Source organism: Coptis chinensis, chromosome 3 (assembly GCF_015680905.1).
Source record: "Coptis chinensis isolate HL-2020 chromosome 3, ASM1568090v1, whole genome shotgun sequence".
NCBI classification, from domain to species: domain Eukaryota; kingdom Viridiplantae; phylum Streptophyta; class Magnoliopsida; order Ranunculales; family Ranunculaceae; genus Coptis; species Coptis chinensis.
The window spans coordinates 119,900,238-120,027,422 of NC_141458.1; the positions used below are offsets into that span (position 1 = coordinate 119,900,238).

General features: G+C 35.9%; 5 protein-coding genes, 1 long non-coding RNA gene and 2 pseudogenes across 23 annotated transcripts; 3 read left to right on the forward strand and 5 right to left on the reverse strand.

The window, feature by feature from the left end:
* Window positions 1-3,280: 3,280 nt before the first annotated feature.
* On the forward strand, window positions 3,281-12,482 carry LOC147513731 (two-component response regulator ARR14-like). 17 transcript variants are annotated; one of them, XM_086596955.1, is made up of 11 exons: window positions 3,297-3,542; window positions 3,625-3,720; window positions 3,881-4,088; window positions 4,328-4,501; window positions 5,194-5,595; window positions 5,735-5,811; window positions 6,969-8,347; window positions 9,081-9,133; window positions 9,235-9,342; window positions 11,914-12,066; window positions 12,218-12,482. In XM_086596955.1, exons 5-7 carry the CDS (start codon window positions 5,223-5,225, stop codon window positions 7,116-7,118), a joined length of 600 nt encoding a protein of 199 aa, XP_086453081.1. In that variant the 5' UTR covers window positions 3,297-3,542; window positions 3,625-3,720; window positions 3,881-4,088; window positions 4,328-4,501; window positions 5,194-5,222; the 3' UTR covers window positions 7,119-8,347; window positions 9,081-9,133; window positions 9,235-9,342; window positions 11,914-12,066; window positions 12,218-12,482. The 17 variants fall into 17 exon arrangements, with proteins under 17 accessions (XP_086453090.1, XP_086453083.1, XP_086453076.1 ...); XM_086596953.1 differs by having other exon boundaries at window positions 4,030-4,088; XM_086596957.1 differs by lacking the exon at window positions 4,328-4,501 and having other exon boundaries at window positions 3,296-3,720; window positions 4,030-4,088; window positions 6,969-7,714; window positions 7,830-8,347.
* A 2,138-nt stretch (window positions 12,483-14,620) lies between these two features.
* Window positions 14,621-15,502, reverse strand: LOC147513732 (uncharacterized). Its single transcript, XM_086598948.1, has 2 exons — window positions 15,336-15,502; window positions 14,621-14,867 (listed from the first exon to the last, which is right to left on the reverse strand). Exons 1-2 carry the CDS (start codon window positions 15,500-15,502, stop codon window positions 14,621-14,623), a joined length of 414 nt encoding a protein of 137 aa, XP_086455074.1.
* Window positions 15,503-47,850: 32,348 nt separating this feature from the next.
* Window positions 47,851-49,934, reverse strand: LOC147513733 (shewanella-like protein phosphatase 2 pseudogene; annotated as a pseudogene).
* Window positions 49,935-51,104: 1,170 nt separating this feature from the next.
* LOC147513734 (callose synthase 5-like) lies at window positions 51,105-70,844 on the forward strand (annotated as a pseudogene). The gene is made up of 41 exons (XR_015215614.1): window positions 51,105-51,303; window positions 51,388-51,488; window positions 51,899-52,117; window positions 52,203-52,313; window positions 52,389-52,517; window positions 52,649-52,741; window positions 52,977-53,068; window positions 53,227-53,353; window positions 53,473-53,610; window positions 53,700-53,776; window positions 53,869-53,947; window positions 54,037-54,162; window positions 54,252-54,366; window positions 54,706-55,040; window positions 55,444-55,496; window positions 55,595-55,655; window positions 55,789-55,870; window positions 56,099-56,148; window positions 56,271-56,357; window positions 56,628-56,750; window positions 56,844-56,936; window positions 57,076-57,162; window positions 57,240-57,400; window positions 57,981-58,104; window positions 59,077-59,171; window positions 59,276-59,399; window positions 59,488-59,639; window positions 60,066-60,175; window positions 60,306-60,431; window positions 60,506-60,574; window positions 61,764-61,953; window positions 62,058-62,169; window positions 62,276-62,395; window positions 62,556-62,671; window positions 62,783-62,866; window positions 65,308-65,420; window positions 66,070-66,299; window positions 67,917-68,714; window positions 69,240-69,290; window positions 69,398-69,583; window positions 70,216-70,844. The product of XR_015215614.1 is annotated as a callose synthase 5-like (transcript).
* A 3,408-nt stretch (window positions 70,845-74,252) lies between these two features.
* LOC147513735 (uncharacterized) lies at window positions 74,253-75,702 on the reverse strand. Its single transcript, XM_086598950.1, has 3 exons — window positions 75,556-75,702; window positions 74,812-75,453; window positions 74,253-74,637 (listed from the first exon to the last, which is right to left on the reverse strand). The coding sequence occupies exons 1-3, from the start codon at window positions 75,700-75,702 to the stop codon at window positions 74,557-74,559; spliced, it is 870 nt and encodes a 289-aa protein (XP_086455076.1). The 3' UTR covers window positions 74,253-74,556.
* A 5,034-nt stretch (window positions 75,703-80,736) lies between these two features.
* On the reverse strand, window positions 80,737-83,734 carry LOC147513736 (RING-H2 finger protein ATL39-like). The gene is made up of 3 exons (XM_086596965.1): window positions 83,325-83,734; window positions 81,890-81,987; window positions 80,737-81,444 (listed from the first exon to the last, which is right to left on the reverse strand). Exons 1-3 carry the CDS (start codon window positions 83,481-83,483, stop codon window positions 81,093-81,095), a joined length of 609 nt encoding a protein of 202 aa, XP_086453091.1. The 5' UTR covers window positions 83,484-83,734; the 3' UTR covers window positions 80,737-81,092.
* An 11,388-nt stretch (window positions 83,735-95,122) lies between these two features.
* On the reverse strand, window positions 95,123-104,539 carry SMU1 (transducin family protein / WD-40 repeat family protein). Its single transcript, XM_086596966.1, is given in 17 exon segments — window positions 95,123-95,368; window positions 95,691-95,742; window positions 95,999-96,099; window positions 96,617-96,724; window positions 96,811-96,870; window positions 96,963-97,070; window positions 97,072-97,090; window positions 97,671-97,798; window positions 100,991-101,086; window positions 101,844-101,897; window positions 101,981-102,067; window positions 102,659-102,762; window positions 102,849-102,932; window positions 103,580-103,628; window positions 103,842-103,994; window positions 104,080-104,290; window positions 104,409-104,539. Coding segments are annotated over 17 exon segments (1,542 nt in total). The 5' UTR covers window positions 104,438-104,539; the 3' UTR covers window positions 95,123-95,269.
* Window positions 104,540-124,537: 19,998 nt separating this feature from the next.
* LOC147513738 (uncharacterized) lies at window positions 124,538-125,151 on the forward strand. The gene is made up of 2 exons (XR_015217409.1): window positions 124,538-124,889; window positions 124,923-125,151. It is a non-coding gene; the product is annotated as an uncharacterized LOC147513738 (long non-coding RNA).
* The last annotated feature ends 2,034 nt before the right edge of the window (window positions 125,152-127,185 follow it).

Genomic DNA, 127,185 nt, shown 5'->3' on the forward strand with positions numbered 1-127,185 from the left:
TTATCATTTGAAGTGTACACCGATGCTTCTAAGGTTGGCATTGGCGCAGTTATTTGTCAATCTATGTGGCCTATAGCTTATTTTAGTAAGAAGCTAACTAGTGCTCATCAAAATTATAGTGCTTATTGATCTGGAGTTCTATGCATTCGCTTAAGCATTGGTGCCATTATTTGATCCACAACGAGTTAACGTTTGTCTTGCATATTGATCATGAGGCTTTGAAACATATTGGTAACCAGCTAAGATAAGTTTAGTGCTCGTCAATTGTGTTAGGCCAGTTATTTGCAGGATTTTACTTTTGTGCTTAAACACACTTCTGGTGCTCAGAACCGTGTCGCAGATGCACTTAGTAGACATGTTTCTTTGTTGACTATTATGAGGACACAAGTGGGATTTGACAGTTTTCATGAGCTCTTAGTCGATTATCCTTTTTTTTCTCCCATCCTAACTAATATGCAAGTTGGTGTGCGTTCGGATTATCTGTTGCACGATGGTTTTCTTTTTAAAGGGCGGCGGATTGTAGTCTTCGTTTGCATATTATTAAAGAGTTACATGGATAAGGACATTTTGGGCATGATAAGACTTACAAACTTGCTTCTAATTCTTATTATCCTGGCCAAGCATGACTAAAAATGTGTATCGGTATGTCGATCATTGTCATATCTATCATGTCTCTAAAGGTAATGCAAGCAATGTTGGCTTGTATATGCCTTTGCATGTACCTGCTCAGCCTTGGGCTGATATCGGTATGGATTTTGTTGTGGGATTATCTCACACACAATGGGGTATGGATTCTGTTTTTGTGGTGGTGGATAGATTCTCTAAAATGGCTCACTTCATTGCCTGTAAGAAGACCACTGATGTTGTGAATGTGGCTCAACTTTTCTTTCGTGATGTCTATCATCTTCATGGTCTCCCTAAATCTATTGTGTCCGATAGAGATATCAAGTTCTTAAGCCATTTTTGGCAAAGTTTGTGGAAGCTTGTCCATACTGAACTTAACTCCAGCAGTGCATATCACCCTTAAACCGAAGGGCAAACTAAAGTTGTGAATCGCTCCTTGGGGAATCTTGTCTGTAGTTTAGCTAGTAGTAATATTAAGAAGTGGGAACAAAAATTATTTCAGACAGAGTTCGCTTTTAATAGATCGGTAAATAGAAGTACTGGTTACAATCCTTTTCAAATTGTTTATCGGTTTAATCCTCGTTCTCCTATTGAACTCGCTCTTGTTCCGGATTTAACACATATCCATGGCAAAGCCAATGAGTTTATTAAGAGGATCCACGATATCCAGAGCATGATGTATAAGCATTTGCTTGACTCTACTTGATCTAAGTATAAGTTATTGTTGCTAACTGCCACCGTAGAGATGTTCATTTTGACTTTGCTTGGCAACTTTGTGTGGGTTGTTCTTACTAAGGATCATGTTCTTGCTTGTGAGTATAACAAGTTACGTCCTCGTAAGATTGGCCCTTTGGAGGTGATTGGCAAAATAAATCCCAATGCTTATAGGTTGCAATTGCCCAGTCATATTCGCACATTTGATGTTTTCAATGTGAAATACCTTCTCTCTTATTATGATGATTCAACAGATGATGAAGTTTCAAATTTTGGATCGAATTTTTCTAAAGAAAGGGGAATGATCTAGCTTGGAGGGTCGGTTGTTTTAGTTGCAAGTTACAAGCGTGTGTCTATAGAGGTCTTTGCTACGTGTTATTTTTCTTTCGAATGCTTGTCTTTTGCATTAGGTAGTTTCTATATTTGACCCTATCTATTTTAGTATTGAGTCTTTTAGTTTTTAGTAAATTGTAGTCTATAAAAGGCATCAACAACTTTGATCAAGATTAGATTTTCATCTTTTCAAAAACCACTTTTTATTATCTCAATTTCTCAATCCAATCATTGATCAAATTTTCAACTATTTCGATTATTTTCAATCATTTCAGCTTCAATCAATGGATCTGTTTTTCAAATTAATAAATCAATTCATTTGCAAAGTGAATCAGAGAAGACAATTTTTTTTTTTTCAATAAAGTTTATTATTTAGAGTAGAGGTTCTCTATTCTTTTGTTGTACTCAGAGTAATACGGCCTGTACTGAAAGTCTCCGTGTCTTACTTGTTGACGGCGATCTTTTGTGCATGTCTAAAAATTGCTGAAATAATGTTTAGAATATACAGATATGAAGGTTGCAGTAGGGGTGGCAGTTTTGTATACGACCTACTAACCCGACACGAATGACACGAAATTAGCGGGTTTGGGTTGGGAAAAAAGGCTTTTTGGTCATTTAAGGGTTGACCCGCCGAACCTGTCAAATAAATGGGTTGGGTTAGGGTCACATATGTTAACCCGAGTAACCCGTTAGTAGACCCGATTAGTTCTCGGATCAAATGGGTCGGGTTATCAACCCGTGACCTATATAATCTACTTTAAAATAGGTTTCATTATTTTTTAAAATCTCATTATCCTAACAGCCTAAAATAAACGACTAAAAGGAAAAGGATTAGCCATCATATTGATTCATTGGATAAATATATGTTTCGTTATTCAATTTTCATTGATATGTAATTAGATTATGGAGTGTTTTTGAGAATTAATACATATATATTTTTTTATATATATTTTTTGATAAATAAAATCGTGACATACTAAATATTTTGCATACAGGTTGTTTGTGAATCCGATCCGAAAATGATCTAAAATTGACCCGTTGGCTTAGCAGGTCACCCGTTGGGTAACCCGTTATATAGGCGGGTTGGATTTGGGTTTGACAAACTCGACACGATTAGTAATTGGGTCGGGTTTGGATTTGCTCTCCTAACACGTGACCCGAATATGACATGACACAAATCCGACCCAACACGACCCATTGTCACCCCTAGGTTGTAGGTGCCGACTAGCAAAGTCGGTAAAACCTTTGGGTGATAATACCAGAGGTCTAGGTCTCGAACCCGCCAGCATCAAAGAGTCATTTAAAACAGGCTTGTCAATAAAAAAAAATATATACGAAGGCTTCAATTCGCACATTTTTTTTTAGTAGTCTGACGCCATTTTATTTAAATCTGGGAATTTGGGATAGTTCTTTCCATTTTTTTTGGTTGTTGTCATTATGGTCCGAAATAGTGTTAACAAAAAATGTTCATGTCTAGTTTTAAGAGTCATGATATGACCGCCTGCCCATTACTGTGTTGGAAAGAAAATTGAGTTTCTTTCCATTTTTAATTTCTTTCTTGATTTTTTTTATATTTAATGTTTAATTGTTTTTTCTTTCTTGATCTGGTCTTTAATCTTTATATATAAAACTTCCTAAGCTACTTATTATTATTATTGTGGCCGTACTGATTCAAAGAATTAAAATTTACTGAAAAAAGTTTAGGATAATTTTTAAGCATTGACCGCAAAAGTAATAATATGGCCGGATTCACTGCAAATAATTTATGGATAGATTGTAAAGAGCTACAGGAACAAATTTAGTCAGCATTCGTTTGAATTTTGAAATGAAGTATTATTTGTCCCTGCCTGTAGTAAATCTCTGTAAAACAAGTTAGTTTATTTTCTTTCTTGTTGAATCAAAGGCTGTATTTTCAAATTGTTGAATGTTGAATCAGCTTTTTCTTGCAACCAGCAAACTAGATTAACCAAAATTTGGCTGAATGGATTGGCTTACGCGAACCAGCGCACAAACTAGTGTTTCAACTAGTAACCAAGCATCTTCAAACAGGTAACCAAAACCAACAATCAGAACCAGCACCTGATGCAAACATACCCTAAATTTGTTGCACTTAGTTTCTTATACATATCGATGATCAAATTAAATCACATCCCCAGGTTAACCTTCATACATGGTAACTTCAATGTTCATGTTCTTATGTATGCTTTAGATTTGCAGTATTATCCTTTAGAACGGTAACTCCAGATTATGGATCCAAGAAATTATCTTCAGATTTCGGTTGGTCATGATATGTATATGATCAGTAACACGTAACCAAGAGGTCAGGTGTGTTCTAACTTCCTTCTCACCACTCACCAGGGGATAAAAAGCTTAGGTATGGGTCAGGAACTCAGGCTAGACGCATATCCAAATCAAAGGTGAGTTTGGACATACATATTGCCACAACGGACAAGCTAATTAGCTTCAGACCCTGTTTGAATCTGGAACCATGATTAACACGGGTCCTGGCCTGGTAATAAGGGTTGATCACTTGACCCTTTATCTTATGGTCGGAATATAAAGCAAACAAAATAGACTTAGTGTAATATAGCTTACTTTGAGATTATCAGTGACTTCCCTCTGAAGATCTTAATCGCATTCAGCTTTCTTCTTTTAGTCCTGGCTGTCAGCCAATGCAACAGATGCTTTAAACATACTCCAAGCGATGCATGGTGGATTTGATATAGTTTTGACAGACATCTATCTCCAGGAAGGTTTAGATGGGTTAAGTTGCAGGCTTGCAGCTCCTTGACATTGTTAATTAGAAGAGAGTTCAAGATTCCTGTTGTTAGTAAGATTTTATATATCCACATATAACCACTTTTCTTTTAAAATTCATTTATTTTATTTTCATTTTCTCCTTTCGTTTTAAAGAACTCATTGGGTTAATGTATACTCAAAAAATTACAATCTCTCTGTCTTTTTCTCTCGATCTTTTTTCTTTTCTTTCTCCTCTTTTTCTCTTTTTATACTCTCCCTTTCTCCAACTCCTCCTCTCATCAGGTTCGTTCATCTCATTGGGTGAAGGAGAGTTCCAGTTACGTTTCCGCGGACTTGATCTGCTGCAACAGGCTCTCCCTTTACAATACCTCGTGCGATCCCTGTTTGCCTCTGACTTCACATGTCATCAATAGGTCCTATACAGTTAAGGAGATCCAAACCTATATATAGAAATCATTGTCTTGCGTAAATATTCCCCTGAGCATCCTCATTTAGAATCGATCATGTCTAAAGTAGAATCTAATGGAGAAATAAAATATACTACATGGGTAGGCACATTCATCTTATAGCTAATTAAGTAGTCAGCAACACAGTTTGTCTCCCTAAAGCAATGACTGAATCTACAAAGCGCGCTCAAGTATAGAGTCAGAGTTAACTTGAACTCTCTTGAAGTTATTATTTTGTTGAAGACAGCCTTCGATTGATCTTTCTTCAACGTTATTATTACTTGTATTTCTAACTTGGAACTCTCTCAAAATGCAGTCCTGTCTGCTGATGAAAGACGGGAAGTAATGAGCAAAGCATTGCGATATGGTGCTTGTTTTTACCTCATAAAGCCAATCAAGCAGCTTGAAGAAACGGAAATGCTTTCACAAATTGTGCTTCACAAGAAAAATGTTTCTTTCTTAATTCTCTTGGAGCGAGCTGTACCTCTTGCGAAGGTAATGGGGAAGAATATTATTGAGTATTCCTTCTCGACAAATAAAAAGAACTTGAGACAAAAGGGTGGTGGGAAGAAAATGTCCAAAGAGATATATAAGTACAAAGAACGTAAAGGTGATGATTCTTCATCAGCTCTTGTAAAGACGCAAAAGCTGGTCTGGACAGACGAACTTCATCATCAATTCTTGAAAGCTATTGATCCTTCAGGCAGACCGGTTGAAAGTAAGAATCTCTTGCTAGCTAGCTAGATCGAAATTAGAATATCTTCTTGTTCTGCTTTGTTTTTCCCTAAGCTTGATCTTCTGAAATTCATTGTAGTCATGTACTTAATTGGTTTTTTTTTTCTTTTGTCTTGATGCAGATGTTGATCCAAATAAAATTCTTGAGTTGATGAGAGCGCCTGGATTGACTAGAGCTAATATTGCAAGCCATTTGCAGGTTTGCTTTTTATTTACCAAGTGTGATGATTCTATTTTTATTATTATCCCCCCCCCCCCGAATATATTGTTCCACATGGGGTACGGTGGTATGGAATACAAAATAGAGAATTTATATATGCTCACGGTAATAATCTCTGAGGTGTCTGATTCTAAATACCTCCCCACTCCCCACCCCCTTTTTTTTTTTTCCTTTTCCTGAACCAAGTAGAGGTTTAGGCAGAACCTGGACCTGTACGTATTGATCTCAAAATCTGGTATACGTTTTGCCTATTACATTTTCCTCCACTATTACATGAATTGAAGCATATATACTATCCAATGGAGCCATGGAGGAGTACTAAGTATGATGCTAACAACAAAATGATTACAAGATTATCAGCTAGTAAGCTGTTCGATCTATTTGTTTATTTGTTTCGCTGAGGATATGCTTCACTAGTATCACCTCAAATCTTGACATATAATAACTGATGGCTTGGAGACTTCTACAATACCAGCAAGCACCTCCTGTCCATTAATTATCTTCTCTTATCTCAAGGAATAAAATGCAATTGTTGCATGTCTTATCCCCATTAACAAAGCTCCATACAGCTAACCCTGTTTATACCTTTCATGTCCAGGCCAGCACTAGCACAGATCTGATCTTGTTACTGCCATTGTAAGCTAGCCATCATATATAACTTGGCCTTCATAGTCTCTAATAAATCCACCAAAGTTAACTTCACAGAGCGGTCGTAGTAGCATGCAACATGATACAAGTATAGCAGCTGCAACGTAGGGCAATAACGCCGCAGTAGTAGCACTACGTATTCATAATAATATTTCTTGTTACTAATTATTAGTAATAATGTATAGTAAATCTTAAGAAGACCATACCAAATTGGTTTTGTAGTTTTGCACATTTTCATTATTGGTGATGTCGTGATGAGATACACTTGATACTGATGAATTTTGATATTTATGCCATTTTTGTGTTTTATAAGTCGTGAATGAATAGCATTATATATTGCAGAGTTATCGCTAATTCTTAAGGAAATATAAAACAATGGCCTATCTAGGGATGTTAGTAATAACCCTAGGAGTTCATCGACCAATAAGACTAGTAAGTCAGGCTCACTACCATGTGATGATTCTGTAAAATTGCTTAGTAATCAACAGGAACTGCTTCCTCAATTTGCCCGGCAGCAGAAAGTTCAACCAAATTGTACTCTGCTTCAAGCAAGATGTGAAGTACATTTAGTTACGCTGAGCAGCCATGGACACAAGAAACAATCATGTTTTGGTACTGGCGATGCCATTCCTTCATGAGCAACACTGGCAATAATTCTTTTCATGGTAGCGACAACAACACAACAAATGATGATTCACAAACAACCTCGGGCGGAACCAGGTTTTCTTCCTAATGCAGCACTTGATGAAAACTTCAGCGACTTGAATCTTCAAAATTGTAACATTGTCATAGCAATGGAAACATGGGAATTGGGAGTATTGGATTTTGGCTCTTGGAAGTTGGAACAACAAAGCCCCAGATTCAAGAAACGCAAGCAACAATCACACTGCTGCAAACAACTATTTTGGACTGCAAACAATCACTCATGGAAGGATTATCGGAGTGCAGCAGAGTGGACCCGAAGGGGGTGTGCCGTCAAACAACATCAACTCTGGGGACGATCCATTAAATGAGGTTATTAAGTTGTTGAGCCCAGTGGAAGACAATGAGGGTTCTAAAAGAAGTTTCATGATCTCAAATCAGTCTCAGTACGTACATGCGCGCACCACCAGCACTACCAAGTGGTGATGAGCGATATGACCTGGCTAAGTTGGCTGAATTTTTACTGGACGACTGTTATAGTGATGACTCTGAATATCTTATTTACAGTGACAGAAACCAACCTAACCCTCAGGCATGTCTTATTTTATTAAGCACAACTTTCTCGATTGAACGGATTGGTGTCCTGCTACCAACTTTTTCTTTTCAAAATTCTTTATTTTGTACTCCTTGATAAAACTTTGTTTCAGTCTTGCAGTAACAGTTTAACAAGGTTGTGAAGGGGCTGTGGATTCCGAATTTGAAATCAATATGTTCCTGGCAGCAAATGTGGAGATTCAGCAGTGGTGGCGCTTTTTGCTGTTATAGTGTTGTTCTATGAGCACCTTAGTTCATTGCAATAAGTTGGTCCTTAGTGCACCTTAGACATGCTCACATGCCTATATATGGTATTTCGTCAGTCGAAGAGAATACTATCTTTTGGTGTAAAATTATGGTTGATTCTGTTTATTGTTTGGATTTCATCAGATCTTTCAATAATAGATCGAGCATGTGTCCAGCTCTAATAGATCGAGCCTGATTACGCCTAGTACCCAAGTACATTATAACTGCAGGCTGCTAGCTTGCACCTAAATATATGAGCAAATTCTTGAGAGCATCGCCTTTTGAGTCATGTCAATGCTTTGAAGCTGTCCAAGACCATAGGTGTGTTACTGTTATTCAATTCTCTTCCACTGAACACCATCTATCATCCATCTGCAAAGCATAGGTACGTGTTACTGCAAAGGGCTTTGACATTTAGATAAGTGCACTACAGTCTTCTACAGTTGATGAGTCGTTCCTCCATGAGGTTGCCAAACATACCATAGCCGAATACCTTTCTACAGTCTTCCATTTTTACAAGTTTACATCTACTGCGTACTAATAAATCATATTTGGCACACCAAATAAATCTTCGCAATAGATAATAGTTTTTCACTTCATCACACTGTATGTTTTCGTGAAGTCAAATTTAATAGTGCTCCTTTTGGAGATACATATATGTATTTCTTGTTGTACTTCCTCTGTTCCTCAGAAGGTTTATAGAGATGAGCAGGATATATTATCTATTACACTCCCTACAATATAAATTGGTTAGTCACATTTAAACTTGATTTTGAAATTGGTTGTTAGTCTAGTACACTCTTACCAGATAAGTTGCAATTGCAAAGCGCGCAAGATATATATAAAAAACACAATATGCCAATATGCATGGGTAGGAGTAACAAGCGTACCCGATGCTGATCAAGGATAACACACATATAACACTAAGGTAAATGGTAATTAGGCATACCAAGAAAAAAGTGATTTAAATTATCTTCTTTAATTACTTTGACTTTTCAATTTTCAATTATGCCTCTTACTTAATGGCCGGATGCAAAATTAGGGTGTTTGGAGGCTGGGACTTGAATGTGCCAGTTAATTTCTTTATGGTGTTTAAATTATTTCTTTTTTTTTCATAGGCTGAAAAGATTTTCCTAAAATGTGACCAGAAAAAGAACAATTGTCCCCGAAGGTAGACCTATATATCACCCTCTTTTTAGTTCTCTTAGTATTCTACACACATTATATTGCTTTGTTTTTTCTTCATTTGAGTGTTTTCTTTTATCATGGAAGGTGGCAAGTTTAAGTTTAGTCAGGAAGGCCTCCGTGTGTTGGTTGCAGATGATGACTTGCTAAACCTTAGGAACCTTGTGGATATGCTTAAGACCTGCAAATACCAAGGTACTATGCTAAAATTAATATTTGGCTCTCCTGTTGCTCTTTCATGTTAGACGAAATCTCACAGATGTTGCTAATGGTTTGATTGAAGGCATGCGTGCATATTGCATACCTATAACTATAAGACTTATTGTGTAGGGATCCTTCTAAATGCGAATTTATTAATTAATTTGAAAAAATGAAGCACACAGTCACTACAATACTACATTGCTCTGTGAATATTTTTTCAAACCTATAGTCAATCATTGTCCGTTCTATTTTTTGTATCTAATTGAAGCTATTTATCCTGGGATATGTTTTGTTGTGATCTTGTTGTATCTGATTGTGATCGATCAAATCTATGGAGAGATCCAACAAGGCCCAAATTCATTCAACCTTTTCAATTTTGATACATGTTATTGGAATTGCTTGATAATTTGTAACTTGAGCCTCCATCAATATCATGCATGGACTCATCACTCATGGAGTAGATGTTGTCACAGTTGTCATGTTGAACATCTCCAATTGTTAAGGGATTTTGTTAACGATCATGATATATCAAGAAATATCCACAATATCCGGTCTCAAAATTGAGTATCGATAAATACCCATATCCTGATATTTTGTACTATGGTCACAGTTGTCATGTTGAACATCTCCAATTGTTAAGTGTTAACGAATGTGGGCCGGTCTCCTTTCTCACATGATGGTCTCAGACACGGCCTTATTTATTTATTAAAGGACAACCGACGCCCATTTCCACAGTACTGTTTACATATCAGGTCCCATTTAAGTTGCTGTTCCAAAAGGCCCATACTCGGATTTTCACGGGTTGACACAATAAGGCCCAAAAGATGCACAAATCATAAACATTCTCCTGTATGTCTTTTCCAGTTTTCCCATCTCCCTATTGCTGGATATTAGAATTACCTCCCCAATTTTAATATATATTAAAATCACTTCCCTGCTAAATTTTCTTTTAATAATAGATATTAGAATAATCTCCTCGATTTTGCTAGATATTAAAACACCTCCTAACTAATTGTTTTTTTTAACAATTGTTTTGCATTAGAACCAGATATTCGAACCAGAACAGCACGACAATGAGTACCTATTGAAAATCTATAATTGTTTTTGCTGCAAAAGTCTTGCGAATAAGTAATGTGGGTTATATTTAAAAGTTTTAATAATTAATAAATTTAAAATTATATTCATAATTCATATATAGATAATTTCAACCAATTCTAGATTATATGTAAACTTAATATTCATTGTTTTCAATTAAATGAAATTTAATATTTTATAATAATAATATCTTTGGCTGTTCACATATTAATTGGTCCCTAACATTGTATTGGGGATTCTAAACGCAAATTAGAGGAGATGGTCCACCTTAATATAAAATAGTTTGAATAAATTAATACAATTACACGGACGTACACATATATTATTCTTTTGATTGTGATATTATCTCTATTACTTATAAGAGGCTTGGGTGAGTTAGCCAATTGAGTTGTCTCTCTGTTTTAACAAGTGTTAATTTCTTGACACATGTAGCCATCTAAGCCGGTCAAACAAATAAATCATTTCTAAAAGTTTTTTCTATTTGTTTTATGGAACAAAACAGTTTGTTTAGTTTGACTTCTGTCTGTTTGTTCACGGTTTGTTTTTTGTTGGGCCATACCACAAAATAGTCAATTAAAAAAAAAACAAATATAATTCACATGTAAAGCACTTGTTAATTGCTAGTATCTCTACTACTTATAAGAGACTTGGGTGAGTTACATGTTATAACAAGTGCTCATTTCTTGACACATGTTGTATGGGTCAAACAAAGAAATGAGTTCTAAAAGTTTTTTTTTTTTTTTTAGGACAAAATTGTTTATTCAGAAACATGTGACTTTTGTCTGTTTTTTAACTGTTTGCTTTTTGTCTGTTTTTTAACTATTTGCTTTTTGTTGGCCCTATTACAAAAAAGTCAATAAAAAAAAAATTAAGTAAATATATAATTCACATGCAAAATACGTGCTAATTGTTAGTATTTATACTATAAGTGCGTGGTAGAGATAGCCATATTAGCCGTGCATCGGTTCTAACTTTGCATAATTTCCTAACACGTGTTATACTGTTATGCCTACTTTTTGTGTTCTGTTTTTGTCAGTTTGTGTTTTGAGTTTTTTTTAGTTGATATTTTTATTGGCCCCACCAAAAAAAGAGAGAGAGACCCTACCTATCTATGTGGGAACATGTGCTAACTACTAAGACTAAGTATTTTAAAGCCAAATGCAATCTTGTGGGGCTTAGTCCAGATAATATGTGATTTTCATGGAATTCCGTTTAATATTTTGGTTTTTGAAAAATTTGGAACTCAAATCAAGAGTTTAGTTGAAAAAACATAAATTTCAAAATGTACTTGAAACATAACAGAATACAAATTAGAATTTCAGTTTTTGAATTTATCAAAATTTCAAAAATTCCGAAATCTTAAACTATGGTCGAGGCACAATTTATCTTATATTTTTTGTTTTGTACACTGGAATTGCACTTATCCTGGACAAACATACATACTAAGAATATTTATACCGATTATTTCAGTTACGGCAGTTACCCGAGCAGTTGATGCCATAGACTTACTCTATGAGAACGAAGGAGGTTTTGATATAATTATAGCTGATGACCACATGCCACATTTAGATGGATTCGAGCTCCTTGCTAACGTGAAAGATGATTTCAAGATTCCTGTTATCAGTGAGTTTAAAATTCATATCCTAGAGATCTTATTAATTTTCTCTCCGTATGTTTAATGAGTTGTTGTTGTTGTTTTTTTTTTCCCCTCCATATAATTAATGTATAACTGGGATAATTAATATATATAACTTGGATGGTTATTCAAATACAGTGCTTACTGCTGATGATGAACCGGGTGGTGTGGTGGAAGCACTAAGAAATGGAGCTAGTGGCCATTTGACTAAACCGATCGATTTTTGCTGTATACAACAACTTTGGCAATATGTTTTCATTTACCGTATGCGAGGTCTCTAAAGGCTCTTAAAGACTGGAGGAAGTGTTAGTTCTCCAAGAGGTTCAGAGCTGCCTTGAACAAAATATATTAATAATTAGTACTAAATAAATCTGGAGAACAAATAAAAGTATTGAATGTGCCATCTCATCGTTATTTCCAATTCTTTATGCACCAATGGTTGTTTTAATTAGTTTACCTTTTTTCACATTAATAATCTCTAAAGAGATCCATAACATAGGCAAATGCTTATGTTTATGTCATTTTGAGGTATATAGTGAATTTCACCTCAGTGTGACAAATTTGAATAGTCTAACACTAACTAAAAAGTCTTATCGCCTTGGTGTGCTCTTGGCCACTAAATAATGCCCCTGAAAATGACACAAAACAGTTCGAGTTGATTTGGGCCTTATTTATGGGTGTATTGTCTAACAGGTCGAGCATGTCGTAATTAATTTGGGGCGTAATAAGCTAAGAGCATCTTTAGCAGTGATATCAATCTAGCATCAAACACCAAATTCTTACCAAATTCTTAAGAATTTAGTGTTTTTTCAACTTCAGGAGAGCTACATGTTGATGAAAACACCAAAAAAACACCAAACCAAACACCAAATCGACCAATATTTGGTTCCAGGTTTGGTATTGTATTAAATCACTTACGCAGTTTTGGCAAAACCGCGTGGGCTTGGGCTGCTAAATGGGCTTCTATGGCGCGGTTTTCCTAAAACCGTGTGCTCTCAATTACAACAACGGGCAAAAAACGGCTATATCTTTCTAACCCTATAAATTGAAACACTCACCCCATATTTTTACACTCACTTCTTTTCTCTACTCTCTACTCTTTATTCTCTACTCTTTATTCTCTACTCTTTAAACAATAATGAGTCAAGAACCAAAATCAAAATCAAGAGGGGTTTCATGGATACAAGAAGAAGATATTGCTCTCACCAATAGTTGGCTACAAGTTAGTCAAGATGGTGTAGTAGGAAATGAGCAAAAGTCGAACGATTTTTGGGTTAGAATTCTAAATGCATTTCATGCAAATTTAGGAAAAATGACCGAAACATAACTTGACGGTATGAAACACCGTTGGTCTATTATTCAAGCTAATATCAACAAGTTTCATGCTATTCTTTCTAAAATTCAAGCATCTCCTCCAAGTGGCTATAATGACAATATGATGGTAAGTATTTATTTTTTATTTGTTATTTTGATTAACAAATATATTTTTCAATTCTAATTTAGTTTTTGCTTAATTGGTAGGTTGAGGAAGCAATAAGTGCATATGCGATGCATAATGGGGTTTGGAAGTGGATGCAATGCTATAATATGGTGAAAGACTCATCCAAATGGAAGAGGCTATAGTTGAGAAATGATTTGCATCCCACCAAAAAGTCGAAGTCAAACAGTGGGGAAGGAGGTTCATCAATTCCAATATCAACTGCAACAACTCAATCAATGGATAATGATCCACACCAAGTTCATGGGCTTGAGGATAGACCTCTTGGAAAGAAAGAAGACAAAAAAAGAAGGCAAAAAGAGAAAGAAGAAGGTGATTCTAAAGTGGAGGAATCCGCTAAGAAACTTGATGATTTTCTGATGGAACTTTCTAAAACCACCAAAGAAGGCTATAAATTGGAAGCTCAAAGACAGTTGAAGAAAGATGAGATGGAATTTGAAAAACTTCAATTGAAGAAAAGTTCGATGGATTGGAAGCTTCAAATCCAAAAAGAAAAACTTCAATTGAAGAAAGATGCGGTCCGACTTCGAGAAGATGAAAATGATGCGAAAATATTAGGAATGAAATTAGAAGGATTACCCGAAGACGAGCGCGAAATTTGGCAACTCAAAAGGCAGAAATTTTACAAAAAATGAAGAATCGACTTAGCAATATCACTAGTAGTAGTCAAAGTAGTGCATAGTCTAAATTTGAGTTTATATGTCTTTTAATTTGAGTTTGTATGTTTTTTAATTTGAGTATTTTAATTTGTCTTTTAATTTATGTCTTTTAATAATGACGTACTTTAATTTAAGTTTGTATTTTAATTTTAATTAGAATGTACTTTAATTGAATATTTTCTTTTAATTTAAAGTTGATACTTTTTATCATTCTAAAAAAAATTAGTATTTTCAAAATTCTCATATACAGAAATCCTTTCATAAAACCACAAATACATAGAAATAAACTTGGAACACAAATACATAGAAATTGAAACGATAAATAAACACAAAGTCTAAATGAAGTGCAAATAAAAATAGAAATCAAGTCCGCCCACGTCTACTCTACAAATGCTCGGCCAAGTCATTCTTCAATCTATCATGAACAACTTTTGAACGAACCCTCTCGACGCCAAATGCCCAACGAGATAGAACAAAGTGGCGTTCATCTTCAGGATCACCTTCTCTACTTGGTATTTCCAAATCAGGAATATACTGCGGGATATCCATTTCGCGTTCATCTTCCACAATCATATTGTGTAAAATAATGCAAGCCTTCATAATAGTAGCCATGTTCTCCAAATACCATAACCTGCACGGATTTGCTAAAATAGCCCAACGGGACTGTAATATACCAAACGCCCGCTCTATGTCTTTTCTAGCAGCTTCTTGCTTCTTTGCAAAATGTTTGTCTTGTGCAATAGTCGGTTTAGCAATCGTTTGAATCAAGGTGGCATAATTAGGATTACCGTCAGCCAAGTAATAGCCCATATCATAATGATGGTCATTCACAGTGTTGTTACAATGAATAGCTTCATCATTGACTATATCATCAAATATTGGTGAGCGGTCAAGCACATTAAGATCATTGTGAGAACCCGCCATTCAAAAAAAAACATGCTAAATCCATGCGTCACGATCGGCAACTGCCTCCAAAATCACTGTTGGTTTATGCTTATGGCCAGTGTGAGACCCTTGCCACGCGGATGGGCAATTCTTCCATTGCCAGTGCATGCAATCAATGCTTCCTAGCATTCCAGGCCATCCGCGTTCCTCAAACTCTTTAAGCAAACGTTGAATATCTGCAGCATTTAGTTTGCGCAAGTATTCACCTCCAAAAATTCTAATAATTCCATCACAGAAATAGCGCATGCATTCATGAACAGTTGGCTCAGCAACATGTAACATATCATCTACTAGATCAGCGGCAGTCCCATAAGCAAGCATTTGTATAGCAGCAATTACTTTTATTTTTGGGTTAATTCCAAATTTACCCGCACAATTAACTTTTTGTTGAAAATATGGTACATTATGATTAAGATGATTGAAAATACGAGTAAATAATGACTGACCCATACTCTAAATCGGCGGCCGAAAGTCGGTGGTCACGAAATATAGGATTTATACCGGCGAAGTAGTTAGCATTTACACGAGCCAGTGTTGCCTCGTACTGACGATTCTTATATTTTCTTCCTTTCTTCGAACCACCATGTGGTCTATAAGAAGACTCTGCTTCTTGCTGACGCAATAAACTCAGACGATGTCAAACTAAAGCTAGAGCAATAGCCACTAATTTGCGAGTTTTAACTGCAGTGTTATCATTTGAAGAGCTCGAGCTCGAACTCGAGCTCAATGAAGAATCAGAAGAAGATGAATGATCCATTGAAAAAATCTTCAAGAGTTTTGGTAGTTTTTTTTTTTTTTTTTGCTCAAGGAGATGAGTTTAGATGAGAGGGAACATGAAAAATGAAAAGAACATCGCAAAACCGAGAGTTAAATGGTTATAGCATGCGGTTTCTAGAAAACCGCGCGGTTTTGGCAAAACCGCTTGGGCTTGGACCTGTATGATGGGCTTCTATGGAGCGGTTTTGGCAAAACCGCGTGGCCTATATGGCGCGGTTTTGGCAAAACCGCATAGTTGTTTGGTGTTTTTTTGATGTTGTTCCTAAAGTTGCTTGGTGTTTTTTTGGTTGCTCTGCTAAAGATGCTCTAAGAGATCAGTTCTATGGTTTTAGTTTTCTTGTGTTAACGCTCGTTCAATCAACGAGAAAGTCTCTCACACTTACCAATGAGTACTAAGGATTGAAGAATAATAATTAAATTGTTTGTTCCGAGTGACAAATCTTAACACCTACAAACAAGAACTAGTGTGTTGTTGTTTGCTCGTTCAAACAAGCCATATTTTAGTAGGAGGCCGGATCTTCCACGTGGGAAAGACTGACTTTTACACCATACAAAATAATTTGGACATGTGTCCATATATGTAACCACCCCGCCCCCCCACCTTCCGGTGTTAACTAAAATAGAAAATCAAATCAAATGGCAAAAAATAGGAAATATTTTATGCGTGAAATCTGGAAAACAAAATGTCCACAATCTCCTACTCTCATATATTTCAACAAAAAAAAACCATTTTATTATTACTCCAAAAAATAAGTAACTTGGTGTTTGCTTTATCTTTCATTTAAGTAGAAAGACTTTATTTGCATTTAAATGAGAAAACCTACACGTACTTACTTAAATTCAGTGAACTTCTAAACATATATAGTGTTTTCACTCTAACTCTTGTGTTCTTGAATTATTAAGTAGCTATATTGTTCTATATTGTTCTGATGTAACTTATGTTCATGAATTTCCGATGGAATTTTGGATAAATATGACTTGCCACTTACATTATATTGCTTAAAAATGAATCTAAGACAAAAATGGCTAACTGGATCAATTGATATTGAAAAAGAAATGATCTCATCATAAATCGAAAGGTTATTTGATCAAATTTCATAAAACTTACAGTTACTTAACAATTGGGCATTGCAATTGTGGAGATAAGCACGCACAGAATCTTTCCTAATTTGTAGTGATTTCTTTTTTTGTTTTATCTCACTCTGTTAGTTTCATTTATTCTGGTGTTATATAAATGGACACATGTCCAAATTATTTTGTAAGGTGTAAAAGTCAACATTTTCCACCCGAGCGGAGAAGATCCGGCCTCTTTTAGTAGAGTCTTGACATGTATACTGTTGGAATATTTGTTATCTTAGTTAGGATTAGCAAGTATTTTGTAATCTTAGTAAGAGTATTATCTTCTCCTAGATATGTGGATCTAGGAGATCTTCTGTATTCTTGTATATATATATACTATTTTATATCAATAAGATTATCAGAAATATTCAGTAAAACATCTTTGACATGATATCAAGAGTCAACTCCGATTTCCTTTTCATTACCCCATTACTATAGGAATCAGAGTTTTTTTTTTGGTGTTTTAATTTTTTTTTTCTGGTCATATAATACAATTTGTTACACTATATCAGATTGCATTTATTACCCTATTCTTCCTTATCGTTATTATCTATTGATCTAGTTCATTGTTTATGTTCTATATCATAATGACACTTACCTACTGTTCCGGCCCCCACAAATGTGGCCCAATAAAAGCCCAATTCAATACAAAACCCATGCTCAAAGCCCATGCTCAAAACCTATCTACCAAAAAGCCCACGCTCAGAGCCCATGCTCAAAGCCTACATACCTACACAACTTCGTCCACATTCAAGAAACAACTTCCACCGACCAACTTCATCCCACGAGCTGACAGTTGTTCGCCAGTTCTCCAACTTCATCCCACGAGCTGACAGTTCTCCCGTCAGTTCTCCAACTTCATCCCACGAGCTGATAGTTCTCCCGCCAGTTCTCCAACTTCATCCCACGAAGCCGACAGTTTCGCCAGGTTAACTTCATCCCACGAGCCGACAGTTTGTCTTAATCCCCGGACGGTTTCGCCAATTTCATCATCCCACGAGTTGCCGGATGTCCCGCCGGTTCTCCAACTTCATCCCACGAGCCGACAGTTCTCTCCGCCCAGTTCTCCAACTTCATCCCACGAAGCCGACAGCGGTTCTCCCGCCAGTTCTCCAACTTCATCCCCGGTTCACCCGCCAGTTCACCAACTTCATCTCCACGCGGACAAATTGTCCGCCAGGTTCTCAACTTCATCCCACGAAATGAAAGATGTCCCGCCAGTTCTCAATTTCATCCCACGAGTGGACAGTTCTCCCGCCAGTTCTCAACTTCATCCCACGAGCCGTTCTTCTCCCGCGAGTTTTCAACTTTATCCCACGAGCCGACAGTTCACATTCCGCTAGTTCACCAACTTCATCCCACGAGGCGACAGGTTGTCCGCTAGTTCTCCAACTTCATCCCACGAGCTGACAGTTCGCCCGCCCAATTCTCATCTTCATCCCACGAGATGGCGGTTCTCCCCGATTCTCAACTTCATCCCACGAGCTGACAGTTCACCCGCCAGTTCACCAACTTCATCCCACGAGCTGACAGTTGTCCGCCAGTTCTCCAACTTCATCCCACGAGCTGACAGTTCTCTCGCCATTTCTCCAACTTCATCCCACGAGCTAACAGTTCTCCCGCCAGTTCTCCAACTTCATCTCTCGAGAGGCGGTTGCCAGGCGCCGATTCTCCAACTTCATCCCACGAGCCGACGGTTATCCCGCCAGCTCTCCAACTTTATCCCATGATTGGACAGTTCTCCCGCCAGTTCTCCAACTTCATCCCACGATTGGAATATTAGAGAACGAGGAAGTAACTATCACCAATCCTACCTATAAAATCGAACCTTCGTCATTTTTCCAGAACTACACAATCGAGACTTGATCCCAAGCAATATATTTTAGATGCGTAGGCAACTTCAAAACCAAGTCCAGTCTCATCTTTTCCCAACCACCATCTCCCACCATCTCCAAAAACATTACTTCCGACTCTCAACTGGTGTGTTTTAGCAAATCTTGCTGAAACATATTTGGCGCCGTCTGTGCTCCTACCTTTAACCACAAAAAAGTTGCGTCAATAGCTTCACAAAGAACAAACAACGGTGAAGGCTCTCCTCTTGCCGCTCAAGTTCAACACTTAACTTCTGCCGAATGAGAATTCCCTTTCCAAGTTCGATGGTTCTCAGCCATTTGCGACTGGGAGAGTGAGTATTCATATTGTAGATCCAACAACTCAAGTCGACCGTCGTCTCAAAAAATTGAAGAAACAGATACATGTATAGTTGTCAGGAGAAGTAACTACAGAATCAAAGCACTTCCTCACGCACCAAAAAGAATCGTGCGATTAAAGGAAGCAAACAAAACTATAATATGAAGACGGATAGTTTCAAGTGTGATCGTGAGTGAGTTCAAAAGCTCTTTTGCTAATTCAAATGTTTTAGAAAAAAACTTGCCAACCAAATGTTTTAGAGAATATTTTGCTGATTCAAATGATCGAAAAAAAAAAATCTATCAATTTTTTTCAATTTTGGCGCTCCAAGAATTTTATTTCGAAAAACTCTTTCAATTTGGTCATCAAGCAAAAAGACTCAATTTGATGACTAGTACACTAGTTCAACAATTCCGATCTGTTTGCCATCAATTCATATTGACTAGCTCGATCATCAAGATATAACTACAAGAAATTAGTATACAACAAGGACAGTAGTTAACCTCGTCATGGAACTCGCACAGTTGATAGTAACCCAAACCTTAGGGCTCATCGACGTGGTTGATCTGTTCCATATGATGATGTCGATGGCGTTCTAATTGTAGCCTCACTGAAGAATAGATCGGCATATAATAAGGAGTGGTTGACTTGTCATGGAACTCGCACAGTTGATAGTAGCCCAAATCTTAGGGCTCATCAACATGCTGATCTATCCATATGATGGTTGATAACCCTTCTATTTGTTGCCTCACTGAAGAATGAATCGGCATATAACAAGGAGTGGTTGACTTGTCATGGGACTCGCACAGTTGATAGTAGCTCAAATCTTAGGGCTCATCAACATGCTGATCTGTCCATATGATGGTCGATAGCCCTTATATTTGTTGCCTCACTGAAGAATGGATCGACATATAACAAGGAGTGGTTGACTTGTCATGGAACTCGCACAGTCGATAGTAGCCCAAACCTTAGGGCTCATCGACATGCTGATCCATCCATATATATGATGATATCGATATTCTTCTATTTATAGCCTAAATAAAGAATGGATCAGCCATACAACAGAAAGTGTTTTACCACTGCTCAAAAATGATGATACTTAAAATTCTTCTACCTCAAAGTCATATTGATTCACTGCAAAAAATATTGCAATTTATAAGGAATGATGACATTCAAAAGTGGGACATAGTCTCACATAGTCAAAATGAAAGACCATATATACATAGGGGCATCTTAAATATCATTTTACATTTATAATTTATCTATTATTCATACATGCATACATTTAAATTAGCATTCATATATAGCATTTCATTCAAAGTATTTTAATCATTGTACTATGGGGGCGGCGACACCCCAAAATTTTATTACGTTATCGTTACACTATGAGCCTATGAGGGCGGCAACACCTCAAATTTCTTACGTTATCAGTACACTGTAGGGGCAGCGTCACCCCAACTTTCAATATATAATCGTTATAATCTGGGAGGGTCACTTCAAATTTCATTATTATTACAATATGGGGGCGGCGACACTCCAAATTTCATTATGTTATTATTACACTATGGGGGGCGACACCCCAAATTTCATTTCGTTATCATTACACTTTGAGGGCGGCGACACCCCAAATTTCAATACATTATTATGGGGCGGCAACACCCCAAATTTCATAACATTATCATTACACTATGGGGGCGGTGACTCCCCAAATTCTTTATGTTATCAGTACACTATGGGGGCGGTGACTCCCCAAAATTCATTATGTTATCAGTACACTATGGGGGCGGCGACATCCCAAATTTCATTACGTTATCATTACACTATGGGGGCGGCGACACCCCAAATTGCATTACGTTATGGGGGCGGCGACACTCTAAATTTCATTACGTTATCATTACACTATGGGGGCGGCGATACCCCAAATTGCATTACGTTATGGGGGCAGCGACACCCCAAATTTCATTACGTTATCCTATTTGTTAGCTTACCTTTTCGAAATTCACCAATTACTAATCTCCTATTGAAGTACAAACCTTCCTTTTGATCTCCATCTTACCTTATCACCCTTTATTTATATATGTAACACTTTGAGCCGCTTCTATATCAAAATCTTTCTCCACATCCGATTAGTATCATTAAACTTTGACAAAATTTATTCAAAACTTGACCTACCATTTCAAGTTGCCGACCAACAACACATTCAACAACCGACGGATAATATTCAAACTGATCAGTTTGTTTGAATGGGCTGATCAGAGTTTGAATAATTGTTGAGTTATAGTTACTCAATAAATCACCAATCCAATTCCCACTCAATGACTCAAACCGATCTATTCGCTAATAGCCTGATAAGAGCCCAAAACTGTAGTTTTAACCCTGTAACAGTCATACTTTTAGACCAATTATGTGAGTAATAATTAAGAGTTAACATCGACACGTGTTTTATGCATTTCGGTTTCAAAGTCCATTATGTGCAGAAATGTGCCACTTTAGCGAGATAAAGGAGCTAAGGTCGGTTACTAAGGAGTTCCGTGATTAAAGGCCAAGATTCAAGAAGACAAAGCCTTTCTAAAGCCCGGTCAAAAGCTGAAAAGTCGACGCGGGCTGAAACATCACACAAGTCAGCAGAACTTCCGAAGGCCGTATCTTTGGACTCAGACCTCGGAATGGGGCCTACCTTATGTCAAAACGACCGGCTCGGAAAGAGCTTTCCAATGGTCCAAGCCTTGACCCAATCAGAGGAGCATAAGTGGAAGAAAAGTCTATTGAAGCCAACTGTAGCTGAAGAGGCCTTTTTGGACTGAAAATATTGGGTTTTGGGCCTGATTCTCTGGGCCAAAACATGGCTCCAAGCCCATGCACGATTTTTTGATCTGAACATATAAAAACAAAAGCTTAGCTCTTGGTTAATGGTAGCTAGTTAGACCTAAAATAATATAGATAATTCTAGATCTAGTTTAATTAATTAAATTAAGTTTTAGTTCCATTTTCAATTCTTGTTTTATATTAAGTTTTTGAATCATTGTTCTTGATTGATTAGATAAATAAAATAGTTATTTTATCAATTTCGAATTGTGTTATTTCAATCTATTAGATCTAGTTTTAATTATTATTGGTTACCATTTCTTAGTTGTTAATTAGAATTTAACCATTGTTTAATTAGATTAGTAAATTTCGAATCTTGATAATATGTGTAGTTTAGATTCATATGGGAATGATCATGGAATGATTCAAGGCTAAAACCTCCATTAGAGGGGTTGATGAAGCCTTGATGAAAACTTAGTGGTATAGTGTAGAAGCATTATAGAATCTATTCCAATCTAGAAGGTCGTGATTAAGCCATGAGAATGGGTGGACAACCTCACATGCTAGTTAGTACTTTCGGTAGAAATGCCATGAACACTAGGGATTAGAACTCGAATTTCTTGCCGTAAGAACGTAAGAATCGAGATACAAGAATCGATGCTAGGCTATTAAGTTGGATTCGAGGTGGATTCAATTTCCCTCTAATCCTTTATCTAGATTCAAAACAATCATATTGTCATAGCATTCGTAGTTAGATTCAACATAATCACTTTCATATAGGTATCGTAATATAACACGCCTTCGTAAAGCTCTCATTGACTTTAAGACTGATCAATTAGACTAGAAAACATTCCATGCTAGAGCACTAGGAGTGGAACGAACTTCTTACTCCACTATATCTCAAGGGATTGAGAGTAGAGAAATCTTTGATAAATTAGACATATAAGATTAGTTTTAGTTTACTTACGTTTTGAGATTCAACGTTCATTTCGTAGGTAAGCTATTCAATTTTATCTTTATCATAGCCTCAGTATGTACAATTCCCGATCATTTTCAACATAGCCTATCAACTCACAGTATAAATCTATCTGTCTTGTCAACACCCAATAACACCAAACAATACAATAATTCAATTTGCCTATTTATTATGTTTGCTTTAAAATTAATCAATCGGTCAATTTACCAAATGAGTTGGCCATTCTCGAAAACCAACCTCGGGTAATTTAATTATCTCAATCGATCAGATCTTTCGCTATTATTACTCAGCCCTTTGATCGATAGTCTAACAACCTATTGCAATTTGATTTCCTTTTTGCCTTTGTCATACCAAATTCGAAACCGATCCTTAATTACGTCCATATACCAACCAATTCAGAAAACCCGAGCTGATTCTACCCTATAAATTGGCTAAACCCGACCTACTTTATGGCCTTGTTTGCCGACCAAAGATACCGATCTAATGTGAATGCCCAATTCCTAACGGATTTTGTAAACCACTTCTGTCCCGACCCTCTACTTTGATCGGTTTGCACTTTGAACTGGTGTACTATGCAGCATTGCCAATCTAATTTTAGCCGACCGTTTATATTCCAAATCTCACTGTCCATGGATAAGTTTGCCCAAAATTGAATACCGCCCCAATCAAAATAGAGTATAACAATTCCTAATTGTTTTGGTGACCCAAACAACTTGATTGCCAACCAAACTATATAATCGGGTCCTCTTCGCGCTCCTAATACTTTTGCTTATTGGCCAACCGACCTATATTGACAACACAATTCAACTTTTGGTCAACAATTGCCGATCAATAGAGTAAATATCATAATAACCCGATCAGTTTGAATAGACATACCTCTTTCTTAACCGATCAATAGCCGACCTATTGTCTATCAAACTGAAACCTGATACCAAAAATCTACCGATCGATCAAATAGAAATCCTAAACAAATTATATCAATTCCGATCAATTTATAAACTTACCAATCAGTTTGTTTAATTACATATCATTTTTTAGAGACACCGATCATCTCCTTTTTGTAACCTGTTTGAATTTCGAAATTCAAGCCGACCTTATTATACACTATACAGGGTAGACTACTAGTTCTGCCAAACAAACCAAACCCAATCAATTTACCGATCAAATACAGTAGATACAATTGGGTCAGTCAAGTTTACGGATGCCGATCAAGCTAAACCTTTTTACCAAAAAAAAAAAAAATGCCGATCCTTGAACTGCCAATCCATGAGTTGCCGATCCCAGACCAGCCAATCCATTAAATTGCCGACCCCAAGCTATGCTAAATATCATTCATTTTGGAATTTGAAAAATGGCATGACAGTTGGGTTGGGTCCGAATCGCTATTAAAGAAAAATAAAATGGCATGGCAGTTTGGTTGGAATCAACTGCCGATCCTTTTGAATTGAAAGAATATTCTTGTTTTTAGAGATTGAGATAAATAGCATTATCTTTCTTTGCCGCCCATATGCTGTGATGTTCTCTCTTTGTTTTTGTTGATCCTAATATCTAATATCTAATCCTAATATCTAATTAGCCCCTAAGCAAAAAGCCCAATACCAATACTTAAACCTTTTTGTATGGGGGCAAAGGTGGTACTTCGTAAAGAATACTGGTGGGCTGCTGTGATTGGCAACACATTCTGAGATGGAACATTATCTGTGTGTGTGTGGGATTTTATATTCATATTTTCGATTGCTATCTACACTGTTTTATTGCCGCTGGAAGAAGTGCCGATCAAATTGATAGGAATTTGCCGCTGGCTATAGTAAACTTGATTTGCCGCTGGCTATATTAAACTCGATTTGCCGCTGCTTGATTTGCCGCTGGCTATAGTAAACTTGATTTGCCGCTGGCTATATTAAACTCGATTTGCCGCCGCTTGATTTGCCGCTGGCTATAGTAAACTCGAATTGCCGCTGATTTCATAACATTCTATTTTTTAAAATTGTCGCTGGGACAGAAGACTAGTTTAAAACTTGGGAGTCAAATTAATTTTGTAATGGAACGGCATTTGTTAAACATAGAGTGTGAACATCCCTATTCACAAAAATCTCTTGGAGTCGGGTTTATTAGGTCTTCTAAAAAGTTGTTTGGTGTGCGAGTGTTACTCCAGAAAGACCATGTTGGTTTCTTTGCATCTGTGCCGACTAGAGAGCTTTAGACATGCAGTTTACAACGAACCCAAGTCACTCAACTATGTTCTACAGTCTAATATACCAACACAAGAAGAGCAGAGTTTAGCACGTCGGCTTGGTCCTTCAAATACTTATAGAGATATTTGCAAGGATAGCAAAAATGTGTAATCGAAGAATGTAAACACGCTGCTGCAGTGTTTCTACTCATCGGGATCGATATTTTCTTGGCATTTGAACAACTAAAGAAAGTTTATTTCACAGAGTAACCATCGGAAGGACAACAAGGCCTCGGCCTTCATGCGATACAAAGGTCGAGGCCTACAAGAGTTCAAGGACCTTAAAGGAGCAGTTCATAATAAGGAGTGACCGTAAAACTCAGTAAAAGTGATATTACTCAAGTCCCAAACTCCCAATTCCAAAACATAAATTTTTTCACCCTTTCACTCCGGAAAAAAAAACTTCTTTGCCACACAGGCTTTGCCCATGTAACAAAAAGAGGACGATGTTCCTGCCCCCACAAATGTGGCCCAATAAAAGCCCAATTCAATACAAAACCCACGCTCAAAGCCCATGCTCAGAACCTATCTACTAAAAAGCCCACGCTCAGAGCCCATGCTCAAAGCCTACATACCTACACAACTTCGTCCACATTGAAGAAACAACTTCCACCGACCAACTTCATCCCATGAGCTGACAGTTGTCCGCCAGTTCTCCAACTTCATTCCACGAGCTGACAGTTCTCCCGTCAGTTCTCCAACTTCATCCCACGAGCTGACAGTTCTCCCGCCAGTTCTCCAACTTCATCCCACGAGCTGATAATTCTCCCGCCAGTTCTCCAACTTCATCCCACGAGCTGACAGTTCACCCCCGATTCACTAACTTCATCCCACGAGCCGACAGTTCTCCCGCCTCCAAGTTCATCCCAACTTCATCCCAGCTTCGAAAACTTCATCCCATGGGCGGTTCTTCTTAAGTTCTCAACTTCATCCCACGAGCCGACAGTTTCTTCGCCAGATTCTCAACTTCATCCCACGAAGCCGAGTTCAGCTTCCCCGGTTCTCCAACTTCATCCCACGAGCTGACAGTTCACCCGCCAGTTCACCAACTTCATCCCATGAGCTGACAGTTGTCCGCCAGTTCTCCAACTTCATCCCACGAGTTGACATATATCCCGCCAGTTCTCCAACTTCATCCCACAAGCTGACAGTTCTCCCGCCAGTTCTCCAACTTCATCCCACGAGCTAACAGATATCCCTCCAGTTCTCCAACTTCATCCCACGAGCTGACAGTTCTCCCGCCATTTCTCCAACTTTATCCCACGAGCTGACAGTTCTCCCGCCAGTTCTCCAACTTCATCCCACGAGATGACAGTTCACCCGCCAGTTCACCAATTTCATCCCACGAAGCCGTTCTCCGCCCCGGTTCTCTCCAACTTTATCTCACGAGCCGACAGCTTGTCCGCCGGTTCTCAACTTCATCCCACGAGTTCGACAGGTTTGTCCCGCCAGCCTCTCCAACTTCATCCCATGATTGACAGGTTCTCCGCCGGTTCTCCAACTTCATCCCACAATTGGAATATTGGAGAACGAGGAAGTAACTATCACCAATCCTACCTATAAAAATAGAACTTTTCGCCATTTTTCCGTAACTACATTTAATCGAGACTTGATCCCAAGCAATACATTTGGGTATGCGTGAGGGCAACTTCAAAACCGAAGTCCAGTCTCATCTTTTCCCAACCACCATCTCCTTCACCATATCCAAAAAAACATTACTTCCGACCCTCAACTGGTGTGTTTTAGCAAATCTTGCTGAAACACCTACCAATAATGATTCTATTGTTGTCCATTCCTATAACGATTCCGCTATCATGTCTTCTAACTCGAAAAGTCACTTAGTCACTACTGTCGGATTTATTGCCCAGTAAGGTAAATCTAACTCTGCTCTTATTGCTTTTACTGAAAATAGTGATTAGATAATTGACACGGGTGCTACTGATCATATGACTTGCGATCGCTATAAATTTAACCATTTTTTATCTAGTTGTTCCAAATCAGTCATTACTAATGCTAATGGTGTGTCATCTCCAGTTGTTGGTTGTTGGCATTGTACCTCTGTCCCCTTCTTTATCTATCCATGATATTTTATTTGTTCCACCAATAAACTGTAATATTCTCTCTGTTAGCCAATTAACCGAATCTCATAATTGTGTTGCCTTGTTCTTTCCTACTCATTGTATTTTTCAGAACACCCTTACCAAGAAGAGGATTGGCAGTGGTAAACAAAGTGGAGGATTGTACTATCTAGAGGATGGTTTTCAACAGTCCAATCAAGGAGTCCAAGCTCATGTTATGAGTGACGATAAGGTTAATAAAAATAAAGGCGAGATTTGGCTTTGACATGGATGACTAGGACATCCCTCATTTGGTTATCTTAGGAGATTATTTCCATCTTTATTTAATGGTTGTAGTTTTTCTGATTTTGCTTGTGAAACCTGTGTAATGGAGAAAAGCCATCGTACTATTTTCTCTTCGAGTGATAATAGAGCTGATGCTCCTTTTTCTTTAGTTCATTTAGATGTTTGGGGTCCTGCCCCACGTCCTACACATAACGGGATGAAATGGTTTATTACTTTTGTCGATGACTGCACTCGGATGACCTGGGTATATTTTTTGAAACATAAAAGTGATGTATGTACAATTTTTCCCCTTTTCTATCAGATGGTGCTCACACAGTTTGGAATCTCTGTAAAGGTTGTTCACTCTGATAATGGGGGTGAGTATTTCAAAAAGGAATTGACTGGCTTTATGCATTTGGCTGGTATTATACATCAAACCTCTTGCTTTTATTTCCCTCAGCAAAATGGGGTTGCAGAATGAAAAAACAAACACCTTTTAGAGGTCACTCAGTCTTTATTAATTGATAGTCATGTCCATTGATATATGCTCTTTACTACTACTTAGAGTTTTGATCTCTAAGAATTGATGCAAAAGCACTCAAAGTTCCTTACTCACGATCTTTGTTTCGTAGAGTTGGAATAAAGATTCGAACTAAACTAAAGCTTAGAACAACTACAAATTGGAATTTACAATTAAGGGAAACTAAGGAGTAAGGTCATAATATAAATGCTAGATTTTTCCTTCCTACATAAACATTAAGAAAACATTAACGTTGAAAACATTCACTTAATACTGAAATAGAGATTTGAAAGAGAAGGTGGAGAGTTAATCCTCCTCATGTGAAACTATCATTAGTGTTGATTTGAAAAGGTTTTGATTCTTCCTAGACTCATAGACAAGTCCCTAACGGAAAAATAGATTTGATCCCCAGCATGCATGGCTCACTAAAGAGCTCATACATGCTAGCAAGTGAAACCAAACAATGACTTATCTCTAAGCTCATTGCTTGATTCCTAACTAAACTCTACACCAACTACCATTTTGGGATAGGATGTAGAGTTAGTTGTTCTTCCTAAACCTACCAAACCAACAACAATTGGTTTACCCTCACATGAGTTGGATTAACTCCCCAAAAGGGAAGTTAGCTCATGATCCTTGGGACAAGGATTTATAAACTAAGACAAATACAAAAGAGAGAGAGAGAGAGAGAGAGAGAGAGATGAACAATCAAACTCACTTCTATTTATTTTTTAGAAGAAACAAGTGTTCCTCCATTAAAACTATTACAAGCTTTTTAATAAAAACTAAAACTAATTTTACATTTCTTTCACTAAGGAACTAAAATAATGCCATGTGAGGAAAATAAGTCAAGGGAGTAAATGGAGTGTCCCCCACTCTTGTCTAATTTCTTCTCTATTTGAGAGAAATCTCATTTCCTCCCACGTGAATTATCAAACCACATTTATGAATTTTTATCCACCACATTAAAACAAAGTGACACCTTGCATTTTTTTCACTATTAACACCTAATCTAATTTATTACATGCAAGGTGTCAACTTTGCACCAATAATTTGTTATCTTTGTCTTGACATGCTCCATGATTGATGACTCATCCAATCTTGTGGCCCCCAGATAGTGGGTCCATGTGCGATCCAAATGGCGGTCCGGTATTTTGGGCAGTGTTACAATTTCCCGCCTATACGTAGAGTTCATCGCCCTGATTGTCTAAGCATCTCTCGTGTCACATTCGGAGTCCTGGTTCGAGAGGTAGGAGCTTTGGAAGTTTGATGCTTCGTGTGGATTTGGGAGAATCAGTATATCGCTGTTCTCCTCGTGCTTTATTTGAGGTTTAACCAATATTTCTATGTTTACTGCAAATACCTGCAAAAGTATGAAAACATATTTATTTCATGATTATTAAACACATAATTAACCAAATTTATATGTCTCAATGGGGTTTCATAATACACTTTTGGGTGCTTATCATCCATCTTACTTATGGGGCGAAGCTTTGACCTCTGCTATTTACTTGATGAATCGTACACCTTCTAGTGTTGTCCAATTTCGGAGACCCTTAGATGTGCTTTCTGATCACTGTACGCTTCCACCCATTGTTCATTTAGCACCCTATATCTTTGGGTGCGTGGTGTATGTTCACTTACATATGCAACAACGCACCAAACTTGATCCACGTGCGTTAAAGTGTGTCTTTGTTGGGTATGGCTCACTTCGAAGGGTTTTAAGTGTTATCATCCATCTTCTAAAAAAAATTGTCTCAATGGATGTCATTTTCCATGAACACGACCTTTTTTATACGAAGATCACTGATTCTTCACTTCAGGGGGAGAATAGAAATGAAATATAGAATCATGATGATATAATGGTCTTTGATTTATCGAGACCACAATCACCTAGTGATAAAAACTCAATAGAAGAAGTCGATGGAACCTCCACCGAGTGCTCAAGTGAAGGATGTGAAGATCAAGTCCATGATAGTACATTACCTCCTACAACGGATCCACTAATCCAATCTTCTCCAGAACAATCTTCTCCAGAAAACCCATTAGAGGTATCACCTGACTCTATTATTGTTGATTTCAATACTCATAATGTTGGTGATTCTAATATTCATGATGCTAATCTACCTAGTCTTAATTCTGAACTAGTTCAATATCATCTTCCACCTCGATCTAACTGATAATCGAAAAAATGATATAATTTTACTAATGAATAAAGCGATGAAACTCTAAACGAAAGTAAAACTACAAATTGAACTTATACTAGATTTATCAAAGATTTCTACTCTCGATACTATTAAAGTATATTTGGAATAATAGATTCGTTCTACTCCTAGTTCTTTAGCACTCAAGTTTCCTACGACTATCAATCCTACCAAAGTCAATGAGAGAATTACGAATTATACTACGAAATGCTACGGAATACTAAGGTTTGAATCTAGAATAAGAATTAGGGGGGAATTGAATCTACCTTGAATCCAACTTACGAACTAGTATAGATTGTTGTAATCCAATTCTTACATTCTTACGGTAAGAATTGGTCATTCTAATCCCTAATTATACATGACATCTCTACCAATTCATAACTAGCATGTGAGGAAGTCCACCCATTCTCATGACAAATCAACAGACTCTTACAACGATTCTAAGCTAACAAAATCAAGTTTTCATCGAGGCATCATCAAACCCCTCTAATGGAGGTTTAGCCTTGATTCATCAAACTATCATTTCCAATTGAATTAAAACTAGACATTATATAAAGATTCTAACTTTACTAAATTCAACTAAATAATAATTTAAATTTAAATTAACAACTAAGAATTCATTGAATAACAAGAATTGAAATTAGATCTAAACAATTTTAAATAACAAAATCGAATTTAACAAGAACTAACTATTTTATTTATCTAATCAATGATAAACAATGATTCAAATAATTAATCTAAAACAAGGAATGAAACTAATTAATGGAATGGAAACTAATTAATTAACTAATTCCAAACTCAAAAACTAGATCTAGAAGCTATTCTTTAATAGCTACTCTAATGGCTACCTTCTAACCTAAGCTAATTTTCTTAAGAGCTAAGTCTTGTGTGTGGAATGGAAGAGACCAGATCCACATTTTCGTGCATGGGCTGAGGGTCTATATTTTAGGTCGGAAAATCGAGCCCAAAGCCTAATTTCTTCAGTCCATAGGCCCTTTTCAGTTGGCTTTGACTTCAATAGGCTTTTCGTCCACTTTTACTTCTCTGATTGGGTCAAGGTTTAGACCATTGGAAATCTCTTTCCGAGTTGGTCATTTTAACATAAGGTACGCCCAATTCCGAGGCCTAAGTCCAAAGATACAATCTTCGGAAGTTCTATTAACTTTTGTGTGCTGTTTCTGCCCGTCTTGGTCTTTAATCCCAAAACTTCTTAGCAACCAACCCTTTGCTTATTTATATCGCCAAAGTGGCACATTTCTGCACATAATTGACTTCAATGCCTAAAATACATAAAAGCACGTAATTAGCATTAACTCTTATTTATTACTCGCATAATTGGTCTAAAAGTATTATTGTTAAAGGGTTAAAACTACAGTTTTGGGCTTTTATCACTAACCGTGGCCAACCACCAAAATAATATGAACATGATCCTAAAGCTAAAGTGAAATATCCCATAAGCAACCATGTGTCATCTCACAAGTTGTCCAAGTCATATGCATCTTATATATTCCAGTTATCATCTGTCTTTATTCCTAGTAAAATGCAGGAAGCTTTAGCAGATTCTAGATGGACCAAAGTTATGGCAGAAGAAATGGCAGCATTGAAAAAGAATGCCACTTGGGAACTTGTAATCTTACCAAAGGGAAAGAAGACAGTGGGGTGCAGATGGGTATTTACAATCAAGCTAAAAGCAGATGGGGGTATTGAGAGATACAAAGCTTGGCTGGTTGCGAAAGGGTATACACAATCTTATGGTGTTGATTATCAATAAACTTTTGCACCGGTTGCTAAACTCAATACTGTGAGAGTACTTTTGTCATTAGCAGCTAATAAAGATTGGCCTCTTCTTCAGTTTGATGTTAAAAATGTTTTCTTGCATGGAGATCTTACTGAAGAAGTATATATGGATCCTCCCCGGTATACCGAATACTTTTCGATACAACAATGGTGCGTAAACTAAAGAAGACATTGTATGGGTTAAAAAATGATCCCAAGAGCTTGGTTTGGCGGGTTCACCAAGTCTATGAAGAAGTTCGGCTACAAACAAAGCAACTCGGATCACACTTTGTTTTTAAAATACAGAAGAGGTGAAATCACTGCTTTGATTATCTATGTTGATGATATGGTGGTGACAGGTGATGATCATGAGGAGATTTCTAGCTTACAACAGTATCTGGCTTCTGAATTTGAAATAAAACAACTCGGAGACCTTAAATATTTCCTTGGGATTGAGGTAGCCTGATCAAAGAATGGTATTTTCTTATCCCAGCGGAAATACATTCTTGATTTATTATCTGAGACGGGAATGCTCGGATGTAAGCCAGTTGATACTCCCATTAAGCAGAACGACAAGTTGTTTCTGTGTTTGAATGCAACTCCAACCGATAAGGGGAGATATCATAAGCTTGTAGGGAAACTGATTTATTTATCACATATCAGGCCAAATATTGCGTATGCAGTTAGTGTCGTGAGTCAATTCATGCATGACCCACGTAAACATCATATGGATGTTGTAGAGCGCATATTGAGATTTTTGAAATCTGCTCCGGGTAAAGGCTTATTGTTCTCGAAACATGATCACCTAAAAGTAGAAGGCTACACTAATGCAGATTGGGTAGGTTCAGCCGACAACAGAAGGTCTACCTCATGATACTTCACTTTTGTAGGTGAAAACCTTGTGATTTGGAGGAGTAAAAAACATTCAGTAGTATCAAGATCAAGTGTTGAAGCTGAATATAGAGGTATGACATATGGGGTATGTGAGTTGTTGTGGTTGAGAAACTTGTTGACGAACTTGGGTGTTAAACCAAAAGTGGAAATGAATCTATATTGTGACAATACGTCAGGTATAGAGATAGCTCATAATCCTGTTCAACATGATCGGACGAAGCATGTGGAGATTGATAGACATTTTATCAAAAAGAAACTTGAAGCTGGAATTATTACTTTTCCATTTGTAAAGTCTGAAAACCAACTAGCGGATGTCCTTATTGAAGTAGTGGCTAGCAAGGTGTTTATTGACTCTCTTGTCAAGTTGGGCATGTGTGATATCCACGCACCAACTTGAGAGAGGGTGTTGAAATATTTGTTACCTTAGTTAGGATTAGTAAGTATCTTGTAATCTTAGTAATAATATTATCTTCTCCTAGATATGTGGATCTAGGAGATCTTCTGTATTCTTTTATATACCTACTATTTTATATCAATAAGATTGTCAGAAATATTCAATAAAACATCTTTGATTAACAATTTTTCTTGTAAGACATTAAAAAGGGCTTGGATAGGTAAAATGACTTTAATTAACAATTTTTCTAGTTTGCTAAAAAGAGTAAAAGGGTTTGGATAGGTAAAATGACTTTAATTATCAATTTTCTTGTTTGATAAAAAAAAAATTGTTGTCTATAGATGGAGGCAAGGTCGACAAACCGTGCCAGATCTTGTTGTGTTGTAACTATTGGAGTATAAAATGCATTAACGCACATGGAATCACTAGATCTACATTGATGCACAAAAATGGATAACAACAACAACAACAAAATCCTATTCAAAAGGGGCTTAAAAAATGGGTGATCTTGGTGGCACCCAAAAAAACACTCCCAAACCCCATAACTAACTTAACTTTTTGACATACCTCAATAACTACCACCATCCAATAATATCCCCCATAATAATTGAGGGGTATTTTCAATAGGGGCACACACAAAAAAACACATATATTTTGATCATTTGATATAAGAAACACTACGAATGAATCAGTATGTATTGATAAATACACTAAGAATCTTGCTTCGATAAATTGAGGGTAACCCATGTCTATCATTTCATCAAGTAACTCATATTGCAAAAAACAACCCTTGAAAAAAAAACAATATGATGTTAAAGTGATAGAAATGCTCGATAGTATCTTCAAAAAAATGTCAAAAGATCACCGTACCACAACCACAAAGTTATCAATCAATCATCTCTTCCCAGGTCTTACCAATCAATTAATTGATATCGATCCGAATTAACAACGGCAAACACGCATCCATATTCTGGATTGGAATCTAGCTCATCGTTTGCTCATCCCTAGATTGAGAGATCTTATGTCAACTACACGATGAAGAATGAGAAGATGCAAAATTTATATATATATATATATATATATATATGTTCAAATCTTATGAAAGAGTAGATTACTTAAATGGCTCACAAGAAATAGATTTTGCATTTATGTATAAAAAGACCCTATCAAATACCAGTGAAACGCTGGAAGTTATACTTTGCAGTATGCAATCGGTTACTACTGTATGCCAAGGATGCCAATAAGGACTTTGGATTTCCTACATTTCTTAGTCTGTAGCAGTGCTTATTTTCTGAATTGTTGTGTTCTTTATCAGGGAAAAAAATGCTAGTACCTTAGTGTATCTATGTATGCAGTTAATTATTTAGTTATCTTGTTTTTGGTTCATAGCTAATCTTAAATCAAGGTTCACTAGGAGCGCATGATAAGCACCAAAAACTGTAGTTTTATCCCCTTAATAGTATTTTATTTAGGCAAATTATGATTATAATAATGTGAGTTTATCATTATTTACTTGTTTTTGTGTTTTTCAGGTCTTTGAACTAAATATGTGTATAAAAACATCACTTTTACATGGAAAAAGTGTTAAGTTGATTGCTTAAGAAGTTCTATGGTTAAAGCCCAAGTTTGAAGGAGAAAAAACTTTATAAATTTTAGTCAAAGTCAACTCAGGTAGAAAAAGAACAGAAAGTCAATAGAACTTCAACAAGCTGTATCTTTGGACTCAGAACTTGAAATTAGGCCTATTTTATATCAAAATGACCGGCTTAGAGAGGGCTTTCTATTGATCTAGGCCTCGACCCAACAAGAGTAGTAAAAGTGAACAAAATGGCAATACAGTAAATTCTAACAGTTATGGCTCTTTTGGACTTAAATATTTAGGTTTTGGGCTTGATTTGATAACTCAAAACATAGCTCCCAAGCCTATGCACGAAAATTGTAACATAAACCTCTAGTTTATAAAGAGGATGAATGCAAAACCCTAGGGAGCTTTCTTCTCCATTAGTTTAGTATAATTTAGGGTTTATATTGTAGCTTCCACTCCATTAAAATACTTTCAAGTTATCAATTCAATTTCTTCTTTACATTATGTATTGTTTTTATTATATTGCTTATGATAGTTCAATGAATCAAAACTAAACTCCCATTAGAGGGAGTTTGAATGAAGTTTTAAGAGGATTTGATTTGTTAGTATAGAATTGTTGGTTAAAACTTCAAATTTAGGGTTTTCCTGACTTAGAGATAAGAAGATCGAGTTTAATTTAAACTAGAAAATTGTGAGTTTTGCCATGAGAATGGAAAACAAGCTTTCTCTTATGCTAATTAGTTTATGACTAGAGATAGTATAAAAGAATTAGAGATCATTAAAAATCTAGGGTTTATATTCAAACAATTATGAGAATATAAAGACTATTTTTATTAACAAACTTTTGCTGACATATTTTAATTAATTGAAAATTGGATTTTAAGCTATCTCTAACTTTACTCTATTTGATTCACATAATTCTATCGTTTAGTTAAGTTAGTATAAGTTTAATCATAATAGTTAAATTCTCATATCATTATTACTCTCTCACCATTGTTCTCTTGAATAATTTAGTTTAATTCATACACATTTTGTTTATTAGATATATATTTCGACTAAATATGATCAAAACACTAAGTGGTGATGAAAAAGATGAATTATGTAGAAAAGTAGTTAAAAAAGTGATGATGATCGAGAGAATGATGAGATTGTACCTGCTTTTGATTGCCTACGTACCCAAATTATCGATGTAATCAAGTCACCAGAACGTAGTTCTTTATGAAAAATAGTTTGGTATTTATATGCGTAGAGTAGAGACTTCTTATAGCTCAAGTTATTGTAATTGAATATAACTCTTAATTGATAATTATTTTTTGATAAAAAAAAACGAATCTGGACATAAATTAATGTACGTAAATAGCCCTAGACACATGAGTTAATGGATATGTACATCAATCCATGGTATTACAAATTGGGCCTTAGCCATGTTGATTAAATGAATAAAATGGAGACCCCTACCAATAGACGTTTGCCACATAGGTGGGGAGTCGAAACAGTGTAGAACGAATCCGTACTCTTTATATTGCATGATATGTTTGAGAGTAGAAAATTAATTTAAATACATTAGTTGTTATTTTAACTTTTTTGTGTTTGATTAGCGCATATCAAATTATTTTCGCTCACATGGTTTAAGGAAACTTCTAGTTGATTTTCGATTTTTAATGATGTATTCTATTAAAATAAAGGGTAATATATATAGGAATTTAAATGTGACTAAAACAATTTAATTTATTTTTTTTAAAGTTAGGGTATGTTAGTGTTTTCTTGGGTGTGAACAAAATCACCCTAAGAAATACCGGTTTGTAACGAAAATGGGAAAAGGCAAAAATTGGAGGATGAATTTTAAAAAATCGTACTAATTTTCTGAGGTTTTGATGAAAATACTGTCAACATTTTTCAATATACTAGATTTCTTTACCATGCTTAACCCTACTATCATGTTGTGTTGAAGTTGGCCCGACACTACCATCATGTCTCGTTGAAGGCAAGACTGGTATATAGATATCTGATACCCAATGCTCCGACTCGTCGAAGTCTTCACGCTTGAGGGTTAAGGTTGTGGGCACAATATTTTTTTTTTCTTAAATTGCATATTATTATCATTTTATATATTATATTATCATCCATTTTTCAAAAAAACTAATGAGTTAAAATACTTTCAATGGTGGGTTTTTTCGATTTAAGGCCCCAACTAGGGCGTGTTGATGAAGGCTTAAAAATGCAACCGTTTGTCCGTTGAAAATTGTGAGGGTGCTCACTTTCATTTGCCATATAATTAGTCTATGATTGCATTAAAGTGGTGTTTAAAGTAAAATCTCGATAGTTTCTATTGTAACTTTCATACACTTACCAAAAAGGACATCAAATCCATGGGACATTAATGGACTTTGATGCCCTGATATTGTTTGACCAAATAATTTAATCATTGAGCGGATTCTTACCAAACCAACATTAAAGTTGGATACATTCCAATTGTTTTATTCAAATAATAATGGTTTATCCAAATAAAATGATGGTTCTTGAAGGTAATTAAGTTTTTATAGAAGAAACTTTCCTGTGTACATTCTGATTCGTATTATTTAACAAATGATCTTAAAATTTGATAAAAATAATAATAATAAAGGAAATATGATATTAAATTAAATGGTTTGCTTTTTTAAGTTTGTGGACCACATTTTTTTTTCCCCTTCAGTATGTATTAAACCGTGTTGTATCATAAAACTATGTGCTAATAACAATACACAGTAAAATATCTTCAATATTTGGCAGTTTACATAATAAGTAATTAGTTTAACAAATAGTTAATTCATAGATATGGAAGTTTAAAGAGAAAGAAAAAAAAATAGATTTTATTTAGGATTGTGCATTGACACACCAAATGCATTATTTCTTGGAGTTCTTATCTTTTTCACATAGATTTAGTACAAATCTCGATTTCTTTGGTTAATTTTAGTAAGAATTAATCGAGTACAAAAGAAGATTAAATTTGGAACCGCTGACTTGTAATTTTAAAAAGAACTTACCCATTTATAGGTGATTTTCTTAGCTAGAGCAAGATATGTCAAATCTAATTAATTTCGAGATCTTATTCTATTTCAAATTAAAAAGAATTTTAATTTCAACAATTGAATAAGAATTTTTTTTATTTGAAGTTAGAGGATAAACTAGTCATTTTATTTTATTTTGTAGTGTGTTCAAAAAAAACTTCCTGGTTAAATGGAAAATTCACTAAAACCACAAAAATAAGAACAACAATGGTACCAAAACATACATACATGAATAATAATATATTTCTTTCTTATATAAACCTTTTTTTTTTTTGCTCTCTTTCTTTCTTAAATTACCCCTGTTTGTTGCATCCAAATATTTAGGGTGCTATATACAAGATGCGCATGCCAAGTACCAACTTTTCCCATTGCCTGAAAAAGAAAGTTCAACGTACTAACTCTAAATTACTCTTTTCCCATTACCTGAAAAAGAAAAGTTTCTAAAGACCTGGTGAAGGTGTTTTTCTTGTCACTTTTTATATATAGTGACTATAGAGTCTCTTACTTGTCCTATATAGGTTCAATATTTTTTTTTTGCTAGTGTTGGTGTTTTATTCACAATTCTTTTTCTTTATTTCTTTAACCTCGGCTTTGAGTTTTGTGAACATGAGTTCTCCTATCATAGCTGATGATAAAGAAGTGATTGAAATTCTTTCAGGCGGTAGTACTACTACTGTTACAAGTAGAAGTAATACCACCTTTGATCCTTCTGAGAGCAATACCATCTATAATCCTTCCGGTCTTCGTGTTTTGCTTGTTGATGATGACATTCTAACTCTTAAAGTTATTGAAAGAATGCTTAATATCTGCAAATATGAAGGTGAGTATAAAAGGGTGCGTGGTTTGATTCTCGTTTATGTTTAGAGGAATTAGAGATTTTGTTTGTGATTTCATTGAAGGCATGCATGCACATGAGAGTATATTTTTATTAATTTTGAGATATATTTTATTTTTATTTTGTTTCATCTATATTGTCCAACTAAAGGAAAAATCATGGTTAATATTGGTTAAACTAAAGTAGCTTCACTTGGATAATCCATGCCTCTCATATTCATAATAGAAAGTAGCATTTTTTTTTTTTAATTGCTTCTTCTTGTGCTAGCTGTCAAATTGAAAATCTAAGCTTTGTAAACCAAAAAAAAAAAAAAAAAAAAATGGTTGAATTTATTCATTGTTTTATTTTTAGTGGTATATATATCTACAATATAAAATTTTGTTTGAGTTTCGTTTGTTTGCTTGTTTGTTTTCCCCAAAAAAAAAAGATCTTTTGGTAAAGTCAGTCTAGAGTTTCTTTGATATTTTTATTTGGCATCTAATCCGTCATTATATAAAAGAAAAACAAACTGGAGATTCTAAGCTATATTAGTGAAATTAGGGTTTTAAAGTCTTCTATTCTATGAGCATATGCTTTGAAAAACCAAAAAATGGAGACCAAACAAGATCTATGGACAATTCGCTTGGAAAACTTTGCAACAAGTGATTTTTTTTCTTCCATGTTGATCTTTTTGGATCTAAGAAAAATGGTTTGTTCTAATGGAATTATTTAACATGCCAGTACGTTTTTCAAGATAAAAGTATTCAATATAGCATTTGAAAACCACCTTTAAATAGCTTGACAATGTTACTCTTTATATAAGACCTCAAGATTTGTTGGATCTAAAATTTATTTTAATGTGATGAACTTGAGAAAACAAAAAATAGTTTAATTACTTCATTCTATGAATTTATTAGTAGGTTATTGCCTTACTTCTTTCCATCTTGGACTTAAACACGAAGATCGATAAGCACATCTTATGTTTCAGCTATTGCTGTTAGTCGACCAACGGATGCTTTAAACATACTTTATGAGAAGCAAGGTGGGTTTGATCTAGTTGTGACAGACGTCCATATGCCAATAATGAATGGATTCGAGCTTCTTGATATCGTGAGGAAAGAATACAAGATTCCGGTTATAAGTGAGTTGTTATGTTTTAGATATATATATTTTGACTATTCTATTTTTAAAACTAACCTTATGACGACTATATCTAACTTGAATAGTTTCAAATGCAGTGATCTCTGCAGATGACAAAAGTGATGTGATTTATAAAGGATTGCAACATGGAGCGTGCTCTTTCTTTGTGAAGCCTCTTGCTGTAGGTGTTCTTCAAAATATGTGGCAATATGTTCTTATAACTAACCAAACAATAGAACGTCCAAGGTCCTTAGAAGCTGAACAAAGTTTTCATCCTGAGACTTCAATCCATGTGAAGAAAGTGAGAGAGGGTGTTGAGTGTTCATCTTCAGTCAACCACGAGAAAGAAAGACAAAAAGATCTTAAGAGGAAGAAAATGGAAGACACGACAACAATAAATACAGAGAATAGTGATAAATCTCTAGAACCGCCAAAGAAGTCAAGGATGGTTTGGACACCCGTTCTACATGAAAAATTTGTAGAAGCCATCAACAGTTTAGGCCTTTATAGTAAGACATCTCTTGCGTGACCAAACTAATCAACTTTTCTTGCTTTATATGTGTTTCCGTAATTTTTTAAATAGTTTTAATTGATTTTCCAAAACTCATGCATTATATATTGTATTGAATCAGAGGCTGTTCCAAAGAAAATTCTCGACATGATGAACGTTCGAGGAGTATCTAGGACAAACATAGCAAGCCATTTGCAGGTTCGTATATCATCAACCAACGATATTTGTTTTCACAGTTTTCTTTTCCATTTTCGCTAATAAAATGTCATGCAAGAAATAGTTGAGAATCATAAAAGATATTAAAGATTTAATGTCTTCTAAATGCATTAATTTAAGACTTTCTATTTGAGTTTGATAATAAGCACGCAAATATAACCAGGGTAATATGTCTATAGATAAAAGATGGTATTCAAGGAACTAAATTGAAAATAGAAGAATAAACGTCTTAGTTTATCTACCATCCAATCTTTGACGTAACTTTGAACCGTAAGCTCAATTTGATTTGTTGTAGAATGTTGGAGTAATATACGCAATGTCGTAAAAATAAAGTAAATATTGCATGATATTATGTGTATCATGATATGACACATACCACTCCAACATTACATAATAACCAAAATACCAGTAGTCAAGTTAAGTATTTGTTTTTCTTACAGAAGATGTTAGCACGCGACAATGAGTTGTTGGTTATTGTAGTTTTTAGGGCATCTCCAATGGGGGTTGTAAAATTACACCTCCATATAGGCTCCACCTAGGTGTCATTAGGATTTTGCAACTCCAATTGCAAATTATTGTATAGCCTATAAATATCCACTCTCTATTGTTCCCAACGGAGAAGTGTAAAAAAAAGTTTGATTTTAAACTCGGACGTCACTTAAAGTGTTGTCTGAGCTTAAAATTTTCAAATTGTGACTTTAGAATTATATAGGGACGTTCGAATGCTTTTTTTGTTTAGACGTGTGTTCAAGTGGTCGTCCGAGTTCTTTATTAACTAATAGAGAAATGGGAAATTCCCCACCCCCTCTATCAACTAATTGGCAATTACCTACGGTATACCACCACCATTGGTAATACTTTTTGACACTTGAAGTGTAAACTTTACGCTCTATACCATACGATTTACATCCCCATTGGAGATGTTCTTAATGTAGCTTTAGGCTTTGTTCCCTACTTATTCCATTTCACAAAACCCCACTACAAGCTCCCATATATATTGTATTCGGTAGAAATTCCACGTAATTGATAGTAGCATACTAAAAGCAATGAAAGATTAAGTTTGAAGATACCCAATTCAAAATGAAGTCTTGTCGTATTTGTTTTAGCAAGATTTGGTAAAACACACAAAATGGGTCGAAAATGATCTTTTCGGAGGAAATTGCAAATGAGATGGTTGTTGGGGAGAGTTGAGACTGGACTTCAGTTTGAAGTTGTCGACGTACCCAAATGTTGTATTGTTTGAGATCAAGTCTCAATGCGTAGTTTTGGAGAATGATAAAGGTTAGATTTATAGGTAGGATCGGTGATCAGTTACTTCTTCGTTCTCTAATATTCCAATTGTGGGATAAAATTGGAGAACTGTCACACGATATGACATGGATGGAAGTTTTGTGAACGAATCTTAAATGTGGGCGAAGTTGTAGAAGTTGTTTGATTCGGTCAAACAACTTCCTCGCAGGTGTTCAAAACACGTGTTTAATTTAATAGACTTTTGCATTGTGTAGATAGGTTGGCTATAAATTGGGCTCTGAGCATAGGTTTTATTGTAGGTAGCTAGGTAAATAGGCCGGTTTTAGCGTGGACTCTGAGCATGGGTTTGTATTGAGTTGGGCTTTTATTAGGCCACATTTGTGGGGCCGAAACAGTATTAAAAATAAATAACGGAATTTGTAGACAATATTCAAATTATAAAGGGATCACAAGAAACACCAAATAAGTACATATAAGCAAAACATCAAAACATTTTTTTATGCATCTTTTCTAGAATAAAGAGAGCCTATAAATGGTTTGATGATTTTAGTTGGTAATACATATCTTCTCTTTAGAATAAATGATATAAATGGCTGAGAAGTTATTCAGTGCTCACCAATGCAAGATTTGTTGACTACCATGTCCTCTATTCGTTAGCCATGGTAATCTAAATGATTTTTTTCAACACATAATTGATCAATTCTTATGAGCCAATGTTTTGAACTAGGATTGCCATGGCCAATCCAGTTAAAAAAAACCTTGTTTTAAAACTATGATGGCTAGAGAAGCTTTATTGATGATAAAAGAGAAATAAGTTGCAGGTGCCAACTGGTAAAATTGGTAAAACCTTTGGGTGATGATACGACCCTACCATCATCAAAGAGTTACTGGTCTCATATGCGGACATACTTATCCAAACTACCAACTAATCATAGTTTTGATTTACATTGAGACACACACCCCATGTGTATTTAATTTTAATGCAAACTCACGTTAATTGAAGAGTTTGTTGGAAAATAGTTAACTTTAATAAAAACCTTAAAAGTGGAAGCAAAACACATCAAATTTGTGCTTTGAGTGTGTAATTATCAGTTAGCTACGTTTTAATTACTGTGTACTTTTTATCAACCTTTTTTTAATTGCCAAACACAAGTCTCGTATGATACCTTGAAACCACAAAAAACAGCTTTTAAGCAAAATGCTGAGCGGGCCTTGGTGAGATTTACAAGAAAAATTGATTTTTAAAATGTGGCGTCTTGCCGTCATTGCAATTGACGCCCTAAACCCGGCCCTCAACCTCATGAATGGGTTGATGCACGGTGAGGGTGACTGGTGACATGCTCCTAAACCCGGCCCTCAACCTCATGAATGGGTTGATGCACGGTGAGGGTGACTTGTGACATGCTCCTAGGGAGTTTCCCCAGCCAAGTCCATTATAAAGATGTCATTCGCATACACTATTAATTCGTTGTTAGTTTGTTACATAAATTCACAAATCCACTAGTAACACCACCAAATTACGGCCAGGCTAGGCTAGAGTGAGGAGACGCAACATCACTCCATTAACTGATTAACCTGATTAATAAATAAGCTAATTTTTCTTTTTCTTTTATTTTCCTTTTATTAAGTATTAACTGCTGTTAATGTAGAAACTTAGAAGTTGTCCTCTTTCCTACTCGATTGACAGTTTAGATCTTAATTTCTACAGAAATATCGTCAGTATCTCAAAACCGAAAAGAATCCAAGCCAATCTCGCGGCAATTTTAGGAACATATCAAGCTTCACCAACAGGGCTCCTAGCACAGGCTATGCACCATGTCGTGATTCTTCAGTATTTTACAACGCTAGAGAAGGACCAACTCAAGAAAGGCAACACAATCTATTGATCCCATCTCGACCAGGATACAGTGTCAACGTTCACGGCATTGGTCTTAATGCTCTTCTCGACAACCCTGAAATTGGTACTCCTCAATACCACCAAGCTGCAGCAAAAAAGAATCATATGGATCAAGCAAGATGTGGACAATCAATTTCAAGATGCAACAAGTTAATCTTACAGCAGCCATGGATGAGCAGTAGCTCAAATGTTGACAAACTAAATATTGGCGGCTACCACACTTTTGGAAGGGATGGGCCCTTACAAGTCAATAATGATTTGAACCAACCACATGCTGGCAGCTACAGGACATTTGTAGTGAATGCTCCCTTACAAGGCCCTAACAATTTATGCCAACTAAATGCTGGCAGCTACAGGACTTTTGGAATGAATGTGCCGTTACAAGGCGATAATGAGTCGAACCAACTAAATGCTGGCAGCTACAGAACTTTTGGAAGGAATGTGCCCTCACAAGGCGATAACGCTTATAGCTGTGGCAACTTTGGGACGCAGATGAATGCAGGTGTTTTTCCTAATGTACCAGTCGATCAGCAGGACTTCAGCAATGCAAACCTTGAAGCCCAAAACAATCCTGCATCCTTCGGATACTATGGCCTAGGGCATCAAGCTCCAGGTCCTTGTCAAGTTGCAAACATTAACTCCTCTTACAAAAGCAACTTTGTTGGACTTCAGTTGCTTAACAATGGCGAAATGATCAGATTGGGACAGACAGAAACCAATGCCAATGATATATCAAACACAGATATGAACATGAATCGAATGGAGGGCATTCACTACGGAAAGAGACCAATGGAAGCAGTTGATGAGAATTCTCCCATTCCCAACTATGACGCGATCAACTACAACAATGCTGCTCAAGTTGGGTCTTCTTCTGATGATTTTGTGAACCCAAACACTTTCCAGGTGATGCATGCAGCAGAAATACAACCGAATCACCGGCTTGAAGGAGGGGAAAGTGATGGTTGGGTTGACTTACTAAGGGACCCTCCTAGCAACGACCTTCGCGAATTTCTTTGCAGTGAGGACAACACGAGTCGCAAGGCATGTCATATACTTCAAACCTAACTCTCTTTCTATTTAAAGTAGATACTTAATTTAGTTCCTCTGTTAAGTCATGTTCATTACTGTGGTGGGTGCAGGAATATGGTGCCAGAGGACCAGTCATGGATCCAAGCTTCGGTCTCAGTGACTTTCAGCTAGAAGACAACTATCCAACAGAAATGTAGATCCAGCAATGGTGAAACTCATGCGCTAGTCAGTTAGAATTATGGCTTTTGTTCTAACCAGTCTAGATAAGTTGCTGTGGCATTGTGATTTATAATTTTAGTTTATTGCTGTTATTCAAATAATTTGGAACTAATATCACTTGAAGTTGGGAAAAATCATTGTGGTCAATGATTTTAGCGACCCAAGTATGTCTAGGATATCAATTGTGTTTGGGGACAATTTCTTTGAAATATCTAGTGTGTTGCGACTTGGTTTGATATGTGGCTTTTCAGTGATTGTGACTTAAGTTCTTCTATGTGAATGATTATTTGTTGATAGAAAAACAATTAGAATACTTGTAAGGGTTAACGAGTATTATCTCCTACTAGATGAGCCAATTAGGATTCCCCCACTAGAGGGGAAATTAGCCCCCCCCCCCATGAGGTTTTACATGGAGAACCAAACAGGGTTAGATTATTGAACGCAAAATACTGGGAAATGTGAGTATCACTCGCTTGATGCTTTGCTCCAGCATAGAGAAAGACAATGGACACACTAAAAAAATAAGAATAGGATGAATTTTATTGAATCAAGGTTGTTTGTTTCCATTAGACCCTCTTGAAGGGTATACATAGAGAATTACATAAGACTCAAATATAAATAAAATCTAATAAATCCTAATCTTTCCTAGTCTAGAATATTCTATAACATACTTTCTATACACCATATATTGCATATTTTTTGGCAATATATTAATTGATATTGTTAAATCTTTTATATTCTCCATCATTCCATTATTAACAACGATTCTATGCTCCACATCTCATTGTATACTTCATTATTCCCCCTCAAGTTCATGGTGATTGAAAATCAATGTGAGCTTGACAAAAAACTTAACTCCACCATTAATGAAAACCTTCCATAAAAGCATATTGTATGTCCATCATTAGACACAAAATGGGCTCAACCTAAGCTCTCTGTGGACTCAATCATATGGCAAAGCCTCATTGGGTCTTAGTTGGTCACAATGTGGCTCCATCTTGGACTTAGTCATTGGCATCGAGTATGGTTGGGATATTATCAATCTCACAGCCACAAATGATCTGTTTCTATGGAATATGAGAAACTAAAGGAGTTTAAATTTTAAAGTGTAAGAAGAGTCGTGAGGGATTAAAACAATAGAAAACAGTGATGGATGGTAGTAGACATGTGGTGGTGGAAATATTTATTATAATAGTAATTGTGGAAGTGGTGGAAAAGTAGTCCGGCGGATAGCGGTGGCCACCCCGCCGGCAAAAACCTTTTACCCCAAGATTGAACCTTGCTTGTTAGAGAATTTTGGCTCTTGATGATATCATAAAGAAAATAAGAATATGATGAATTTTATTGAATCAAGGCTGTTTCCATTAGACCCTCTTGAAGGGTATATATAGATAATTACATAAGACTCAAATAGAAATAAAATCTATATAGTAAATCCTAATATTTCCTAGTCTAGAATATTCTAGAACATATTTTCCATCTACCATATATTGCATATTATTTGGCAATATATCAATTGATATTGTTAAATCTTTTATATTCTCCATCATTCCATTATTAACAACGATTTCATGCTCCGCATCTCATCGTATACACACAACCCAATTCTAGGTGTCTTAGGAAGCATACCAAAATAGACTTCCGACTTTTAACTAAAAACACTAGCTTGTATGAATTCAAGATCTTTCCTGAACCACATAGGACTAATTAATTTATGGGGGTGTTATTTGTTAGGGTCTTAGGTAGGGGCGGCTTTGAGATTATGGGGGTTCTACGATAATTTTTAAAATTGAGCTTTGTAAAACCCAAAATATTTAATGAAATTGTGAAAAATCATATGCATATTATTTATAAACAATAAATAATCTTAAGACTCTAAACATCAAAATGTGATCTATTGGTTATAACTTATAACCTTACACTTTCTTTATTCCAGCCCAAGTTAGATAGGGTAGTTGCCTATGCTGTCGTGCTTCAATTCGTGCTATTTATGCTAACTAGCCATGCAGCCCGACCTGTGGTCGGGCCTGCTATTGTTAAACCCATCAGAAGGACCTGTTAATTTTTCAAAAAAAATTAATTGGGCTTTTATTCACCTATAAATTTAAGGCCAATAAATTTGGGTCTTTTTAATTTTTAAAAACTTTTGTTAATGAATTTAGATTACGTAAAACTGTAATTGCGCGTACCACTCAAGAGTTCGACACTTTTTTATGAGAAGAAAGCTTCAAACATTACCGAAGGCAAAACAACAATATCCGCTTTGAATAGAAACTGACATCTTACAACCATCTCCTGAATATATGACAATAATGGAAATCTTTTAGGTTGATTTCATTACATTTTTAATAGCATCACCATGCCACCACAATTTTATAAGATTCTTACACATAAAAATGAAATAAGTCTAATTAAAATACACCAATTAAATGGACAGATCCTTGCCTCTTTGGGCAGTTTGTAACAACATAGAGCTATCTCAAAGCCATTAATTATTCCCCTGCAAAACAATATGATAAACTCATTCACATCTGACATGCCTAGAACAGAGCTTCTCAATTCTATTTGTGAATTTCAAATAAGAAAATTTTACTAATTAAGTTTGTATTTATTAGCTTTCATTTTTTTCCAGACTGTAATGAGATCTATATATACAATTAAAAAAATAAAATAAAATCCACTGTTCATGTGTAGTTCTTCACAGCTAATATATATAGAAAAGTGAAGATTTATTAATATAACAGAGGATATCAAGTTTATCAGGCAGACCCCAACCTGTATTTATAAAACTCTTTAAGTACACATGACTTGCAGCATCCTCTCTTACAATTTGATCGATTCCATGTTCAAGGTAAAATATATCATAAACAACATTACATGTAACAGACTTGGCAATGAAGTCTGCCGCCCTATTTCCTTCTCTTCTCTGAATGTATGTTCAAATGTTACCTTATCAAACCAAGGGTTTAGTAACTTGATAGTAGCTATGAAGCTCTGACGATACCTAGGGGCACCCTCCTTTCCTGTTAGGATACACACTGCTCTGAGTGAGTCAGACGCAACCTTTACCCTTTTAAAGCCCATCATTTTACCGCCCCTCAAACCTTGCAGAATCGCTCTGAGTTCCTCTACAAGAATGGATTTTGATGAGTTACAACCTTTATAACATGAGTTGTACCTCTCCATATGTATTTCTGATCAAGCCTCCATAACTCGAACCATTGTTACTAACTGACCCATCAGGGTTCAGTGTAACTTCCTCTACCTCAGGCCTACCCCATACGCTAGTGACTGGCCCTGGATACAAAGTTACAAACTGGGATTCTATACCCAATCTTTGCAACGTAACATGTGCTCCTGGTGAGTCTTTGATTTTCATAAGCTGTCCTTGGAGTGAGATCTACTGGTTCTTGAGAGTTTCTGATCTCTGTAACTGTACATTGCTTACCTTGGAATCTTGTACTGTTCCTTTTTACCCATATAGCATTGGTTGAGGCACAAACAAATGCTTTATAGATTTCAGCTTAAATAGATTTCCTGCTGGTAGACCGCAGAATATCAAACCACTCGGCATTTGATTCCTTTACCCATTCAGTAATCCCCTGTTCTTTCTTAACTTCACGCCATAATGATTTGGAGAATGGGCATAAATTGGGCCTTCTGGAGTTCTGGATCTTAGTTATCCTCATTTTCTGCTGGCACTCTTCCAATATAAGCATATTTTTTTTGGTTGTCTTGTGCTGTGAAGTTGATAAAGTGTGTGTTTTGAAAGGCTATGGAGTGTGTGTGTTTTGAAAGGCTATGGAGAGTTCCAAGAAGAATCAAAAGAGAGAGGAACCCAGGTGTTGGTGAGATTTGGTTTCCATTTTTTTTTACTGATTTGGAGAGAGTTTGGGTGTTTGACGACAGTTTGATTGGGTTTCTTTTTCGCCGAATTGCTATCAATCTCCAACACCTGAGACAATCCATCACCACACCCTTTGGACATACCAACATCAATCCAAATCGCCCTGTTATCGCAAACACCATTAATTCTCGTCTCTTGAATGGTATGACCCATTATCATTCTCTTCGCACCCGGTATAGTTTCCAGTACATGTTGTAAAGCCGAACAATCACAGACCTGATCAGAAAATTTCCTCGACCAAACGACCGAATCACCCCCTTCAACAAATCCCGGAGCTACCGTCCTTTTGACCCATTAATCCAATCACTAACTTCTTCATTTATCCGTTCCAATCCATACGACACATGATTTAAAAGCAGCCCACCATAAACAAACATGGAATCTCCAATAACCAACACAGTCGAATTTTGTGAGAAAAATCTAGTAGAAATCGGGCCATTAGGACGCAATGCAGCAACCCTAGCTCTAAATCCCTCATGAATTGAAACTCTCTCTTAACACGCGGAAATGTTTCAGGAACCCCTTGAAAAATATCCTTATTTACAAAACAATCATCAAATAAACTTTTCATAGAGATTCCAATACGATACCAATCAGCCCAAGCTTTAAACTCATTAAAACCAGAAACAGTAACATACCTAAAATCCCCATCAATATTCATAACCTCATGATTACCATTCATAGTTAAAATAGACCCACCATGTCTCAACGCTTCCCTTTTTAAATTTTCAAGAAAGTAAAGTATCTTGAGCTCATCCCCACCACGATCGAGTACGTCACCAATCTGGACAACAGTAGTATCACCATCAATCCAGTTGTCAGCCTGAGAGAATGAAAGAGGTAGAGATGTTGCCGCCACAGTTTTTTTTTTGTGAGAGAGTTTGGGGCGTTTAACAAATGAGTTGGGTTTTGTTTTGTATTTTGGTTGTTAATTACTTAATTACCCATTGGCGAACAATTCAAATTAGGCGTGTATTTGGTTTTTTTAATTTCTAGCGTGTGAAAAGACCAAAATATTTTTTTTGCTAAATACAACAATAATAAGATTAAATAAATAATCAACCAATTAATTATTTTTTAAATAGAAGTTTTTTATAAAATGCTAAGAGTATTCTAGGAAAATGGATATTAATGTAGGTAGGATTCTGGAGGCACCATCCATCACTTCCATTTATTTAAAAGCTATGGTGCTATACGACTTCACCCAGCATTTGGACTTGATTACAACAGGCTCGTAACTTGCTAGCTAACTCCTTGACTAAAAACAAGTATATATGTAGTATATATTATACACTGAACATCCATGGAGTAGCACAAATTTAACTTTTCCATTTTTAATTAAATTCTAACTTATCTAGCAAAAAAAAAGGGGGATGAAATTAGTTTTCAAAATTATGATAAATAAAGAAATTTTAGAACAAAACACACAAAAAATCAACACGAACGGGCTGCAAAATCGAGTGATTTAGAGTTGAAAATTGATCAGTAAACAACGATCAATTAATATAATCATTTTCAGCAATGATGCAGACAATCGTTTTTTTTTTTTTTTTTTCTGTATGAGAAATGTTTTTGGGGTTATGAGGTAAAGGAAATGGAGATAAAGAGGTGAAAAAGAAGAATTGAATGAACATAGAAACTACTAATTTTTTTGTAGGGAAACTTTCTGTTTTTGTTTTTTCCATTTTAGCGCGCGCGTGAGTGAAAATGAGCGCGAAAACTTGCGATTTTCTGTCTCTCCTGATTTATAGTAATATCTATGACGTGGATGCCCCTCAGAGAGCTCGAATAGTAATTCCAACCTTTTCACTCCTGTCTTTCCTCTCTACTTCTAATTATGGTCTCCATCATTTCCCAACTTTCATCCGATCCATGCATTGTCTCGATCTTAATCTCTTATAATATAATAATTCTCACCTTACATACCTGCATGCATGTCTTTTAAACACTGTTACTATACATGCTTCCAATTTTCTAAGTATTTGATCATCAATCGGTCATTTCGTTTTGTTTGATTAATTTCTAATTTGTTTATGATTGGTTGGACATTTGAAAGTAGATTAGAGGAGGAATTGAAGGTCGAGGTTACTAAATGGCGAACATCGACAAAGGGCCAGCAGGGCTTACGAGGCGACCATCACGAAGCGCGGCCACAACCACATTTTCTTTAGAGGTGTTTGATAATGAAGTTGTACCTTCATCACTACAAAGCATTGTTCTAATCCTCCGTGTTGCCACTGAAATCGAAAATGAACGTCCGAGGGTCGCTTATCTTTGTACGTTCTTTTCAATTCAAAATTATTACTAACATTTTTCCGTGTCCATCCATAATTTATTTATGTGATTTATTTGCATTTAAGGTCGATTTTACGCATTTGAGAAGGCTCATAGGTTGGATCCAAGCTCGACTGGTAGAGGTGTTAGACAATTTAAGACCGCACTCCTCCAACGTTTAGAACGGGTCAGATTTTCTCATTCTCAATTTTTCACGTGTCCATAAAATATATTCTTGTTCTTGTAATTTAACTTCTTTAAAGAAAACGAGGGCTTCAACAGTAAATTCATCACGCCATTAAATTTTTTTTCAATTTTATCCCTTGCTAAACACGGATATTACAGCTCAGGCTATTTTTTGTTTTATTTTTTTTATTTTGTCTTTTTGTAAAAATAAAATGGTAGTTTCACGTCCATAAATTAATGAAAAATAAAATAAAATAGGAAATTGTTAACGTGGCAGAAACGTACAAAAATGCTAATAATAATAATAAATGACTTCCAATTTTGTACCCGGGCCCATAGTCCAACAAAATCCGAAATATCTTTCGGCACAACCATAATAATACCAATATCTCGATATATATATAACTACAGGACAATGCATCGAGTCTGGCATCAAGAGTTAAAAAGAGTGATGCAAGAGAAACCGAAAGTTTTTACCAACAGTATTACGAACACTATGTACGAGCACTTGACAGAGGAGAACAAGCAGATAGAGCTCAACTTGGTAAAGCATATCAAACAGCTGGTGTTCTTTTTGAAGTTCTCTGTGCTGTTAATAAGTCTGAAAAAGTCGAAGAAGTTGCCCCAGAGGTAAAACAAAAAACATTTACTTACCCCACATTATTATTTTACAAGTAGAAACTCTAGTGTAATCTGTGTGTTTTACTTTTTAAAGATTATTGCGGCGGCTAAAGATGTACAAGAAAAGAAGGAAATATATACACCGTATAATATACTTCCATTGGATCTTGCTGGTGCTTCACAATGTATCATGCAATTTGAGGAGGTACTTGTTTTTTATTTGTTACTATATGTCGAGATTATGTAGTGCCTTGGGATAATGTTTTGTGTGTATGACTAGATTAAAGCAGCAGTTTCGGCTTTAAGGAACACACATGGATTGAATTGGCCTAGTGCATTTGAGCAGCATAAGCAGAAGTCAGGAGACTTGGATTTACTTGATTGGTTAAGAGCTATGTTTGGGTTTCAGGTATATATAATTACAAGTTCACGACATATGTGACTTTAATTGATTTTTGTTGTTATAATAGACTGTGAAGTTGTTTGTTTTTTTTCATTTTTGTTTTCTAATTCTTTGTTGGTCCGTAATGATGTTTAAAGAGAGACAATGTGAGGAATCAACAGGAAAATCTGATTTTACTGCTTTCCGAGGAACATATAAAGCTGTTGCCCAAGCCCGAGCCTCTGAACAAGGTATGTATATTCTGTTATTCTAACTCTTAATTGCCTCGGAGTTGTTATAATGGTTATTTCTTAACAATCTTCACAAGACATGACATATTGACTGATAAAGTGATGTCGCCTTTCCAGTATCTTAGATGTTGACATATTGTCCATTATTGAACAGTGGTTCCATTAGTGTCAACTGATATTGTATGAGATATTCTGAACATTACCTCTGATCAACTAATAATATTTTCCGCTGCAGCTTGATGATCGAGCTGTTGACATCATTATGAGTAAATTATTCAAAAATTACAAAACATGGTGCAAATTCTTGGGACGAAAGCACAGTTTAAGGTGACGCATCCTTTTCCACATACCTTTTTGTCTATCCCTCTCCCCAAACCATAGAAAACGACGCCTTTTTATGTTTCAACTGCTACAGCTGTGTTTCTCATCCACATACTATAGCTCTAATTCTGAAATATAAATGTGATATACTGTACTGTCATCAGACTCCCGCAAGGGCAACAAGAAGTGCAGCAGAGGAAGATACTCTATATGGGTCTTTATCTTCTTATTTGGGGTGAAGCAGCTAACATTAGATTTATGCCAGAATGCCTATGCTACGTTTTTCATAATGTGAGTTCAATTCTATTATAGTACATTACATGTTTGATGCATTTCGTCTTATATATTTGCACCTCCCAATATAGATTCTGCATCAATTTTTTGAATAACAAGTTCTCAACTGTAATCAGATGGCATATGAACTTCATGGTCTATTAGCTGGAAATGTTAGCATTGTGACTGGAGAAAACATCAAACCTTCATATGGTGGGGATGATGAAGCATTTCTGAGGAAGGTTGTAACACCATTGTATCGAGTGTTAGAGAAGGTATATTTCAGTAAAGATGTTCTATTTGCCTGAAACATTATGCTTTGTGCTCTTTACATATACCTAAGCTGTGCTGCTGTTGCCTCCAGGAAGCAAATAAAGCAGGGCATGGGAAGGCCCCTCATTCATCTTGGTGTAACTACGATGATCTAAATGAATATTTCTGGTATATAAGGAATTTACATTTCATATAATTTGTGCTTGTATCCTCAGTGGTTGGTGTCATCATTGTTAAGTTTTTGTACACATACAATTCAGGTCTCCAGATTGCTTCTCTTTGGGATGGCCCATGCGTGATGATGGTGATTTCTTCAAATCAACGCGAGACTTGACACAGGTATTCTAAACTGTATTTTTGGACCATTACCATGATTACATTCTTAACTTCATATAACAACGGCCTATGTTTCAATAAAACTGTTCCAGGGAAAACAAGGAACTCGTAGAAAATCTGAAAGCACTGGAAAATCATATTTTGTTGAGACGAGAACATTTTGGCATATATTTCGAAGTTTTGATCGTTTTTGGACCTTCTATATACTGGCACTGCAGGTATTGCATTACTGTATTAACCACTTTTGCAGTTGACCTAGTTTCTTTTGTGAACTAACTATCAAATGCTTGGAATTGTTTTGCCGCAGGCAATGGTGATTATTGCATGGAAAGCTACTTCACCGTTGGATGTACTGCGGAAGGATCTTATAAAACCCGTGTCTAGTATATTCATCACAGCAGCTGCGCTTCACCTACTTCAAAGTATGATTGCCCTTATATTGTTCCAAGGATCTAATTCTAGATCAAATATTCTTCATTTCCATTATCTGTGCTTCCATCTAACTCGATAGTATACTAAGATATTCGTAGTGGCAGTTGTAGGTAAAAGCTGAACCAGTCAACTTAATTAATAAATAAAAATGGCAGTTGCATAGAATGTAGTAGTGCTACAACTCCTGTATGGAAACTTCAGGGATATGCTTTTATTCAAACAACCTTTCCTAAAAACAAACAGTCATGCTGCTTGTCTCACTTGATGAAGGTTGCTTTTGTGTTGTTGAAGAAAATTTTACATTCTTTCCCCATTTCTGGTTTTGGCAGGTATTCTGGAATTACTTTTAAACTTTCCGGGCTATCATAGATGGAGGTTTACTGATGTGCTGAGAACACTTCTTAAGATAGTAGTTAGTCTTGCATGGGCTGTTGTCCTTCCATTTTTTTACTGGCATTCATTACAAGTTGCTCCTGACCAAGTGAAAGATGTAATGAACTGGCTTCGCCAAGTAAAGACAATACCACCTTTGTATGCTATGGCGGTGATTCTGTACTTACTTCCGAATTTACTAGCAGCACTATTGTTCATCTTTCCAATGCTCAGACGCTGGATTGAAAACTCAGATTGGCACATAGTGAGGTTTTTATTGTGGTGGTCCCAGGTATCCATGACCAAGCCCATCCTTTTCCTCTCTTCCGCACACATGCCATTATTTTATTTTATTTTTTATTTTGGATTCTCTTGGCTGCATGAAGTATGATTTCCCACAAATTAATTGGAGCTAAAAGAAAATTTTCAACATAATACTGCAAAATAACATAAGCTATTGTGAGGTGCACCCAATCTCTTAAATGGAAAAGAATCAGAAACTGTTTCTCCTGTATTCAGATGTATTTTCTTTGGTATTTGAATCTCTCTTCTTATTTTCTTTTTCCCTTTCAAAGCATGTATCGGTATCTTGCATTCTTTTATATTCCCATTTTGATGCACCCCATTTATTAGCTAAAAGAGCTGTTTTCTTTGCTTATCTTTTTCCTTAAAGGATACTTCATCATAATTTGCAGCCCAGAATTTATGTTGGAAGGGGAATGCATGAAAGTCAGTTTTCTCTTATAAAGTAAGTTTGACAAGTGACGCATATGAATTCATAATTTGATTAAGGGACTATTTCAGCTCAGATTAGTTCATTTGTTCGGATCTTTTTCTCAATGACAGGTATACCTTGTTCTGGGTGCTTCTTTTGTGCTCCAAACTAGCGTTCAGTTATTTCATCATGGTAATTCTTATCTGTCTGCTGCTTCTCCATAGAGGGACTTTAATTCTACTAATATATGACTCTGCATAAGGAAATAATCACTGACTAATATCAATTGTCTTTTGTTTGTTTGTGAAATTAATATTTTCTCCAGATAAAACCTTTGATTCAGCCAACAAAAGATATAATGAGCATCAGTCGTGTAAAATATATTTGGCATGAATTTTTCCCCAATGGTATTCAACTTTTTGTACACATTTATCTTGTTTCAATTTACTTGTAGCTACCTACTCTAATTTTATATATAATCGGAAATTTTCTTCTTCCGTCGTTTCATTCATTAGGTAAAACATAATGTAGTAATTCTTTTCCCAAAGGTCTTCATTGTGCCCTACCAAATCCAACATTTGACTAACTGTTTTTTTGTGTTTCTTTTTTCTTTTCTCCTTGATTTATTCACACAGCTAAAAACAACATTGGTGCTGTTGCATCACTCTGGGCGCCAGTAGTCTTGGTATGTCTTGGTACAACATTTCCTTCTTTACTAAAGCGATATAGATTTTAGCTGAGTATGTTCATGATGAGTATATAAGCGTTGTTGATGTAGTAACTAATCAGTAGGCGAAATATATGCAGGTTTTTTTTATGGACACTCAGATTTGGTATTCTATTTTCTCAACCATTTATGGTGGCATTTCTGGTGCTTTTAGCCGTCTTGGGGAGGTAATGTGTTTTTGGTGTCGACATACAGTGCTACCAGCTCTCAGTGTATTACAGTTTCCTTGACATGTTTACACTTTACACACCAATTATGGAAAAAAGGGAGTTATCAAACATCCATCTCTCTAACTGAAACTATGACAAACGCACATAAGGATTGTTGGGAACTATTTATGTGAGATCCATCTAAGCGTCATTGTTTTTTCTCTTACTTCCATTTATTTTTTATTTTTCTTCTTCTTCTTCTTAACATCCTTTTTTACTCTTAAGTAGATACGGACTCTGGGCATGCTAAGATCAAGATTCCAATCCTTACCTGGAGCCTTCAACTCATATTTGGTACCTTCGGAAAAAAGTCGGAAAAAGGGATTTTCTTTCTCAAAGCGTTTTGCAGAGGTTACATTTTGTATATCTGCGTATTGTAAGTTTGCTATCCTGGAAACTATAGTTTCAAATGACGTGATTTTATTTTCATTTGCTGCTTCACAGGTGCCAGCAAATAGGAGAACTGAAGCTGCAAAATTTGCTCAGTTATGGAATGAGGTGATATGTAGTTTCCGAGAAGAAGACCTCATAAGCGATAGGAAAGGCCTCTCAACTCCATAGTTAGCAAATTTGTTCTCCTATTTTCTTACTTTCACTGTTCAGTTAGAATTATCTTGAAAATCTACTTACCCAGAAAACAGTTCAAGTAAAATCATCTTGGTTGCTCTTTTATTCCAGGGAGATGGATCTATTGCTAGTCCCCTATACATCAGATCCTAGTCTCAAATTGATACAATGGCCGCCTTTCTTGCTTGCCAGCAAGGTCTGTGAGATCACCTTTCTGTATCGTTTGATAATAGCTGCTACTTGTGATTGTTGATTTTTCATCTATGCGTGCAGATTCCTGTAGCACTAGACATGGCTGACCAATTTCGATCTAAAGATTTGGATCTGTGGAAACGTATTTGCGCTGATGAATATACGAAATGTGCTGTGATTGAATGCTACGAGTCGCTAAAACTTGTCCTCAATGTTTTAGTTGTTGGGGAAAATGAGAAAAGGTTCTTCTTTATCACGTTAATGACAAACCATTTGCATCAAGTCTTTTCATTTCACTCTTAGTTAGTTATCGTACTCTCTAGCCAGAAAGTTTTCCTTTCAAGCTTTCTGTATTTTTGTTTTATAGCATATATATTATGACACATCCTGACTGTTTGAAATTGGCAACAGTAGTCATTAATCACATCAATTCTCTTCAGAGCTATATTCCATTTTTAAACGTGTCTTCAGGCTTCAGCGATAAGTTTATACATTCTCTAATCCATACCCTTTTCATTCTTTCCTTTTCCACTCTTTCAAAGTTTTCAAGGATACGCATGGCACTCTTGGTTCTTAAAATTCTAGACATGCGACACCATGTACCCTGTGATTGCAGTTGATAAACATGTAAAGTTCAGTCCTGTGGATAACCTATTCTGGTAGAAGAAATCTAAGACTGAAAATAAAAAACATGAGGTCACATAGATGCTTTCTTACTAGTAAAAATGTGGCTGACTCTATTGCTAAAAATACCCATTCTCAATCCCAAAATCTACACCCTAACCAATTTTCATTTCCTTTTCTTTGCTCATGGTACAACAGGATAATCAGTATTATCTTCAAAGAAGTTGAAAGTAACATATCGAAGAATACTTTTCTGGCCAATTTCAGAATGGGTCCTTTGCCTGCCCTTTGCAAGACATTTGTGGAGCTCATCGGGATCTTGGTGAGTCCTGAAACAGAACTAGTTCTGAGATATTTGCTTTATTTCTGTGTTTATTTTCTGAGGGCTATGCTGTGCTTGGCTATTATATAATTTGTAATTAGAGGTTCCCTTTTGGGAGCAGGAAATGATCTTTAGGGTAGCTTCTTGCCAGCTCCTTAAGGCTCTGTTTGGCCATGTGAAATTCGGTAGTACTCGACCATGTTTAGGGTATGGAAAACAAGTGGTGGATACTCAAAAAGTAGTTACTCTAGAAACTGTTTGGTCCCTTTTTCTTTAGAGAGATTGTCTCGTCCTATTTTTCATTGTTTTTTTTTTCAACTCCCCCAATGGAATAAAAATCCCAAAAAAAAAACACAAATCGACCAAAGAAAACCCGTATCAATAACTTCAAAAAGTGATGTTTTTTGAAGAATCATTGAAGAATCAAAGTGATGGTCGGTCAATTGGAATGGAGACGGTGAAGAAGAAGAAACCATAGACCATTTATGTTTTTTTTGTTGTTTGCTCCTCCTGTTTATGATCTCTAGTTTTAATTTGGAATGGTGAAAGGAAAAATTTGTGAGAGAAGAAAATGAGTGGGTGAAGAAGAAGGCTCAATTTTTTGAGTGTATAACTTGAATGAATAATAAAATGATGTTTTCTCTCTCCTGTATTTCTCTCGTGTATTACGTTATCTCACCTAAACCCAAAGATCCACTATACACGTTTTTTCTGGTTTCAAAATATACCTGGTTTATACCCTACTCATTAGTTGTGGCCCCAATTCATAAAATGGACGGGACCAAACACTAAGACCTGGTATACAGGGTCTTATTCCTTCTACAGCTTGGGCAATTCATGCTGCCAAACAAGGCCTAAGTGTTGATGTAATTGTCACTATTATGTCATTGTATTTGGTTTTACAGATCAAAGAAGAAAATTCTATGTTTTCTTTTGTTTTGTGGAGTAATACCTTTTTTACCTCTATTGCAGAAAAGTGCTGATCCAACTAAACGGAATACTGTAGTATTGTTGCTGCAGGATATGTTGGAAGTAGTTACCCGTGATATGATGGTGAATGAGATTCGGTTGGTGAACTCTACAATTCCATACCAACTACGCTAAGATCATCAAGAAAATACACGCGTAAAATACCATGTGATTTATCCTTATTTCTAAAATTGTTTTGCAGTGAATTTGTTGAACTTGGACATGGTAACAAGGATTCAGTCCCTAGAAGACAACTCTTCGCTGGTACTGATCCAAAGCCAGCTATAGTGTTCCCTCCTGTAGCTACAGCACATTGGGAAGAACAGGTAACTTATATATTTTACCAATTATGTTGCTCAAACCAACAAAGTAGAAAAGTAAAACAGAGCATAAGTTTTCTATTGTACAATTCAGATAAAACGCCTCTATCTCCTGTTGACGGTGAAAGAGTCTGCGGTTGATGTGCCAACAAACCTTGAAGCACGTCGAAGAATTACATTCTTTGCAAACTCTTTATTTATGGACATGCCACGTGCCCCTCGAGTTCGTAAAATGCTCTCATTCAGGTTTGTTCCTATGTTATTGATTTTAAGAAGACCATGTACTCTCTTGTATGGCTTTTTTGGGTATATAGTATCATATATGGCAAAAAGGAACACTTCTCAGTGGGAGATTAGGCAGAACCTTCATTGATAGACTATCCACATTTGGCATTTGGGTTTTTTGCCTGTTTGATGGAAAGTCCTATTTGCCTAGGTATCTGAATCACTTTAAGCACACACATACGAGTTCATTCACTTTCTACTGATTCTGTAGAAGACCAGACTTTTGGAGCAATTTAATCCCAGTAACGTATGTTGTCTGTAATCATTTGATTATGCCTATACTCCTTTCCACTAGAATGTCATGTGCTTTTTTCTATTATTATTATTATCGGACAATACTATTTTTTGTTCTGTTTTGTATGACGTTCAATTATTTTGTGTTTGCAGCGTTATGACTCCATACTATAGTGAGGAAACTGTCTACTCCAAAAATGATCTTGAGCTGGAGAATGAAGATGGTGTATCAATCATATTCTACCTACAAAAAATCTTTCCAGGTTTTAATATATTTATATCCTTAGAAATATATCTTGGAGCATAGTTTAAGTAGTATACTCCATTTCAATGGCATTGATGTGATAGATTTCATCAATTGCTTCATTTACAATATTTTATTTTCTGGATTAGATGAATGGGATAACTTCATGGAGAGGCTTAATTGTAAAAGAGAAAGTGAGGTTTGGGAAAATGAAGAAAACATCTTGCAACTACGTCACTGGGTCTCCTTACGTGGACAAACACTATGTAGAACAGGTTGCTACGCATTTGAATCTTTAAATTAGTTTCTTCACTACTTATTGCATACTTACTGACTATTAGTCTTTCAGTTAGAGGAATGATGTATTACCGGAGGGCTTTGAAACTTCAGGCTTTTCTTGACATGGCTTCTGAAAGAGGTATGAACATGAAAATTCTGTGACCATTTCCAAGTATGTTGAATGCATCCTTCTGATAAGCAAGTCATCCATGCCAGACGAGTCAGCCCCAAAACCATATTTGTTTTGTTTGATAATCACCATGATCACTATGTTTTCTGTATTTGTTGTAGGAAGTAAGGGGGAGACTAGGAATCAGTATTGTTAAAATCCTTTATACTGTAGTGGCTTCTGTCCCCCATATTTCTTGGATGTTACATTGTACCTCGCCTCCCATTACGAGAGGCCATATAATATTTAACTTGTATTAGTTTGACCCATTTAGAGTTTCTAGTTGGCCCCATTCTCCACTCACTGACAATGCCAACTCTGGCAGCCGGTAACCGGAGTTCTGAGAAGATAAGTTTGCTTACTGGCTTCTTTCATCTTGTTTGCTGATTTTTCTGGCAACGGTTTTTCAGTTGCTGAGTATTTTACTCTTTTTGCTGTGGTTGCTGATTGTCTGTTGCTAAGAGTTGGTCTAGTATTCGGCTGCTGCTTTGAAGTCAAACTGTGATCTGGTTTTTTAGTGTTTATGGGATTCTTTCTTACATTCTTTGTGATAATGCTTGTTCATAGATACCCTGGCTTTTGGTTATAGTCCAATCAGGTTGTAGTTACGCACTTGCGCCTCCATCCTGCTATTTCTTGATGGGAGCTGTTGATACAAACTTGGGGATAGTGTTGGAAGTTGTTGCCTCTCCATGCCAACAATCTTCTTGACCTCTATCCAATCTTTAATGTTGCAATTTGTTTTTGCACCCCCCCAGCCCACCGTCCACACACGGATTTCCTGTCTTTGAAGTTGGAAATGTGAGGGAGAGAGTATAGAGGAGTAAAGTTTGAAGATCAGCGCCTGGTTATGTTAATGGTCTTTTGTTTCTGGTTCCCGTTTCTTGCATTGGATGTCCAGCCTCATTATTTACCTGTGTTCATTCGGTATCCTCATTATGACGATGTTAGTGGACGTCTACTAATATATTTGGAGAAATTAATATAATTAACATATCAAAAAACAATATTTAAAGAAATAAAACAAAATAAACCACCCACGCCTAGCCTGCTTAGGTGCCCTCTCACCGCCCACATTCCGCTTAGTCATTCTTCTTGAGTGATATTGTATTGCTAGTAAATCTGTTGTGAGTAATGTGGTGTTTATTATATATGACAGAAATTTTGGATGGCTACAAGGCAGTTACAGCTCCATCAGAGGAAGAGAAGAAGAGCCAAAGATCGCTGTATGCTCAACTAGAGGCTGTTGCTGACATGAAATTTACATACGTTGCTACCTGTCAGAACTATGGCAATCAAAAGAGATCTGGAGATCGTCGTGCCACTGACATTCTAAACTTGATGGTCAAGTATGTTTATCTTTCCCCTTCAAATCTGTATTTTCATTCAAGTTGACTCACTGGGAGGATATTCACTTGGTTTAAGAAACTAACAAGAAGTGCTTCTCATGCAGTAATCCATCTCTACGAGTAGCATATATTGATGAAGTGGAAGAGAGAGATGGTGGCGGGGTACAAAAGGTTTACTATTCTGTTCTAGTTAAAGCAGTTGAAAAAATGGACCAGGTATTTATCCTTACAAGCCTTTGTAGTTAGTTACATTAAGAGTTTAGAACCATTGACAGTCCCTTTTTCGAGTGGTATATGAATTTCCTGTCTTTATTATGAAAAGGAAATCTACCGCATAAAATTGCCTGGTAGTGCAAAGATAGGGGAAGGAAAGCCTGAAAATCAGAACCATGCTATAATTTTCACTCGTGGCCAAGCTCTTCAAACGATCGACATGAACCAGGTATTCCTAGTTTTTTTTGTAATTTACCATGATGTTTCTTTACTGTGAGACTATTGGTGCTAGTTTATCTAAAACTTTTCCTTTTTTTTTTTTTTTTTTTTCTTATAATAAAAACAATTATGTAATTAACTTTTTTTCCCCTTTTCAAATTTTGTTGCAGGACAATTACTTGGAAGAGGCTTTAAAAATGCGTAATCTCTTAGAAGAATTCCACGAGGATCATGGAGTACGCCCACCTACAATTCTTGGTGTCCGTGAGCATATTTTTACTGGAAGGTAAGTGTGGTGAAGATGATCATTAGGGTCTTTGAGAACAATTTATATCATTGTCAATCAGGGAAACTATATTATCAAGTCTGTTCTAATGTGTGACTCTCTCGTCTGTAGTGTCTCTTCTTTGGCTTGGTTTATGTCCATGCAAGAAACAAGTTTTGTCACTATTGGCCAAAGAGTTCTTGCAAACCCTTTGAAGTAAGTTTAAAGTTTTCTATTAAGTTAATTTTCTTTCCTAGTCTTTATATCTGGGTTTTGTCCTTGATAGAGAAAGTCAGAAACCAGAAAAAGAACAAAAATCATCCAAAAAAAAAATAAAAGACTGCAGTAACAATTTATTTCTTTTCTAAACTTAGTAAAACAATTGTTTGAACCTCTTCCCGAGGTTTTCTCTCCTGGAATAATGTTTTAGTATACTAGCTTTGAAGAACATTGTAACCCTACATACATTTTGAATATACGCTATTTTTGCTGAGTAATTAGGATGCAGCTGTGAATAGATGATGAGTTTGAACATATGGAGATTAACAGTTATTGATTCATGGCTCATCGCATCACGCAAGTTACATCCTTAACATCAAATTTGGACAAAGGTCAAAAACAAGAAGAAAAGAAAGCTAAGCTAAAGTTCTTTCAATGATGACAAAAGTAAAGATATTTTATAATGATCTCAAAAGTGTGGCTAACAATGTGTCAATGACATGACTCCAAGACTAAATGACTTCGTATGAGCTCCCTGTGGAGACCCTAAAACCAAGGATAAACCTCTCACCCTTGTTAGCAATTCGGCGAATACGTATTTTTGAAGGGTAAACGTTTAAAACTTTCGAATCTTTCACAGATTCGGTATAATTTGCGTTTTTTTAGTCGAGACATTTGAAACACGAATGCACAAATTAATGAAAAATTCGTTCAAAAAATACGGGTTAATTATGAGAAAGAAATTTAATGGGAACAGTAAAACCACTTGAAATTTCTTTGATTGGTTGAGAGAAAAAGAATGAGAAAGAGAAATAGCTCTTCTACTAGCTGGATCTCTGCTTTGTATGGCAAGTGGATCAAAGCTTGTTTACAAATTTTAGATCTTGAAGAGAAACCACAATGAGAACTTTTTTGTTGCTTGCAATAGATCTCCCCAAGTTATTCGTAATGAGTGTATGATTGCATTTGTTGTCTCTTTCAGCTTCAAGCAAGACTGACCTATTTTATTCACTTGGATCTAAACTTCTTCTTTCCAAAGTTTTAGATGAACCTGGTTCTTTCCAAAGTTTTAGATGAGAGTGGCGGCGGAATTGGGATGACTGTTATGTCATCTTCTATCTGACAAAATAGGGAAGTGTGGGGGCCAAAAGGCCCCATCCAATGGTTTGTTAAGTGCAATCAATACTATGGGATCTATCCAAAAATCAACCAAAAGTCAACAATTGCGGCTGGGCTTATAAACTGATGGGCCTCTAAATTTGACATGGTATTGCACAATTGGCTAGCCCAATTGATGCTATTGGGTTTATGGATAATGGGCAATTGGGCTGGCCGGCTGGCGAAGTTGTTTCACGAAGGTGAAGTTGTTTTGCGCAAAGAAGAAATCATCGATGTCTCGCTGGCCGTAGGCACTGGCATACCCTAGTAGCTTACAAAGTTAGGTTGGGACTTGGGTTTGTTCCGGTACACCCACTCACAAACAGCTTACAAAGTTACAAACAAATCTATTTGTTCCTGTACTCTTATTCTCTCAAAAAAATAAGTTTTAAAGGAAATCAGTTTAATTTAGTTTGTACTTTTACTTTTAATAATATTATATATTTGAAATATCTCGAATTTTTGGCTTCCGATTTTTGCAACCAAACGTTTAAAACACGTACAAATTAAATTCCGCATAATTACCGTATTGTGAATTTTTTACCGAATATTTGACCGTACCATTTTTTTGGATCACCGAATAATTCTTGAATTATTCCCGTATCGTATTTTTGCCGTATCCCGAATTGCTAACAAGGCCTCTCACTATGGGCACCCACTAAACTCCTAGCCTAAAATAAGATTTACATTACTGCCTCCAACCACAAGGTATATCCGTATTCCTAACAGAAGTGTTTGATGCAAAACAGCTGATGAAACTCTAAGAGGAATAAAGTATATTAGAAAGTAATGGATATTGCTATGGAGTTGTCTCATTCTTTTAGATCAATAAAAATTAAAATTCCCATCAATGAAAGCCAAGTATAAAGCAACGCAAACAGAAGGGCACTATAAAGGTCCTACCTCTCGCTTCCTTGGCAAAACACCAACAAAGCTACACATCTCGAATCCAAATTTAGTTACTACATCCGTCTGATATGGTAGCGTTGTTGTTAATAGCCGAGCAATGCACATTGTGGTATTGCTCTTGAAGCAGGACGTACCTAGCCACTCGTCATTCCAAAATGAAATAGAAACTCTAGGAACGGGTTAAAGCATGGTACCTTTTACAAATTTAGCCATCCCTTGAAAGTGGGTTGATAGTAAGATGTGAATTCTTAAAGTTGCGATTTCTCACCTTACAGTTGAGAAGAATTGTCTTATCTTTGTATTAGAACAATATTTTATACATTTGTGACATTTTCAAGATATAAAGTGTCATCATAATTACATGCTTTCAGGATTCGGTTTCACTATGGCCATCCAGATGTTTTTGATAGAATCTTTCACATTACTCGTGGTGGCATCAGCAAGGCTTCTCAGGGGATCAATTTGAGTGAAGACATCTTTGCTGGTAAGATATCTTCTTCATCTTTTCTCTGTGATTGTAAAAATAATAATAGTAGTAGTAGTAATAACAACAATAGTAAAACTTTTAATGGATACAAGACTTGCAATTGGAACGGTGTGGATGATCATAGAATAGTTTGGATTACAGAAAGAGGGGATAAAGTGTGGCTGAAAATTGTGTTTTAGTTCCCAGATGAAGGAGATGAAGGGTTCATGGAGGAACAAAGAAGAAAAAAGCCATCTTTCTGCTACTGCAGCGCACTCAGTTAAACTGAATATAGGAGGTTTACTAGTATGTACCTTAGTGTTGAGATGTTTAGTATAGTCCCACATGGAAAATTAAAGCCTATTATTAATATATATGAATCTTGGGACCACTCCACTCATAGCCAATTGGTTTTGAGTTGGATGCTCCAAAGTTTAGTAGTTAGTGCTTCGGTAAGGAAGCAAGAGGTCCGACGAAAAAGAACGAGTGGGCCAATGGTTCCATTCTAGTTGGAAAGTCTTAGTGCCCATGCAGATGTCTATAGAACCTCGCTGGGATTTCTGCATTGTAACTTACTATATCATTAAAACTGAATTTTAATCATAAAAGAAAAGCTAAAACAGTTTTTCAGTTCACTTGCTCTTTGACTACATTTTTCTTTCATTAGGTTTCAACTCGACTTTAAGGCGTGGTAATGTCACCCATCATGAGTACATCCAAGTTGGGAAAGGGAGAGATGTCGGCCTCAACCAGATTTCTCTATTTGAAGCAAAAGTGGCATGTGGAAATGGTGAACAAATACTCAGCAGAGATATCTATCGATTAGGTCATCGTTTTGACATGTTTCGTATGTTGTCGTTTTACTTTACGACCATTGGGTTTTACGTCAGCTCTGTGGTAATATTCTCAACTCATCTATTTATTTTCTAGAGTACAGGACATAGGAAATGATATTACAGTGAATGGAAATTGAAGCATATTTATTCATTAGATCTGTATCTATAAAACCTGTATATACATATATAATTACTATTTTGCATTTATCAAGGAGTATAAGTTATGACATTGAATAAGTAAAGAAACTGTACAGTAACAAGAAAACCCAATACTCTGTCAAACCATTAGTCACATTTATAACCACATCAGAACTATTCTTATTTTTACAAATAAGTAGATACCATCTATGTTATTGTGTTTGGAACTTTTGAGTTTTTGGATGCATACTTCATACTTGATACTTGAAGGAGAATATTAATTAGGAAGCTATATAACATATAAGTTATATCTTTACATATTCCTATATGTTCCAACACCTCCTATCCATGGCTATTCAGCTAACACCTGCCTAAAATCTACATTGAGAGGTAGAAAGCAGATAAACATAATGTGTGTTTGTGTTCATCAGTGTACTTGCATGCAGTGTTGGAATATGTATATGTATGGATTTTTTTCCTGTATTAAACAAGTGAGCCTACAGGATGAGTTATAAGTTGATATGTTGCGTAGATGATCTCCCCACCATGGAGTTCATCTCCACAAAAATCAACTCATTTGAACATCTCTAATCACGTTAAAAGTTGCGTTCAAGTTTGTAGTAAAATTATTGGTTCATTGTTATCTCAATTTTGCAAATCACTACCGAGTACTGATTAACGTTATGAATTTCAAATGAGTTGAGTTTTCCTGAAGGTAATCTCCTTTGGCAAGGCAAGACCATATGAAAAAATTGTTTAACGTATGAGTTGAGGAAGATTTCCCCACTGTGAAGATCATCCTTACTGAAAAGAAGCTTATTTTAAAATTAATTAACAATGTCAAAAGAGGAACTGAGAAGTTGGAGAGTTCTGACCTTATAATGGAAGAAATAAATAAATAAATTGAAACAAGAACATACATTGTTGGGTAGATGATAGAACGAGCTGATAGTTATTGAGAATGAGATCCAGTCTGGGAAAAATCGTCCTTGCTGATGATCTGCCCATACCTCAATTGTTATGGGCACCATAGAGTGTGCTAACCAGAGATTATCACTGATCCCCAACTCATTTGTTATCTCATTTGTTATGGGAGAATGTTGTAACCAGTTGTTGTGATATATAAGTCTGGATTTGAAGTATTCAACTGTATGACAGAGATTTAGTGTCCTAAAAACTGGCTGCGAAAGTTCTAACATAAACAGATGTGTCCAATCCATTCCCGGCCTTGTCCTGGTTGTGAAATCATAGTCATAATTAAGTTTTCTGCAATAAGGTTAGTTTGACTTAGAAGTTTGTGGTGCTGAATTCTACCAACATGTTCTGTAACTTGAAGTGCACTCTTTGTTCCTACTCAAGTCTTTCTTACAATTTCATTGAAAGGTATGTAAATTAAACGAATTACACAAAACATATGGAGAAATTTCCAGTTATGATTGACTAGTCTATTTGCTTGGGCTCAACCCATTCATTATTTTTACCATCAGTAGTTCTCTTTTCATCTCTTTTCACCAACGTAATTTTTACTGTTATTTTGCAGATGGTTGTCCTTACTGTCTATGTTTATCTTTATGGAAAACTTTACCTGTCATTGAGTGGTTTAGAGAAGTCAGTTATTAAGTTTGCCAAGTCCAAGGGGAAAGATCCTCTAGAGGCTGCCATGGCGTCCCAGTCAGTCGTTCAGCTGGGTCTCTTGATGGCTTTGCCAATGGTTATGGAGATTGGACTAGAAAGAGGATTCAGAACTGCACTTGGTGACCTAATTATCATGAATCTTCAGCTCTCAGCACTCTTTTTCACCTTTTCTCTCGGAACGAGAGTCCATTATTTTGGGCGTACTATTTTGCATGGTGGGGCCAAATACAGAGCCACTGGTCGAGGTTTTGTGGTTCGACATGAAAAGTTTGCAGAGAATTATAGGATGTATTCAAGGAGCCATTTTGTGAAAGGGCTGGAACTGTTGGTATTGCTGATAGCATATGAGGTCTATGGATCTGCAGCTAAAGACACAATCGCTTATTTTCTTCTCACAGGATCGATTTGGTTCCTTGTTGTTGCATGGTTGTTTTCGCCCTTCCTTTTCAACCCTTCAGGTTTTGAATGGCAGAAAATAGTTGAAGACTTTGATGATTGGTCAAAGTGGATTAGCAGCCGAGGAGGTATTGGTGTCCCAGCAAACAAGAGCTGGGAATCCTGGTGGGCAGAGGAACAAGAGCACTTGCAGTACACTGGGTTTTTAGGAAGATTCTGGGAGATTGTTCTTTCCCTGAGATTCTTTATCTACCAATACGGAATTGTGTATCATCTACATATTGCAAATGGAAACACAAGCATCATTGTAAGTGCCATTTTTATTTAGGCTTTCTAGCTGTGATAGGAGTTCAAGGACATGTTGTTGAGAAAACCATTTTTTGAAGTACTTTCTCACTGATCCACTGTCCTCACTGCACACGTGCTGCTATTCTGTCTACCGACCATGGTCTCCATAGTTGATCTCTAACAAGTGGTCTTCCAATTACAGTTTTCAAAATCAATTATTATTTCCTTAAACTTATACATAAATAGTGGTCAAGATCATCACAAGGCAATTTTCTCCATGAGCAAGAAGAATTCCTCTAACTGGTTTTAAGAGAGCCTTTTTATAATATAGTAACTTGAATCATGGGGATATAGGCTACTTATGCATTTGGTGAATTATGCTTTGTTCTTTTCTTTTTTAACTTAAATAGGTTTGTTGCAGTACGCTTGTTAAAAGTGAGGTTTTTTATTGTATGGCCTAAGTCTGGATTTTGTTCAGTTGTATCAAATTATAGCTACTGAGTACTGACACCTTTGCACTTCCAACTTATTATGATGTTATCAGGTTTACGGTCTCTCTTGGCTGGTCATTGTGGCCGTGATGATTATATTAAAGGTCAGCACATGAAGTTTGACAGGGGACTTGTTTATCAAAATTTTACCAGTCAAAAAAATAGTAGGAAATTCTAATGATTTTCCATGTTTCTTTCCTTTCTGTTGCAGATTGTGAATATGGGTAGAAAGACCTTCAGTGCGGATTTCCAGTTGATGTTTAGACTTCTGAAGCTATTCCTGTTCTTTGGGGCCATAGTAACTATCATAATATTGTTCACATTTCTTAAACTGACAGTTGGAGACATCTTTGCCAGCCTCCTAGCTTTCATCCCTACAGGATGGGCACTTTTGCAGGTAATTTCCTCTATCTTCACAGAGAGAGTTATAATTTTGAGAAATCTAATGAGCCATTTAAACGAAACAGGTGTGCAAAGTATATCCATCTTCTCCAGTTCTGTGGGTAGTGATTGATGATAATTGTTTTATGGTACAATGTGTGATTATCTATCACATAATCCTCTGTCTTTCTTGTCGTCATGCGACATCAAAAGTTTGGGCACATACCCGAAAATCACCTGCCACATTAGAAAATATTTCATGATTTTTCTTGGGCTGTATGACAGGACTGTAGAACATTGCAAAATATTCCACACTTCTTTTAATTGTCCATTTAGGGAGACTTTAATGAAGAAATTGGTGCTACATAGCAACATTTTAAATGAGTAAGAATCATTGGCTATGATTTCATCATCTCTACTTTACTTCTGTTATTGAACAATGAAAAATCATTCAACCGAGAAAGATGACAAGTAATTTGAGCTCTTCTTAAACCATAGTTTTTCTTGTCAGCCGGTTTCCTCATTGAGGGTTCATAAAAGCACCTTCGTGCCATTACTAATAATGCTTTGGCAAAAAATTTGGTACTTTCATTACGCTTTAGGAGGTATATTTCATTAGTCTCTGATTCAGTTATGGTTGTTGAGCAGATATCACAAGCGTGTATGCCATTGATGAAAGCCTTGGGGCTATGGGGTTCAGTCAAAGCCCTGGCAAGAGGGTACGAGTACATGATGGGTCTTGTTATCTTTATGCCTGTGGCGATTTTGGCTTGGTTCCCATTTGTTTCAGAATTCCAGACCAGGTTACTGTTTAACCAGGCCTTCAGCCGAGGACTGCAGATTTCACGCATTTTGGCTGGTGGGAAGAAGCATAACTAGAAGCAGCAAATTACAAGAAATTTATACAGAGATGAAAAAGAACAGATATAACCATAATACCAGAAGTGTCGATCCAGGTGAGACTAATGTACTGACAAAATGAAGAGTCAGGTGAACTGATGAAGCATAGGAAGATGCATAAAGATTCTCAACCAAGAGCACAACACCCTCCTAAGTCCTACCAGGAAAAAAATTGGAGAGAACTCACAGCATTATATGTGAATAAGTATGTCATGGTTTTTACATTTTTTTTTGGGTAACCTCTTTGTCCAGTGTAGGATGTATTATGCATTTATGCTATCACATCAATGTTTCATAAAGAGTGAAAAAATGTATCATTTTAAGCTCAAGTCAGTTCGTCTTGCTCGGTTAAGAGTTTTCTTTTTCTTCGTCTTTTATATTCTTTTCTTTTTGGACTTTAATATTCTCCCACTTAATATCTTTGTACTCCCCCATTCTTTAAGGAAACAAAGAACCAAAGGATAAATAAGCTTTTAAGTTCACGGCCCCCTTCTTCTTCTTTAAGTTCAAACTTACGCCAATACCAATCGTGTTTTTCAAGTTGGGAATTGCGTGATGGATCATAGATTTTCGAATACAGGTTAGAGTCATAGATTTTCGAATTATATATCGATTTCAACTTTATCAAAACTTATGAGTTCTTCCATTAAAACTTCCACCCCTAATTTCACAGCATGACTTGGTGCCCTTTTCTGGATGTTCCGGAATATGCAATGTCAAATCATGCGGTAAAATGAATTGACTATCAAAACCAAAATAGATCAAATTTACATGTGTCACCATCCTATGCATTTAATCCAATGCCCACAAATATTTTTCTTAAATGACTTCTACTACCCCTGTGCATATAAAATTACCAAACTACCCTTAGTATTGTTTACATGTGGGCACATGTATCATCATCCTAACTACGAAATCAACAGTTGACAACATCTCAAAACCGAGATTTTGGCTGAAATTTCAAAAACAATTCAACATGAATAACTGATATTTATCTATTTTCTTACCAAAAAAGAAAAAACCACAACACCTCTCAATCACCACCCACCACCGTCTTCCCCACCCTACCACCACAATTGAAACGTTATTTGAGTCCTACACAGAGTCCTGATCTGCTACAAAACAACATTAATTACAGGAAACATCTTTTCCAGAATGAAAGATCCATCATCCATGTCAAACCAAATGATTTTGACTTTAAGGTGACTATTTAGTTAGTTCACCTTCGTTGGATGCTTCATCTGTTCTTTGAGTCCTACACAGAGTCTTGTTACTTACTATAGCTTAATTCTACATTGATCAGAAGGGCGAGAAAGATAAGAAAAGTATCAGAACATAAAAAGATTAATTGGATTGATGGATTGCTAAATGAACAAGGAATCCAAAACTGGTTGCCCTGTTGGTGAAATCAAGCATTCATGTGTTTTGACCCAAGAACAAACTCTTGAAACAGACTTAACTAAAGATGTGCTTGTAGAAATACATGCTTTCGATGTGCTTGTAGAAATACATGCTTTCTCTAATGGATTTGAGTGTCATTGCAAACCAAAGTTCTTGCAAACCAAAGACAATTAAACAACAGAAACATAAATAGTGTCATTGCACATAAACAGTGTCATTGCACAAACACAGACCATTGAAAACACAAACAACTAGACCAACACATCGCCACCAACCCAACAACTTCAGAACCCACAAGATTGGAAAGACAACTCCTTCTGGATGTTGTAGTCAGCAAGGGTACGGCCATCCTCCAACTGCTTTCCTGCAAAGATCAACCTTTGCTGGTCTGGAGGAATACCTTCCTTGTCCTAGATCTTAGCCTTCACATTATCAATAGTATCCGAGCTCTCAACCTCCAGGGTGAGGGTCTTTCCAGTCAGGGTGATGTTTTTTTCTTTTATAAATTAACACAAAACACCAAATTAGTTCGGTGATTGCTTCGATATCTATAACTCGATGTTTTCTTTCTGTCTATCTTTTGTTTTCCTTCTATTTAAACAGTCGTGAATGTTTTGTGGTCTGGGCCGGAGCTGGAGGTGGTGGGAGGGTGGGGATATGGTTCTCTAAGAGAAAAGAAGTTTCAAATAATAACAAAAAAAAAAAAAGAAAGAAAGAGAAACTGACGTGTTAAATTATTTGATTGTTTTTGTTTTTGAAATTTCAACCAAAATCTTGGTTTTTAGATGTTGTCAACTATTGATTTCGTAGTTAGGATGATGATACGTGTGACGTTACTAAGGGAAGGGCCATCAGGGGTTGTCATTTAAGAAAAATATTTGTGGGCATTGGATTAAATGCACAGGATGGTGACAGTAAAATCTATTTTGGTTTTCAGAGACCAACCCCATTTTGGTCATTTCACCAGGGGTAGATTTGACATTGCACATGCACTAACCGGATGACATCCAGTCAAAGAAGATTGACTTAGTCATGCTGTGAAATTGAGAGTGGAAGTCTAATAATAGAAGAACTGACTGGAAGAAGTGTCCCCTTATATATCGTTTCAACTATCAAAAAATATGATTAAAAACGCCAAATTAGACTTGGTGCCTTTTCAGTTCGGGAATTGTTAGTATCATGCGGTTAATGACTATCAGAAGATAAAAAGATATATCTCGGATTCGTAAAGGACCCCGATATGACAGCTATGTGAAATTTTACAGAAATACCACGACCACTTTTTTCCCATTTTGTTCTTAATCCCATGTCATACTTGTATTCAATAAAATCGATATTCATTTCGGAAAATCGTAGATATATATCGAAGATATTTATCACCAAATATATAGATATATCTAAAATATCAACAAATATCGTAAATATTGTAAATATTTCATAATATATCATGATATATTATTTATATTTATTTAAAATATAATAGTAAATATTAAATAAAATTATTATATATACAAAATATCGTCAAATATCTCAAAATCAAAAATATACAAATCGAATATATTCGGAATATATCTAAACATATCATGATATTTATATATCTTTTTTTGAAATTTAAATAAATATCTCCAAATATTATGATATATTGGGATATTTTGTACTACACCTCCAGGATCCAGATATGCTATAAAGAGTTTCAACTTTCAAGACATCTATTTCATAAAATTAGGACGTTACAGAAGGGCCATCGGTTGTCTTATAGCAATGAGTACAATGCAGAAATATTCAGAGACCCACCCCACCATTTCACCATAATATTCAGAGACACACCCGTACTTAAGGCATGGCACCACGTGGTTCTCATTCGTGACTCTGGGGAAGTGCCCCAGTACGTAATTACATTGCTTATAGACCACCCCACCGTTTCACCATTCACTCCTATTCAGAATATGTGATTTGCAAAGACAATGATCATAGTCAGTAACTCAGTATGTTCTGCATCTCTTATCGAAAAAAAAAACACACTCAGTATGTTCTGCATCGGGACTGGATGTCAATCCTGACACCTTAATGACTCTCTGACCGACTTTATTCCAAGAACTGAACGACTGAGGTACAGAACGCTTAGAAAGTTGGAAGTTAAAAACAGTAAAACAGTTAAACAGATACTGAGATACAGAATCACTACTTAACTGACATCGACAAAATAATACTATTAACCAGCAAGTATTTTCTTACCTGATGAGTTTGACAAGCACTGGGTGACTAAAAATAACATCGTCACTAAAATCTGACCTCTAGTAATTTAGTAATTTCAGCCATGGAACAAATTAAACTTTTTAACCTTATCTAAATTTAAATAGCATCATTTAACAAACCAAGTCGCATACAGAGAAAACTGGTTGGATAACGACCAAGATACACTTGGTTGGATTGAAACCAGTAATTCTATTCCAACTTCCAAATTCCAAGTTGTAATCACATGGATATCAGAACAACTAACCTTCATACAAAACCATAATTAAAGCAAAAGCCAAAGTAACACAACTTAAAACTAAACCACAACTAAAACCAGAAGCATCATTTGTCCCTAATCAATGAGCACGTCCTATGGGTGTAAAACCTCGTCTAGAATAAGACTGACAAAACTGTGAAACCCAATTCCATATGAAAGAAGGTTCACGAATGCTTCTACAACATGATTGTTGGGTTGTTCCCATCCATCTGAAACTCACAGATATCATGATCTACGATTCCCTCACCGCATTCTGGCTGCAGCAACCCAAGAAATAACAAATATATAAAAATAGTAATTAAAAAAAAAAAAATACAAAAACGGTGGTTGGTTCTCAAGGAGAATGACAAGGAAGGTGACAAGGAAGACTGCTGTCAATCTTCTCATTAAATAGAATTACAATAGATATCTATAATGAATGTAATACATGCCTGATTTCCGGATGGACTTTCCTGATCGAAGGGTTGACTGCCCTGTATTTTGCAAAACTGCTCAAGCAAGGCATCAAATTCTTCTTCATCAAACTCCCCGTCCTCATGCTGCTGTTGTGATGCTGGCATTGCCTGAAATTGGTTTCGATTGACAAAAGCACTGGAAGGGGACTCACATTCAGCAGCACACAAGGTGGAACTTCCATTAAACGCTAAAATGGGATTGAAATCATCTACAGCCTGTATGGGTCTCTTTCCTTTGCGAATCTCATCCATGCGGCTCAAGTTGGATTTGGGGTTACCTGATTCACTACCAAAGCATTCTGTCTGATTCACGCACACTCCAGGATTAGTCATTTGCAATCTGGTGTAGATGTCGTTGGTAGAATAGTGATTTGCATGATTTGAATATACAGGTTTATCCCTAATGCCAAATGATTGTACATTCCCAACATCAGTGTTTCCAAAAGATGGATGACTGTTTTGTCCATGAAGGCTCAAATAGTTGAGATTCTGTTCATGCAGTGCGTTCAAAAGAAATAATGATTTCACCTGAGAAAAGGGGAAGGGTGCAGCTATTCCAATAGTTGGGTAGCCACCAGAATTTTGTGGGTTAAAAGATGCATTGTCCCGCAATGGTTGCTACAAGTTTTCCTGGTTGCTCCATGGAATATATTGTTCATATCTTGCTTGAGACATAAACTTATGACATGATTCTTGACTATTAAACTGAAAGGGACCAACAGGAGGCAGGTTGGTAGAAGCATTGAGACCATCAAAATTACCGCCAAATCCTGGTCGAAATGGTGTTATCTGAAGCTGCTGTTGCCCAGAGAATTGAGGAAATTCACTGTTGTGATTGTATTCTTTCGGAGGACGACTTGGTGTCATAGAGCCCAGAATATTTACCTCTTTCATCAGGTAACTTGTGTGTCTAGGATCAATGCCCAATTCAGCTTCATCTTTGTATTTTTTTCAGAAACAACAGATATATCTACAAAAAAAAATCTCAAAAAAAAAATTACATGCTCAGTAGTATTCTATACAGGAAACTTTTAGAAATTATCTCAAAATATTCAATATTAACCACGATAAAACACTATTCACATGTATACTCCCAAATCATCAAATGGACAGATTATAGAATTCGATAAAATGTTTCATAATAAGTGAAATGTGTAGTATAAAAAGGCAAGAAGCCACTAATCTTAAAATTAAACAAAAAGATCTGCAACGTTTTCAAAGCTTACTATTAGTCTATTACTTTGAAAACCTTTATCGTTTCAACTTTCTAGTATCACCAAAGTTCGTATTCAGTATTAAAATAAAATGTATCAGCATTCAAAACACAAACTTCATTAGAATCTACATTGCATTGAGGGGCAGAGCCACTCACTCAAAACCAATCAACTCCAAAAGGGGATCCTACAACATGAGTTGAGGGCTGATTTTTTGTGGAGATGATCTGCCTACCATGGACATCATCCTCACTAAAATCAGTTAATTTGAGTATGTCTAACTATGCTAATAGTTGTGTTCAAATTTTGGGGTTTCATCTAACATTCCACAACTTTTCAACTCTCTTGGTAAGGTTGGACACATTCAAATGAATCTTTTCTAGGATATTCCCCATGGTTGATAGATCATCTCCACCAAAAATCAGTCCATAATTCATATTGCCGGTACACCTTTTACACCAGAGTGTAAAGAGGGAGAGTTACTGATTCAATTGGCATCATTAATAAAACTTTCATTTATTTAGGTTTACTAGCCATGTTGGCCCTGTGGCTCGTATAATAAAGCCCAGTTAGATTGATATAGGGATTCTAGTTTCTTAGGGTTAAGTTGGTGGTATTATTATAAATAGGACGGTAGCCTCCTTAATGAGAAGTTGATGAACAATCTTGCTACCAAGTTACTATTTTTATTAAGAAATTGAGTGTTGATTAATTATTTTATTATTCAGCTGTGTACTTTACATCAGTTACTAAGGAAGTGACTGTGTGTCTGTATTACTCACCATGAATATCATCCTAGACAAAATTCAGTTCATTAAAAAAATCTAGCTTCATCAGAAGAGTTGGAAATTTGTGGACCTCTAATTAATTCTATAACCTTAAATCTAACTTTCGACAGTGCTAGACATGTTCAAATGAGGCAATTGTTTGTGAGAATTATCTCCATGGTTGGAAGATTGTCTCTAGAAAAACAGCTCTTAATTCAATGTGTTGGTCCAGTTTTTGAATGGCTCTAAGGTAGTGGTTCTAAAGGTGTGGCTCTACCCCATGCAAAGAAGAAAACCTAATGCTCCAGCCCATATATATAGGAAGGCTTTTGCTATGTTCCCACCAAAAGCTAATATAAATATGGAGGCTTTTACAATGTTCCCATCCAAAGCGACCGTACGCAACTCGCAAGGATAAATAAAATGCAAGAGATGGAAGACAAAATATCGGTAGTAATAGATATAACACAATCATAGAGTTGCTTACAGGAACAATGTAACACAACCTGCATAAATTTTACTAGGTTTTAAATAGCATCCTTTAAGAAAGAAAAGTTTTAATTAATAAAATTAAGTTGTCTGTTTATGAACTGTAATTCAAAATTGTTGAGAACAAAATGAGTTGACAAGTCAATCATCAATGCCAATCTAGTATATAAACTCCCAAGTATACAATATTAACAAAAACAAAATGTTTGTATTTCCAAGAAATTTCTGATATAAGATACTTTTTGTATTTAACGGATAGAAAATCTGATTTTAAATCAAGCAATAGTAATAGAGACACTTCCAACTCCAACAACAACAAACAACAACAACTGCAACTGCTACTGCTACTACTACTAAACAAATGTAATTGCTAATGTTTTCAAGGCCTTAGCAAAGTATTTGACCATTAAAGTTTTGTGAACTGAAGACACACCCAATTGGTGTCATATCCCAAATTCGTGATTACGATTTTCTATCCAAAACATATACTGATTTCTAATCTTACCCACAACATACTGAGAAAAGAAATATATTTCTTCATAGATTAAAGCAAACCTGCAAATGATTTCCTACACTTTGTCTAGACAAGCCAGGAATCTTCATCAGCTCCTTAACTTTCATTGGAACAGCTTCTGTTCACGAGGAAAAGGAATTCATTGATTAGTTTCAAATTACAATAAAAGAGAGGAAAGATAAAGGAAACCAAGAACCAGATTTGTTCCAAAAATTCAAGAATGGGATCTCTTACTATCAAAGCCTAATTTTTTTGACAACTTCCAAGAACTGGGCATGAAGTTCCTCTGTCCAGACCACCCTTTCCTTTTTTTGTGCAGATGGGCACTCATTTCTACTTTTTCCATTTGTCTCTTTATAACTATATTTCTTACCAGTTTGCAATCTCCAGATATCTTTATTGACCAGAGAAGTATACTTGACACTCCGCCCAGTTAGGTTCTCATGCAGTGAGTACACTCGATCATTTTTGTTGGGCTTTATAAGCCTTAGGCGTTTGTTTATCTTCTTGAGAGGAAGGTGTGTCCAAAGGTTTTCAAAATATGCTATTTGTAAAGGTTTCTTGAGGTAGTAACAAACTCCGTGTTCTATTCCTTTCAAGATAACACTGAACTCATCGTCAGCAGACATCATTGCATTTGAATATTATCGAAGTTAGAAAATTACTTCAGAGGACAGAGATAAATCATCAAGGGCAAGAGTGAAAAGTTGATTTCAAGGATGGATGAGAACACAGGCTCAAAAAGCAGTTGATTATAAAAAGAATGGAGCAGCTTTAAAGTATCTGTTGCTTGCCTAAGGGGGAAAAAAGAATTGTACGAAAATCCCCCCCGGATATATATCAAGCAAAGACACTACTATGGAGGAAGACTAGAAGTGGTAAACTGGTATTCTTAATCCTGCTGATAATACAAACTGTTGACAAGAAACGTGGTATCTCCCCCTCAAGGTGCCTCTCCCTCAAATTTGTCCATTATTTGTGCACTGAAGTTCTACCTAAGGTGTAATTCTTATTTAATTTACTACCTTACATAGAAACTCCTGATTTTCTTAAGAAAATAAATGAAATCTTACCTCTGTCATAGCTTTATAGCTCTCCAAAAAAATGTATTAACTAAAACGACTGGTTCGCTTACTACTTATCATATGAATATAAATCCAAATCCAAAATGATCAATTAGGTTTGATTCTAGGACTAGGATCAGATCCAGATATGAACAGAATCAGTAAAATTGATCTGGATCTGACAATGGATTTAGCTAGATCCATCCCGAAACCATACCATTTCATGCCCTAATATGGATTCTTGCATCACTCAATATCCAAACATCATGAAGAACAAAATTGCAGTTACTTGCAGATAAATGGCTCATAGGAGACTATCCTTTGGAATAGAAAACTGAAGTAAATGGATATTAGCACCTTGATCCAAGAAAGATAACATAAATTGTGTTTGCATGCACATTGATCTTTTCAAATTTTCATTACTCGAGTGTTCCCTACATAAACGACAAGTAGCTCCTTTACAAAACAAAACAAAATTACCGAAAAAGATAAAGGAACACTATAGTTTAAAATAAAGCACCAACAAAAGTATTTTTACAAAGAAGTAAAGTAAATCTGAAAACCATAACCAAAGTTTAGAAAAAAAAAAAAAAAAACAAACAAACAGTATGCAGTAACAAGACCACGACCCAACGAAAAGAAAACAAATATTTTCCATTAAAATGAAAAGAAGACCAAAAAAGAGGTAATAGAATCTAAGTTTGGGTCTCCAAGCTATATAGCTTAACGGTGGCTCCTCACCATTAAAGACGATTCGAAATGTAAAGAAAAAACAACTAACAAGATCTAAAAACTGTATTCGAAGAAAAACACCAACTTGATATCATTTTAACAACATGAAGAGAGATTGGATCATCATCTACATTCTACAGCCAAAGTCTTATTTGTAGACTTAACTTGCTCACAACCCATGATAATATCTCAAAATTGACATAAATGATAACAACATTATTCCACGTCATAACAATAAATAATACAAATTTATATTGAGTGAGAAAGAAAGAAAGAACCGAATTCCGCAATGGGGCTCATCCATGAAACTGGTAAACAAGATCAAAGGCCCTTAAACGCGAACCACGTGGATCATCACCATCATGGAGAACTAATAAATTATTATTAGTATTACCAAAACAAGGTCGTTGTTCAACTATTGCTGACGTAGGCGACAAGGCCCGTTTACGACGACGCTTGTTTTGTATAAAAAAGTCTCTCATTTTCTCTTCCACTTTGTCAATTATAATATTGGAGTCTCTTCTTCTTCTTCTTCTTCTTCTTCTTCAATTTGCATTGGTTCATCTCCGCAAATGGCTGATGAGGATAATGAGTTTTCAGGAGGTGAGTTGAATCGGTTCAGAAAGGAACTGAGTTGGTGATTCGCGATTTGGAGTGAAGAATAGAGTTGGAAATAGTGAGTTGGATCGGTTCTTGTTGTTGTTGGGAGTTGTTTGGCTATTTGAGTTGCGTGTTCTAAGGTTGTTATTAGGTCTCGTAACGCTGGGATTTCCGGCATTATTGGCTCCATTAATTAACTACAAACGGGAAGAAGACTTCACTGGGAATACTGTGCAAACAACCAAACAGGGAACTAATAATAATAATAATAAAACAATGTGTCATGTGATTTGCACGTTTTTCTTTAATTATATATGAGCCCAACACTCAAAGGCCCATCCCAATTATGGCTAATGTCGGTGACAAACTACGGGCCAATGGTTTACTGTTAACTAGTCAAACCTTATCAAGAAGAATCCTATTAGATCAAGAGGAAAACTGAATAATTGGAGAGGGATTCTTACATATTCTAGCATTGAATAACAACTAACAAGAATGGAAGAGTTAAACAACAGCTGATCTGGAATTCTAAGTGTTAAGTTTGTTATCAGACACTTTGACAAATGTACATACTGTCTAGCTTCAAAAGATTGCTGAGAGTTACATATAATAAACACTCTAAAGTTTAAATTACTGATTTTGGAACACGCCAGATACCTCAATGAATCCTACTTTACAAAGATCTGGAAACTTCACTACCTCAGATAGAATACCTGCTCTAGTTTAGTATTTCCAACACCCGAATGCCAGAGCCTGCTACCTTTGGCCGCTTAAAGATCAAGATCGAAATGAATGAATTGCTACCTTCGTTTTAACGTATATGAAGCCACAGCTTTACAAGCAAGGGCACATAAATTATCCTGACACAGTCCAGCATTTACTCGATTATCTCCTGGTTTCTGCCTCTAGATACTGAAGGTGCTGAGTTTCCAGGTATAGATTCCATCTGGGCTAGGTTATTTCCATTGTGCACAGACCGATCAGGGCCAGGTAGTAGCCACTGTTGAGAATGGTCACCCATTATCTCAGGGCTATCAATAGGCATACCACTCCTAGGCGACCTCATTTGAATTTTTTCAAATGAATCTTGTAACGGGAGACGACAAACAGGGCAGGTTGATTGTTTGTGTAGCCACAAATCAACACAAGAAACATGAAAGATGTGGCCACATTTGGGAATGATTCGTAGTATCTCTTTCTCTTGGTACTCCCCTAAACATATTGAACACCTGCACAATAATAACAGAAGACTTTGAATGTTCCTAACTTTCAACAAAGAAGAAAATTTTACCAAATAAAAAAATCTAAGATGAAACTTGGATCCAAAATACACAAAAGATTGTGTATACTAATATAGTATAGGCCTTATGTTCCACTGAACTCTGGAATGCGGTCTTCCACCAGGGATGATAAGGTCGTAACTCATAAAACTCATAAGCTAGTGTATCCTATTAGTCAACAGAGCTCCTAAGATGATTGTAACGATGGCATAACCAATAGTTAATATCTCGTATACTCTGAACTGATTCCCATTGACTAAATCATTCTCATGAAAGGATAGTATTAGTAAATTATTCTCACACTAATAAAATGGTGTCTTGAATGAGACTAAGAACAATAGCAACAAAGAGTAGGAACATCTCATAGAGCTATAGAAGAAGGAATTACACTTACTGTGCATCTTCTACAGATTCAAAAGCCTCATGGTTGAACTTCATGGTAGGGAGTGAAGCAACCACAATTGGTTCTAGTCCACCTGACCTTTGTTCGGGCTGAAAAAATTTGTCACAATTAAAATCCAAACAATCACCAGTATTCAATATTTAGTTGAATTCAAACTCAATCCAGCTCCATCACAAAGGAGTACCTTTAGTTTACTAATGCCAATTTGAGATGAGGATTATATAAACCAAGAAAAATGTATTGTAGGAAGGATTACAAGTATTACTTTAGAAACAATGGCTTCTGCATTTCATCAGCTAAACTTGCAATCCCACTCAAAAATGTATTTGTAGTCAGTGGCTTATTCTGTTTTTGTCTCCAGGCTAACATTTTCATAAGGAAGCCTCATTTGTGACTATATTCTAAGGGGAGAAAAAGAACTTTTGTGAGCTACACTCCACCAAATGGTGCACAAAGGTGCAGAACCTTTTTTTTTTTCTCTCTTTCTCTCAGAACAAATCTTTTCATGCTAATTTATACAGGTTACTGTCTGACACTAAGATTCAATGACCTCCATCTTCATATTAAAAGGTCAAGGAACCCAAGTCCTGCTTCTCACTCTCACTAAACTTGACTACAACACTTTTAGCACCTTTTTCCTTAACATTAAGTACAATGGGAGACCTAAAATTCATTTTTTTTCCAAAGTGATGTGTGCCTCTTAAATATCCTCTTGTTGACACATCCTAATTAAATGCCCTAAGGTCTCAAACCACACTCCATACACATTGGCGAAAACTCGCTCTTCTTGCCATTTAGTAAAAGATCATATGATTAACCATCTATAGTGAAATCAAACTGACACTTTCAGCCCCGTTTAGACAGTCTGCAGTGAACATAAAAAATGATCTAAGAAATCAAAACTGGGAATTTACCAACCTTAAACTTATGGATAAATTTTTGGTTCTTTCTCAAAAGCACATCTTTCCTATATTATTCGAAGAACACCATATACCCAAATGCGTAAGCAGGAGAAACTTGATCTTAATATCATGATGCATGAAAATTTAGCAAGGAAATACTTCAATCTTCCTAGGATCTATCAACAACCTCCCCAGCCTTTCCAAGTACAGCAATGAGGTACTAAAAACCTCCATATATGAGATGGGCATGCTTACAAACAATCAAAAGTTGCGACTTATATAAAAGAATCTAGGCAATAAAACTGCTAGTATCATCCAATCTAAGAACATATAGTAGTCCTTGGCTTCAAGTATGTTTCTGAGTATGTCGGCTCAGTGCTTTCGACCGGAACTCACTTTAAACATTTAAACATGACTTGGACATACATAATTGAACAAATAATGTAACACAAATCTAAAAACCAAGTAAAAGCTCATTGAAGATTAACAAGTCTTGCCTCAAATCATAAGAAAAAAATGTTTACCTGCTCGATATCAGTTGAGGAATCCACCTCAAAGGCCTCTCTAGAGTCGGCTGCTCGCATCCTCCCACAAATTAGCCTTGTACAAACAAACAGAATAAAAGTAGCACTCATCCCAAATCCAATCACAGTAGTGATCAAATTCATACCTGAACCAAACATCTCTGGCCCACCCCAACCAACCAAAGAGAATGAAGTGAAAACCAACCACCAGTTTCAAGTTCCAACAAGAACCCTTCACCAAATCAAGCTTTTGGAAACAAGAATGCAAGAACCAATAAAAACACAAAAACCCATGAAGAATCCAAATGGCTTTGGGTGGACTCAAAGTTAATGCTGTAAGGGGGCGGGGGCAGGGGCAGGAATGGAAAATGGTCGGCTGGAGTTACTGAAAGGAATCTGTTAAATCATGTAAGTTCATTTTTTAGCTCTTGGATAGATATTCTAAAGGTCACTGTTATTGGGGCCTACTTAGCACAGAAAAGGACATGTAGGGGTAGTGAAGTTTTAGAATGAAAAAAATTCTCAACAGGTGTTTTTTCTCTCTTATTATTCTCTACTTGCCTTATACTGTTGCTTTATAGGATAAGATCTACTTTTAGCGATGTATCTTTTAACATTATTTTGCCCCTCTTGACTTCAAACTATAGACAGCTCAAACATAAAAAGACTTGGGAACTCTGACAAAGTACATGTTCTCTTCTTGTCTGTTTTATGGCCTTTTTGGTGAAAAGCTGGGAAAACTATAACTGTAGTTTGAGTACTCACTGTAGTTTTAACTGCCACAATGTTTTTTTTGACAATGCTGGAGCGATTGTGAAGGTTGGCTACGTCATAAGTTCATAATCGGGTGCATTGAGTCTGACGTGGTTCCTTCTATGGAAATAAATCTTCTTATTTCTATTGACCCATCCATCATATTGCTACTGTTGGCAGGAGTTTACAGGTGATTCTTTTATAGCCCTTAACAAAATAGCATGTAGCATGTGATTCCTCTATAGTCTATAGCCTATAGCCCCTAAGGAAATTAGCATAATAATGTCTTCATAAGAGCATCATCAACGGATGCTATAATTTGCAATTTATTTGGCAATTATATCACTTAAGCGCTGTCAAAATATTGTTTTTATTTTTAAAATTGTTAAATCTGAAACCAAATTCGTCAAGAATATAGAAAAGTCTCGCATGGGACAACTTGTCCCGTCCAAGAGTGAGACGGGACTGCTTTTGTCGTCCAGCATTTTTTTCTTTTTTTTTAATAAAAAATTAAATCTTCTCGATTTTATACCATTGGGCTTTAATACTATGGGTTTTTGTACCGTTGGGTCTAAATGATTTTAGAAGATTTGCAAAATTGTACCGTTAGGTTTTTGTAACATTAGGCTTTTGTACCGTTGGGCCTGAACGATTTGAGAAAATTTGCAAAAATTGTACTGTTGGGCCTGAGGATATACTTGAATGGTATTAGATTATGTTTTAGCATACTATTTTATTTAAATTTTATGTTGTAATATGTTTTTATTGTTTACATGTATGTTTTTCTTTAAATAAAATTGTATTTTGTTTTAATGAAAGTATATTTTCTTAAAAAAATGTGTTTGTTTATAAGTTGAAATTAAAAACAAATCAACTCAACTAGAAATGAAAAACATTATAACTTAATTTGAAATAAAAATGCAAAACATCTTATAAAATTCTACGGAATTAAAAACACGTGCAAAACAATTAAAGACAATACATTAGGAAAATAAACAAAATACAAATATTACATATCCTACAATTAAATTCTAAGAGGTACGATTTGTTTCTCCACCACACATTAAATGATTGCATTGATCGCACAAGCCACCTAGGGCAAAAATCTACTGCTTTCTTGCAAAAATGACATACAAGTATGTCAACCTTTTTTGAATAATAGATGTTGATATTTGAGGGACAATCATCAACATCACACTTTAGAAGTTTGTATTTCAATGTTCCATCATCATTGCTAACTATGACCACTATCATCATACCGTTGCATTAAGATTTTGGGGATTTGATGTTAATGCATGGACATGAAATAAGCATAATGACCAACTTCCTTACACCACTGACAAATCTTAGGTGTAGAAATGTGGATAATATTTGATCCGTCCATATTGGTAATTGAAGTTGAGAAAGATTATAGAATGAAAATGAGAAGCTGAAGTGAGGAATGAAAATGACTTTGAATATATATGCAAAGGCCCAACGGATAGAAATATATACGTTATGAATAAATTTCAACGGATAAAAATATATCCGTTTAAATACCAACGGATATAAATTGATCCCCCTTGGGAATAATGCCAATGGATATAAATTGGTCCCCCTTGGAAATAATAAATTGATCCCCCCCCCCCCCTTTGGGAATAATGTCAATGTATAACGTATAAATTGATCCCTTTGTTTTAGTGTATTTTTTCTTTATTATGCAATTCAGTTTTGGCTTGGAGGCTCATGAGCTTATTAGTCACGTTCACATGGGCTTGATTGTTCACATGAGAATTTCTCTGTCTACATAACAAAAAACATGTATAGATTATAAACTTGCTATAATAAGTAAAACAATGTAATAATTAACGCAAATAATAGATTCACTAGCCCCAAATATCTTGATTTTAAATTAACGTAATGTAATAATTAATTTAATGCATAAAAAAAATTGGACATAGCCTCAGCTCCTTTGTTTAATCAATATAATTTATATACCTAAATATGTTAAGATTTTCAAAAACTTGTTCAAATCCTAAAAACAACAACAACCAACAACAACAACAATGACATCACTAAATTATTACAAAATAATGCAATATAGCACTATAGAGCACTGCCCTAACTGCTCTGGCCACTCCTTCTCCGTTTTCACCCTCTCTTATTAGGAGCACTATTTTGATGCATGATCAACACAATGCAATTAAAATCTAAAATTGGATATATATTTTTAAAAAAAATGAAAATGTAAAACATATAATAAAATTACCAAGGCTTCCAAATCGTTTGTCATCTCAGCCATCCTACACTCAACGTTTACTCTTTGCGTTCGTTCTTCGTCTAAATAGTCATAATACTGTTGAGTGTGCTCAATTAAACTAGCTCGAAGCCCCTGGTTGATTTGCATTTCATCTGATAATCGAGCATGCACTGTTTTCTGCATTGTGTCAATATTGTATCTAAGTTAAATATACATAGTGTGTTTAAATTAACATAATGAAATATAAATATACCTCATTAAACTGTTGTAACTCAGGTACAAGCATCGAACGCTCCAAGTGAAATGTGCTCTCCATTCCCTGAAAACTAACAACGTGGTATGACCATGGGTCATATGGATCACTAGGTGGGGGTGTATAACCATGATATACTCCAAATGTTCTTGTGGAACTTGTAAGTTATGGGAATTCGACGTCTCGCCTAAAACTTTGACTAGTTGTGACATCCATGTTTGCACCTCTATACAGTGGACCCGCAAATAGGCTTCCCTTAGAAAATTTCCGCCAATAAGTCTCATAATCAAGACTGGAGTTCACATCAACATAATTTGTAAAACACGGCCATGCACGCTCAACGCGATTCCGTTCAATCAAATTCTCTGAAACACCCATAACACGCATATCTATGGGTAGGGGAGCAGGAATATATGTATATACAATAGTTTGCATAGTCACCTTATCTCCAAGGAACCAAGCACTTATATCAGGGGTTTGCAATATGAATCTTTTTAACGACATTAGAGTACTATGCTGACAGATATGCATATTCTCAAATTGAGAACCTTGCCACGGACTCCAAACAATATATCTCATACTTTTCGTCTCTATTTGGATCCTAGCAGCTTGAAGATCATTATGGATCTCATCCATTAATCTAGCATGACCGTCTGCAGCCCATCCCTGTAGGCAAGACCATAAGTCCTTATCCCAATCATCTCTCAGTATAGGGTTTAAGCAAGCCAAATACTCATATCACAAGTATTGAAATAATCAAATGAAAGTGTATCTAATTTAAATTATATAATAATATATTTAACTAACAAAATAAAAGCTTATATCTTAAAAGTTAAATCCAATTGAATTACCTGTAGTATCCAAGTAATTTCGTTGCATTGCTTCTCCATTTGATTTGTTTGTACAAACAAATCAAGCCCTGTATATAGTACAAACAAATCAAGCCCTGTATATAAATGTGTCATGAAAGCACCTCCCCAGTCAAAATCTTTCAAGCTATCAAGGTCTACCAAAGACGCTAACCAACCAGCCCAAACCCCAAATTTTCTTGTTGTAAAACCCACTTGGCCTAAAAAATATAACAAAAAAATCATAATAAACTCATCCTCCTCCGCAGAGTTTGGGTCCAAATATAAGGCGTCAACTTCATGTTCTAAATAATATTCATAATTTAATCGATGCATGAATTTTTCTCTGATGTGCAGGTTCAAAATGTATATGCCATCCATATTCCCTGGAACAAGTCTACTTTCAAAATCAAACAACAAAGGCAGTAGAGTCTTCAACCTTTCAAAATCATCTTCGATACTTGAATCAAACAAAACTGGCTTCTTCTCGCCCACACTTAAACTCGTTTGCATTGTAAAGTCAAGTGGTGTGATACCAATCTCACCACATGGAAGGTGAAAAGTGTGCGTGGTGTGCCACCATCGTTCCGCCAATACAAATATCAGTAGACGATTAGTCCGAATGCTCGTACACGATATCAATGAACCAAAAAGTGTTCCCAAAATTCAAGCTCTTACGTGCTTCATTTCCTCCCCTCTTTCCACTAGATGACTCTAGAAGTCTTTAATACTCGGCATTGCGCATCTCCATTTCGTCGAACTCATTTTTTACACATTAAGGCATTTAATCAAACAGTTAGTATACGATAAATTCTAAATACGATTTTAAATCAAAATCAATTAAACAACATTCATAAACTCATACTTACTCCGTCAGTGTTATATAAACACGAAACATGCTTGTTTGGATCGGGAGCCAATGTCGGATGATCAACAATACTTAATCTCCGTGGAAAATTGAAATCATTTTCCGATACGAGTTCACTCTCATTTTCCCAAGGATTTGAACTCCCCGACCCACGCAGAATACTCTTTTATGTCCAGCTCGACAACGTTGATCCATTGCAAAAAATAGAAACAAATTTGGTTGAAAAACGAATTTTTATTTGGTGATTGAAGGAATGGGTTTTGAGTTTATCTCGCTGAAGCTCTTGTGGGGAAATGTTATTGGAAGCTTGTGATGCGAATTCACGCATTTTAAATAAAATGTATTTCAATAAGGGACGGGACAACTATTCCCGTGTAAAAAAAACTTTAGATTGGCACGGGACAACTATTCCGGTCCAAATTTTTTTACCAAAACTTACACAAAACGCGCTGGTTCTTCGCATGGTTTTAAAAATTTTGAAGTCTATAAACTGCTGAAGTGTCACAACGAAAAATGAAAATGCGTTGATGATTCTCTAAGGAGCCTGATCACCAGCACGTGGTTAGTTTCCAAACCGGAATTAGAATACGGACCGTCAGTACTACTTCTCTTAAACGGTGATGAACAAGTAAATTGGTTTTGGAAACCAATTACTACTTTGGTTTCTCATGTTCTCTATAAATACCCCAAGATATTTGAGAATTAATAAGACACAACTAAGAGAGCTCATAGTGTACGGGGCGTATAGCAAGTATATTATTAGAGCAATAATTAGTGTAAGGCAATAGCCAAATTTGTGAGTGTATTATGATAGTGTAATAGCATAAATTTGTGAGTGCAAAAAGAGTGTGCGTATGAGAAAGAGATTGGTGTTTGTGTGAGGCTCGTGACATTGTAAATAACTCTTTGATTATAGTGGATTTTGTAGTGTTTGCCAAACCACGTAAGTTCTTTGTATTCATTTATTATTTGTTATTTCATTATTGCTTTAGTGGTTGTATCGGTGTTATTGCTTTGTCATTGATTCCAAGATCTTGAGGATAATTGTCGTTAGTCGGGATTACTGTGATATCTAATTCCTAACAACTGGTATCGGAGTATGGTTTGTGAATCGAATTACTGAAGGTGTTTGAAGAAATTCCTGAGTGGTGAACTCCGCCGTGGTTTGAAATAAGGTGTTTGAAGAAAATTTCTTGAGTGAAGATTACTCCAATGTAGTTTGGTTCAAGTGGGAGCAATGACAACTGAGAAGACGACAACCATGGTTGAGAGGTTTGATGGTACAAACTTCGGCTTTTGGAAGATGCAAATAAAGGATTATCTTTATCAGAAAGATCTCTATGAACCGTTGGTAGGAAATAAGTCTGCAACGATGGAACAAGAAGCATGAGATTTGTTTGATAGAAAAGCATTGGCGACAATCCGATTGAGTTTGTCTAAGTCCGTAGCCTTCAACATCAAGAACGGGGAAGGCGGCGTCTCTCATGAAAGCTCTCTCAAGTATGTATGAACAACTCTCTGCGGTGAATAAGGTACATCTTATAACGAAACTCTTTACATTGAGAATGTCTGAGGAAGATTCTTTCAGAGAACATCTTAATTTGTTCAATGAGACCAAAGACCAACTTGAGTTAGTTGAGATCACTTTTAGTGATGAGGTGATGGCTTACACAATTCTTAGGCAGATGCCACCGAGTTGGAAAGCCACAATTTCTGCAATTAGTGGTTTTTCTGGCAAATCTAAGTTGAAATATGATGAAGTTATTAGTATGATACTAACCGAAGAGATCCGAAGGTAGTCGGATAATGCCTCCACTTCAGAGTCTGCATTGATCACAAAGAGTAGATGAATGAGTTCATACAAAGGCCGACATCAGTCAAAACATAGAAAGGGGAGATGGAAATCTCATAGCCTTGATGATGTTAAACATGAACCTAAATATACAAGTGATAATTTGTGTTACAATTGTGGCATGCCAAGCCATTACAGTTATGAATGTAAAGCTCAAAGAAATAACAACAAGAACAAGAATCAAGATGTTAATGTTATTGAAGTGGATGATGACGCATTGATATGTTCTATGGAGAAGAACAATTTAGAGTCTTGGGTCATAGATTCCGGCGTATCGTTCCATGCTACTTCAAATCGGAAGTTCTTTGAGAACTACACCAAAGGTGACCTAGGCAAGGTATTACTTGGTGATGATCAACCTTGTAACATTGTTGGCAAGGGTGATATGCAGATCAAGTTGAAAGGGTTTGTATGGAAATTGAGAGATGTGAGACATGTCCGTAATTTGAGGAAGAACTTGATTTTTGTGGGGCAGTTGGCGGATGAAGGTTATGTGACAACCTTTACTGGTAATGCTTGGAAAGTCTCTAAGGGTTCTATGATGGTGGCAAAAGGAAAGAGGAGTGGTACTCTCTATAGGACCATTGATGCATGTGTTTCATTTGCTATTGCGAATAGCAAAGAAGATCCGGATGTGTGGCACCACAGACTTAGTCATGTGAGTGAGAAAGGAATGCAAGTCCTTCACTCAGTTGGAAAACTACCCATGTTACAGTTGACTGAGTTTGGCTTCCGTGAGAACTGCGTTGAAGAGCGGAAGCGGGTAAGTTTTCAGAATGTAGGCAGAATTTTGAAAGTAGAAAAGCTTGAGTTAGTCCATACAGATGTCTGGCGGCCAGCTACAGTCTCCTCCCATGGCAGAAAGTCATATGTTGTAACTTTTATTGATTACCACACGAGAAAGGTGTGGGCATATTTCTTGAGACATAAATCTGAGGATTATGGAGTGTTCAGGAAGTGGAATGCCAAGGTTGAAAATGAGACAAACTTAAAAGTAAAAGAGTTGAGATTCGGTAATAGAGGAAAGTACGTTGATGCAGGTTTGAGGAATGATTGTGCAGATAATGGAATGGAGATGGAATATACTTTGTGAGGGATGCTTCAACCGAACGAGGTGGCAGAGTGTATGAACAGATCATTGACAAAAAGAGCTAAGTGTATGCGTATACTAGCAGGGATGCCCAAGCAGTTCTGGGCAGAGACCATTAGCACGACATCTTACCTGATCAACAGAGGACCGCCAGTTAGGGCTGGCAATGGGTCGGGTAAGAACCAATACCCAATCCGATCCGAACCAATAAAAGCGGATCTGGGACAGGTAGTTAGCATATTGGATCGGTTCTGGGTCTTGAAAATCAGAACCAGACTCTTATTGGATTGGTTCTGGATTAAGTATGTACCGAACCATTATAGGCCTGATCCGATTAAAATTTTTGGTCTTATTCTTCCTAATTTTCCTCCACCATATATTTCTATTACAACAACATTACAATATTTAAAGTTCCAAAATAAGATATGCAAAATACATATGTAATATTACGATATGTTTTTTACATAACAAAAAGATGGTTTCTATCTAAAGGAAAATCCTCCCTTACAAATTTGGATTTAAAATCATTCATTATGCCTTTTGGATTTGTGTATCCTGTTTTTGTGTTTAGCAAAAAAAATTATTTAATATTTATATAACGAAAATTAGGATCCAATTATAAAGAACTTGGTTCACCGGATTGAAATTGAGCTTATTGGTTCGGAACGGATCGGATTCGGAATCAAAAAAAAGTTTTCGGTTCGGTTCTGGTTCTCTAACTCAAATATCCATTCGGGTCGGGTCCGATTCTGGTCTGTATTGTTAAAAAGCGGATCAATTTTGGATTTGCATATATCCGGACCGATCCAACCCATTGCCAGCCCTACCGCCAGTATCATTGTCACGCACTGATGGCGGTGTGCCACAATGCTATGATAAAGCATTGGAGGTTGATGATGCGAGCGAGTGGGAGCTTGCAATGAAGAATGAGATGAAATCCTTCGTCTCTGATTACACAGTGATATTTTCTCTAGTTGTGAAACTAAATACTACGATGTCAGTGTTAAGTATTGTTGCAGCAGAAGATTTACACTTTGAGCAGTTAGATGTGAAAACTATCTTCCTCCATGGTGACCAAGAGGAAGAGATGTATGTGCAGCAATGTGAGTGTTTCATTGAATTGGGTAGAGAGAATATAGTATGCAATCTAAGAAAGAGCTTGTATAGTTTGACACAAGCCCCTAGGCAGTGGTACATGGTTTGCACGCGCCTAGATATTTCCCGTGCAGTGGGAGCTGTTAGCAAGTTGATGACCAATTGTGGCAAACAGTACTGGGAAGCAGTGAAGTGGATACTGTGGTATCTAAGAGGTACTACTGATGAATGTTGTTGTGTGAGGGGTGATGTGTACTTGCAAGGGTATATTGATACAGACTTTGAAGGTGAAGTTGATCGCAGGAAATGCACTACTAATTATGTCTTTATAGTGGGAGCTACTGCAGTGAGCTGAGACTCACAATGGACAAAGACAGTGACTATTGAGAAGCTGAAGCTATGTCTAGCTTCAATTGGTCTTCTAGTTTGAAGATCGTAGATGAAGCACACTATTATGCATTGGAAATGCATGGAGTTGATTTACTTTGGTTATCAATCTCCAAGTGAGAGATTGTTAAGTATGGAGCTTGATCACCACGTGGTTAGTTTCCAAATCGGAATTGGAAACATGGACCCGCCAGCACTACTTCTCCTAAACGGTGATAAATAAGTAAATTGGTTTTGGAAACAATCATTACTTTGGTTCCTCACGTTCTCTATAAATACCCCAAGGTATTTGAGAATTAATAAGACACAACTAAGAGAGCTCATAGTGTACGGGGCGCGTAGTAAGTATATTATTAAAGCAATAATTAGTATAAGGCAATACCCAAACCACGTAAGTTCCTTGTGTTCGTTTATTCTTTGTTATTTTATTATTGCTTCAGTGGTTGTATTGGTGTTTTTGTTTTGTCATTGATTCCAAGATCTTGAAAATAATTGTCATTAGTCGGGATTACTGTGATCTCTAATTCCTAACATTCTTCCCCAGTTCTCTTGTGTATATAAAGTATATTATATCCATTCCATTACCATCAAACTTCCTTATTTGATGTAGACCTCTAGTGTGCCGTAAAAATCTATATAACAAAGAAGGGAGGAGTGGGATGACAAATTCCACCTCATAAGGTGATATTTGGTCGTGCCACCCCCTCACCATATCCACTAGATTGTTTTCTTGGGGCGAGTTTAAAAAAATTTCTCACCTCACCCACCCCACCCAAAAAAAGTATGGACTGTTTTTGGGCTCTGGAAACATGAGTAGAGGGGTGGATGTGCCGGGCGCGCTGATGTATCCGTCTTGCCGTATCGAGTGCGGTGCGGATGTCGTCGGGCGCGCGGTATCAATGCGGTACTCTGGAAACATGAGTAGGAGGCGGATGTGCGTCGGGGACGCCGAAGCCAAAAGGCGCACGTATATGTGTCGTACTGGGGGCAGATGCGTGTCCAGGGCGCCGGGCGCACATATCTATGTCGTACTGGGGGCGGATGCGCGTCAAGGGAGCCGAAGGCGTCATGATATCATATCATATGCATGGGGGCGGATCTTGGCGTCGGAGAGCCGAAAGCACGCCAGATATCGGATGACGGATGTGATGCATCGGTAGCGCCGGGCGCGTGTATCCTGGTATGTCATACCGGAGGCGGATGTGCACCAAAAGCCGCCAGCGATATCGTATGGCGTAGGGGCGGATGTGCATCGGGGATGCCGAAGGTCGCGTATCGCGGTCGATATAGGAGGCGGATGTGGGGCCGAAAGGGCGTGCGGTATCATCACGTAGGGCGGATGTCATCGAAGACGCCGAAGATCCGCGTATCATCTTTAGGGGGGTGGATGTGCGTTGGGGGCGCAGAAGACGCTCGTATCTATTCCATACCGGGGGACGGATGCGTCGGGGGGGGCACGAACGGCGATATATATCGTAATAAATGCGTGACGCCGCGCGGCCGAAGGCACGCAGCGTATCTCTCATCATCTGGGTGAATGAATCGGGTGAAGCGCCCGAAGGGTCATATATGATCCGTGCCATCTGAGGGCGGATGCACGTCGGGGACACCGAAGACACACATATCTGTGTCGTAATTCACGAGCAAATACTATGATACGGTATTTTTCAAGTTTTTTATTTATTAGATTTGTGAAGTGTCTTCAGTGTCTTCGAGTGATTTTATGTAGGAGTGTTTCTTAATAATAGTGCATAGGTAAATAACTAAGCATGCCCAATCAACGCATATACAACTGTTTTAATTTATTTATTTCAGTGGATTATAAAATATTAACACTATATATTGATTATGCATTTGCCAATCAACATTCAACAAGTTCAAAAGTTTAAACAGAAAAGCCTCAACTCAAATCTGGACAAGGAAAAAAACTAAAGCAGCCGGCCAAATGCAGAAAAGTAATAGGGTTAACTAGTATTACCCCACCAGATGAGCCAATTATAATTTTCTCCCTACTAGTTTTTTTTTTGTAGTTGGGGGAATCCTAATTGGCTCATCTAGGGTAACACCGTAACACTAACTAATGTAACTCCCCACCCACAATCTTTTGCAGATGAATTCATCACTTTTTCAAACAATCGCAAATAAACTCCATTTGTCAAGTAGTTGTTTGTTAAAAGTTAAAACTTACTAATTTTGGCTCTAACACAGTTATCTTCAGCTTACAGCCTGAACACATGCCCTCAAGGTCGTAAGTCTATTTATTCTAAACCCCAAAAACTTGCACCAAAGCTCTTTCTGTTGCTGTAATTATTTGTTGAAAATAATAACCAGTGTGGTCGAACCATCCCTTTCAGCTCCAACAGGGGAAATTCAACTCCATTTAGTCACCAACTGCTAAAAATAATCAATCAAATCAACTCTAACGCAGTTCTGCTATAGTTTCTCCAAGGAATTACAGATGCCTCTTGATTCAAAGCCATGCAACAAAGGTTAACAAGCACAAATAATTTCCAAGTTCAAACTATTTTACAGAGGATGCAAATGGATTGACTGAAAAAAATCAAGCCTTCCATAGTTTCATTGTACAGTCTTCACTATATGTAGCAACCAAATTCCTATGAGGGTGGTGTGTAACGCCAATCACGTCCTTTTCATGTACCTGTCAGTTACCATAAAAACCCAATACATAAGAATGTTCCAATAATAGTAATCAATAAACAAAGGAACCACAAATATAATAACCAATTTAAATATTATTATGGACTCGACGTTGACACTTCCCCAACCACACACCGGAAACCCATATGCACGGAACACCATACTCATAATTAAACTCTCCACACAGTGAAGGCAAGAAGCATCCCTATAGAACTAATGTGCATTGATCCCTGTAGTTCAATGCTACTGACCCAGTTCATGAAAAATCACAATGTTACAGGTGAAAATAACCATAATGGAAGAAAGCAGTAAATGATGCTTACCTTAATAAGATTCTCAAGCTTACCGGACTGGTAGCTGAAGCAATACACGTTCCTACAGATTAGAAAAAGATCCAGAAAATGTTTAGTTAAAACAAGTAATTAACCATATTAGACAAAAAAAGAATACTTGGCAGAGAAAAGTTATTATCAAATCTGGTAGATAGTAGCTAATGTGTCACTAGGAAGAAATTATACGTTTCATTTCATTCCAAGGAAAGTGCGTGTGCAATCCAACCTAGCATGTATTTTTGTGCAAGACATATAGTGAGACATCAGACTTACTGGGGCTCAAACAAGTTACACTATACCTGTCTTCACCAACACAATAAATCCATTCCCCTTTCGGAGATACACAGGCCGCAACAAAATCCCCACCTTCTCTCTTACCAGATGAGAAACTCTTCACAACCTGCATCGAGAGTAAGAGTATGTACATTTGAATTATAAAACCCTTGACATACCAGAAATGGCAAAAAAAATGATCGGATATACTAATAAAACTTAAATAAATATATTGGACTAGATACAATAAAAGAAATGGAACAAAAGTTTTTCAGTTTTTTCGAGAAATCAGAACTGTATATAAGCTACAGGAAAAGAAAATCGAAACGACAATTAACAAAAGAGCAGTATTTATGAAGGGAATAATTATCAATGTTGTAGTCTTACAGTGATGCACTACTGAAAAAACCCCAGCTAATTTGATAAAGAATATTGACACTACGCATTAGAAAATTTATAAATTCAGAGAACGCAGAAAACTTGATACTAAAGTGGCTGTGAAACAGATTTTCACTAGGGGCAAGATGCAACATGAACAATTTCGATCTCTCATGGAAACAAAAACTCGAGTAGAATGACAAATGAACTGTTTCTAAACGAAAAAATTCTTAGTCTCTAGTACCAAGATGAGTAGAATTAAGTACCTGCCCTTGGAGTGTCATGAGGTAGATTGATGATGTCTTGTTACACACTATGATGTGCTCTGGATTTTTTGGGAATAGATGAACAGAATTCACAGATGCATCACCACCCTAATGAAATCAAGAAGTAAGCTTAGAAAGAGTGAGAAGGAACATTCCAACTTCAGAGAGGATGCATTTAATACAACTGAAAGTACCCTTAAAGGTGGTGGCGGTTTGAAAGTCTGCAAACAATCAGTAGTCTTTGTATCCCACACCTGCAATAAGCACCAAAAAGTGATTGTTCCAAAGCTTGTTGAGAGAACAGAAAAGGGTGAGGGGAGTTACAATATCTCTGCAAGAAAAGTACCTTGACTGTGCAATCACTAGAAGCAGTGATAACTCGAGCTCCATCATTCGTGAAGATAGCATCATTCACATATGAATTGTGACCCCGAAATTCCTTCAGCAACTTCCCCTGACTTGAGGCCATGGATTCTGCATTGACAACAAGTAATAAAAGTGAGATTTAAAAATACTATAGTCCCCCCCCCCATTTGTAAGATCCAACGGTAATGCTTCTTCATGTGAAAAAAAAAACTTCATCTCGTAGCCGTTGGATCTTGCAACTGGGGACTGGGGACTGGGAGGGGTGTATCCCTAACTAACCCTTATAAAATTCAATGAGAAGCCCTCTCCACCCTGGTAATAGACTGTTTCAATTGTGAAAGTTTATTTCATGAAGCATACATGAGTAGGGAACTAGGGATAGACAAGGAGTTATTCATGTTCAAGCAAGTTTCAACAATACCATTGTAACGGTTACAGGTATACGGATCTGCTGAAACTAGAACACTCCAACTAGGTTGGCACTCCCTAGCCCACTCACCTTATTCCATCCCACCTCATACAAGGAAGCCAGCCTTAGCAAGGCCCCAAGTAAAGAAACACTAGATACCCAAGTCGCTATAAAATTACTCGCCACTTAAATGGCTTTCTTCTCCATGGAGAACCATTTTTATCAAGTTATATATTACAAAACATAGAGATCAGGACTTTAAAGGGATTTGGAGAAAACCTTGCAGTACTGTCAAAGGATGCACTTAGTAGCTGAGTTCCATCTCGAGAGAAAACTAGACTTGTGACACCCTGCGAATGTGCACGTTCAAGACGGCGCAAGCATTGTCCAGTTCGTATACGCCAAACCTGAAAAGTTATATCTCAGCATGGAAGCTACTTAATACTTATCATATTCCTAAGCCCCAATATATAACTAATGTGAAGTAATTGCATCAACAGTAACATCAAAATGTTATAAGCTCGGCTATTTTGGCATAAGCTGACATTAGTATGTTAGGAAACCTCAACCTCTGCTCTTAAGAAAGAATTTTCATTGTAAGCAAGAGTGCCTTCAAAATATATTCATGAGGATTGAACACATCGAACAATACTAAATCTCCAACCAAGCAAGCAAGATACACCTACTGCTAATTTTTAAAATTCACTTTCTCTCGTACACTCATATGTAAGCACCACAAACAAGTATAGTTAGACTATTCAACTATATACCACCATATGGTTTGGCTTTATCCTACATAAGCATGTTACAGAGGTAGTCGTCAACTCGTAAATTGTACAAGTATCATTTTTCTATTATTGTACGCTGAAGTAAGGGGATTGAAGTTGATGTCGATATTATTGCCATGTACTGATCTTATCATCAGACTATATTAGGTAATGTTAGAATTAAGTCATGCAGATAACATATTCTTATCTCTAGTTCTATAGCTCAACAAGAATGACATAAGACGATATTATTGCACTGTAAAAAATTGTGTTTTGATGAGAAATTGAGTGATTAAGAAATTTCTGTTTCAGTTAATGTTATGGAGGTTTTCTAATAGGAAAAGTGCTATTTGAGATGACAAGTTTGTAACTACTGTACTGTGAGTATCGATCTGATCGCTTAATTGAAATGATGTTGGCTGTGTGTTCAGTGTGTTGGATGTACTTCTTTAACCAAACCCAATTTCTTAAATTGCATTTGTTTAGTTATTGTTTAAGTTTAACATATTGATCGAAATGCAAAATTTATACTTTGAATGCCACGTACATACATTTCTTATCTGGTGATCAGGTGATGAACGTACTTTCAGGAAAGATAAAATTGTATTGAACAGTTGTGGTGTTGAGATTGAAAATGGATAGTACAGCAGAGAATTAGATACTGCTGGGAAAGTGAGAATCAAATCACTTTAGGTATTATTGAAAAAAAAAAAAAAAATGTAAGCAAGAGTGCCTTCAAAATATATTCATGAGGATGGAACACATCGAACAATACTAAATCTCCAACCAAGCAAGCAAGATACACCTACTGCTAATTTTTAAAATTCACTTTCTCTCGTACACTCATATGTAAGCACCACAAACAAGTATAGTTAGACTATTCAACTATATACCACCATATGGTTTGGCTTTATCCTACATAAGCATGTTACAGAGGTAGTCGTCAACTCGTAAATCGTACAAGTATCATTTTTCTATTATTCTTAACTCGTGAATTGTATCAAATCACACATCATAAGATTCATATAGTAAATAAATATATACTAGAAAGTAGGCCCGTGCATACGCACCGGCTCTTTTGAAAACATGTTCAACAATCATAACTATATACATATAAAAAATTTCTAACAAATCGTGATTCCCGCTTTTAGTCGCTAACCTATTGTAATTTCATTACAAATCGTTTTAATTAAGTTTTAAAAACCCGTTTTAATTTTCTAACAAATTGTTTTAATTAAGTTTTATAAACCCATTTTTTAACCACCCCGTTTTAATAGTTGACTTAATTTAAAAATATGATTTCCGTTTTAATAGGAGAATGATTTTCGTTTTAATTAGATATGCTATATTTTTTCTTTTCAATAGGGAAGGAATTCCCGTTTTAATAGGAAAAAGATTCCCGTTTTAATTAGAAGTGTTATAATTTCTTTTTTCTAATAGAGGAGGAATTTATGTTTTAATAGGAAATTGATTCCCGTTTTAATTAGAAGTGTCTAATAAATAGGAAATGAATTCCCGTTTTAATAGGATATGATGATGTGGAATTTTAATAGAGCTCGAAAAATACCTTTTGTGGGAGTTTTAATATTAAGATATAGATTTAAAGATATAATATAGAGTAATATATGCATATCACCAAATGAAAACATTTTCTTATATTAACTATATTTGTTACATATACTGGGTCAGACACCCACTTTAAATAGCACTTGGCCACAAAAACTCAATGTTAGTCCTATCAAAAGCCAAGATATTTTGCATAAAGGAGTAGATACCTTAATGTAGATCTTACTGGCGGAAAGCTTCAGTTTAATTGAATCTACACTTTAATTGAAACACAATTAAAATACGACCTAAAAATCACTCTTTTATTAAATCTCTCAATCACAAATCACACACATAAACACAACAACTGAAACCCTAACTACAAGCCCATTATTTAAAGTAAACCTAGAAAGCATAAACCAATAGGAACACGACATGTGTCCAACTAACTAATGGACTCGAACCATGGGCTTGGACTTAACTAAAGGGCTCACACCCATAACATGTAGAGGGAACATAGGCGTACACCTATGACACTGACAGACTCGACTAATGTTCTACATCATACCTACTGGCGGCTGACACGTGTAATCAAAAACACATAAAATGAAAATAAAAAGGAGGGAGCCAAACCCTAACATAATGTCTGATATTCTTCCTCAAACAGCTAATTCGTTTGATCTCATCAGTTTCTAATCAATGCATGTGCTTTGTATTGTTAACCTACTCAGATTGGGAATTGGATGATTCCAACATCACCGGTTGCAAATCTCAAATCCATGAGATTTTCACTTATCAAAAAAGAAAAAAATAAAAAATAATATGTATATATATATTATCACTGGCTACAAAAAGTAAAATCGTTACAGTTATAACTCAAATTTTACAAAATTTAATTACTTCATATATATCGCCAGAGGCTAAGAGATTTTAACACCCCAAGAAGCGTGCCTTGTGGTAAACTCATCTTGACAATTTTATGAGGCACCAAAATAAGTTATGAGACTATCGCATAGCCTCTTGTCAGTGCTCATATTGCAATTTGCAACCCCATGACTCTGTTATTTACATTATATTGCCCTGAATAACTTCATACGAGAGACAATTTTGTTATGTTAAATAGTTAAAACAACTAAAATGGAAAAAGAATTCTAATCAGCTAAAAGGTATGAGCCTTACAAACCCAAACACAGACCACTAAAGCAGGAAAGTGTGAAAAGAAAAGTATAAGAGAAATGAAACCAAATAAAGAAGTTCATTGCAAACCAATATTTTACATACACATACCTTGATCTTCCCATCTTGTGATCCAGATGCCAACATCTCAGAATCTTTACTAAAGTCAACACAAAGGACAGCATCATCATGCATCATAAAAGCATCCTGCAGTATTCCATGGCATGTTGAGAAATAGAGGGGAGAAAGAATGAGTTAGTTCACCATACTTAAGTCACAAGAGAGTGCACTGGTGCATCAGCCACTTGGTGCCATTAGTTGGGATTTGTAGGCCCATGTGCATACTTTGGCAGGTTTATCCTATAAGTAATGCAACTCTCTAAAGAGTAAAGCATGTTTGAGCAAGGCAAGGAACTAAAAGAAGGCCCTTCCGGACAAAATTGCAAGTGGAGAAAATGCATCACGTTCAAACAAATGCAGGACTGGATTTGCAAGCTTTAAAAGGTTGAATACTTTATGTGTCACAAAATTGTTTGGTGGGAAAATGCATTAGAGGAATGAAAGAAAAGAAAAGGTATATTAACACCCACGTTGACATGGAAAGTTGTTCAGGAGGTTTTATTTCTAACCCCTTTAAATTTTAAAAAAAAATGCCAAAGCTAAAATTCATTTGCCTTCAATCAAGAATGCTACTAAAAAAAAAAACTTGTCTGGAAAATGGAAATTATTCCTACAGGTAGTTTCAATTTGTAATGATTGAAATTAATTTATTCTCATATTCATCACAAAACTTGTTTTTAGTGAGACCAATCCATTAAATATAGAAAGAACAAAAGGATTAAGAAAAGGATAACATAAAAGTTTCTCAAAGTAATTCCATCTTTTAGATATGACAAACTCAAAAGCAATTTATCCACACACAAAAAAATAATGAAATAAAAAAATAAACTGAAAAGCAACTCACGTCGGCTTGGTACTGGAGATCCTTTTTGAGCTTCCCACTAATGTGGTCCCACACCTAGAAAGAGATCCATAGGTCAGACCATGTAATGACCCTCATGAAAAGAAATACACAAACAATATTTTCCAGTCCAATAATACCTCAATAAATCCATCCACAGAGCAAGAAACAAGGAACTGCCCATCTGGAGAGAAACGAGCGGATTCTGGATGACTTTTCTTCGCAAACTGCACAAAGGCATTTTCAAACACATAAAAAATACAGAAAAAATAAATAATTGGAAAACATGTTCAAGCAATATCCCATATGTATAAAATAAGTTCCTCGTGGAGGAAAAAATCAGTGTCCATCAGTAGCAACAACTGAACATATGATTGGAAGAATGAAGCTAAACTGTTGACATAGACATTCAATCATCCATTGAAAGACTAAACTGAACGAGCTGGATACCAAATTCACGGCAGTAAGAGGTAACTATTCCTTGAGAAGTTAACAAAATAAGCTTAACAAGAAGACATTCGACTAGTTTACAACTAATATAATAAAAAATCTTTGTACTCCATTAGTTTGGGTAACCAGTGGGATTTGAGATAAAGGATGGTACGGAATCCACCACATGAGAACTAATTTTTCCCCATGCGAAAAGAATGAAAGACATTCTCAACGTTTTCTTTCCTTGTATTGTGTAGTCTCTAATGACTTGGTTGGAAAGCTGAGGAAGAGGAGGTGAGGACAGCTACTTCTGACTCTGAAGGGATTCTTAAAAAAATATATAATAATAAAAAATAAAAATGGACCACTATGATTATATAATTCACCTTAATAGTGTGTCCGAGAGTTGTTGGATACATGTCATCTTCATCTTGTTTCATTGCAGCTGTTCCCCGAAACAAGTCAAACTGTGTTCCTGGTGGAAGCAAACCTGAAAGAGCCAATATCTGATACTTCAGCAAGACATGCATATATAATATGTTTGCCAACAAGTAGGAATTAATCAATTACACTAACCTTGGTGCTGCTGCCATTTCAAAGCCTGACCAATCAGAGCCATTAAACGTGATGGTGGCACCACAGTAACTTCAGCAGCAATAGCTGGAAAATGTGGGAGAGGCATATCAAACAATGAAAACACACAACATATATGTAGACCAGTATTCCAGACATGAGCGTCATAGATTCACAGAATATGAAATATCAATATATCATATAAAATATGCAAATTTGTCCTATAACCTATCCACTTTAGGTTCAAGAGCAACATTTCCACCGATATGCGTCTTCAGCCAAGAGGTTACAGGCATTGCTTGCTAACACCTACCCACCAATGTGGGAATGTGAGCATATCTGCAAACACGGTTGCTAGCGAAAATGATTTAGTAGTTCTCAACCAATTGAATTCTGCTATAAGCATCTAATGTCTTTAGCAGATGAAAATACTCCACTTAATCAAATAAATCCTCATTACAAAAAGAGATCCCACCAAGAACTTAAAAACTAACAAAACAATTGATGTAGTTATCTTGTAGAGCCGTAGGTAATGATTACAGACATTTCCAATTTCGTACAACCACTTAACCAAGAAACCAGCTCTGGAAAGCCGATTACCTCAGTAAAGAGTTTTGGGAACATCAATAAGTGAAACATCTACTCTACACAAACAAAAATTTGGGCTGAAACAAAGGTAACACTTACAGCCAAAAAAGGAAAAAAAAAATCTCAAAGAGAGACGAAGAATATACCTTGAGCAATTTGTGCACGGCGCTTTTCCTTTGTTGCATCTTGATATGCCTGTCACAGAATGAAAATTTCTTAAAAATTTGTTTACTCCTTAAGCAATAACTAGAGGGACGACAACTGATTGATCAAAAACATCACACCAAGAATTGTGAGTTAGTGGACGTTACAGAAACATAATAGACTAGCATGCAATAAGGTAAACAAATACACTAATAAGAGTGATTTAGCGAGAGCTAAAAAAACAGTCTAAACCAGTATGCTAACCTCGTTCGGGTCAAAGTATGTCCGAACCAAAAGATGCTCCAGTCTCAAATATCTTTCAGGTTGCTCCTGTTTCATGACACCCATTGCTTGCGTCTGTCTTAAAATAGCTCGTGCAGTGTCTAACTCTCGAAGTTCAATCATTTCAAGTACAATCTGTAAACATAGACAATAATGTAACCCATTACTTCTAAAAAACAAAAATAAGTGCAACCGTGTCACATAAAAATAATGCACGGACCTGTTCATACAAATCTTCTAGCTTCTTTCTAGGAAGTTTAAGCTGTGCTACTTGCGGCAATATCGCATCCCACCTTCCACTATTAATATCAGTAGCGAATGTTTCGAGGCTATCGACTGTATTCAAAGATACTTGGCATTCACTTTGCAGTGTCTGAAAAGTTTGGTTCAAAGAATTCTCTTTGCAAAATTGTAGGACAATCTTAATAACACTGCCAAAATAAATAAATAAACATTACCACATGTCAACAAGCTACCAATCAATTAAGCGTGTTAACATAGTTCAATTAATCAAATAAATTCTAGAGAGAGAGAGGGAGAGAAACTTACTCGCGAGCTTCAATTTCTAGGGTAGACATGATTTCTGTTGGGAAAAAACAAGAAAAAAAATAAAACAAGTCCTTATAAACCCTACAAACTAATAAATAGTAAAGATTTGGCGCTTAAAACCGCCACTACCCAGTTACTCAAGTCCAGTAAAGTTGGGCCTTGTAACTAAGCCCATTGGGCTTTAGCATTAAATCTGGGCCTGGCTATCTTACCTAGGAACAATATTAGGGCTGTCAATGGATCGAACTGATAAAAAAATTGGGAATCCGAAACTGAACTAAACCGATAATATTATATTTCATCCAAAACCGAACCGAATTGATAAAATATATTGTAACCCGAAACCGAACTGATCCGAAATCGAAAACTATAAAATCAATTAATTTTAGCCACACAATTAATAAATATATATAAAACTAATCAAAAATATTACTAAAATATCATTTTATTGGTTAAGGTTCATATCGGTTCACACAAATCTAAAACCAAACTAATATTCAGTTTTGGGTCGGTGGAGGGCAAACAAAATTATGAAAATCCAAACCATTTTTTATCAATTTGGTTCGGCTCGGTTATGGGGTTATAGAACCCATTGACAGCCCTAGGAACAATCATCCTTTGAACACGTGCACATACATGTCGATGTCATGTTTGCTTTTGTACGCTGAAGAAGGGATTGATGTATGTCGATGTCATGTTTGCTTTTGTACGTTGAGGTAAGTGGATTGAAGTTGTCGATATTATTGCCATTTACTGATCTTATCATCAGACTGTATTAGGTAATGTTAGAATTAAGTCGTGCAGAAAACATATCTTATCTCTAGTTCTTTAGCTCAACAAGAATGACATAAGACGATATTATTGCACTGTAAAAAATTGTGTTTTGACGAGAAATTGAGTGATTAAGAAATTTCTGTTTCAGCTAATGTTATGGAGGTTTTCTAATAGGAAAAGTGCTATTTGGGATGACAAGTTTGTAACTACTGTACCGTGAGTATCGATCTGATCGCTTAATTGAAATGATGTTGGCTGTGTGTTCAGTGTGTTGGATGTACTTCTTTAACCAAACCCAATTTCTTAAATTGCTGGCATTTGTTTAGTTATTGTTTGAGTTTAACATATTGATCGAAATGCAAAATTTATACTTTGAATGCCGCGTACGTACATTTCTTCTCTGGTGATCAGGTGATGAACGTACTTTCAGGAAAGATAAAATTGTATTGAACAGTTGTGGTGTTGAGATTGAGATTGAAAATGGATAGTACAGCATAGAATTAGATACTGCTGGAAAAGTGAGAATCAAATCACTTTAGGTATTATTGCAAAAATAAAAAAGGGGTTGCTTTATTGCAATATATACGGACACGTATCTTTATGTAAATCAATAATTACCATTTGTAGGTCGGTTAAGTAGGTCAAATTAGTAGATATGTGTATTATTGCGCTTTTAGGTACCCTTTTGCTAGGGGCACCACCAATATATTTCATTATTTCCGTAACCCAACATGTGAGTATGTGACCCAACCTACCAACTCATATCATAGATGAAACAAATGCATCCATAATACACCGCCGTTTATTTTGGTGTGCATGTTGACCGTTGAAGCTAAAAGTTTAAAATAGGGTTTTATTATGCAAGAGAGTAGCATAAGACCAGTTGGCGCGTCAATGGACAAAAATTTGAAGTATTTCTATGTAAATCAACTATTACAATTTGCAGGTCGGTTAAGTAGGTCAAATTAATAGGTATGTGTATTATTGCGCCTTTAGGTACCCTTTTGCTAGGGGCACCACCAATATATTTTATTATTTCCATAACCTAACATGTGACCCAACCCACCAACTCGGATCATAGATGAAACAAATGCATCCATAATACACCGCAGTTTATTTTGTTGTGCATGTTGATAGTTGAAGCTGAAAGTCTAAAATAGGGTTTTATTATGCAAGTCAGCAAGTGTAGCATAAGACCAGTTGAGCGCGTCACTGGACAAAAATTTGAAGTAGGGTTAAATTAGGATTCCCCTAGATGAGCAAATTAGGATTTCCCCTCACTAGATGGGAAATTAGGGTCTAAAAATAAAAAAATTGTGTATTTTGGAGAAAAACCCTAATTTGCCATCTAGGGGGGGGTGGGGGTCAATGGCTTTTCTACTGGGAGGATAATACTAGTTAACCCAAATTTGAATACTTATCGCGAAATAGATCAAGGACAAAATTTTGAGGAAGTTGAGTCTCTATAACGCCATGTTTTCCCTTATCTCGGCCTTTGACATGAAAGGATTTTATAATAATGGCAAAGAATTTTAGAATCAACACTTAATTCCAAAATATAGGAGGTAGTGTCTGCCGGAATAGATAAAACCATATGTGGATCCGTTCTATTTGAGGGAGCAATTGAAAAAACACCCTATATGGGCTCCATAACTTGAAAAGTATCAATATTTTTATTTTTGAAGATAATTTTAGAGGTTTTTGGGTGTAAAATAAAAGGTTTCAAATAAATGTGCGGAGTGTAGTTGGTCACTTGGTTGAGCTATTGCATGTAGTCTTCCATTATTGAATATATAAACTCAGGTACGGTTCGAAATTAGTTTCTAATTTATTATTTTATGTTTCCAATTACAAAATGAAAACATGTGTTCTTAGTGTGAGTCCAAGAAGTGACATGGCGATTTACTAGGTCAAACACAACGCCATTATACCATAAAATAAAAGTGTATTTTACAAACTTTCCATAAACTATATTATTCATTTTTAAAGTTCTACATTGTAGAACCCCTCCAATATAAGTTCTTCATATCAATTTTTCTCCTCTAACTACACCTTAAAAAGCGGATGTGCCTCCTTATTTTTGAGGGCCTGCATTGGTGATGCCATTGGAGTATTAGAGAGATAAGTGCGCCATGCATGTATTGGTTGAAATGGACGTAGTACAAGGGCCTAAATAGATGTTCACGACCAGAGACAGACCCATGGGGTTGAGGGTATGCGGCTGAATACCCACAACTTTTCAACTTTTATATGGACATTAGATTTACATATATGTATGTTGATACATCAAGATAAATATATCACAGTTAGACTTTTATATGGCGTTGGACTTTTTGTAATCTTTTGGTCTCGAGATCCATGTTGAGCAATTGACCTTTCTAATCTCCTACTTCAATCACTATGTTTTCTTACAATAAAAAATTTAAAAATTGTGTTGATTAATTGTTATTGCAACAATTTATAAAGCATTTTTAACAACCAAAACATCTAAAAACTTCTCACAGGTCAGAGTTCCCTGGCTAACATTCTTGGGTCCGCCACTGTGCACACTGGTTGAATAGTAGGTAGGTGCATGTGTGTGTTGTGTTATATTCTTATAGGTCACATCCATATTGTAAAGGAGTAAAACTTTACATATAAACTAAGGTGGTGATCGATAACAAGAAAGTGGCTGTACTCTTCTTTTGGAAAAAAGTTGACTAAGTATCGAATTTTTTTGTCATACTCGAATCAAGTCAATTGTAATTCCATATAGATTGAAGATTGAGAATGTGACATGGAGAAGATGGAGAATGGTGATGAAGCATAGAATTCTCTCCCCCTCTCCTTTGGTCACCTCTTTGTGCTTTATAACTTTCTTTAGTACTCGTACTCCATAAATATTAATTAAATGAGATGACACTTGGTGCTCATTTTCATTGATGACCTTTGGTCCTTGTGTAACTATTTAGTAACTCATGACTCTTGAGATGTCCGGCTGCTATGATCTAATAGGTTGGTCATTAGTTAAGTTGATCAACGATACACGTGTCGTTAATATATTCAATATGAATATATGTCCCTCACATAGGCCCCTCTCGTTAGGTTGTGTTTTTAGAAAATGATCTGACGAGAGTAAGTAATCTATGACACGTGTATTGTTGATTAGTAATTGAATATCTTATCTGATTGATTCTGGAAGTACATATAAACCTTGAAGAAGTTACCGATATGGCAAGAAATGAAACCACATGTTGATCTTGGTTTGTAGTAGAGATTGTTACGAACTGCATCTTGTTTTGTAAGTTGGATGACGTTTGTTGTTTGGAGCTTTGTTGCGAGTTGATATGTTAGCTTGTGCTCCTAGATTGTGGGTTCAATGATTTGATTTGACTGATAATTATTCTTTGAGTGGTAATTACAGTTGAATCGAACTTAACCCTTGTATTGGTGCTAAGTTGATTTGTGGGCCTTTTAGGGGCACCTTTGATTGAATTTAACTGATAATTAGCCTTTGAGTAGTAATTACAGTTGAATCGGTCGTAACCCTTGCATAGGCGTTAAGTCGATTTGTACGCCTTTTGGGGGCGTTTTTTATTGAATTTGACTGATAATTAACCTTTAATTGGCAATTACAGTTGAATCGGGTTTAACCCTTGCATAGGCATTAAGTCAATTTGTATGCCTTTTGGGGGCGTCACTATGGGTGATAGCTAGCCTTCTGGGGGCGCCACTATGGTTGATTCCCGTTGAACGTCCTTCATTGCGATCTGACATCGTAGTTTATGGTTTGAACTTGATCCTTAGCAGGGCATTAAGCTGATTGGTTGATATTGAGCTTTGGATGTGCATCAATATGTTTGATTGATATTGAGCTTTGTGAGCGCATCAATATGATTGATATGGAAAACTTGGAGATCGTCTTCGCCATTTTGTATGGTATGGTGAACTACTTAGCTTAAGTAGTGCCAAATTTGTAGACTCCTTCGTAGCCCTCAGTTTGGAGTGTTGTTGATATGCACCAACTCGTTACTATACTACCAACAAAGAATGAGTACAAATCAAGTGTAATAATTTTAGAGATGTATAGACATTATTTCTGTTGGGAAAAAACAAGAAAAAAATAGAACAAGTCCTTATAAACCCTACAAACTGATAAATAGTAAAGATTTGGCGCTTAAAACCGCCACTGCCCCAGTTACCCAAGTCCAGTAAAGTTGGGCCTTGTAACTAAGCCCATTGGGCTTTACTATTAAATCTGGGCCTAGCTATCTTAGCTACGAACAATATTAGGGCTGTCAATGGATCGGTCTGGGTTGGGTTTTGAAAAATCCAAACTCGAACCGATAAAAAAATTGAGAACCCGAAACTGAACTGAACCGATAATATTATATTTCATCCGAAACCGAATCGAATTGATAAAATATATTACAACCCGAAACCGAACTGACCCAAACCGAAAACTATAAAATCAATTAATTTTAGCCACATAATTAATAAATATATATAAAATTAATCGTAAATATTACTAAAATATCATCTTATTGGTTCAGGTTCATATCGGTCAGACAAACCTAAAACCAAATTAATATCTTATCGATTCAATTTTGGGTCGGTGGAGAGCAAACAAAATTATGAAAATCCAAACCATTTTTTATCGGTTTGGTTCGGATGGGTTATGGGGTTATAGAACCCATTGACAGCCCTAGGAACAATCATCCTTTGAACACGTGCACATACATGGGATTTATGTATGTCGATGTCATGTTTGCTTTTATACGCTGAAGGGATTTATGTATGTCGATGTCATGTTTGCTTTTGTACGCTGAAGGGGATTGAAGTTGATGTCGATATTATTGCCATGTACTGATCTTATCATCAGACTATATTAGGTAATGTTAGAATTAAGTCGTGCAGATAACAATCTTATCTCTAGTCCTATAGCTCAACAAGAATGACATAAGACGATATTATTGCACTGTAAAAAATTGTGTTTTGATGAGAAATTGAGTGATTAAGAAATTTCTGTTTCAGTTAATGTTATGGAGGTTTTCTAATAGGAAAAGTGCTATTTGAGATGACAAGTTTTTAACTAATGTACTGTGAGTATCGATCTGATCACTTAATTGAAATGATGTTGGCTGTGTGTTCAGTGTGTTGGACGTACTTCTTTAACCAAACCCAATTTCTTAAATTGCTGGCATTTGTTTAGTTATTGTTTGAGTTTAACATATTGATCGAAATGCAAAATATATACTTTGAATGCCGCGTACGTACATTTCTTATCTGGCCTGGGCTACTACGAGAATATCTCTATAAGGATGAGTGTTCCGAGACTATTGGATCCGAGATCCAACGGTCTGAAAATCAAAAACAAAAAGGAAGAGAGAGAATGTGAGTTTGTTTTTTATTTTCGGGGGGATCCAACGCCGGATCCAACGGTCTCGGCTGTCGTCCCTATGAGGATATCCTCGGGGTAGACGAACTCTTCTTATCTGGTGATCAGGTGATGAACGTACTTTCAGGAAAGATAAAATTGTATTGAGGTGTTGAGATTGAAAATGGATAGTACAGCAGAGAATTAGATACTGCTGGGAAAGTGAGAATCAAATCACTTTATAGGTATTATTGCAAAAGTAAAAAAAGGGTTACTTTATTGCAATATATACGGACACGTATCTTTATGTAAATCAATGATTATCATTTGAAGGTCGGTTAAGTAGATCAAATTAGTAGATATGTGTATTATTGCGCCTTTAGGTACCCTTTTGCTAGGGACACCACCAATATATTTCATTATTTCCATAACCCAACATGTGACCCAACCCACCAACTCAGATCATAGATGAAACAAATGCATCCATAATACACCGCAATTTATTTTGGTGTGCATGTTGACAGTTGAAGCTGAAAGTCTAAAATTGGGTTTTATTATGCAAGGGTGTAGCATAAGACCAGTTGGCGCGTCACTGGACAAAATTTTGAAATATCTCTATATAAAACAATGATTACAATTTGCAGGTCGGTTAAGTAGGTCAAATTAATAGGTTTGTGTATTATTGCGCCTTTAGATACCCTTTTGCTAGGGGCACCACCAATATATTTCATTATTTCCATAACCTAACATGTGACCCAACCCACCAACTTGGATCATAGATGAAACAAATGAACCGCAGTTTACTTTATTGTGCATGTTGACAGTTGAAGCTGAAAGTCTAAAATAGGGTTTTATTATGCAAGTCTGCAAGTGTAGCATAAGACCAGTTGAGCGCGTCACTGGACAAAAATTTGAAGTAGGGTTAAATTAGGATCCCCCCTCTAGATGAGCAGATTAGGATTTCCCCTCACTAGATGGGAAATTAGGGTCTAAAAATAAAAAAATTGTGTATTTTGAAGAAAAACCCTAATTTGCCATCTATTGAAAGGAGGGCGGGGGAGTTATCTACTGGAAGGATAATACTAGTTAACCCAAATTTGAATACTTATCGCGAAATAGAGAGGACAAAATTTTGAAGAAGTTGAGTCTCTATGACGCCATGTTTTCGCTTATCTCGGCCTTTGACATGAAAGGATTTTATAATGATGGCAAAAAATTTTAGAATCAACACTTACTTCCAAAATATAGGAGGTAGTGTCTGCCGGAATGGATAAAACCATATGTGGATCCGTTCTATTTGAGGGAGCAATTGAAAAAACACCCTATATGGGCTCCATAACTTGAAAAGTATCAATATTTTTATTTTTGAAGATAATTTTAGAGGTTTTTGAGTGTAAAATAAAAGGTTTCAAATGAATGTGCCCAGTGTAGTTGGTCACTTGGTTGGGCTATTGCATGTAGTCTTCCATTATTGAATATAAACTCAGGTACGGTTCGAAATTAGTTTCTAATTTATTATTTTATGTTTCCAATTACAAAATGAAAACATATGTTATTAGTGCGAGTCCAAGAAGTGACATGGCGATTTACTAGGTCAAACACAACGCCATTATACCATAAAATAAAAGTGTATTTTACAAACTTTCCATAAACTATATTATTCATTTTTAAAGTTTTACATTGTAGAACCCCTCCAATATAAGTTCTTCATATCAATTTTTCTCTTATAACCACACCTTAAAAAGCTGATGTGCTTCCCTATTTTTGAGGGCCTGCATTGGTGATGCCATTGGAGTATCAGAGAGATAAGTGCGCCATGCATGTATTGGTTGAAATGGACGTAGTATAAGGGCCTAAATAGATGTTCACGACCAGAGACAGACCCAGGGGATTGAGGGTATGCGGTTGAATACCCACAACTTTTCAACTTTTATATGGACATTAGATTTATATATATATATATATCACAGTTAGTTAGACTTTTATATGGCGTTGGACTTTTTGTAATCTTTTGGTCTCGAGATCCATGTTGAGCAATTGACCTTTCTAATCTCCTACTTCAATCACTATGTTTTCTTACAATAAAAAATTTCAAAATTGTGTTGATTAATTGTTATTGCAACAATTTATAAAGCATTTTTAACAACCAAAACATCTAAAAATTTCTCACAGGTCAGAGTTCCCTTGCTAACATTCTTGGGTCCGCCACTGTGCACACTGGTTGAATAGTAGGTAGGTGCATGTGTGTGTTGTGTTATATGCTTATAGGTCACATCCATATTGTAAAGGTGTAAAACTTTACATATAAACTAAGGTGGTGATCGATAACAAGAAAGTGGTTGTACTCTTCTTTTGGAAAAGAGTTGCCTATGTATCGAATTTTTTTGTCATACTCGAATCAAATCAATCGTAATTCCATAGAGATTGAAGATTGAGAATGTGACATGGAGAAGATGGAGAATGGTGATGAAGCATAAAATTCTCTCCCCCTCTCCTTTGGTCACCTCTTTGTGCTTTATAACTTTCTTTAGTACGTACTTCATAAATATTAATTAAATGAGATGACACTTGGTGCTCCCTTTCATTGATGACGTTTGGTCATTGTGTAACTATTTAGTAACTCGTGACCCTTGAGATGTCCGGTTGCTATGATCTAATAGGTTGGGCATTAGTTAAGTTGATCAACACGATACACGTGTCGTTAATATATTCGTTAATATGAATATATGTCTCTCACATAACCCCCTTTCGTTAGGTTGTTTTTAGAAAATGATCTGACGAGAGTAAGTAATCTATGACACGTGTATTGTTGATTAGTAATTGAGTATCATATCTGATTCATTCTGGAAGTACGTATAAACCTTGAAGAAGTTATCGATCTGGCAAGAAATGAAACCACATGTTGATCTTGGTTTGTAGTAGAGATTGTTATGAACTGCATCTCATTTTGTAAGTTGGATGACGTTTGTTGCTTCGAGCTTTGTTGCGAGTTGATATGTTAGCTTGTGCTCCTAGATCGTGGGTTCAATGATTTGATTTGAGTGGTAATTACAGTTGAATCGAACTTAACCCTTGTATTGGTGCTAAGTTGATTTGTGGGGCTTTTGGAGGCACTTTTGATTGAATTTAACTGATAATTAGTCTTTGAGTGGTAATTACAGTTGAATCGGTCGTAACTCTTGTATAGGCGTTAAGTCGATTTGTACGCTTTTTGGGAGCGTTTTTTATTGAATTTGACTGATAATTAACCTTTAATTGGCAATTACAGTTTAATCGGGTTTAACCATAGGCGTTAAGTCAATTTGTACGCCTTTTGGGAGCGTCACTATGGGTGATAGCTAGCCTTCTGGGGGCGTCACTATAGTTGATTCCCGTTGAGCGTCTTTCATTGCGATCTGACATCGTAGTTCCTGGTTCGAACTTGATCCTTAGCAGAGCATCAAGCTGATTGGTTGATATTGAGCTTTGGATGTGCATCAATATGTTTGATTGATATTGAGCTTTGTGAGCGCATCAATATGATTGATATGGAAAACTTGGAGATTGTCTTCGCCATTTTGTATGGTATGGTGAACTACTTAGCTTAAATAGTGCCGAATTTGTAGACTCCTTCGTAGCCCTCAGTTTGGAGTGTTGTTGATATGCACTAACTCGTTACTATACTACCAACAAAGAATGAGTACAAATCAAGTGTAATAATTTTAGAGATGTATAGAGTATTGAGCCCAAATTATAACTTGACTAGACGTGGGCAGACGGTTTTAGTTAGCCCCAGCTCAGAGTTGTTGTAGCTAGCCCCAGTTCGAAGTGTAAGTCACATGTGTTACGATTTGGTCCAGTACTTGGTGCGCGCGCTGGAATGGTAGCTCGATAGTCAATGTGTGCATCTACTGAGTGATGACCTTAGCCCAACTCTGAAGCTTTGTTGATGCACCTTAGTTTAACGCAAGTGATTCCCAACTCTGAAGCTTTGTTGATGCTTATTAAGCTCTTGTACTGTAAGACATTGAGGTTGTTTGATTTAGCTCCTTTATTGCTTGGACCTTTGCTTGCTTTGTGCACGACTTGAAAATTCTGTTAAGATGCAAAAATTCTTCCGATGTTGTGTCAAGTTGATGTACTGAGGGTACTCGAGATAGAAAGAATGCCAGCTCCGAAGGTTCTCCTTATAAGAAAACTATATGTCTGTGGGAAACTGTTAGCACTTGACTCCTCCTTAGCCCCCAGTGCAGTTCTTAATGTGATCTGATTTCACTCTTCAAATTGTAAAAAATGTTCTGAAAAATTGTTCAGCTACTTATTTCTTTGACTGACTATATTGGCCATGGTCCACGTTCAAATCGATTGGACGTACAATAATCCAAATCGAGAGTGGAGACGCTAACCTCAGATGAACCAGTAGTTGGGAAATCAGGTCGCCATTATTAAGTCGACCCATCTAGTAGACAACTGATGTATAACCCCCAGCTTGGAATGCAATCGACCTGTAACAGTTTAGCGTCAAGTCGAGTGATCATAGGTCTTTATTGATGCTTGAAACGGTCTGATTTCAGGTTGACACCATAGGCATTAAAGATGATGATGAATAATCCTAAAAGGAGAAAAAAAATTATTATCTCCGTTGTCAACTAATCATTAATCGAGACGTTGCTTGGAACTGGTCCAAAAGTTGGATGTTGAATGCTAAATGCAATTGGCAATTTATGAGCTTAATATAATATGTACTTTCTAATGATCTGCATAGACAAGTCCCGACTCTTTGTAGTAGAATGTCATTTGATTGCATGACCTAAAGCGTAATGAAACTAAGGATTAATGCATGGGGTGGACTCTGAAACTACTATGTGAACAATTCAATTCAATTGCAAGAACTCATTGACTAACGCCATGGGATATGTATAAGAAAACAGTCGCGCTCTTCTCGTGGTAGTAAAGGTTAGTTGTGTGAACGATAACACACGCTCTCCGAGCTTAAAGATGTGAAATTCTTGTTAGGACCTGGGCACATGCCTAAGGGGCCTATGGGATAATATACCGATATTGTCCCCATTTAACCACCCATATTGGGCCACATCTTGGCCGTGGGTGTAGGGTTTTATCTTAAAAGGCCTCGACTTAGTTAGTGAACTTCCCACTTTATCAACCCATGATGAACTCCTTTCTTGTTCAATGTGGGACTTTTTTTCGGTCCACACATTCAACAATCTCCACCTTGGACCAAACTCCAAAATGACTATCTCTACCTTAGACCGAACTAAAGGGAGTCCATTCGCTCATCATCAACCAAAATCCAATGCCATTTACATCCCCTCGAGGGAGGGGGCTTTTTCTCAACCCCAAAGCCTACTCCACCTCGAACATCATTCCATGTTGTTAGATCCAACTCGAGTTACACCCTCTCGAATCTCTACAACATCCAAGGGGCACCAATCTTCGATTAATAGCGGGCACACCGTTAACAACTCCACTGATTCATACTGGCGTTCCACTTTGAATGATTTGTCTCTCGATTAATGAGAGTGCCTTTGTCCCTCGAACCATCAACGATACCTTGTTGTTAGGAAATACACACCTGGCTTGGCCTCCACGCTATGGGATAACTAGTACCGATATTGTCCCCACTTAAAATCAAGAGACATCTTGGCTTGAGGGGGGTGTGGGGTTTTATCTTAAAAGGTCTCGGTACTAGTTAGTGAACTTCCCACTTTATCAACCCATGATGAACTCCTTTCTTGTTCAATGTGGGACTTTCTTTTTTCGGTCCACACACTCTAACAATTCTAGTGATCAGTATTAGGATATATTATCCATCTTTCCAAGCAAGGATACAATTTTAATTCAATTCGTCAAGAATTTCAACAGTGTAACAAGAAAAGAAAACTTATCTTGTATGGAAGAAGACGTACTGCACTACTGCCATACGAACTGGTCATCCATTTAATTATTTTTGACTTCAATGGTGAGATTGTCATTCTGTTTTGGAATCGAAACTCTTCTAAAGCCATCAGTGACGTGCTTTTCTTCTAATGCCTTCAATGTCATGTCATACTTTTTAGCCATGCTTCATGGGCTTGAAGAATTAGGATGGAAAGTTGTGATTATTCAAGAAATCGAACCGACAGACGGCGCCAATGTGAAGGAATAAAACTTTACATATAAACTAAGGTAGTGATAACGAGAAAGTGATAACTCTTCCTTTAGAAAAAAGTTGCCTACGTATCAAGGCTTTTTGCCATACTCGAATAAAGCCAATCGTAGTTTCATAGAGATTGAAAATTGAGAATATGACATGGAGAAGATGGATAATGGAGATGAAGCATAAAATTCTCTCCCCTCTCATTTGGTCCCCTCTTTGTGTTTTATAGCTTTCTTTAATACTCCATAAATATTAATTAAATGAGATGACCTTTGGTACTCCATTTCATTGATGACCTTTGGTCATTGTGTAACTATTTAGTAACTCATAACCCTTGAGATGTGCGATTGCTATGATCTAATAAGTCGGTCATTAGTTAGGTTGATCCATGTTAAGACAGTGTCGTTAATATATTCAATATGAATATATGTCCCTCACACATATTCCAACTAAAGACTTGGAGTGAAGTAATTAAATTTTGTAAATAATGCTTTTAAATCATAATGGTTACACCGAATATATGATACAACTTACAAATCAAATGTTGTGCTATTGGTTATACTATTAACTAGAAAGTAAACTGTGCATATGCACTGGCTATTTTAAAAACTTGTTCAACAATTATAACTATACATATATAAATTTTCTAACAAATTGTGATTTCTGTTTTTGTTGCTAATCCATTTTAATTTTATAACAAATTGTTTTAATCAAGTCTTAAAATCCCATTTTAATTTCTCAATAAATTATTTTAATTAAGTTTTAATTGGGGAGGAATCTCGTTTTTAATAGGAGAAGGATTTTCGTTTTAATTAGAAGTGATAGATTTTTCTTTTACAATAAGGGAGGAATTCCCATTATAATAGGAGAATGATCCCGTTTTAATTAGAAGTGCTAGAATTTCTCTTTTCAATAAGAGAGAAATTTCCGTTTTAATAGGAGTTGTTGATGTGGAATTTTAAGAGAGCTAGAAAAATACCCATTGTGGAAGCTTTAATATTAATATATTGATGTAGCTAGGCCCGTGTAGACGCAGCGGCTCTTTTGAAAACTTTTTCAACAATCATAATTTTACATATATAAATTTTCTAACAAATCGTGATTTATGTTTTCGTCGCTAACCTGTTTTAATTTTCTAACAAATTGTTTTAATTACATTTTAAAAATATATTTTTTAATTGAGGGAGGGATCCATTTTACTAGTTGATTTAATTTAAAAGTGTGATTCCGTTTTAATAGGAGAAGGATTCTCATTTTTATTAGATATGTTAGATTTGTACTTTTCAATATGGGATAAATTCTCGTTTTAATCAGAAGTGCTATAATTTCTTTTTTCTAATAAAAGAGAAATTTCCGTTTTAATAGAAGAATGATTCTCGCTTTAATTATAAGTGTCTAACTTTTATTTTTTCAATAAAAGATAAATTCTCGTTTTAATAGGAAATGATGACGTGGAATTTTAATAAAGCTCAAAAAATACCTCATGTGGGAGCTTTAATATTAATACTAGCTTGTAGGCCGTGCATACGCACCGGCTCTTTTGAAAACGTTTAGATTTTTTTTTGAAAATTGGGACTACCATTTTAGTCGCTAACCCGTTTTAATTTTCTAACAAATTGTTTTAAATAAAATTTTAATTAAGTTTTAAAAACCCGTTTTTTCAACTAGGAGATAGATCATGTTTTAATAGGAGAATAATTCCTATTTTAATTAGATATGCTAGATTTTCCTTTTTGCAATAGAGGAGGAATTCCCATTTTAATAGGAGAATGATTCCCGCTTTAATTAGAAGTGCTAGAATTTGTTTTAATAGGAGAGAAATTTCCGTTTTAATAGAAGATGACGTGGAATTTTAATAGAGCTAGAAAAATACCCCTTGTGGGTGCTTTAATATTAAGACTAGCTTGTAAAGCCCAAGTGCATGACCTTGGTTCTTTTAAAAACATTTAGATTTTTTTAGAAAATGGGACTATTTATTTAGTCGTTAACCTATTTTAATTTTCTAAAAAATTTTTTTAATGAAAATTAAATTTTAAAACCAGTTTTTCAATTGGGAAAAAAAATAGTTTTTTAATAAAAAAACTTTTTGGTCCCAAAAACTTGTTTTAAAAAAATATAATTCTTGTTTTCAAATAGGTTAAAAAATTTTTTTTAATAGGATATAATTGGAATTTTAATGCTAAAGAAAAATGAATTGTGGGAGCTTAAATATTAAGATATAGATATAGATATAGATAAATCCAATCCTAATTAAAGTTACTGTCAAACTATGTATGAAAAGCCACTAAACCTCAATCAAAGCTAGCGCCATTACCGAATTGAGTTCAATGAAACAAACAATAGTATACTGAAAATTGGCTGATTTTAACTATATATCGTGAATTATATATATCATCAAACAATGTGGATTAATTATGTTTTTTTTGAAAATTAATAACATTGGCCTTTAATTGCAAACCTTGTTTTAATTTTCACCCAAACTTATGGAATTGGCAGTTTTAACATGTGGTCATGTTCTATATATGGTAACAACAGCCCTCCGTTTAATTAATAGACCTGCCCCCCTCCCCATTATCCTCAAATCTCAACACAACACAGCACCCTCACAATTTTGTTATAATAAATAGTTTTCTACTAAACTTCTTTCAATTAAATAGTTGTCTATTAAAGAAATAGCAGTTCTAGGAGCTTTAATATTAAGGGAAAATATAGATATAGAAAATATTAGGTGAAAAGTCCAATTGGAAATAAAGTTTGGATAAATGCCTATGTATGAAAAGGATAAACCACTAAAGATAAGGATAACCAGCGGCATTACCGGATGAGTTCAATGAAACTATCCAATCGATATAGATGAAAATTGGCTCTATCCTATCGATATTGAGGAGGTGGGAATCAATAAATATCGTGAATTATCACATATTATGATCCCAACAAAGAAAAAGCTCAATCTTGCATTTTAATTATGTTGATTTTTTCTAATTAATAAGATAGTAATTTTGAAGTAAAGGGCGGCGGTATTTACATCCCAACTTATAGAATTGGCACCCCTTAACATGTGGTCATGTTCCATATATGGTAACAACAGCCCTCGATCCATTTAATTAATATACCTGCCCCCCTCCCTATTATCCTCAAATCTCAACGCAAGAAAGCACCCTCACAATTTTGTTATAATAATAGTTTTCTACTAAACTTCTTTCAATTAAATAGTTTTCTATTAAAGAAATAGCAGTTCTAGAGTACACGAGTGTGGGAAAATCATATCGCTGTGAAAATATTAGGTGAAGGAAGTTCCCCCACGGAAGCAGCTTATTGGTGCTCATGGCAATTTTCTTGTCGCATGGACATATATGTCGAGGAAATATATTGTCGTGAAAATATTCGGTGTAAGAGTTTCCCTCGGCAGCCAATTTTCGTAGCTTATTGGTGCTCACGACACCTACCTGCCGTCGAAACAGTCGTGTGGTGGAAAGATACCACCGTGATTATCCAGAAAAAATAGATGATTTGTTTACCATTCGTTACCATCAGTAGGGAATATCAATCTCTCATAACATTTGGTATCACCCATAATATGAAGGAGTCAATTTTTTACAAAGAGGACAAAGTCGGACAATAAAATCAAAGCGAAAATAGTTATTCGTCTCCTTATTCCCATTTTCTTTCACTCTCTGCACTTTATTCTTCATCTATGCTTTTTCTTCCATTAGAAGTTTAGAACTACTTCCACAGATCAGATCCAAGGGGAACCACATCCAATTTCTATCCCCTTTCGAAATGGGTTTCTATGTTAAACACTAATTCAAAAGTTTTTTTTATTTGATTTTGTTTTATTTATGAAGTAAATTTTGGATATATTGATAATGAAAAGGGTTGATAAAAACTAAGGCTTCATGCCAAAATTGATTGTTTGTGGTGGTACTAAAGTAGTGCATAATTTAAAACTGCTTAACCAGGATGCTATTTTTATTTGATAGAAGCATGAAGAGAAAAATATATGGAAAGAGAATAAGACGACTAATTTTTTTTTTTACTCTATTTTCTCTCGGTCTGTTTGGAAGTTTTCCTATGGAATTGGAATTGAAAATATAATTCCAAAGCTTACAATTTCAAGTAGTTAAAATTCCTAAATACATGAAAATCTCATATTTTTACCCTCTATTACAGGGGCGGCTATGAGCACAAACGAGACAGGCGACCGTATGGGGCCCCTAAAATGTGACCCAAAATTAGAGTCCCGTTCAAAAAAAAAAAAAAAAAAAAAAAACAAACAAACAAAAACAAACTATGACATGCTCATGTCAAGCATGTTGTACTCTTAGCCCATTTGGTTTCTTGAATGTCGTAAAATACAATATCCCACGTTTGACTCAGTTAAACCATATTTTTCATGTAAATTTTGCAAAATCAACTTATTATTTTTTTCATAAAGGGGCCTCACTTATGAAGTTTGTCTTGGGACCCCACTTCTATTGAAACTTACAATTTCTTGATTTTGAGGATTTGAGGTTTTCATTACAGTGCAAAATAGATTGCTAAACATATATAGGGCTGTCAATGGGTTTCAATAACCCGATAACCGATCCGAACCAAACTTATAAAAAACAATTTGGGTTTTGGTAATTTGGTTTGCCCTCTATTGAACAAAACTGATAAGACATTGGTTTGGTTTCGAGTTTGCTTTCTACCGAACCGATATGAACTTGAACCGATAAGATGACATTTTAGTAATATTTATGATTAATTTTGTATATGTTTATCAATTGTGTAGTTGAAATTAAATGATTTAATTTAAGATTTAATTGATTTTATAGTTTTCAGTTCGGGTCGGTTTGGTTTTGGTTTGTAATATATCTTATTGATTCGGTTTCAGATGAAATATAATATTATCGGTTCATTCGGTTCAATTCGTTCAGTTTCAAGTTTTCAATTTTCTTATCGATTCGGATTCGGATTTTCCATAACCTTACCCAAACCGATCCATTGACAACCCTAGCTAAACAGGGTGATTCTTAATTTTCAAAAATATATTATAAATTCTACCCTAAAATCCTGATTGCTCAAACACACATTGGGGCACTTTCTTGGGAAACAAGTGGAATAACTTTTATTGTGCTACCCTTTTACCAAATAGGTGCCAATCCCAAAAGTTGGGGTGCAAATATCACCGGCCTTTGAGTAAAACCCTTATGGACTTTTTATGGGAGAAATGAAGTGAAGTCAATGAATCAATGGTTGGTTTAAAATAATTTGGTTTAGTCATAGATTATAACAATAATATTTGTGACCTTTCTCGATTCATCTCTCCTCGGTCAATAATTCTTGGTCAGTACTTTGATAAATAAAATGAATATATTTTGTCCATAAACTCACATACTCACATGTCTTATAGTTCTCATCTATCTAATAAGATAGGATTTTTTTTCTCACTAAAAGACAAAATAACACACAAAGAACGGTCCAAATCTATTTGAGGAAAATCTAACGGCTATTGTACGCTAACTTGAATTGTTAGAATCGGGCACTAATGGGAACGCCTTTTGTTTCCAGGATTACTCATATCACAAACTTTACTTATTTTTTGGGGCTTTTGATTTTTTTTTGGATCACTTCCGATTTTTTGGAGAACTTAAACAAATCTAAGTCTAATGGAAAGTATTAGAAACATTCTATAGTATTTCCTTATTTGTACAAGCACTTTTCTAAATCATAAATGGTTATAGCATCGATCCACTACTACCATGGAGATGGTTTTTTGGAGAGTTATTTAAACGCAATGTGTTTTAAGTGCCGACTGGCACGGGCATTAACTAGTTTACAATATTATAGACAATAATTTAACACTGTGTTGGCTTGATCATAGGATTAGATTCATTGGTTTGACAAAAATAAATAGGTAGAAACATAATGCAACATCTTTTATAGACTTCAAGAAAGGGATATTGATGTCTACGTTGGTGTTGGTCTTGAAAGCGAGGCGATCTCATTGTTAAATTGCTATTCATAAAGGGAATGCAATTTCCCACGCCACTTTTTTACACTTCTACAAAATGTTATGTTAAGTGACCAACATACCCTTATCACACATTAGAAAGTGAATAAAGTAAGAGTATGTTTGGCATCTTTGAGAATTCTCATCTTAACTGAAACTGGTGGATTTTCTTATTCTCATGTGTGTTTGGTTGCAAATAATTGATGAGAATTAGATTTCTAACAACTTGGATTCTCATTTTGTGGGAATTTGATTCTCATTCTAAAACCATGTTAAATGGGATTCTCACATAGTAGTTAAGGGTAGTTAATTTCTTAAATATAGTTAACAAATACACTGGCATATGTCCGCCATTCAATGTTTGGCAAAGCTCGATCAATTCTTTCCCAAATCCTTAAGAGTCCAGCTTGTTTGTTATGCCAAGTGAAGATGTTCCCAACAAAACCCAAATCAATAAACTCACATATATCAAATAATGTGCAAGAAATGTTGTGCTTGAGTGTGCTGGAAAGGAAGACCACTTCTCTTTTCTGTTTGTGACAAAACTTCATTGAAGTCCCCCATAGTTAACCATTTCTAGTCATATGGCCTTTGCAGTTCACAATAATCCAAAAGAAATACTTTACAGTGTCAATCACCACACTATTTGACCATAGAAGCCATAAACCACCAAATAAACCCCTACATGGAACAACAAAAGACTCAAATTGGTCTATACTCCTTAGAGCATTCCCAATGCAAGTCACTATGAGGGGAATTAGGGACTTGTGACTGAGATGGAGGTAAAAACCCTTGCCCAATGCAAGGGTGACAAAGTCGGTAGTTTGTAACTCAATTACACTCAAGATAGCACTTGCTATGGAGTTGAGTTATGAACTTCGGACAAGACTTTTTATTCCATCTCGCATCTATTTTCGTTTTTTGTTGTTTTTTTCCGCATGTTTGAATGTTTTCGACTTTTTTTTTTTTTTTTTTTTTTTTTTTTTTCGGATAAGAATGTTTCATTTCTCTCAATATTTTTTTATTTTTTACATTCAAACAGAATGATATTTTAAAGTCACATCTGCATTTGGCAACCACTTTCGTAGATTTTCACCATAAAGATAGCAAAGATGAGAAATTGTCCTATGTGGAGGTGAAAATTTGTTGAATGCTCTTATGAGCTTATTTGAGAGCACTTGGTCTCCAAAACAAAACACACACAAAGTCTTTCCAACATTAATTTCTTTTTCAGCTCATCGATTGTCAAAAGGCACCAATTCCCTGACAATTCCACTACAAAACACTCATGGCTTCCTTATTCGGGCATTCCAATTGGAAAATCCACACTCCACATAGGCTCCACAACCCATTAGGATTATACACTCTAGAAAAATCCTAAATACATAAAGTGTATATTTACTATTTGTGGCTATTCCAATGGTAGGTGGAGGCAAATGTGTAAAAATAGATAGCAACGGACTTAAACTGTCACAGCCCATTCAAAATAATGTAAAATAACGGATTTGGTCCTCGCAAAACTTAAAACAAATAGTGGTCCACTTTCAAACGTCATTCAAAGCAACGTCCGTGTTTTTAACAATTTAAATCTCATCGATTGTCGCAAACAGAAAAATAAAATTCAACCGTGTAACAATGACGTCCAGTTGTTAAGTTAAAAACGTTATTTTAAGTGACGTGGCTTTTATTTAATTAGAATTCTCTCTATTGTAATACACTATTACTAATTTATCAATGGAGAGTTTTTTTTAATTTGGGGTTAAAATTTCGAATCAACAACCCCCATTAAATCTTCTTGTTGTTAGCAACAATTTATCAATGGAGATAACCACTTCTTTTTCGAATCAACAACTAATAAATCTTCAATTCAGTTCTATAGATATTATGTTTGATCACAAAAAAAAACCAATAGTTTCGGTCCGGTTAGAAGAGAGAGCTAGAAAAAGATATCGAGGGTTGGGTGAGAGAAAGATTAATATCTCCAACACTACTTTTCATCCAAATTTAATATATCACTAAACCCCAATTCTAATCTAAATCCCACTCAATAAGACAACAACCATCACCCCACCACTAGCTTAATGGAGTTTTGCTTGAAGGTGGAGATTCAAGAACTTCCATACATATTCAATTTAAATGGGATGGATCATGGTGATGGGGTCAGTTGATATGAGGTTGGGTTTGGGAATTTGTGAAATCTATAATTTGGGAAAAGTGGTGGTGGTGGTGGCCGGAGGTACATGTTAGGTAGAGGTGGTGGTGGTATAGATGTGAAAAAAGATGATGATGAGGAAGAAGAAGATGATTTGACCACCATTAGATTAATTTTGTGTCAATGTCAAAGATGAAGCCATATGTTATTTTAGGTTTTAATCTGAACTTAATTATATCCATTGGATCAAAGTAATTTTGGTGGTCTAGATTATGCCACGTGTTATTATGTGTTTAGAGCATTTTTGTCAAGTAAATATCTTTACTAACATTTGACCAAGTCAACTAATGTTTGACCGGTAGAAAGTAAGAACCAAGTCAACTAATGTTTGACCGGTAGAAAGTAAGAATGTAGGGGTATCGCTAATTTAATAATTTTGTGGGGTATAGCAAATGTGATCTTCAAAATTAGGGGCAATTTCTAATTTACTCTTGTTTTATTAGTGACTAGTATATAGCCTGTGCCCACGGTAGGGTTGGGCAATGGGTGGGTAAATTCTTTCGCCCTAAATATTTAAAATTAACTTTAGATAGAAAAAGGAGGGTTGAAATTCGGTTTTAAAATCAATTTAGAATATATGGTCGTCTCGGGTCACAAGTCTAAATCTCAAGCCCTGACCCTATCCTAAGCTCTTTTTAAAGGCTTTAAGGCCAGATTTTAGGGTTGGTTTTTAGGGCCGGGCTTATATATTTTATTCGTTTTACAAATGCCATTTTTCAGACAAAGGTTGTTTTTTTTTTTTATTCAAATGTTACAAATGTCTCTTGACAAGAATTCGGCCTTCAATGGTGTGGAATGGGAAACCTTTTGAACAAAGACATAATGCCTTGCATGTAAATAAAAATATAATTTATAAGAAATAAATTAGGAAAATAAATTGAGAATAATAAGTTCTAGACTTTGATTTGATGATCAAAGGAATAAAATCTTATTTTTTTTGTTTAGTGTTTCATTGTTCTTCATGTAGAGCTAAATAAACCCACAAGTTTTTGTTATATAAGACAAGTTATTGGATAAACCTTAGATGTAAGTGATAAATTAAAGAAGACAATGTTATTTTAATTTAAAATATTTAACAAAGAGTTGAATGAATTAAGAGTTTTGGCGATTTATAGTGAAAATGTAAAACTATAACTAAATTTTGAATTAGTATGGGGCCTATGTTTGAGAATCTTAGCCCCAGCCCTAGCCCCGCCCTAGAAGACAAAAGGTCGGGTCACCGCCCTAAACTCTGTGAGAGGCTTTAGTTTAGAGGGCTTTATATGGTTTAGGGTTCTTCGGTTACTCTGGGATTAGGGTCGTTAGGGCCAAATTCCCACCCCTAGCCCACGACACTATTTTAAATTAGGTCCAAAAGAACCCCAACCAACCTAATGATAAAAATCTAGCTCACAAAACAGTCATTGTTAACCAAATCAATAATGATCTAGTACTTTTACAAATTAACATTTTAAACTACACATATCCTATAAAACTTTAGATATGCTATGTCATAACTTTGTGAGTAACATTTGTAGGATCCCTATAACACCCCGTGTTTTAGTTCTCTTATTTTCATAATAATAATAATAATGAATAATATATAAAATAATATATGATAACTATCAGTTAAGGATAAGAGTCCCGTAACTAATAGATAAGGGTTGTCCTTGTTTTTCGGGGAGTTTTCTCACGTAGAGTTTTTGGGGAAAAAAAAACACAGCGAGGGTTTTAGAAAAAAAATGGGAGTTTTACTGAAGGAAGGAAAGGAAGTTTTTCCTGGTAGCTGGTTGATAGTCGGAGCACGCTAAAGGTGAGTAGCTATTTTGCTATTTCACCGGATGTATAGTTTTCATATATCGGTGTATACTATCTAATATTTCTGTTTTGTATACTGTTCATTAGATTGTTTTTATTCGACGTCGTGTTGTCGAGTTGTTAAAACTCTAGTGAAACTCGGATTTGATATAGAACTGTCGAAACTTTGTTAAAAAAATTGGTTAAACTGTCGAACTGGGATACTGTGTCTATATACTGTCGACATTGATATTGGTGTCAATACTCTTAGTTGAACTGCGGCTTTGTCATAGTCGAAGCTCGTTCAAGCTTTGAACAGCGCTAATGGCGTCGCCGAGAAAGAAACAAAAAGAGGGAACTAAATCCTTTAATTTGTTTAAACTATGGTTTTATCTTGTGATGTTAAACCGTTGTATTGTGGTTTGATGTTAGGGACGTCGAGATGGAAATTTGGAGTGTCTTTGTTGGAGCTTGAGAAAGCGTTAATGGCAACGCCAACGCCATTAATTGGCGATGAGTTGTGTTTTG

Coding starts and splice junctions, on each gene's coding strand:
- LOC147513736 (XM_086596965.1), bottom strand. CDS start 83,483: ATGTTTGGTTCAGGTATGAATTTGATCACTACTGTGATTGGATTTGGG. Junction 81,988..83,324: donor CCTCAACTGATATCGAGCAG/GTAAACATTTTT, acceptor AAATTTTTTCAG/CCCGAACAAAGGTCAGGTGG. Junction 81,445..81,889: donor GAATCTGTAGAAGATGCACA/GTAAGTGTAATT, acceptor ATTATTGTGCAG/GTGTTCAATATGTTTAGGGG.
- LOC147513731 (XM_086596950.1), top strand. CDS start 5,223: ATGAGCAAAGCATTGCGATATGGTGCTTGTTTTTACCTCATAAAGCCA. Junction 5,596..5,734: donor TTCAGGCAGACCGGTTGAAA/GTAAGAATCTCT, acceptor GTCTTGATGCAG/ATGTTGATCCAAATAAAATT. Junction 5,812..6,968: donor ATATTGCAAGCCATTTGCAG/GTTTGCTTTTTA, acceptor AGTAATCAACAG/GAACTGCTTCCTCAATTTGC.
- LOC147513735 (XM_086598950.1), bottom strand. CDS start 75,702: ATGACACCAAGTCGTCCTCCGAAAGAATACAATCACAACAGTGAATTT. Junction 75,454..75,555: donor CTTCTACCAACCTGCCTCCT/GTTGGTCCCTTT, acceptor GAAAACTTGTAG/CAACCATTGCGGGACAATGC. Junction 74,638..74,811: donor AAAGTCCATCCGGAAATCAG/GCATGTATTACA, acceptor GGGTTGCTGCAG/CCAGAATGCGGTGAGGGAAT.
- LOC147513732 (XM_086598948.1), bottom strand. CDS start 15,502: ATGCTTGCTTATGGGACTGCCGCTGATCTAGTAGATGATATGTTACAT. Junction 14,868..15,335: donor ATTCAACGTTTGCTTAAAGA/GTTTGAGGAACG, acceptor AAATCCGTGCAG/GTTATGGTATTTGGAGAACA.